General features: G+C 33.1%; 8 protein-coding genes across 17 annotated transcripts; 5 read left to right on the forward strand and 3 right to left on the reverse strand.

Moving 5' to 3' along the window:
* Positions 1-544: 544 nt before the first annotated feature.
* LOC149907713 (uncharacterized) lies at positions 545-3,988 on the reverse strand. The gene is made up of 4 exons (XM_090102543.1): positions 3,921-3,988; positions 1,961-2,015; positions 1,087-1,501; positions 545-636 (listed from the first exon to the last, which is right to left on the reverse strand). The coding sequence occupies exons 1-4, from the start codon at positions 3,986-3,988 to the stop codon at positions 545-547; spliced, it is 630 nt and encodes a 209-aa protein (XP_089958669.1).
* A 6,792-nt stretch (positions 3,989-10,780) lies between these two features.
* On the forward strand, positions 10,781-40,846 carry LOC149907714 (myosin-IIIb-like). 2 transcript variants are annotated; one of them, XM_090102754.1, is made up of 22 exons: positions 10,781-11,065; positions 24,934-25,122; positions 26,354-26,509; positions 26,580-26,861; positions 26,952-27,254; positions 27,347-27,628; positions 28,040-28,228; positions 28,351-28,553; positions 28,656-28,836; positions 28,915-29,065; positions 29,352-29,562; positions 29,842-30,137; positions 30,294-30,586; positions 30,925-31,199; positions 31,298-31,463; positions 31,796-32,003; positions 33,305-33,436; positions 34,777-34,979; positions 35,917-36,095; positions 38,160-38,252; positions 38,552-38,644; positions 39,553-40,846. In XM_090102754.1, the coding sequence occupies exons 2-22, from the start codon at positions 24,958-24,960 to the stop codon at positions 39,899-39,901; spliced, it is 4,410 nt and encodes a 1,469-aa protein (XP_089958880.1). In that variant the 5' UTR covers positions 10,781-11,065; positions 24,934-24,957; the 3' UTR covers positions 39,902-40,846. The 2 variants fall into 2 exon arrangements, with proteins under 2 accessions (XP_089958880.1, XP_089958879.1); XM_090102753.1 differs by lacking the exon at positions 38,160-38,252 and having other exon boundaries at positions 10,783-11,065.
* A 325-nt stretch (positions 40,847-41,171) lies between these two features.
* On the forward strand, positions 41,172-92,281 carry alpha-Catr (alpha-catenin related). Of its 3 annotated transcripts, XM_090102757.1 has the most exons (15): positions 41,172-41,264; positions 44,383-44,563; positions 75,516-75,658; positions 77,092-77,301; positions 79,623-79,760; positions 79,989-80,015; positions 83,221-83,250; positions 84,050-84,307; positions 84,558-84,732; positions 85,063-85,145; positions 85,391-85,669; positions 85,742-85,905; positions 85,983-86,136; positions 86,229-86,435; positions 87,935-92,281. In XM_090102757.1, exons 1-15 carry the CDS (start codon positions 41,172-41,174, stop codon positions 88,064-88,066), a joined length of 2,274 nt encoding a protein of 757 aa, XP_089958883.1. In that variant the 3' UTR covers positions 88,067-92,281. The 3 variants fall into 3 exon arrangements, with proteins under 3 accessions (XP_089958883.1, XP_089958882.1, XP_089958881.1); XM_090102756.1 differs by lacking the exons at positions 79,989-80,015; positions 83,221-83,250 and adding an exon at positions 87,246-87,345 and having other exon boundaries at positions 87,935-87,983; XM_090102755.1 differs by lacking the exons at positions 79,989-80,015; positions 83,221-83,250.
* Positions 92,282-92,485: 204 nt separating this feature from the next.
* pnut (septin 7-like protein pnut) lies at positions 92,486-116,534 on the reverse strand. Of its 5 annotated transcripts, none has more exons than XM_090102762.1 (11): positions 116,411-116,534; positions 102,183-102,509; positions 101,900-102,059; positions 100,876-101,086; positions 99,820-100,075; positions 99,248-99,443; positions 98,419-98,587; positions 95,860-95,938; positions 95,248-95,468; positions 94,598-94,638; positions 92,486-93,806 (listed from the first exon to the last, which is right to left on the reverse strand). In XM_090102762.1, exons 1-11 carry the CDS (start codon positions 116,501-116,503, stop codon positions 93,766-93,768), a joined length of 1,794 nt encoding a protein of 597 aa, XP_089958888.1. In that variant the 5' UTR covers positions 116,504-116,534; the 3' UTR covers positions 92,486-93,765. The 5 variants fall into 5 exon arrangements, with proteins under 5 accessions (XP_089958888.1, XP_089958884.1, XP_089958887.1 ...); XM_090102758.1 differs by lacking the exon at positions 116,411-116,534 and adding an exon at positions 111,149-111,722; XM_090102761.1 differs by lacking the exon at positions 116,411-116,534 and adding an exon at positions 108,433-108,714.
* Positions 116,535-121,344: 4,810 nt separating this feature from the next.
* LOC149907717 (regulator of microtubule dynamics protein 1-like) lies at positions 121,345-125,903 on the forward strand. 3 transcript variants are annotated; one of them, XM_090102765.1, is made up of 5 exons: positions 121,345-121,565; positions 122,114-122,306; positions 122,475-122,663; positions 125,024-125,278; positions 125,523-125,903. In XM_090102765.1, exons 2-5 carry the CDS (start codon positions 122,205-122,207, stop codon positions 125,877-125,879), a joined length of 903 nt encoding a protein of 300 aa, XP_089958891.1. In that variant the 5' UTR covers positions 121,345-121,565; positions 122,114-122,204; the 3' UTR covers positions 125,880-125,903. The 3 variants fall into 3 exon arrangements, with proteins under 3 accessions (XP_089958891.1, XP_089958893.1, XP_089958892.1); XM_090102766.1 differs by lacking the exon at positions 121,345-121,565 and adding an exon at positions 121,669-121,926; XM_090102767.1 differs by lacking the exon at positions 122,114-122,306.
* A 123-nt stretch (positions 125,904-126,026) lies between these two features.
* On the forward strand, positions 126,027-129,397 carry LOC149907718 (uncharacterized). The gene is made up of 3 exons (XM_090102764.1): positions 126,027-126,883; positions 127,198-128,026; positions 129,115-129,397. Exons 1-3 carry the CDS (start codon positions 126,732-126,734, stop codon positions 129,328-129,330), a joined length of 1,197 nt encoding a protein of 398 aa, XP_089958890.1. The 5' UTR covers positions 126,027-126,731; the 3' UTR covers positions 129,331-129,397.
* Positions 129,398-129,430: 33 nt separating this feature from the next.
* scramb1 (phospholipid scramblase 1) lies at positions 129,431-140,097 on the reverse strand. Its single transcript, XM_090102768.1, has 6 exons — positions 139,823-140,097; positions 138,532-138,852; positions 136,671-136,936; positions 136,314-136,538; positions 134,298-134,459; positions 129,431-130,770 (listed from the first exon to the last, which is right to left on the reverse strand). Exons 2-6 carry the CDS (start codon positions 138,845-138,847, stop codon positions 130,711-130,713), a joined length of 1,029 nt encoding a protein of 342 aa, XP_089958894.1. The 5' UTR covers positions 138,848-138,852; positions 139,823-140,097; the 3' UTR covers positions 129,431-130,710.
* A 460-nt stretch (positions 140,098-140,557) lies between these two features.
* Positions 140,558-142,196, forward strand: Rap2l (Ras-associated protein 2-like). The gene has a single exon (XM_090102769.1). The coding sequence runs from the start codon at positions 140,906-140,908 to the stop codon at positions 141,449-141,451; it is 546 nt and encodes a 181-aa protein (XP_089958895.1). The 5' UTR covers positions 140,558-140,905; the 3' UTR covers positions 141,452-142,196.
* Positions 142,197-144,179: the final 1,983 nt, after the last annotated feature.

Raw genomic sequence — 144,179 nt, forward strand, 5'->3', positions numbered from 1 at the left:
CAAAACATTCAATTCGGTGAATTTTAGCGTTATTTTGCAAAAAAAAAAACCACACGTAGTCCCCCGTCCGAGTCGAACTGACACCGTCAAATTTCGTGGAAAATATTCAATAGAGGTGAGGTTTTATGTGGGTTTTAGTAAAAATTCGGTTTTTTTTTCTTGATTATAATTATTAAAAATTTTTTGGTATAAATTTCATGTATAAATATGTACACGTTTTCCTAACAAAATGCGTTTTATGTGCAAAACGGGGTTGATTTGTATGTATTTTTTTATGTTTAGGCTGTTCTAAAAATAATGAAAAGTAAACAATACACTGTTGATTATATCCTTGAATAGGTATCATATATTTTTCAAGCGCGCCTTTTCGCTCAAGGCAATCGTACCAACAGTTTCCTCAACAAAATTCAATATGTATGAGGTGTTTTTCGGTTTTGACCATAGGATCCCCTTAAATTTATTTTTCTATTCTTTATAAATTTATACACATAGTATAATATAAATAAAATAACTTTTGGCTATCATCATATTTTATTCTTAAATTTTAGCAAAGTTTCATAACTAAAACTGGCAGGCCCGCTGCAGCTTCCTTTTCATCATCTGCTATTGTCCCTCCAGCTTTCGAAGTAGAACAACCTGGTAATTATTATGAGATAAGTGTAAGAAGTTTTATTTTTTCACCAGTATTGTAAGCACCAGATGTATTAGAACCGCCACCGCCACCCGTTAGCCGATTGCGTCCAGGTTGTATACCCGGTGGTGCCTCAAAACAGTCAGCTTTGCAAGGAGCATCCCAAACACAGGGCGGTGGTGGTTTCCAATGTACACAACCTGGTCGATTACAAACTTCTTTTTCAGCTTTTATTTGTGGTTTTCGAGGACGACCACCGGGTCCTATTACGACATCATCCGAATCTACTTCTTTATCGTTAAATCTATTGAGTATACTTGCTAAAGTTGTTTCATCAAAAAGAAAAAGGGGCGATATGCTATCAGGCTGACTAGTAGCGTTGCAGCAGCATTTATCTTTGTCGTAGCTAGGGGTCCCTTTTGATTGAATAATATTCGATTTAAGTGAACACTTACAGCATTTATTTCCGTTTTCAGTTTGAGCTTCAGGCATTATTCCTTTTAACTCACACACTATGAACCTCTTCCCTCCACCAGATGGGCCACTGCTATCTGCAGATGCCCCAGAGCCACCAGCTTGTGCTCGATAATGTGCTGCTAACGGAGCAGGATCCGCAAGTCCCCGCGCACGCGCTAGTTGGCTTGGAGCACATAAGGGGTCAGGCAGAACTAGACACGCTGGTTCCCCTCCGCATCCGGTTCGCCTACAATCATGTTGCAAGCCATTGCGTTTGATGCAGTGGCAACTGTAATACATTATCCCACCACGAAGCTCACGACTTTTCGTTCTTTTGAGTTGATTCTCTTTCTCATTCTTTTTTTCCGTGCCGCTCTCCTCTGCTTGAGGATCTGCATTGTTAGATCTACCTTTCTGCAAATAAATTATTTTATTTTTACGTTTACGTTCAAAGAGTGCCCCCACAGTCCGCCGTGATAATGAAATAAAATTACCGATCCTCGCAGCAGTCAGTGAGCTACACTAAGCGTTAGCTACTACCATTGCGATATCAAGTCGAAGTCACTGAATCGAGTCACGTATGTCTTCCCAGGAGGCGGGCGGCGCACGCACGGCGGACAGGGCGGCGGGCAAGGCTTCGGACAGCAAGGGCCGTCCCGGCATAAATAGCGAATCGACCCTTGTTGGAAGAACTGGCAATCTTGCAGGCCATTGCGTTTGAATGCTGACCTCGGGAGGCACTGAAGCTGTACATAATGTTATGTTTAATTATAGATTATATTGAATAATTAAGAAATTTCTAGACAGAATTACCTTATGAAGAAAATAATAAAGTTTAAACGTCTACTTTGTGTAAGTGCAATATATACTAACTGGAGGCCCGCAGTCTTCATATTTGTAGCATACCATTGGTCCACATGGCGAACACCTGTAATATTAAATACATAGGTAATATCATTAAGTACTTCACCATATCTGAGGAGAATTTTGCATTTTCCTGTAGTTTACTTACATTTTGTAGTCTGTTATGATATTAATTAAGATAGGAGGATTCGCGGGTTTAGTATTTTACAGATTTTTATTTATTTTAATATTTTAAACTTTTATATTCACTTGTAAATTTAGATAAAAAAAAATTGTTTATAAAATTTTTAACAAATCATGTGCATTTGTCGAAAGACAATAATCTTCTGTCAGTTTCGTCGCTTCTTTTTCCAAATTTCAATCGAATTCTATTTTTGAAATGTATATGCCAACAGAACATTCAACAAAGCATAAAGGTATACGCCGATACCGCATGGTAACATAATAATTTTCTGATTCAATTGCTATATTTTCGCATTTTACAAATGCTATATAACGGTTCCGCGTGTGGATTAGCACGATGTTTATGACAAGCTACGCTCGCTGGTCCACAAAGCGGGGCAGGTAGAGCTTGGCAAAGAGGGGATGTTTGACAACCGCTCCTGCGGCAGTCATATTGCAAGCCATTACGGCGTAAGCAGTAGCAGTCTGTGTACAGGATTCCACCTCTTAGTTCGCGACTCTTGCATGACTTCAGGGGTGCACATGGTTTATTGCAGCCCATAATAAGATAATTTTATTTGGAATTCAAAATTATTAAAATGCAATTTTTATTTTACACACTGGAATTTTGAAACAAAATAATGTAGATTTCATTCACTTTCAGACATATGAAAGTGAATGAAACCCATTTATTTAAAACTAGTAATCTAGATAGCCATGGTTCTTATTTTACCATATTTTTTTATACAAGACATTTATTTATTTACCTATTACATAGGTTTAATAACAATATAGTTTTGTAAGGCTATTTTAAATTATTGTTGATTTATGTGAATAGTAGGTATTCTGTATTATATTGTATTCCTTGTTAACAATAATATTGAGTACCTAGAGGTCGAATAATCAATAAGAGGATATTATTATACTTTAGCTATGTCTGTTTTGTACTCTTTGACACATTGCACAGGCAAACAATGATGTTAAAAGTAGCAACACAACATTCGATCTTCAAAAACGGCGCTCAAACGAACTCACGAACATAAACTATCGTGAGAAAGAGAGGACTGTTGTAGAATGTGGCTAATTAGCCAAATTTCGGCGTGCAACATCATACCAGTTTAATCGGGATCAACGCTTGCGTTTGCAATTCATCAACTTAAAGAGTTAAGAAACTGAAAATCTAAGTTAGTAGTTAGTACCTACTAGTTAGAGCTGGCGCGCACGAGCAACTTTGTCTCCGCATCTATTTTGTCTCTCCCATCAATTGTATGGGGAGTTGAGTCGCTACGTGCGCGCACTTTCATACTAGCCCATGGGTGGAGAGACAAAATAGTTGCGGAGACAAAGTTGCTCGTGCGCGCTTGCTCTTAGTAGTTAGTTATAATCTTGAAACTGCATGATGTAACACAACCTTTAGTTTTTACTTAACGTACGTAACATAAAACCTTTTTTCTGAATAATTATTCAAAAATTTTCGTTGATGAAGAATCTTCTTCCATATTTAAAAATAATTCTACTATAAATAGTCCAAGAAGAGGCTTCAGTCGTCAGTTCAGAAAAATCTCCGGCGTTACATAAACCTAAAAAGTATTAAAAAAATATCAATAACTTGATAAGTACAAAAATACTCTTCAGCTATAAATCTAATCTGTTCTTCCATAATACAAAATGTAAGTATACTTACATTTTCTATTATTACATATCTTTATATCTTGCAATTTTATTTGTTCCCTCAATTGCTTTCTCTGAGACAAATCTTAAGAAATTGTGAACTATGAACAAAAAATTTCAGCAATTTTTTTTTTACAGGTGCGGACCTTGCGGTGGATGTTGCGGCGGCCCCTGCTGCGGCCCATGCTGCCCTTGCATAACCATCTACACGTGCTGTACAAAGATTTGTTAACCGTGGGCATTAAAGGGTGAATCGTCGCCGCCAGTCTCATGGAGGTGCTTCGACCCCCTTGTGTTCCGTCTAATCGATGCCGTTTTGTCTAAATAAATTACAAAATATGTAACACTGTTTATTATTTTTAGCACACCGTAATATTCAAACGAACACTGACAATATTCTAGCAGTTCTTGCAAATACGAAGGCTGTAAAACTTGCTATATATATATATATATATATATATATATATATATATATATATATATATATGATAAGCTATATTATAAGCTTTGGTTAACTCTGAATTCTGATCATCTCTGATTACTGATATTGAGTGAGTCACCATGTAGTGGCAGAGAGTGGGCAGTGGCTATAGTGGCCTATTGTGGCCTATATTATAGAGAACGGTGATCTACACCGTGATGTTTTAATTTGCGAAACGATGTGGGAAGGTCGAATGGTCTCGGCTATTTTGTGTAAAGATCAAGGTAAAATCGAATCGTCGATTGATAATAATTATTACGATGGACCAAAAAAGATTTATGACATAAAATTAAAATTCAGATAGAAGAATGTACTTAATACGCTCATCTGTTAAATAGATAAAACAATTTCATGTAGATGAGCTTCCAGCCTCTGCTACAATTGAGTGCAGAGAAATGTGCCGCTTTCCTCGGCAGAGCCGCGAGCTTTCGAGGAGCTGCTCTTTCTCTGTAGGCCCCCGTCTGTTGCTGACGTTTCTAGAGTTAGGGCGTTTGTCCACTACAAGGAATTTTACGGTCCGGCATTCCGATTTTTTACGGTCCGGTATGGCACGCCATTAATCTATATACTAGCTTGTGCACTATACGTAATTTTACTGTCCGACATTTTACTTTTCCCTATTCCGGATGGTTTTTTGTGTCTTCGAGTCGCTGTAGGTATAATTGTTTTCGAATGCCCACTTGCTTGGATTTTACTGTTTTTACTGCATATGCCAATTAAAAGCAAGCTCTTGTTTTACTTTCTTTTAGTTGGCAATGAGATTTGAGAAGTCGGTATTGTTATTTTATATACATTGACCAAGCATTGACCTATAATTATTATCTAAGTAAGTGTTGGTAAGTTAAAGTTCAAGGGGGAATAGCTTTAGCTCCTCGTCACCGATTAAAATAAATAAGTGAAACACGCATATTAAATCTCTTACGGAACTTTACTTTTTATTATAACGAAGTAATATAATATTTCACCTTCTATATTTTTTACTCGTTTCTTGTAAAATGCAAAAACAATCATTTATGATAGCATTATACCGCCAAACTTCCTTGAACTGTACCGCACTGATCCGAGTAAAGACGGACAGGTGCACAAGCAATTTATCGGTTTTTTCATGCCACACCGGACCGTAAAAAATCGGAATGCCGGACAGTAAAATTCCTTGTAGTGCACAAGCGCCCTTACCCGAAAAATATTTCATAAACCTACCTGGGTAATATATTTTAAAAGCGGAAAGTAAGGGCCGGCGCCCACTGCCGGCACGGCACGGCATGGCACGGCAGAGCATCCCGCGGCGTGCAATGGCATCCCGCGGCGTGCAGTGGCATCCCGCGGCATTCAGTGGCATGCCGTAGCATCCTGCTAAAAGCCCAGCCACTCTGGCATCCATCAGTTTTGCTCCGCGCTAATGCTGCATAAGTTTCAACCTTATTTCAACTAGCTAGTAATCTGGGGGCACGGTAGTGCCCCCGCCAAGACAAGCCAAGCGAGGCGCACGGGCACTACCTACCTTTTCTCGAAGCGCTTCGACGTTTTTTTGAACCCTCATAACTTGGGTTTGGATTATGCTAGATCAACAAAATTTTCGGGATATATTGTCAATATCGGACTTATTGAACATATTAAGTTTTAATTACATTAGCTTTTATACTTCAGATTTTATTTATATCTAAAAAACGCTAATTTCGTCACTGACTCACTGATGATCATCAAAATTCTTAAGGTATTTCCTAATGTCCTAGAAAGCTGAAATTTTGTATGTAAGCTAGTATTAGCACACAAACAACAAAAAAATTATAAAACTTGTAACTTTCATCCCCCAACCCCTTAAACTAGGGGATGGGAGTTTGTATGAGACCTGGGGCCTTAGACAAAGTAACAATTACAAAACGATAACGAAGTTAGAAATCGCAAAAATGTATGGGATTGACATTAGATAGACCACGTGATCTAACGCGGCGTATGTCAATCCCATACATTTTTGCGATTTCTAACTTCGTTATCGTTTTGTAATTGTTACTTTGTCTACTGGGCCTGTAATTTTAAATTAAATTTTGATGACGCTAGAGGTCTAATCTAATAATCTAAAACTTGGTTCCCCTAGATATATATATGTATAGGTACTCCTTGTTAAAAAAAATATTGTTACAAACAACCTACAAAAAGAAATGAAATCCCACCAAAAACATTTTCATGTAAAATGTTGCCAAGACGAGCCCATATGACTCGCACTGTCAAAAAGTTATCAGATCTCATGTAGAGCCAAGCTTCTAACACTACACGCCCTAACTCTACAAGGCCTAACTTCATAAACTCTACACCTTAGTCAGAATATGTGGCTTGGCCGTTCGTTACTACAAGAACTATTGTATAACACAAAAGTAATGAACAGTGAATTAATTTTTCACCTTACGCCGATGTGAATGTAGCGAAATGGCCAAGCCACATATTTTGACTAACGTGTAGAGTTTGTGAAGTTAGGCCTTGTAGAGTTAGGGCGTGTAGTGTTAGAAGCTTGGCTCTACATGAGATCTGATAACTTTTTGACAGTGCGAGTCATATGGGCTCGTCTTGGCAACATTTTACATGAAAATGTTTTTGGTGGGATCATAATTACTCGACCCCAAAGTGACGCATACGCCTCGCGGGATGCAATGGCGCGCCGCGGCATCGCTTGGAATGAAACAGCAAGACACGTCATGCCACCGCATCCCGCGGCGTGCCGCTTCATGCTGCAGCATCCTGCAACACGTCGCGGCATCGTGGCATCGAAATAAAGTAACTTGAATTCTAAACTGATTGAAATAAGATTCAAAATAACCTCATTAGTAATAAAAACCTCTGCCCTGCCATGCCATGCCGTGCCGGCAGTGGGCGCCGGCCCTAAGGCATCTGGGTAGTAAACATACTCGGGTAATCATAATAATTGCTAAAATAATCACATAGGGGTTATATTTTAATTAGATAGGAATTTTATTATATTACTAGATTTCCGCCCGCGGCTTCGCCCGCGTTTTCAAAGGAAAACCCGCATAGTTCCCGTTCCCGTGGGATTTCCGGGATAAAACCTATCCTATGTGTTAATCCAAGTTACCCTCTATATGTGTGCAAAATTCCATTGTAATCGTTCAGTGGAGTCATTTGACAAGGAAATAGTATATAGAAAAAATAAACTACCTAACGAATTTACAACAAATTCTTTTCTACACCACCTTTAGAGAGAATGAGCTATTAGTGTTTTTATAATGTGGATGTTTCCCAACTGAGAAACATCCACTATCCTTATCATGGCTCCACCTTGTCATGTACATATAATTCGGAAAATGAGTTCAGCCGGCGAATGTTTCGATCTTAATTATTAATTATGTTATCTAAAACCTGTAAAATAATAACTATCTGAGATACATTTTCGAAGGATTTGCACTGAGAATAGAAAATAAGACTGATGAAAATCAAATTAATAATAATAAATGATAAATCTTTTATTTTTTACTACGTGAAACGTTTTTTGAACTGTAAACCATATATAGGCGAATTATAACCTTAACCACCGTGACTCTATGGAGCATAACCACAAACTTTAATTAGGCGTACTAATGTTAGTAAACCGTTACAGAATTATTTTTATAATTATTTACATATAAAATACTATAAAATAATTTATCTTACTTTATAAGAAACTGCTTTGCAATGCTAAAAAATATTGTATAATTGCTTTGTTGCATAACGTTACTCAGGCAAAATACTATCTAATTTAATTTCAATGATGTATCTTATTTATATTTATTTCATTTTTAGGGTTCCGTACCCAAAGGGTAAAACGGAGTTAATTTTATCTAATTCTTATTTTAATTGTACTAGATGTCTACATACAATTATTTTGTCTTATGTGTCTTATATTTAGACTAAAAAATAAAAATACAAAAGACATTAAAGATAATTTAAATTTAATTCTTTTTCTGTGATAATTTATTTAAATAAATAAATAAATAAAATCTAAACCCTACACCTAAAATCAACGTTTCCTTAATTGTAGGTAAGTAGATATTTACTTGTAAAATCGGGAAGAAGAGTTCAAAAACGCTTGCGTTTGCCAAATTTGGAGCCAAACAAAAAATAAAATCAATAATACCTTCATACCAAAGGTTTGAATATCTGTAGACGAGTTAAAATATTTTTTCTTCATTTGTTCTTTCGGTACGCTACAATTACTCCTAGAAAAAAATCCTGAGTCAAATTTGCTTGTATCTAGAGCTATAAAAAATGTTTAATAAATAATAAAGTCATAATCGTCACAATATGGCGGCAATAAATAAAAATTTTGAATTAAAAACACTACGAAAATATATATATTATATTTGAAACGCATTTCAATTTTTTTAACACAAAAGGAAAAGTAAAAGAGGTAAAAGTATTTTATACCAAGAAATGCGGTGCACGTATCTGCATGTATCCTTTGTTGAAAGTTTTCTCCTTGTCGCAATAAATTTGCAAGATCGCCATGAGAAGAGTGCATAATTCAAGTCATGGGTAAGTAGCTTTTATATTTATTAATATACATACTAGGTGCCTACTACCTAGGTATTTCTTACCGATATAGGTATTTTTCATTTTGAGATCATGGACGTATAAAAAAAGACGGACGCCGTATTACGAACAAAAAACGTGAAGCCACCATAGTAAGCTAGCGATCGTGTAAAGACAATAAACACGCACACACTCTCACCATAGTAAGCTAGTCGGCCGCCATTACGTCGTGAACTACCGATTGATTAACTGCGTCACTGTTTCACAAAAAATATTTAAAATGCCGTCTTGCGTGGTTAAATGGTGTCGCAACAGTACAATTTTAAATAACAAAACACAAGGGATTACATTCCACAGGGAAGCAAGTTATTTCTTTTATGTTTTAATGACAAAATTATTACGGCAAAATTTATAGAAAAAAATATAGCCGCCATTGTCAACAGGACAGCTGTTGCCATGGCAACATGGCACACACACATGGATGTTTCGCCGCCATTACTAGGCTTCACTTAGGCGATATACCGTCCGTCTTTTTTTATACGTCCATGTTTGAGATATTATTAACTCAGGCCCCGGAGGCCGGAACCACAGACAATAGAAAATCTATTGTGTCTGGGACGGATCGGGCTGCTTGGGGCTCAATGGGTTATCAAATAATTTACCCAATTACCTATGTGGATTATATTTTAACTTGAAAATTTAAAACAAAAACATGTAAAAGTGTGTAAGTATATTATATACCTATGTAATTATAGTATAACTAGCGGTCCGCCCCGGCTTCGCCCGTGGTACATATTTACGTTTTCTCTACATAAAAACCATCCTCGTACTTCAAGGAATATAATAAAAAAAGAATTATCGAAATCGGTTCAGCCGTTCTCGAGTTATGCGCTTACCAACACATTTTGCGATTCATTTTTATATATAAAAGAAAGAAGATAAAAGCTGCTGTCAAGTTATGGAACTCTTTACCTTTAAAAATTAGACTTGCTCCTTCCCTTTCCTCTTTTAAATATCAAGTTCGTAACCATTATCTCTCAACTGCTTTTGATTCGGATTAGAATATTATATTTATGTACCTAGTATTAGTATTTATATATATTTTTTTTAGTTATATAGTTACTACTATTTTGTATGTATTTGTATGTAGAATATATAATATGTATGTATGTGTGTCTTTAGTTGTATTAATATAATTATTTTATTATAATGTATAGTATGTTGTGTGTATCTTGTATATGCATTTTATTGTATTATATAATTACTTCTACTCAATCTAATAATTTTTTCTTCTGTTTCTCAATTTATTATCTCGCTTCTTTGCCTTCTCCCCGTGGTTGCCTGGCAGAAATCACTGCATAGTGATAAGGCCGCCCTTTCTGCTTTTGTTTATTGTAAACTGTTATTTTATGTATCTGGTTTATTGCACAATAAAGTGTAAAATAAATAAATAAATAAATAAAATAAAAATGTATCTATCAGAATATATTGATTATGTATTTTTAAAAGAAATCAAATAAATTGCCGTACTTACCTAACTACAACTTATGCAAATTGCAATACACGGCACGGGCCGGGCGGCACCGTTATTTATAGGCTAATTTTTGCATAAATTCAGTATGTAGGTAGGTATATAGTATTTTCAAAGACTACGTCATAATATTTCATACTATCATTACATAGCCTAATTATTTACATAACTCTTCATGGAATGAGCCTAATTCCTATTTCCTATATCTTTTGTATTGTAGGTATATAAAACACAATATTAGTAGGTACTATCTATTTATCTTTGCATTACTCTGAAAAGTTAACATTTCAAACTTTTCGGTGATGACAATTAAATAACAACTAAAACAATAAAAAAATGACCTTCGGTCGTTTCAGTGAACAGAAATGTTCATGCTCTTGCGGGTAGATTACAATCTAGTTAATTTTACAGACCTGCACGTACTGGCTACAACCAATCTTGTATCTGGCTTAAATTCCCACGTTAGGTACGTGAAAAGTGTAATATAGATTTATCCGTAAATAAACAGAATAATTATCTTATCTGCTATGCGGCAGTGCGCGGGAGGGGCGAGGTCCCGTTAGCCAGAGCCACAGCTGATTTCACATGTCTGTGACCGTGCCGCCGCGCGCTCGCTTTGCACTACGCGAACTAAAATGCCGGTAACTTAGAACTATAATCCGATACGACAAACTATTGTGGATACTGTGACTTCCGTGTGGTTATTAAAGCAATTAGTGTATAATCCATCCATAACATACTACATCCGTGGGTGAGTTTTTGTTTACATTCATGAAATATGGATATTCCCGGCCGGCTACAAATGTATAATAGAAATAAGTTTAATGTTTATTTTAAACTAGTGTATTCTTTTCCTCGTATATAATTTATTATGAAAGTTTAATGACTTTATTACTATTCAATTTCTACTATTAACGTTAAATATAGTTGATATTGTCAGATCGTAAATAAATAATAATAAACGTACCATAAACGCTACTCACTCAGTAAGTAGGTACCTACCTCGGCGAACAATAAAAAAGTATGAAATAAAAAGTACGCGTGTAACTTGCTCCCTCAAGGTTTAGTATTCAAGTAAGATTATAAGATAAAAAGAAAACAACAATTATTCTTAGCTTACGTACCTAGGTATGCCAAAGCCCAAAACATACAACTTTAAACCTTATTGCAAAATATTTTTTTTTTTGGATCTTGACATTAATTACAGGCTCATGAATTTTTGTATAATTTTGTTTCATACATAAATTCCTAGATTAATATGTTTGGAAACACGTACGTACGTAATCTGTGATTATCAAACTTTTATCGTACAAAAATGTACAATATACCTAGGTATTATAAATTACTAAAATCTTAAATCTATCAAAATTGCAAACAACAAAATATCCTTGAAATACCTAGGTAGGTAGGTAAGAGTCGTGACTTTTGGCTCTCATGGCCATGAGTCATAATCAGGTAGAACAAAAATCATTAAATATTTGCATTATCTTTATTTGATTTTTTTCCTCCGTATCGTTAATTGGTTTACTAAACTCTTTTAAAGGTCATGATAAAGGTTGTGGGAAAAAACTAAGTAGGTATCTACTATCTACTTATCTTATTTTTGTTATTTATTCTATCGATCCGATCGAAAAAAAATTGGATAAAAAGTCCTATTTAAATTCGATTTTACTTAATGAGACATTTAATTTATTTTATTTATCACAAAAATTGATTTAATCGTTATAAACGACCTCCCATTTATACTAATTACTATCTCTATTTCACTTCTAAGCATTCTGAGGTGTCGAGTCGGATGCTGTTATAAATTTAATGTTTAAACTTTAAATTTAATAAATTTTAAAGTAAGGATTTACTTTTATACACTTTAATTGTATTGCGTATTTGCGTAATTATACTAGGTTAGGTTATTAGTAGGTATTCATTATATTCTTTCTATTCCTAAAACCAAAATTTAAAAAAGACATAATATTATAAAGTGATCAACTTTAATTGAATTTCTAAATCCGGTATGTGAATATTGAAAAACAATAATTTTATGTAATCGGTCAACACGGGTGTTAAGTGTTAACTGTTAGCAACAAGTTATCTCGCCAGAAAGATATTCCTAATGTTCATAAACAGAAAATACCGGAACAATAACAAACAATTATTTATATAAACATTTTTTAGAAATATAAATGCCGCGGTAATAAATAATGTGTTACTTAACAGAATCATTTTAATTGGCAATTAAGTCTTCACCTAATTATGCGTCTTCCCCGCTATTTGGTATCTTAAATTTAAATTGATAAATGGTTTTGTAATATGTGTACAATGTGTTAATGAGTTTTATCTATACCTGTTAAGTGTAAACAATGCAAATAAATAATTATGGTATTGATGCTATAATGAAGAGGATAAAGTAAACACTAGCCTAATAATTACTAGACATGGTTGCATACTTGTCTATCAACTAACAATTTTAGATTTTTTTTTGAATGTTTTATACATATACTTATAAACAAGTAACTGTTTACTCCTTCCTTCAGAAACACCGTGACAAATGCTTCTTCTTTTATTTTTTTTTAAAGAAAAGGTTTTAGTGGGACTGGTACCAGTATTATTTCACTAAATTTTCCCCTATAACCTGCCTCAACAAAAGCATAAGGTTATTTAAGTACCAAGCTCACTATCCATTTTGTATGACATGTCACATGACTGATGTCTGTATTTATGTCTCACGCTCACTATTAAAAGATCATTATCATCGAACTAATACAATCGCATGTACTTGTAGGTTTATTTTTTATACCTTCGTTATACCACATACAGACGAGGGAGTGTTCTTTGTATCGAAGTTATTGTTTTGCTATTTTCCCATCACGATTTTCTTAACTAGACTCCCAGTATTGTTCGACTGAATGACACACTGAACTACCATATAGGTAAATTGCATGCATAATAATCATTAAAAACTGATATAACTTTAATTTCATTTGATTGCAATATTAGTTTCTATAATTTATGCTTACCATTTAAAACATAAAATAACATTGGAATGGATTGTAAGCGACTATTAGGTAGAATGTTTAAAACGTACATAATGACGTATACATATTTACAGACATGTACGGTTTAACATAATCTATAGAATATAGATGATAGCTCATATAAAAAGCACAACGGAAGAAAACGGAGTGACGGTTAGCATGCTCGTTCGCTTGTCTCTTCCGTATCTAATTGTCCAAGTGCGACATCACTCATGTGCATTGAATTTTCACAAAACGACGAGTTTAACAGAAACATTCTAAAACGCTTCATATTTAATGCGGTAAAGATTGTTTTAATTTGTACATTGGTCGCGGTCGCGTGAAATGGCCCAGCATCGATACGTCACGGCAGTTGTCAATCAGAGCGAACGATGCGCCTATACAATTGCAAGATCGACCTCGTTCGTTGCTCTAAGCCAATCGAGGATTTCACTCAACTCAACTAGAAAATCTTTATTTGCATAATCCTTTCAAAGAAATTACGCGAATCTATTACTTTTAACACAAAGTTTAATTGTTATTGTACTATTATACCTTATATAAAATAGTTGAAGAATACTCTGACTCGTGATGAAATTTATGTTGTAATTTGCACACGAGTCTGCAAGCTGAACTTTCGTAACTAATAAAAGAATCTAGACCTTTCCCATTCAGTTCAGTGGTTGTGGCTCTTTTTAAATGTACATACTAACATTCTGCCTTGGTTTCGAGCAGTTATTCAAATGTCAAACTATCGATGATCGATATAAAACCATAAGTGTATAATATTATTGTATATGCGTTAAAATGCTACATTTTGTACCTATAATGATGTTAAAGTTGATATGATGATATTTCAATGATATTCCAGTATCTTAAATCAGATTTGAAAGCAACTGACTGCCATAATGTTAGTTACCCTATAAAAATAAATTGTAACATTAACGCTTCCGATTAAATCTTTAACAGAAGAATAAAACATGATAAGTAAAACGAAGAAATTGAAGAATATCATGACTCAATATTTAATGCTGTGTAAATAGAAGCGGTAGGGAGTGACAATGGGTCAACGTCGAAGCAAGTCTCCGTTTGTCACGGTTTCTAATTCACGGAAATGACCTATAACCTTATTGTTAGAAACTAGTTCGTTCTAATGTATATGCAAATTCTGTCACTATTTGCTTAAATAGTGACAGAACCTCGACAATCTGATTGCATGAGACTCATTAAGAGCTATTTTGTCAGATGTCCTTTATTATAGTCCGGGATACATCGCCCATTTTTGCAAGTGATTACTATCAAGCTAATTTTTCGTGAGTAGCTTTATTTTGATGAGATGCCCAATAATTTCATGAACGAAACTCTCGATTGTGGTAGCTTACAGAGGTAACAAGGATAAAAATTTTTGATTTGACGGTTCTCAAATATTTATTACGCAATTTGTAGGACAATATGTCTGTTGAATTATATAAGTATTAAATAAGTGAAAATAAAAAAAATCAGCTGGTTACTAATCATTTATGATGACTTCGTTATCGATACACATTGGAAAGGGGGACTCTTTGATCAAACCATACATTTTGTAGGACAAATATTTTTTCGAATAATTTAGATAATTATCTTGAGATTGAACAAAAAAAAAACATTCAGTTAGTAATGAATATTTGAGAACCATCAAATCAAAATATTTTATCCTTGTTTCCTCTGGTAGCTACCACAATCGAGAGTTTCATACATGAAATTATTGGGCATCTCATCAAAATAAAGCTACTCACGAAAAATTAGCTTGATAGTAATCACTTGCAAAAATGGGCGATGTATCCCGGACTATTACATTTACACAATTTTTTCAAAAATTTTAATAAATATTTTATCGGGATCGCCCAGTTTTATATAATATCAAATATAGATTCTTAATTTCAATGGGTAAACTTGAAACAACATAGAGAGTCATCTTAAATATGCAAATATTCTTGCCCCGGCTTCAATTAGGTACAAAGATGTACCTTGATATTGAAAAAATAAAAGTCGGTCTAATAGTTTCGGAGCCTTTTCGGGGCAAACAAATAATCAAACCTTTTCTCTATAAAATATTAATAGAGAGAACATCTGTACTATATTCATTATATTTATATTTCCCACAATATACACTATTATTATTTTTTAATTCGAATGTAATTAAGCTCTATTATGTATATTGTATAACACTTACAAACGTTTAATTATAACTTAAGGTATACCTAAGTACCTACAGTGGAAATAAGTTCATTCTCAAAGATCGTTAACGTACAATTAGTGTACCGGTGCGAAGTTAATTAAAAATCATTATTCATATAAATCTGCTTAAATCCAAAAGATACATATATCTAGTTATTGGAATTCTTATTAAATATTTTAACCAAAAAAGGCACTATAAAATCAAACGAATGAATAAAGCGCTTGTGTTTTTAACATCGAAATCATTCAAAGATGGGAAAGGGAAATTGACAAAAAGGGAAACCATTTCCTTTTTATTTAAATAATGATTTCTCTTATAAACTGCCTTTTAAGATGATAATGTTTATACAGGTTATACAACAAGAACATTAAGTTGATACTAGATAAGCACTGATCATTAACAGGTGGATATAAAAATAAAATATACAGATGGTTAATGTGTTAAACGCTAACGAAAAATGTTAAATATTTGTGTAAAAGTGTTGAAATTTCTACATTTTATGTATATTGAATTGGAAAGTTACATATTATTATGATAAGAAGAATATATTGAAACGTCAGGTCGATTTTGAAACACAGTTATGGTGTGTACGATAAGCATGCTCTACATAACACAGAACAATAAACAGGCTTACAATCGGACACTGTGTTGTCATTGATGTAGGTATTTTGTGTGTCAATCAATACACACTGATATATGAATACACTCAAGCTAATGTAACATTTACCAGTATATTCATTTCATTAATATCTACTAAGTACAAAACTATGATTACTTAGATTGTAAGTGCAATTGACCATTAGAAACAATCTCAGAGTACACGAACATAATTTTAAAATAATAAGCAAAAACAATATTGTCCAAATTACTAACACAAACACATCAAATTTTGTCATAACATATTTGGTAATCAAAACATATTTTCTAGTTGCGTACGTGTAATCTATTAAAAGGTCATAATAAAATAATTTCTTTAACTTAATCGCTGAGAATTTAAATTAAAAAATAATTAACCAAACGGAATGTGTCGTAATCACAACATTATGACTATCAAAGCCAGTCCAATCTCCTAATCAAATATGTACATATTTCTTTCTAAGCATTTACGAAAATTAATGCTGCACTAGCTAGCTTAATTAATTATCTGAGTTTTTATATAATTTTAATTGCTAGTTTAATGCGAATTGATTGGGGATCGTAAACTTTAAAAATGAGCGGCGGGAAGATTAAAAAAAATATATATTTTAACAAGTATTGACATACATACATGGTAATAAAATTTGTTCAATTTGAATTGAGGTTAAATTATATAATACAGACAATTTAAATTTATAATCAATTACAATATACCATTGTAAATTGGATTGTGTTACCAAATTCTTCAACTTTTAATTAATATTTTATAGTTCAAGAGTCGTATATATAACGATCAATTATGCAAAGTAGTTCGTATTTCTTATGAAAACATTTCATTTTTATTTTTAGTATGCAATATTGCTGAATCTCCTTTCTCCGTTTCTTTAATAGCTCTACATTATATTAGCATTTAGATGATAATAAGGCCACCAAAATTAATTTGTAGGTGACACTTTCATAATTCGATTATAAATTCGTGTCTAGATATCTAAATTCTGTTTCGTGTAGTATAATGACGTGAAGGAAAAGTCACGGTCAGATTAGTTTTGATCGTGACATTGCGCCTGGATTCGATTCACGTTACAAGCTGTAATGTGGAAATAATATGAATCCATAGTCGTGCGTGAGGATGAAACCTTACAGATTATGGGATCACGTGTTCGATTATTATCACGAGATATGGGTTTCGACTATACAAATTTAAAGTAAATTAAGAGCGATTTATTGGACTATCGTTTATTATCATTATATAATATTAATGGCTTGTATTTATTACAAACTATACAAAATAATGTAAACATATATTACATGGTCTCATTAACATTTTGGTAGGCGGCAATGTCATGTAAAAAAAACCTAATGAGGTTTTCCATTAGTGGCAAATAACCAAATAAAACAAATTTAAAATTACTTGTTTAATACAACAATCAAGTACCTATCTACTTACTTTTATGTCTGAGCAGAACTAATTTTAGATCATAATTTTATACTGGTATGTTTAAATGCAATGCATGTTTTTATGACTTTGATAAAAAATATGTAAATTGTGTGTCTGAAGGTTTAGAACAAAATTAAAATACCATAAACTACGTAGACAAAAGTTTTATTTGCGTTTCCTAGATTGCTTTATGAGTGCTTATATTGTGTTCAAATTGTGAAATTAGTGTTAGTGTTTTATTACAATTTTCACGGCTGTAAATAGTTTTCCTTCTGTGACTAAATTTGTTCTATAGTTTACGGTTAAATTTCTACTAAATACGTAGTAGGTACAACAATAAAATCAATCAATATAAAATATGAAATTATTATACTAGTCCTCTTTTTGTTATAATCAAGAAAGTATTGTTCTCTGCTCACACAATCGGATTTGCGTGGAAACCATAATACATGTATCGAGTGCAACATGCGTTCTATATGCTAACTCTGTGAACAATATGAAAAACGTTTTATTGCAAAAACCGTGACACTCCTCGCCGTTACTATTAATCGATTCACAACGGGATACCGCGGGCTGATAAGATAAATCGATTCTATGAGGAATATTTCACGCATTGATGCTTTAATGAACATTTCTAGTTTTAAAATAACAGAGGTTAAAAGTATTGTGATTCTATTTTCTATTTAGATAAAGATTTCTACATTTTTATAATTCTCTAATCGTTTGTCAAATTAAATTTAATAGTCGACAGGTTTGTAGCTGGTAAAGGCATGTTAGTAATGCCTGCCATCTATCGCTGTGTTTCTAGTGTTACCTTATAAAAATTCACGACTTTCAAACATTCCCCATATATGGAATAACCACTTTCGCTATAATATAATAATAATATGTTTGGTAATTTTTATTTATACAATATTGTCCACTTTTCAACAGGGCGTTTAGTCATATTGTATTACATATTGCACGCCTCATAAGCGAAGCGTTGAGGTGGGTACTACTGTCACTTCGCGCAAAACATCTGATTTTTCAAACTTAAAATGTCTTTATGTATCATACATTGCACTTGTAAGATAATACATACACACACATATTAAGAAAAAACACTATTTTTAACGTTCATGATATTTTTGATGTCATTTTTGTTATTTAAACTAGTTAAAAAACAGTTTAAAAAAGTTCCGTCTTGGACGTCCGTGTGTCTGTATGTGCGGATCCTTTTTCTTGTTAACACGATAGCGACCGAAATACTTTACTAATCGAGTCTTTTTTTTTCTCTTACGCTTGAGTATGCTCAGGAATAGAACCCTTTCATTTTTCAGGGTCTGATTCGATGTGGTTTAATTGTTATTAAATAAACAAAAATAATAATTAATAAATATTTATTAAAAAAAATTATGAGGCGTGCACTTTTGGATTTTCCAAATTATTTTTTAATTTAGCTCTTTGTATAAAGTATAAACTTTCTTAATTATTATTTTTTATATTTTACATTTTTAGTTTTTACCATATATTATCACCCGTGTTTTAAACTTGTGTATCTGCTGTAACTCACATTAAGATAAAGTCCGATTTTGATATTTTTAAATACTTATTCCATAATCAATATTCTATTTGAACCATACTTTTTTATTGTTTAACGGGGCGTATTGATGAATCTTATTATCAGATAGAATGCAAAAAATATGTTTAATAAATACATGCAAGTTAAAAGTAACATACTTACGTACCAAGTATGTTACTTTTAACTTGCATGTAATTATTAAACATATATTTTACGTTTTAAAGTTATTTTAAGTAGATACAATTGACTTGCGATAAAACGTATCAATTCATTTGATACATCACAGTCGTTGTTATCGATAATTGAAAGCTATTATTTACCTTAATTGTGACTAGAAAGTGTTACTTTCTCGCTATTACGATAGAGTAATTTTTAACTTCACGTTTATTTTGAAGACGATTTTAACAATTGTAGTTATCGTCACGCTAAAACTATTTGAAAGAGATTGGCCCTTCCAAAATTAGTAGCGGGCTCACTGAAATAATCGCAGTCATGCAGCACGGTAAAGTACCGAGATAATGTCCGTACTTACTTTATACTCATTAAGTTAATTAGATAAAGGTATATTTTTATAATAAACGCTGAGTATTAAAAATAATAATAAAATTACATTTACACTCTATTTACGCATGCTATGGCCCTGGATGAGAATTAAACTATTAGTGAGCTTTAGTAAGCAGATTACCAGCTGTCGAGAGGCTTCTTGTCTAAAGTGTAGAGCTATGTACGTGACTACGTATATAAGTAGATAATATGCTTTTGAAATGTTCAGAATATAATGATACAAAGGTGCGACTTCATCCAATTATCAAAACACAATAATACATTAATTACTTTGGTTAGGTACTACATATTTATTTCTGTAAGCAGCATTTTCGATTTAACAATTTTATATGCTTTTACTTTTAAATAGAACTACTCAAAATTTAAAACATAATATGGTTTTTAAAGACTGTACCTATTTGATACATACATCAAATAATTTAAGGTTCCAAACAAGGTACCTATGTTAATTCAGAAATTCTTACTTATTATTCCTTTATTTTACACTGTGTAAGTGAAAAATAAAGCAATAATAAGTAAGTAATAGTGAGGTAAAATAAAATTTAAACAATTTTAAAACCCTTCATTAACTTCCATCTTACGTACTTACATTAATTATTTAAAAATTGCATTTATATTTGTGTGAGTCTTTAATGCATGTCGTGGGATTATGATACTTATAGTACCTGTACGTGCAGAATTGAAGAGAAATGAGATTAAAGAATTCAAGTCATTTGTGGTAAACAGCTCAAACATTTTCTTCGATTAGAGGCTTCCATTATGGCTAACACTATAAGCTGATTCTGCATAAATTGGAACGTGATAATATACTACATCATTCATGGATAATTTAAACAGCATATTATTTGTAAGCATAAAATATAAACAAATTTTTATCCTCGTATAAAATATTATTGTTTATTAATTATTATCCTTTTCCGCATACGCTATAAAGAATAGGAACCTATATAACTGACCTATGACGCAGTTATTTTTAATAAACATAATTTTAACCAAAGTTCTTCAAAAGAACATTTGTTCCCGAAAAAAAACAATTTTAATTGCATACAACGAGAATACTTGCAGTATGCAATCTTCATTTATGATCTTAATAAACTGTGAATTGTGTTTGAGAATATTTTGTTATTGTTAGATGAGTACTAAGAAAACAATACCTTTAGATGGGAAGTGGTAAAACGTGGTTATAGCACGTATTGTTGGTCTGGACAAAGAACTACTACTATGTAGTCTCAACCTTAGGTCTTACATAGCATGACATGCTATGTGCCTAATTACAACATTGTTGTGATTTCATGCAATTTTAAAATGTTATTTAATCTCTCACTGCTCACTTCTATCGAGTTACAGTTCCATATAACGCGAATCATGTAAAAAGAACGCTGGATGAAAGTGATGGGGTGTGTTTTGGCATGTATCGAGTTTAGCACGAAAGTTATTTGCTGCTTATTTTATTGTTGAAGTAGGCTCTCGAGTCGTGGCTTCGCAACTACATATTTGTTATTCTTATACCACCTCATAACACCAAATAGACCAATAAATCGCCAATGCGCAGCTTAACCGTCAGCGTTCTTTTTACATGACCCGACCTATACTCAGCGTTGTAATCTACCAATTTGCAATGCGCATAGGTATGATCTAGTAGAGCAAATTTAACACGAAACAAAACATTAAACAACAGCCAATTTGTCGGTACCACACATTCGTGACAAAGAACTAGTGAAAGTGTCGCATCTATCCGTTCGTCCGTCCATCGGCATCGAGCGAGTGAGACGCCTAAGTGCATGAAAATATTTTAATGCATGCATTACGTTATTGTGTGTTCTTGTTAATTAATATTCGATGACGTCCATGTTGTGACGGAGTTGTCGAGAATAGTTCACACTTCACTCTTTATAAGTAGGATGAGTAATTAAAGTACCTATTCACCGTATGTACGCACCGGATGGACTTATTGGTTTGGAGGATAATCAATAAATAAATGAAATGAAATGAAGAAGATGTATGTAATTACTTATATATACAATTATAATACTTAACGTTTGTGTATAGTAAGTAATATTAAAGAAAATTATTTGAAATTTATATTGTTACCTAATAAAGCCATTCTTCAGATATAAATTGTATAATTGAATTCTTAAAGCACTTATATGAGCTATTATAACTTTCAAATTAATAGTTAAGTAATTAAACATAAGAAAAACAAATTTAATTTCAACGTTACGTAATTTATTTCATTAAACTTGTCGAAATTTAATATTTATTGCACACATTTTAAAATTTGTGTCATTACGGAAGTGAAGTTTGTTTGATCAATACAAAATATTTTTCTATTTACACAATATGTAATAATCTGTACAGATGCCATATTTGCTATTCATATTACGGTTACGAAATTCCAGCACTCCATCAAACAAAAGTGACACCAATTTATAGCGAACTCTGTACAGCGTACTTGTAAATAAAAGTCAGATCTTACAGAATATTACATCAGTGTCGTTTGCTCCACGACATTCTCACACAGGTGATACCTTTGCATGTTCTCATTTTACTCGTTACATTCGTACAAACATATTTTGTAAACATGAAATGTAAGAACTAGGAAGTTCACAACGATACATTTCAATTACTCGAACATTTATGCAATAACGCTTCCTGACTACAAAAAGATAGCACATGAACTTAATATTGATAATTAATATGTTAACTTCGCGCTTGGACAGCTGAAGGAAATCTGGCTATCGTATTCTATCTACACAGTAACAATATCGGTATCAGCATTTTAATATTATAACTATGTATCTACATATAGGTAACTATTTCCTGTCTATTCTAACATATAAAATTGTGTGCAACGAACAAAAAAGCTATGAATAAATAATTTATACAAACTCTAAAATTAAAACATTCACTAGGTATATTAAATTAAATGTTGAGATTATTTTCACACATTACAAAATATATGAAATCATTCATAATAATTTAATTGTGCTGTTTGAGTTTCATATACACAAAGTGCATCCACCTCAATAAATATGTTCCAATTATTTTTGGTCAATAATGAGAAAAAACTAGTACCGCACGTAATACATGACGAAATTTGCATACCCCATCGAAGCGTGGATATCCGGTGTCATTTGATGGACGAATCATTAGGTACTCATCGATTGAATAAACAGGTGTGGCGTATAAACGGCATGCAAGCGATTAAAAAGTTCATTGTATAGCTGATAGATCCATGTTACGAACCATTTCACAAGTGAACACTGCTAATGTAAACCAAACACATATTTTCCTACCTATCAGTTTTCTTTACATAGTAAATCGCGATGTATGACAATAATTATAAGGTATCGTGTATATTACTAACTTAAATGTCTTTGCGCACGCACAGGTATATACGACGGCATGCTATGATTTAAAATTTTAATTCATATTTCATTACGCGTCTTTTTCGATGCCATCACTCTCGTCAAATTGAGATTTCGAAGATTAGTATCGAATTAATAGGGGCAAGACCAGACGATGTGAAAAGAGTGACGGTCGTTAAACATAACTGTAATTTAAGATTTTGACTTATTTGGTTTGCGGTTGTACGTGATATACAATACAAGAATAAACTCCGTTAAATCTTTAATGGATATTTTATGTTATGTACCACTATCTATAACATTTTTTAATGTAATATAATAGTACCAAAATTTGTATGCTAATCAAATGCCTATTATGCGAAACAATATGTATTAAAATCTGCGTAATACCTTAATTTGCATGAAAATAGTTTAAATAAAAGATAAAGAAATAGTTTAAAAAATGCCATAATTTTACATAGGTATGCACATGAAGGTAATTTAAATAAGAAGGAATATTAATAAAAATCTATGTAAGCATTGTTAGTTTGAGGATTAAGTACATAGGTAAAGTACCTACTCCTATTTTGAAATTACTCTTTTTTTCTTGATAATTAAGTACTTAAAGCGCATTCTGCCGTTTTTAATATTTCATATTTGGGTGCGGTTTCTTGACATTGCGGTTTACATTATATCTACGCAGTGGGGTTTGCAGCAAAATAACATAACTATAGTAGAGCCATTTTAATAGGCAACATTTGACAGTTCAACAAAATTCAACAACGTAACCTAGTAACGACAACATAGAATAACATGATATTTCGTTTTGTTAGAACTGCACATTTGCTTAACTTTTTTCAATTACAACCACATATTTATAATAATAATGACTGATACAAGTAATTTTAAGATTTCATTTTACTGATAAACCATTCTAAACATAATAAACAATTTCTGAATTGAAGAACTGACGTCGCTACAATTTTGTGTCAATAAACCTTTTTTCTTTTTAAATGCCAGAGACGTTACTCTAAAAATCGAAATCTGACATCTAGAATCGAATGCATCGATTACTTGTGAATAAAAATCACCATAAATTAATAAATTCGATTGACAAATGTTTCAAATCCGTATCGATTAATTCACTTTAATCGATGTTTTTAAGCAGGTTACCTCTCTTCGAAGATAAAATTGATAGACGTCAAATGTTGCCTATTAAATTGGCTCGACTATAGGTACATATATCAATACCAATAATTAATATCTATATAAATAATAGATGTAGTTAAAACTAGAAACATATAGGTAGAGACTTGTGGGCACTTCATCGGAATAAATGTTGCAAAATACAGATAACTCGATAAGATATATATTTTTAAAGTGTAACGTGAATAAGATTATATTTATCAGAAAATTATTATCTGCTCTCACACGTATCAATGTTCATGAGAAAATATTATGCACATATTCAACGAATAATTTATAACAGTTTATCTATATATTTGAATATATTAACAGTTTATATATTCAAAACAAAAAAAAATATATAAACCGTTATTATTACGATTTTTTTGCTCGGCATCATTTTTTGGATTTCTAAGGGAATTCTTTGAGGAAAACGTAAAAAAGTATCTTATGCTTTCTTTGCAGTCCGTTCAGTCTCGATTACATCAACCATAGTTGTATGATATTATATGTAGTCCATTCATCCATCTTATGTGTGATTTTTAATAGTCCGCGCCATCCTGACTCTGTAGACTGTAAACACTGCTCTCCAGCCTCTTTCAAGACCATAATAATCCGCTCATTGAGTAAAATAAATAAAAATAATATTTGTATTACAGTTTTCACCAATGTGAGCCGCGAATATGAGAAGCGACATGGCGTACCGAGGGCTGTCGCAGCACGTGGAGCTAGATAGGGCTGCAGACCCTACCGATCGATACACGTTACAAGACCTTATAGGTGAAGGGACTTATGGGGAAGTCTACTGCGCTAGGGATAAGAAGTCTGGAAAACGGGTGGCAGTAAAGGTAAAACGCATTTGTGTTACTATAGTAAGTAATGTTGTTCTCCTGATATTAATAATTTGACCCAAAGGTGACAATTATGTTCAACTTGGTGACCTATGCTGAAACTAAACTATACAATAAATTACGTAAAAAGTATTTAAATAAATAATTACGTTTTAATTATACCAGACGTGTTAATACTGAATTCAATATAACAATATTTTTTCTTATTTTAGTTGTGTTTTGAACACGAATCATTTTTTTGTTTGCTGCCGAACAAGCCAATCACTGGGCCGAAGCGGCTGTTAAGTTTTTTTCTTTTAATATAATAATTGAAAGAATGCTCGTAGATTTACCATTCTTTCACGAAGGTATGAAATAGCATATTGTCTTGAGTTCTTTGCATAAATATTTATTTGAGAGTTATGAAAGTTGGTCCTTACCTCTAAAAATCTCGAATATCTTGTGAATGTTATGTAAAATTATTCAATCAATTTGACATTAAAATAACATATTTGCTAAACCGTTTGTTTCTTAATATGTGATCTTGTTGCAGTAGCTAATGTTGCGTAAAATGTTGATGTAAGTCAAATAATTTGGCAATCTCATCATCATTATGATTTTGAGGATCTTCGAAACCAATTTATGTTTTATTTAGGATCCGAAATTAATGTAATTTATTTAGTTAATTCATTCAATTCAACATAATATGGTTTATGATATATAAAAATCCTAGGTATATTCATATAAAAAATGAAATAAAATTATAACGCTCTCTGCCATCTGTTCTCTCTGCCACCTCCATTTTCTGTTAATAAAAATATATCCTACTACCAAAATACATACAATACATATAACATATTCTTTACACCTTTTGTGAATTTGAATAAAGCTTATAAATGAAAGGTATTGTTATATGTAACTCGCTAGTTATGGTTTGCGTAGATCTTATCTCACCAACATTGGTGTCAAGGTCATAAAACAATTCGTAATTCTAACTACCGACATGAATGCAGCTTTTTGTGTCAATGGTCAAGTTGTTTTATTATCCTGCTGCCTTCTGTATAATACATAATATGATAACAATATTATGAGATGGCCTTAGCGTTAAAAAAAAATAAACGTCTATTCAATTACCATCTACAACAAATATTTTCGAATAGCATCGATAGTCGATACATAGGTAGATGATGATTTATCTCACTATGCATTTTATATAAAAAAAATAATAAACATAAATACTTCATTTCAGATTTTGGAAAACATAGCTGAAAATATCGAAGAAATAGAAGAAGAATTCCTAGTCTTTCGGGATCTATCTAGTCATGCCAACATTCCTGAATTCTTTGGGCTATTTTTGAAACGTGGAATAACTTCCGAAGATGATCAAATATGGTTTGTTATGGAGGTGAGTCTTATAACGTTATTAGTCATTTAATTGTATACAAAGAAATGGAGTAATGATATTTAATTTGCAGCTTTGCACAGGAGGATCTGTCACAGATCTGTGTGCAGGAATGCGCGCACGAGGCACCAGTCTTACGGAACCGCAGCTAGCATATGTGCTCCGGGGAACAGTCAGAGCTTTAACTCATCTACATTCACATCGATGTATGCATCGCGATGTTAAAGGACACAACATTCTTTTAACTGAAAATGCCGAAGTCAAACTCGTCGATTTTGGTGTGTCGTCACATCTAGCTGCTACTATTGCCAGAAGAAATACATCTGTAGGAACTCCTTATTGGATGGCACCTGAAGTAAGCATTATTCCTAATAACTTAAGTTTTCCTGATTCAATAAATTAAAAGAAAAATTTTCACGCTCACATTATCGTTAAATTATTCTAGGTCATAGCATGCGAACAACAATTAGATCAATCGTACGACTGTAGGTGCGATGTATGGTCTGTAGGTATAACAGCTATAGAGCTAGCTGAAGGAGAGCCACCACTATCTGGACTGCATCCAATGAGGGCTTTATTCCAAATTCCACGAAACCCACCTCCGACTTTGACCCACCCAGAACAATTTTCGACGCAACTTGCAGATTTCATTTCGGAATGTTTGGTAAAGGATATGAATCAGAGGCCATTTGCACGTGAACTATTGGAGCACCCATTACTACTTGCAGTTAGTAGTTTTGAGGATAAAGTGAGTTTTTTTACTATTTTCGAATATTAAATCAAAATACTATGTTTAAAATGTTGATAGTTTTGTACCAACCTGTAATTCCTTTTTTTTAGATTCGAAAAGAACTTCAAGCTGAAATAAAACGACAACGGGCTGAAGGTAGAAATTGTCGTGCTCCAGAAGCAACAACTAAACGAGGAAAGCTTAAATCACATCGCAAAGCGAAGCCAGAAAAAATGTACACTGATGATTTAGCCACGCTTGAAGTACTTACTGAAGAAGCAATCGTGGAACAATTACAGAAGAGATATTCGCAGAATCAGATCTATACGTACATTGGAGATATATTAGTAGCAGTCAATCCATTTACTGATATAGGAATTTACACATTAAAGGTAACAACATTAAACGTTTAATATTATCAAATGTATGAGGCTTTCTGTATCAAATGTGGTCGCTCAGTAGCAGTGGTGGCTCAGTGGTGAGACCTCGGACTTCGAATCAATAAGTCCGGGGTTCGAGACCAGGCGAGCGCCAGGAAATAAATTGATTTTTCAATTTATCAGCGCATGTTGTAACATCACCACTGCTCGAACGGTGAAGGAAAACATCGTGAGGAAACCGACATGTCGAAGAATTAAAAAGTTCGACGACATGTGTCATCCGCCAACCCGCACTTGGCCAGCGTGGTGGATTATGGCCTGTACCCTCATAGGAGGCCCGTGTCCCAGCAGTGGGAACGTATATGATGATGTATGAGGCTTTCTCCCTTTTCGTGAAATTAAATTTTTAAATATAATTTTCAGAGTCAAGAAACTTACCAAGGTCGATGTCGATCTGATAACCCACCACATATTTTTGCTGTAGCTGATGCGGCACATCAAGCACTTATGCATCAAAAGCAGCATCAAGCAATAGTCATTTCTGGCGAAAGTGGGGCTGGAAAGACTGAATCTGCTAATTTATTATTAAAGCAAATTGTTTATTTATCAAAGGTACCTTGTAAAGACATTTGACTTCTATTAAAATTTCAAAATATATTAAACTGTGATATATAAGTATATGTAATATGTACTTTGTATTGCCTTCTTAAGATCTTTTGTATGTTCTTTCACAGACGCAAAGTGGAAATCTTCAAGACAAAATTCTTCAAGTGAATCCAATAATGGAAGCATTTGGTAATGCGCGAACTGGAATCAATGCAAATAGTTCACGATTCGGGAAATATTTAGATCTATCTATGATGAGGGTGGGAAAGATATCGGGAGCTAGAATATCTGTATATCTTTTAGAACAATCTAGAGTTGTACACCAAGCATTGTAAGTTGAAATTACCTGAAAAAGTTGCTAGTTATTCTGTTTAAAAATATAAAAAACTAGCCTAAAACTGTCGTCTAATATAACTTTTTTTTATAATTTCAGTGGTGAAAGTAATTTTCACGTTTTTTATTACTTGTATGATGGTCTTGAAAGTGAAGGGCGATGGAGGAAGTTCTATCTTGACGATCAATTCAAATCGAGACATCGATACTTACAACCTTTGTCGGTAACTTATAGGGAGCATAATGTATACCGATGGCGTCAACTGAACCAAGCTTTTAAGGTAAAATATATTGTCAATTGTTATTCTATCGCGTCGCTTTATAAAATATATTATTTGTAAAAAGCATTTCATATTCAGGTTGTCGGCTTTCACGAAGACGAGGTACAAGTTTTGTATAAAATGTTAGCTGCCATATTACATTTGGGAGATATTGAATTCGCAGAGACAGCTGGGGAAGATAATACAGATAACAGGGCGACGATAATTGATACAGCGCCATTACACAGGGGTTTGTAACTTTTCAGATGTCTCAATAATTTTAATTTTAATTTAAAAGTTAAGGTTTAGTTCTTTCAAGCACGCAATATTACATTTTACATTTAATTTTATTATTTATGACTCAATTTGTGATCGATGTGTTGATCGAATTTATGTAATATGTTGTTCATATAAGGAAAGTTAGTTTGGCTTATCATAAAAAGACTCTCAGAAGGCGAGCCCTACGGAAAAATTTGAATTGAGAAAATAACATAACTCATTAATATAGTTTTACTTGAAATAACCGTTAATTTCAGCGTCCTGTCTATTGGGAGTGGAAACTGTAGACCTCCGAGAATGCCTTACAAGTAGCAGCGTAGTAACTAAAGGGGAGACTATCGCCCGCTACTGTTCGCCTTTCGAAGCTGCGGTCGCGAGAGACGCCACGGCACGAGGCTTGTATGCGAGAGCGTTCGATAGAATTGTTGAGAGAATTAACGCTCTGCTTTGCCATAATCGCCCACAAAGGTAACACGATACAAATTCTTCTTAAATGTATGTATTATCAAACTTATAGTGATAAGAAGAGACGAGTGATAAAATGAATGCAAGATATTCAGGCATAGTTTAATCTTTTGCAAAGATTTTTACTCAGCAATATGTTCATAAATGATTACTTTGACATGTTATTAGATTTTTACTACAAAAGGTCAAAATTTACTTGACGTTGATTCTGTTATATTTTAATCGATATTAATTTTATGTTGATGTTCAGCATATTATAAAATAAAATCTATCTGTTTCCAGTAATGACCAATTGTCTATCGGCATCCTAGATATTTTTGGTTTCGAAAACTTCACAAGAAATTCCTTTGAGCAGCTCTGTATAAACATTGCAAATGAGCAGATCCAATATTACTTCAACCAACATATATTCACTTGGGAGCAACAAGAGTATATGGCGGAAGGGGTTCCTGTAGACCTTGTAGAGTTTTCTGACAATAGACCAGTTTTGGACATGCTTCTGTCTCGACCTATGGGCTTATTAGCACTGCTTGACGAAGAGAGTCGATTTCCACGATCAACAGACAGGAGTCTTATTGGTAAATTATGATGAATATTCTATAATTTATTATCTCATATTCACCAAAAAATTGTGAATAACTATAATATATTTTATACAATATTTAAAGGTATTGGAATCTCAATAATACAATGAACTTTACCTCACTCTAATTTTATTATTTGCTATGTTGCAGAAAAATTCCATCGTAATATAAAGAGTAAATTTTACGTGCGACCAAAATCTGATGCAATTTGTTTCGCAATCCATCACTTCGCCGGTCGTGTTGTGTACCAAGCTGACGGGTTCTTGGAAAAGAATCGAAATTTCCTCCCACCTGAGGTTGTGCAATTGATGAGGCAAAGTCAATACGATGTCATCAGATTCCTATTCCAATGTCCGATAACGAAGACTGGCAATTTGTACTCGCCGCTCCAGGGTGACTTGGATTCCAGGACATTGGACAGTCCTTTATCGGGTGATTTTCGGGTAAGATTCGAATGAATACATAAATATTAAATTTAATGTTGGCGCATTCCATTATTGAATTAACTATTCTTGTTTTTATAACAATTATAAAATACAAAATTTTATTTATATTCAGTGTCACTGTATGTAATCATTTTCAAATGTAATTTTATCAGAGTATTGGAACTGACGAGCACATTTGAAATGTGATAATAATTTAATATGTGTTTTTTTCGAAACAAATACATCGGATCTAAAAGTTTATCCACATAAGTTTATACACTACTATTTAAACTTTAAAGGTTAATAATTATGCTATGTTTTAATGATATAAACATTTTGTACTTGTTTCATTGCAGGATCGCTTCAACAGCCGTGGCCTAGCTTCTCAGTCCCGCGCTCAGCAGACAGTAGCAACGTACTTCCGATACTCTTTAATGGAACTTCTACAGAAGATGGTCAGTGGTACTCCTCAGTTCGTGAGATGTTTGAAACCAAACGATTCGAGATCGCCCAAACATTTCGATTCCACGAAAATTCTGAAGCAATTGCGTTATACTGGCGTACTGGAAACTATAAGGATAAGGCAGAATGGATTCTCGCATAGATTAACTTTTGATGATTTTTTGAAAAGGTAATTTATATTTTCGACCATACTATTATTCAACTGCTGCATATATTTTCAAGTAAAATATCAAGCTAAGCTAATCTTCTGAAAATGTTCTCTTTCAGATACGGGTTCCTAGCATTTAGTTATAATGAAGAAGTCAAACCAAATCGAGATACTTGCCGTTTATTATTAATAAGACTGAGGATGGATGGATGGGCGCTAGGCAAATCAAAAGTGTTCCTCAAATATTATCATGTCGAAACTCTTGCCAGAATTTATGAACAAGAGGTATGGTCAAAACACAGTACCTACATCATAAGCTATTATATCCTTAAGCAAATGTTCAGAATAAGTGATACTATTTCGGTTAAATTAACAATTGTATCAATAAATTCATAATTGGTAGTTAGTTAGTGTTACCTTCCAAAGAGCATATAAAATGTAAATCAAATTTCTGTTTAAATATGAGGATGACTGTCAATTATTGCTTGAAAGAGATTAAGAGCTTTAGCTCTGATGTTCGATTATTTTCATGCATTTTGTATATTTAAGTGTACAATAAATCAATTGTATCTCACATCAATTTTGAACTTTTTTTAATAAAACAATTTACTTTCCAGATAAGAAAAGTCGTGCTAGTCCAAGCCCGTGTGCGTGGCTGGCTCGCCCGGCAGCGCTACTTGCGCATGCGGGCACGCCTAGCGGTGTCAGCGCTTACACTGCAGCGCCATGTACGCGGCTGGCTGACACGAAAGCGGTTGCAGCGGGAACGCCAACAGCTGCTGGCCAGAGAGTTTACTCGGGAGCAGGACGATAGAAAGCAACAAGGTATGTAAAAGAGAGTTCGCTAAGGAGCAGAATAGTTCGCTAGGATACAAGGCAGTGCGCTAGAAGACTGGATAGTTCGGCAGCGCTTTCAGCATATTTCCCGCACCACTAGCGGTGTTAGCGCTTACACTGCATGGACACGTACGCAGATTGTTCACACGTAAGCGGCTGCAGCGGGAACGGCAAAAGCTGTTAGCGAGGGAGTTTACCCGAGAGCAGGACGATAGGAAAAAGCAAGGTATGTACAGAAGAAATCGTTAGGGAGAAGAATATTTTAATATGAAATAGAATAGCAAGCAGCTCTTCCAGCGGATGCCCGCATGACTCGCGGTGTCAGCATATTAAGTTTTTAGGCAGCAGGATAGTTTGCTAGAAAACATAATAGTTAGACAGCACTACCGGCGTATTCGCGCCCGGCTCGCTAAACTTCTTTACATGATAACACAGAATATGAGATGTAAAGAAAGAATTAAAAAAAATATACACATAGTTTTATACAGGTATGTTGATCTAAGGGAAGAAAAAGAATTCAGATAAGCATGTGTCTCACATTATTACGACAATGACAATAATATTAAATGGCTCTTTATAACTGCGCCAATTAACCTAGTTTTAAAGAAAAGTATAAGAACGCGCGAACGCGTTTAACCTATAATTATAAACTTCTACAGCAATTCTATGATTATAAACAGTCTTACCTTACTTCCTTTTTTACCCGCACCTTAGTACATTAAACAATTTTTGTTCTCAACTTTAATATCCTGACACCTACCTCATTTACCATAATACCTACATAATATCACGTTTATAGTAATTTTGAGTCCAACCATTGCTTTTGTTGTATCATATCACATTATTTGTTTTTTTTTATAATTTTAATAGGTATATAGGTATTATTTAAATATGAGTAGGTACTTTCCTTCTAACCAATTTGTAGACTCCGTAATATAGCCAAACACAAAATTACACCGCGCTCTTTGTACCATCGTCATGACTTTATTACATTTACTCAACTTCGTATACCTAAGGCTTAATTTAAGCGATCAAAGCTATGCTAATTTTGTTCAAAACATATACGAGTACATTCAAATTACATCGTTTAAAGTTGAGTGACTGATTATATTGTTTACATAATGATTTGTACGTGTTTTCTCATTTCTGGCTAAGTGTCTAATGGTAAACAACTAAAACTGTAATAAGCAAATATTTTCACTTTAAAAACACGGAAATAAAACAGCATAATTCTTGAGTGAATAATAAGAAATAAAAGTTTCATTTGTCTATTTGACGATTTGTTTCAGGTTTGTTGAACAAAAACAAAGCAATGATGAAAGCGAAGGTGTTGAGGCAAATGACTTCAGATGAGAACAACGACAGGAGCAGCAATAACAAGGAAAATCTATCCGATAAGGCGGCTGTAATCATTCAAAGCCGTAAGTACATATTAGTTTAGTTATTCATGAATATAAAACGGTACATTGATGAATAAGACTAATACTGCTTATTTATTTATTTATAAATACATAATTAGTCTCATATAAGCAGTAAAATTCTGCTATGCATTACAAGTAATAAATAGAGGTGATAAAATAATTTTGATAATACATACTAGACACCAATTTTCATACATCATTTTAAAAATACATCCGACCTTTCATATTTTAACATTTTAAATATATTTTGGTAAGAGTTAACATTAAGGAACATTTAAATTCAATCCTAATGCATCATAAAAATATGTAATGGGATAAGGATGTTCTAATGACTCTTGATAAATGAAATATGGATGAACGAGGCCATTAAGCTTGAGGTGATGTAATTTGATATATGACGCAGGATTGCGGGAAATTAATCGGAAATAAGTTGGAAGAAGCTATATAAATTCCATACCCATGTTTTTTTATTAAATGAAAATACATTTTTGAAAGATTAACTCAGAGTCAACTGGAGTCATCTTAATTTAACAGTCAATATTATGTTTTTAATTACATAGAGCGAATGATTAACTTTCGTTTTTTTATCTGTTTTTTTTTTATAATCTACAATGAAATGTAATACTTAATTTTTTTTTAATAATGAAACAAATGGGAAAACATATTAGGTTAATGGCATATTATAAAATAAGTCAATTATTTAATAGCTCAGTAAAAAAAACAATTAGGTGTGTCTTGTGGTAATTTATTACGCATTAAAATAAGAACATGGCAAAAAGTTTGAAGACAAATAATATAATGTTTAGTTCTGCTGGTCCAGAGTTTGGCTTAAAAAATAAATAAAATCTTCATGTGAAATATACAATTAGGAATTCTTACACTATGAGATTCTAAAGAAGGTAAACCTTCACCCATTTACTTATAGGATGATAATTTTATTTTATGAATTTAAACTTGCTTCCGTACGATAATTCAAGGCTTGCAATAAAAATATGATAAAGGAGGTAAGAAGGATGAAGGATGGAACAAAAAATATTGTATAAAATTTCACGAACATTCTTGAACGTCTATTGATACGTTCTTCCGATAAAGCAATACCTATAGCAAAATTATCCCGGTTCCCGATCTTTTTCGTCTCCCGGTTCTTATGTAAATACAGGTAAGTAGATTATATTCAAACTGGATATTTATAGCAAGCTTATTCAATTAAAATCAGAAACACATTTTACATGAAGTAAAATGTAAAAAATAAAATTTTCATCCAATAAACAGATGGTCCATGTTGTCCCTTTTCGGTACCTTAGGGCTTAGACCATATATTTTTCCTCCTAATCAACTAGATTACCGCGGCTACAACACGCGGCGCAAGCTCAAGAAGGGCCAGGCGCCGCCACCGCCGCGGCACCCCGCGCCCGCGCCCCCCGGCCCCGCGCACCGCTCCCTCGCGCACCGCCCCCCCGCGGCCCCCGCGCCCCGCTCCCCCGCGCCGCCTGCGCACTCGGTGCACGAGAGAGCCGCGCAACTGCAGATATTCGCTGAACGGGTATGTTGCTTCTTTAATACCCACTAACCACCGTAATACTGCCTTAACTGTCTACCAACGTCCACCATAATAATGAAACTCCCATCTCCTTCTGTATAACAATCACCATCCTTCTATTTCCTTCTCCTGTATGTATCTATCTGCCTTCTCTCCATATATCGTCTAATACCTTTACCAAACTTGTACTACACCCACAGTTGTTAATTTAGTCACCTGAATGTTCACCAAACTTATATCAGCATAAGCATTCATCAGACGTTCATTAGGAACATTTGTGTAACTGTCACTAAACTGGCATCATTAGATATTTTCATGAAGACTGCACTTAATTAATAGGTAATCGTTTATTGGCACATACAAATAATTTTAAATTTCCTTACAGATAGATACATCATGACATTATGTTTAGTTACAAAGAACATAATAATTTGAATAATATTTCCACTGCAGTTATGCAATACTGTTTTGTAATAATTTAAAGGTTCTGATAACACTACAAAAATGTGTGATATCACTTTTCAAACTTTATTGGCAAATTACTAGAATATAATAATACTTTATAGCAGATCTATTCGGGACAATATCCCAGCAGAGCAGCATATAATTGATGCTACAATAGACTCTCATTTGAATGCCTGCTTCAGCTTTGGCGCTTTGCTCATCTCGCTCGGAGAACGCAGTCTAATAGATACTGAATTAGCTGAGTCATTCTTTGGCTTGTGATGTGACGGTTCCTCTCAGAATATATTGTTCTAAATAACAAAGGAGCGTCTTAATCTTTCCTTTTCATTGTGTAACGCAAATCACTCTGCATTACCCTTCATAAATTATTTATCTTAGACAGAAACTCTGAAGCTTTTGATATAAGATTGATTGATTAAACTTTTTTTTAATTCTGTTTTTTCGATATTAACCTTGTCAATTTTTTCACTTTCAGGTTCACAATACAAACCAGGAGATTCACAAAAATCTCCGTCGTAACAAATCCGGGATTCATTTGAATGAAGTCAGCAAGCCTCCCGAAGAGTACCGACCTCCGCCCGGCTTCACGCTGGTGCCAGCCATTATAAGAGGACAGCCTTCCAAAATAGAAGCGGAAGCTAGTAGATTATCCAGGTGAGAAAATGACTAATAAATATCTCTGAAAGATTTTTCTTGTGAATATCGTACATATTACCATCCATTTTAAGTGGGGAAATCTTGCGTAGATACCCAAGGCCATATCGTACTATCCTACAAATAGGTATTATATTTCGTTTGTAAGTAAGTTTGAAAGAATGTATGGATAATGATCTCGAAAAGTGCATCGATCCAGCAAGTTCATTACAATTCTTGTGTATAAAGTACATTTATAAAGTATTTAAATTTTGAAATCATCAATAGATTTCAAAATAATTTGGAAAATCCAAAAGTGCACGCCTCATAATTTTTTTTTAATAAATATTTATTAATTATTATTTTTGTTTATTTAATAACAATTAAACCACATCGAATCAGACCCTGAAAAATGAAAGGGTTCTATTCCTGAGCATACTCAAGCGTAAGAGAAAAAAAAAGACTCGATTAGTAAAGTATTTCGGTCGCTATCGTGTTAACAAGAAAAAGGATCCGCACATACAGACACACGGACGTCCAAGACGGAACTTTTTTAAACTGTTTTTTAACTAGTTTAAATAACAAAAATGACATCAAAAATATCATGAACGTTAAAAATAGTGTTTTTTCTTAATATGTGTGTGTATGTATTATCTTACAAGTGCAATGTATGATACATAAAGACATTTTAAGTTTGAAAAATCAGATGTTTTGCGCGAAGTGACAGTAGTACCCACCTCAACGCTTCGCTTATGAGGCGTGCAATTTAAATACCGTTCCAACCTATATTCACTATGGAACAATTTTGTCTCTATAATTAATTTCGGGAACTATATTTTCTATCACCAAAATTTATATTTGTCATCAAGTTGTAGGTATCACCTAATAAATAGATCTATCACCACGAAATATTTTCGTTCTCAGATAATCAAAAATTGTTCCCAGGTATAAATTATCAAATTAATGTTAATATATGTGTAAAATAAGAGATCGATAACCAATAAAATTATATTGCATTACATGAATATAAACTTCGTTCTTATAATTCTGCATGCAGTGCTCATTTTTTATTGGTTGTCCATCATGTTCTATGTTTTTTGTGTATTTTTTATGTAATTTCATCGATGTACAGCTGCTAATGAGCCTTAATAAATAAATAAATAAATAATAACAGTTTTGTTACAGTTATAATAGCTCTGTGCTCAGAATGGTAGATCTGTCACCAAATAAATCGATTATCGATCCCTGACTGCGACTACGTTTTATTTGATATTTTGTCACCAATACAGTAGTAACATTTTATTTCGTTCAGATATTAAATTTATATATTCGTTACCAATTTAATACATCAATTTATAATTTTAATGAAAAAATGATCAAAGGGGCGGAGACACATTGGCGCGCTTTAAAAATTGATTATTTTAACTTTAATTAAGTTAATTAATTTATCTACAATTATGTTAGCCATAATCCAGCTATTAAACCAGAGCTGATTATTCAGTGGTTATTATTTTTAAGAATAAATATTGATTATTTTAACTTTAATTAAGTGTTTTATCTACTATTCTGCTAGCCATAAGCCAGTTATTTTAAACCAGCGCTGATTGTTCAGTGGTAATTATTTTAAACAATAAATATTGATTATTTTGACTTTAATTGTTTTATTTACTACTCTGCTAAAAATTTTATTTAAATATAATTTATACTACCAGTGGAAATTTAGAACCTTGGGAGTCTAGTTAAGTAGCAGAATCTTTTGGTTGAAACGATGATTTTCTATTAACATAATATGATTTATTGGTGATCTCTTTAAATTTGTTTGCTTAAATACTTATTAGGACACACCTATTAAAATACATACAAAAACATTTATTTGGTACTAGACCTTATATCTCAGGATTTTAGGTGATTTATTGTGGAACTGATTTTGCATTGTTTGGTGACTACATTTTGGTGACAGATCTACTATTTTGAGGACAAACCCTATTATTTAAGAAACACAAAACTAATTAAATTGGTGATAGCTTAAATGATACCCATTAATTTCTATATCATTTTGTTCACGCTGTCTTTACATCGGAGCAGTCCGTCGCCAGAATTTTTAGTAAGTCCCGGTATTCCATGGAATAACGATTTATATGATGATAATAACAATCAGGAACTTTTTAGGAATCAAAGGTTTGTATTAATCGTGACACGATATCCCAATAGTAAAAAATAGTGATGGTATATTAGTTAGGTATTTATCCTACCCATAACTTGTTTAATAAAGCTTTGCTTCCAATTCCATCTTGTTAGTAATAGATCCAAGACCTTCTCCTTTCAATACCCCGTGAGACCATATAAGAAAAATAGTTGCTGAATGTAGCGGGTGGTGTTCACCTGTAATATATTATTTCTTCCTTTCCCACTTATACCATTAAAATATAGATAGTAGATTGCTATGTGTCTTATAGATGTTTGTTTTAACAAAACAGATCTTCAAACCAAAGTTACGGTGAAAAGCCGCTTCAAACCAACCAGAATTGGCAAAATCTGCCTTGCAACAGGCAGTGTGGAGGTCTAGTCAGGTATGACGCTGAAAGCGAAATAAAATTCTATTGGCCCTAATATTAATTTGTGTTTGTTCTTTCGCACGCATACAGTGAGGAAATATTGCAAGGGTATGCTTTTTTTTAATATAAATTGGGTCATTTTTCTTAAATTTTTCCTCATTTGAGTATATAAGCTCAGCCATATTAGCTAGTAAAATCGCTTAGTACGAATAATTCACAAATTCAATTGGTATTTTAACAAAAACATGAAAGCTTTCAAACCATTTTTCAAACTGAGAAAGTCAAAGGTAGAATCTTTTTTTTAACATAATGCATAAATACGTTTAATGTTTCCTTATTCCTTCTCTCAACTCATATTCCAGATGTATTTTTAATTACAAATTTTTTGGACGAATTTCTGTTTTTCACTTGGAATTCATAGTGGAATTGGAGTTCGTAGCTTTTAAATTCTAATCTTAAGATATTTCAGAGTGCTATAAAATTGAGTTATATTTTTTAAAATGAGAAAGTTACTCTTATAAAATGTAATTACGTCAACCTTTCGACACTTTTCTCTGGAGCTCTAAAGCTCATGCATAAATTACAAGAAAGTAGGGCAGGTGGCGTTTCTGTAATGTTTTAACATCTCATAGTATTTTCCAACAAAGGCATTTACTGAAATATTATCTGAAGACATTGTTAATTATTAATTTCTCTAAGTCTTGTTTCAAATTGATTACTTCTTGTAAAAGTACTAGATATACCTTTGCTCGATGTTTTTGTAAAAATAAGATTTTCTGTAAATATTGTATTTCCTGTATTCTAAATCATTTAAAGACTTTTCGTTTAATTATCATATATTTAAACGAAAAGAACGAAACGAAATTTATTTCGCCCCATAATTGCATTATTTTTTTACTAATCCTATATTTTTATATTTCCAGCAACAAAATAATAGAACTAGTGAAAAAGTCCCAAAAGTCCGACCCGCCGCCTCGCCCCGTGTACAGCCCGGCTTACGACCCTGAATCCGATTTGAGGAAAATCCTAAGGAACTCGCCAGAAATGCTCGCAAAACCCATGTTTAGTTCGGACGATGACTATGGACCTTTTCGTTTTAAACAATTATTGAGACCCACCGTAGGTCCTACAGAAAGTCTGAGAAAGAGGAAAGTCAAAACTTCCCCAGGACAGAGTCCTTGGCTCTCCGATAGTTCCCAGGATAGCAATAGCTCTAAGGAACTTTATAACAAGCGACGACCTCAAATTAGTATGGGAGTCTATTATAACTAAGCAATGCATTCCATATTAAACATAAGTATAGAGAAATAAATATTGTCAGAAATAAATTAATAGTTTTGTAGTATAGAGGTAGGATTGATATGCAAAAGCCGTCCTATTGTAGATATGTTCTAGGATCCTAAAAATGCTAGATAACACATATTATGTTTTAGATGTTTTTGTGTATTTTATAAAATTGGTTTTAATTAAAGAGTAGATGTAATAGTAAACTAAAATTGAACTAACCGTCGATTGAAATAGTAACTAAAAAAGAAATCAATTTGTAACAAGGACTAAAATATAATACCTATTCGAATCAAAAAATGTTGTTATATAAAAATTATAAGTAACTAAATAATATATTAATAAAATATTTATATAAATTTAATTTATAATTGATTACCAAAGTATACTTTTAATTGTAAGAATAGCTATAGCATTTAAATAAATCACTATGAGTTGATTAGCACTAAGATATTGAGAGTGTGTTGAAAATAATAGTTGAAGATAATAATTATTTGTATCTATCTTTTGATGTAATGTACCTTCATCAATTTATTTTTGAGGAATATAATATATAATATGTATTTATGTCGAAATTTGAAATTTTAAGAAGTGTTTTTTTTCTGTGATTACTCCGTTCGTATAACCATATAAATAAATAGAGGATATTATTTTAAATGTTAAATTTTCATGTTTACTTTATGTGATGAGTAAAATAAAATTATTGCCTAAATTTGGTAATTGATATTTAATTTAACAAGAGTGATTAAAAATACTGTTTCCTTCTATTTAATTTCACTCTTACTATCTCATAATATCTGTACTTAATATTTTTAGCTGATCATTGACAAGTTTTGTGATAATGTGCCAATGATTATTGTAAGGAATTATTGATGAATAATTGCATAAGTGTTAAATATATAACTATGTGATTAATAAATTTTATTCAGAAAATAGAGTTTCATTTCCCTCACATTCTCACCTTATCAAAATCAGTCTACATACTATATTTCCCGGTAACGCCGGCATCGACTTATGGCCCATGAAAATGAAGCGTTATAATGTAACAAAAATACCTACGTTTGCGTTTATAATTGGCATTCTCAATCAAAACATAACACGCAAAGCTGGAAAACTTTTATATCCCCGCAAGAGTATGCGTGAACACGCAATCCCGTAGCCGCGCGTCGTGTTTGCGGCGCGCGGCGCGCGGTGAGCGGCGGGCGCGTGTCGCGACCAATGGCCGCCGCGCGCCCGCGCAGTCGCGCCCGCGCCAGCCATGGCGGCCGCCGGCTTGCCCGACTTCGATGTCTATCTCACGCAAATAAAAACGCACTCCGTCGAGCGAACGCTACTCCCACTCGTCAAGCAGGTACGCCAAACACGCATGCTTTGCGAACTTCCACAGACTCGATTCGTCGAAGCCTGGCACTACGCTCGTAAACTGCGAAGCTACGATGCGCGACCTACGTCAGATCCTCGCCGCGCTGACGATAATCGCCGCTCTTACGCACTGTCTGCAGTCGTAACTTTATTTTTAGATCCGTTAGCGTCGATCCGCCGAGCTGTCACGTCAAAGTCAGATTTCCCGCCCGCGGAACATCTGTTGCATACGTTCGCGCCGTCGCAGTCGATGCGATTTTCTTTGGCGGAAAATTTGAAAACCTGCTCTACATTTGTCATATTAGAAGTATTCGTAGACTGTTTTGTTGCGTATCATCGATCGGAGCGAATATTATTTATTACGAAACCAAATTTAGCAATATCGGTCGAGGGGGATTGATAAGGCACTATTGGACGGTAACAAAGAGAGGCGGGCGACCACGTGGGCTCCGTCGAGGGCGGGCGTAAGCGGGGTGGCGACGGAGGCAGCGGATCGATGCTCGGGGTCCGGCAGTGCCGTGGCGGACGCAGGCAGAGCGGCGCGGTGCGGTGCGACACGCCACCGCCGCGGAACACGTGCGCGCGTCCGCGACAGCGCGCCGCCCAGCGCGCGGCCTCCGCCACCACGCCTGCGAGATGGACGCGCTCTCCGATGACGATGAATACACCTGCAGGGAGCCCCAGGTGAGTTGCGCTCGCGAAACGAGTCAGCTGTTCCTGTGCCGATTCATATCGTGCACCACCAAGTCCTGGGGCTTCGAAGGTGCTCATTCAACAAGTAGTTAGTGCAGAGGCTCGCGTGCAAGAACGACCTTGAACGAAAATCGCGGCCTCCTCCGTTCCCGGGCCGACGGCTACGTAAGCGTAGGTCTGCGACGCCAAACCGTCTCGCTCTCTTGGTTATTAGAATTTCCATTATTTAGGTATTAAGCAATCCAAAAATCAATACGACTCTCATTTGAATTTAAAATATCAGATTTGATTGAGAATTTATGTTAGTAAGTATTTCTGATCCTGCAATTAGCAAATAGTGGCAAATACACTTTTTAGAAATATCCAAGTAATAATAATAAAGCTTAATATTAAACTTACCTTTTAACTTAGAAATTAGGCATTATTATTTTGAACTATTTCGCGGTGGTTTTGATCAATCTACGTTTGTTTACGTTTTAATAATAAAATGCTATATGACGATACCGTGTATTCGTAGTTCAGCGCCTTATCACTACAAAATACAAATACAAACTCCTATATGATATACGTGTTATATATAATTTAAATTTATGGTATGGTATGCATATTGTTTATTATACATTTGAATCGTATTTTTTGTCGCATCAGGTTCAAAAAAGGCTTTCCTACGTTTAGTTACAATTCTCTTTGTTAGAAATACGAGTTCGTAGAAAACGAAAACAAAGCGAATATGTTGAATGTCTTGAAAAATAATCTATTTATTCGATTATATTGATAATCGATTATGTCTTCAGGTCAATAAGCACCAATAAGTATAACAAGCAACAATTATGTTATAAATTCATCAAATCGAGAATAATTAATAAACCTAAAGATAAATAAGCAAGAAAATAATATTGTTGTTTGTAGAGTGTTGCTCTACGAAAAACTCTACTCTAAGAAATACTCTACAGTCAATCAATATTCTCTGTTCAAAAGTAAGTACTTTTTAAAATACATACTATGTACTTTAATCTTTATTACATTTTAAATTACATATTTTAGAATTACTGTTTTGTTAAAGGCTCTTATATGTATAACTCAAATTAATTGAAAATCTATTTTTCACAATTAACAGTCGACCAATATATTTGGGTACTTAGTAGGAAAATTATATAATCTTCATAGTATGAAGAGATCTGAAAAAAGGAATTATTTATTTAACCACAGATCTAGCACTATTTAACTTTAAAGGTAGAGACAAACTTGCTTATATGTTATTCATAGAGTAGGTACGTAAAATAATTATATTTTAACTTTTTTGTATTTCTTTCGAGCGTGTCAAAAACCAAAGTTACTTCGATTTTGCAAATATTTACGCTATGGTAGGTATTAATTTACACCTTAGATATTATTTTTCAAGACATCAAAATATTCGCTTTGTTTTCGTTTTCTACGAACTCGTATTTCTAACAAAGAGCATTTTGGTGTAAATATTGTATTTATATTAAAATGTTTCATATTATGTTACATACATTTCATTTATCATAAAACATTAAATTGTCTAAAATACATTTATTATAAAACTGCTATAAGCTCTACTTAACGTCCTTTGTTTTGAATTTAATCAATTGTATATTTCAGCATAGCTCAGGTAGGTACATAATAAAGAAAGGAGAAAAGTGATACCTTTGCGCATTGTTTCATTGTTCCTCAATTCATTTTTAAGATTATTCGTGGTTTGATCTAAATATCTATAATTTCATATACATTAGCATTTCAACAGTCGAGTACCAAATTAATTTTTTGTTAATTTCCGTTGTAGCAAAGAAAACTTCATGAAGGTAAAACGTTGATAATAGTACTTTACATATCAATTATAATACAAATTAACGTGAGATTACAATCGATTGAACGCCTTAAAATGTCAGGGGTCGACTTAACATTATTACAATTTTCATATTTCGACAAACCAATTTTTACTCAATGATCTCTTAACGGTGAAGATCCTAATTGGTAGAGTATTATTTTAGCGCTATTGGTAGAGTACTATTTTAGCGCTATTGGTAGAGTACTATTTTAGCCGCGATTTTACCTGAATTTATGTGACAATTGGTCCTAAGTTCTTACCCCTAAATTTATTCAGATAGTGGTCAGGGTTTCAGAACAGTTAGTGGAAACGACGGTGGAAACACTGAATTCGGTAGAGTTCGATGTGGCTGTCCTTGATAAGCGTATTCATGTGAAATATTATAAATACAATAGGTATAATTATCAGGGGCGTCTGAAAAACAGCGCTGTTTTGGACAGCTATAGCTGAGACGCAGACTTTTGCTTTCTTGTAAGACCTATAACCAACTAATGAACAATGGTAATGAGAAGATGAGAAGCAGAAAACGATTTTTTTTATTTATTTATTTATGTATATGTAACAGATCAGCAGCCTTGTGGCAACGAGGGGCGAGGCGGCGGCCGGCGGCGCTGCGGTGCAACGAGTAGGCGCCGCAGTCGCTTGCGCCGTAGAACGGTTCGTAGCCGTCGGAGAGACCATCGCTGACGACAACCCTGACGTCCGACACAGCATGGTTCTCGCTTGTAAAGAGGCACGCGCTGCAGGTACGCACATTTTAATAGGATGTTCTTTATGAAATAGATAGATGTGAGAGTAGATAGAAAGGAGAAATGTACTACTACTGTGTCTAGATTTATCCCAGTTCACTTCTCGGGGTCCACCCTCTTCATTCTATAAGAAGAAACGGAAAGAAGCCGCTAATTCTACATCGATTTTTCCATAATACATGATATATGGATGATTTAATTAATAAAGAAAGGCTTAGACTAAACAAATTAAATAAATTTATATGCAAAACACTTAAGAAGACAAAACAAGAGGGGCCCTACGACAAAGGCGATCTCTCCTCGACAACTCAGTTTAAAGATAAAATAACCACCCAATTTAAGATTATGTCTTCAGTGCTTACTTAAATACATTTAGAATATCGTATGACGAATCGTGATTAATTGACAATATATCTAAGTAAATTTTGCAAAAGAAACTACAATCCATTTGAATAATATTTGTTAAAAAATGAAGTAAAATAAAAATTGATTTCTTTGTTGTGTAATCGCATACAACTAATATTATATTTAAAAGCGTAACTTCATAACTGAAGAACAATTCATTCTCAAGAGAAAATTGTGTGGAATAATAAATGAGTTATGTTTAAAAACTTATTTCAACGCACGTCTTTTGTTCAACATTAAATTACGATAACCGTTGCCGAGAGTATATATAAATTTGCATAGAAATTGGCTAACTTTTACAATAGTTTACCAAAATTGCCAACGGCACAATGGCCGGATAAAATACGATTACCATTCCAATAATTTATTCCTGAAATTGTTACTGCCGCATGTTTTGTGAACGTGTTTACTGTTTATTATTGTACCCTTACCGTACTTTTTCCTGTATATTGTGATAAAATCATGTAAAGCATATTATTATACGAAACAACAAATATAATCAACAGATTAATGGATAATTTGGTCCTGAACCCGTATTTTACAAAACATATTAAACAATAGACAATCAAAACAATCTAATATTATATTTATGGAAAGGACACGTATAACACGATAAAAACATGGATGATAGATGGATATAACTGTTAAAGCTGACAGGCTTAAACTTTGTTAGGATTCGGAATTATGTATCCTCGAAAGTATCGAGTTATTTATTTGTTATTTCCTCTATTGTGTTTTAACTAATGTGTTCGACCACACATATGCGCTATGACTTTACTTTTACGTTACTTACTACGAATTTTTAAAATAAATGTTAATTGAAACACGTATTAATGAATGAATCCTTATAAAAAGCAATCCTTAAAATATGATAAATCTTAAAAAAAATCGAATTTACGAATCAGATTCATTAAAATGATGCATTCCTTTCACGGATTTGCCGAATCCTTTGGTATTACGCTCAGTTATTAAGCATTAATGTATTGGAAAATCAAGGCTATTATTTTGTAAAGCCTTCATAAATTTGTGTCAACCACCTGACCCGAATTTTAATGCTCGAACGTTATTGCGAGCTCCAGCATGGCTTCACACAAAAGAGACAAACAATGGCAACCCTGTCTACACGGAACGGGCTGATATTATATGAATTATCATCAATATACGCTAGTGCAGTCTCCTTACACGTATGTATTGTGAATATTGATTCTACGGTACGATAGTTTTAGAATATTCATGGATTTGTGCCCGTTTCCTCTAAAAGTATACTTCTTTTTGCTTTGTTTACTACTAGGTACTGTCGAAATAAAAACAACATAGTACTTAATATAAATAAATAATAAAACATTACATTTAAATTTCATAAAAAATAGATTATTCTGAATAGAAATACATAAAGGTACAGTTTTTAGTCATACAAACAGTAAGAAATACAAAATGATTTACGGCGACTAATATTTTTCTGACAGAGTACGCAATACAAAAGAAAGAAGCATAGCTCCAACGAACAAATTATGTAAACACCGTGAACAGTATCTGAAATAATTCGTTGAAGTGTGCTTTCGAAGAAATTGCTTTCGAATTCAATCTGGGCAATGAATGATGATCAATCAACGGAATGTCAACAAAATTCGCGCCGAAACAAATTGCCCCAGTTCTGACAGTGATGACAATCGAAACGCACGGAAATTAAATGCAGTAACAGCTTTGCCTTAAATTGACACTTTCTGCACATAAATATACTGAGTGTCAGTAGAGTAACAAAGGATGTCATTTAGCTCATAACAATCGTTTATCTACTCGTGTGATGTTGTATAACAATTAGCCTATTGTTATTAAATATTTATCTAGAGAGTTTTTGAATTTGTACCTACTCCCTACCAACTGTAAATCATGACTATCACTTGATAAAATAAAGTGTCTCATATTCTATCCCCATGTCAAATTTCAGAGCCAAACATCGATTCCAACTTTCACATTTACAATAGAAGTAAATTCTAAAGCAAACGTTTCATACCGTTTACCCTATCTAACAATTAAAGTAATCAAGTCGATCTACCCTCCGACATCCGTTATTTGCTCCAAGTGAGCAGTAACTTCCGACGCGAGTGATGTAACATTTGCGTTTTCAATATTCAGTATGTGTTGCCATAAACACGACTCGAGTGTAAATTCTGTTACCCCCTCGAACACCTCGGAGGCTGTTACCTTCCGAAACTCGGAGTTTACCGTTACTCCTAACCACGTATGTCTCGTAAAAGCGTCTCATATAAATTTCACCGCTCCATTTATTCACAAGCATTACAGCTATTGAACATTTAATATTTACGACCGAGCGCTGCTAATGAAATCGCAAACTTTTATCATTAGGCCGAGTTTAATGAAGAAGTGGCGCTATGTCCGCAATTCCTGCTTTTGTGTCATTGTGAGTTACGTCTTTGTTAATACCGTGTGAATTGTCTTTGATTCCTCCATTTAATACTCGTCAAATAACTTTTAAAGTAATGCAGACTGCAGTAAAGTAAAATTAAAGCATAACATATATTTACTTAACAAAATGCCTGCACTCTATTATTAATTACTACGATAGTAGTGGGATTACACATCGTGCTAGTCAATGAGGCTTCTAATGTGGTCGTTGATCAATAACTATTAGTTAATCATTCAAATCCCATTAAGCTTGTGCATTTCGTGATGTATGTTGTTTGAATACATTTAGATACACCGTATTACAGCAGTACATTATACACTATCTCTATCGAATACAGGGCTAATGGAGCGTTACGAACTAATTAAATATCGATTTTACGGACGATATTATATAGCGACAATGTGTAATGCATTATTACCGACAAAATACTTAAAAATGTACATATTTCAACTTTAAGATAAATCTCGTACTGGATTTACTAGATCTTTTCTTAATTTGCAATCAGTAAGTTTGAAATTTACCGAGTCATTCTGGCTGAAACTAGAGATAAGCAGAGTTGAGTTGACTAAGGTCAGTTGTAGATGAATTGCATTGGTTGTAGAGGAGCAGATAGCAATATTTTATGAAGCTTCATGTATAAAAGCTTATAGCACGGATTCCATTAAAATAATTTATGTTATGTGGCTTTCGCTTATAATAAATGTATTCTGTATTATTTTTCACAGAGAGGTGATAATCGCATGAATAAATAACAAAACACTTTGTGTAGCAATCAAGGCAAGTAGGTATATGCTGTGTAGAGATCGTAAAAACAAAGTTTTGAAAGCTTTATTGGATAACGCCCCTGTTAACAACACTTTTAACTTCCACTGGCTAACTCATACGGCCACTTTCCCACATGTTTGGGATTTTCGTTTTTTTTTCACCTAAATTTAGTTTTCAAGTGTCATTGGTGGTAATATTTTAAAAGTTAGGTATTTAAATTATAGGATAGGATAAATAACAATTTAATATTTTATTATTTTTTAAGATTCCATACCCATAGGGCAAAAATGGGACCCTATTACTAAGAATTCCTGATTCCTAGGTCTGTCTGATCTTCTTATATATAAAAATGAATCGCAAAATGTGTTGGTAAGCGCATAACTCGAGAACGGCCGAACCGATTTCGATAATTCTTTTTTTATTATATTCCTTGAAGTACGAGGATGGTTTTTATGTAGAGAAAACGTAAATATGTACCACGGGCGAAGCCGGGGCGGACCGCTAGTTTTTAATAAATTTTAATTCGTCCGTCTAAAGATTTTCTTTGAATTTTCTTGGAGAAGCTAAATGCAAAGACGTTACGTTTTGTAGACATACCCGTTTGAATTGTAAGTAGTATTTAAAAACAAATCATATGTTAAGAAGACATTTGTTGAAAAAAATCGCCACTCATGAAACAATGGAAAAATCTTTCGTAAGTTAAATAATTAAACTCATTAATGGATTTAAACCGTAAAAACCTCTTAAAAATTATAGATTTATCACGACTTCACATACACATTACAGCGAACAAATCATTAAAATTCAATTAAAGTTTTCAATCCATTGAAAAGTCTAACTTCTAAAACAAACACAAGAAAACTTTTGGTATATTATTTATGTATTGTAGAACAAATTGAGACACGCGTCGAACTCAAAACCAACGACGCGTGACGCCTGATAGTAGCTATCGGTTCAATGAATAATAATATACATGTGAACAAAATTGTTCATCTGTATGTTATAAAACGGCTTCTTATGAACAGCGATTACATAATTATACTAGAAAAAATGCCATGGTCATTGGTCATAGCTACATAGGTAAAGTAAACAGGTAAAGCAACAACACTGTATATGTATAAACCATTACCAGCACAATCGGATATGTTTAGGACCATGCATTCATGCCTTTGAGTAGGCTAGGCTTTTGCTTAAATATAGTCATGTCTAAAAAGAGGTTTAAATAAATGTTACAGTAATTCAAAAAGCACATAGAAGCTTTCTTGATCGATTAAATTAACAGTGATTTGAAATCTCTTTAGCAAGTTCTCTCACTCACTCTTCTTTTTGCAGTTTTTGATACAGGAACTAATGATGTGAATTTTCTGTTAATAATATTGTTTTTAATCATACACACATCGTATAATTAGCCATGTCTTTTCAACTTCTAAACGTAATAAAATCTGTTTACGCCTACAAATATGACATTCTAACAATAACCTAGAGTATGCGCTTACTATAACCACGGTCATGTAAACACATTATTGTACAATTATGTAGTTGACCTATTGCGAAAGAAGTTAGGTGGCATCCCGCCGCAGTAACTTAAGGCTGTTAGTACCATGCCCATTGCCCAGGGCTAACGTGGAAATGTGACGCCGCCTTTACACGACACTGTTTACATTTTCCTATATGCCATCTATTGAAAGTTTAGCTAGGTCACCGCGACACTTGGTTTATCTGGTTCACGGAAAAGCAAAGAAACTAAATAACAAAATAACATACATTCCGTTACAGTGATAGTATGTTAAGTTATATTACAAAAAATGTGTTATACAGAACAGCTTTATAATATTTTACAAGGCTGCACGGAATTTCATTAAAGAATATTGTTTGAGTGAAATTAAAAATGAAATTGCGAAGCTGTTGTTCTTTCAAATATGTATCACACTATATTGAAATATGTATATATATATAATATAAGGTTTGTTTTAATACATTCGTGGCATGGCAACTAACATGGCACAACTACACTTAATTTCATTGCCCTCGTTCTAAGTTACGTTCAAATCGATTTATTTTATTTTAACTCCACCACTGTTTTTTCCTTAAAATATTGAACATTTTTAATTTCAGTTCAGAAGTTAAGGGACTAATATTAATTAATGTGACATTAATATTAAGTAATATTTTATAATTAACTTGAATGCGAGGGAGTTATTTAAGTTGCTCTACAGTTACAATTGACCCGTTAGTAATTGTTATAAGGTCACAATATGTCCGCTTCAATAGAGCTCTCTTTACACTACAATTATTAAAAAATATATTCTAATATATGAGAATATAAATTAATTATAAAAATTATTTCATGCCGTTATTAACCATTTTCATGAATTTATTTGTAGCCTACTTTTTTAATAAACGCGATGGATATGGCTAGAATATAATATATCGACTACACATTGTTCTTAAAATGGAAAAACATATATGCACAGTGCCTTCACTTGAGCGTTTACTTTGCTTCAGGTATAAGTGGGTGCTCGTCGGTCCATTGTGTGCCGAGTATGCAGTGCAAGCTCGAAGCACACATTGCAGTGCTATGACGCTAAATAAATATGAAACGAAGTATTCGATACGGGCATAAAGCTTCGAGCATTTTTTAATGGATATAAAAACGTTATCTTTTATCCAGCAGCAATTAAATCGACATTTAAAACATCATTACTTTTGAAAAGAACACCGTCATTATTTAACGTGCTGTTACATAAAATTTATCTAGGGAGTGAGTAGTGAAGTCCCATGTCCCCTAGTGGGGCAGGGGTAGTTCGTAAGGGGCAGATGCATTATACATCTGTTTCACTGATCGATTTTCTTTAGGGACAAGTAGGTGATCAGCCTTCTGTGTAAAAAAAAAATCTAGGGATTACTTTCGCAATATGGTTCCATATTTGTCCTATCTTCTATATATTATGTTCACAAATCGTAGTTATAAGTTTATAAACTCCGCACAAACGGCATAAACTTTAAATTTTCCGGAACGTTTTATTGCACTTGCGGCCATTATGTTTTATGGGGAAATTTCGGGGAAGTTTATCCGACAGCAGTCAGTATTCGTAAGTGAGGTAGATTAAATGGAGCAGACAATCTAGAGCATTCTCTTTGTGTTGATGAAATAAAGCGATTTCGGCGCTAAACATAATTTACATTTCGTCGTATTAAATATGCTACGTTATTTCCATTTGCGGCTGTTATCGTTTTGCAATATTTTACACTGTGTGATCATAATATATATTTTTATTGATAGATAATAGTTACGTAGATTTATTGCGATAATTTGTATCTAATAAAGCAATTTACAAAATCTTCAAAATAAGCCAATATTTATTAAGACATTTCTCATTGCAATTCTATTCTAGTCAGATAAAATAATCGTAAGATATATATGTAGTAACAAAATAATTAAAACAAACACTTTTATTTTAATACAAACATCAATACAATTTACAAACAAACTGTATCATTGGAATAATAACGTCTTCGCATAATTACATAGAGATCTAGTCTTTAGTTTCTGTGATCTGTGCATAATTAGGTAATCTTTCTGTGATCTGTGCATAGTTAGGTAATCTTGACCTGTTATTAATCGAATGCAATAAAACTCCACTCGTAGCAATTAATCACTGCCAGTATATTAAGAAGTCAGCTGAAAATAGATCCGAATCACGCATCAGCATAATACCGTGATAACGTGCTCCTCGAGTGCCAACCCGAGCCTACCCTGTGGATTATAGCCAAAGGCTTTACGCGCAAATAAGCTCTTTATACGAGACCTCCGTGTCCATAATATGTGAATTGTGATCCCTTTGTCCCCTCGTATTACTTACCTTTAATCAAAATATGACTTATCTAACTCATCCGTCTATTATTATATTCTCGCATTCGAATGTTTGTAGTTGTAACTGCAATTATGTCGTTTAAAACACTTTGTACATTTTATTTATTGCCCTATTTGGCAATGTAGTCAATGTCAATACTATAATTAACCTATATTTACTTGGGAGAAAAACAACAATAATGTCTTGAACTAGAACTACAAAAATGTATAGGTTATGTCACATATTTTTATTAACTTTTATGAACACAATATTAATTGTGTTAATCGAAATATTTTCCTTTTAGCAAACCTGCAAAGTGAAACATAAATTGTCATTAATCAAGTTTAGCCTATTTAGTAAGAGCCGCTAAATTGTCGGCAGCACGCAATTTGTTGTGTGAACAAACTTAGCTTTACTTGTATGTTATATCGAAAAATAAATTTAACAAACAATCCCATTGGAACGCATTATCGATATAAAAGATACGTTTATCGACCAATGTGATAGAATATATATCATGTTAAATTATTTCATTCATAAACATCGCTGAACTCACACTCAACTTTTAACTAACAAACTTCTGAATAAGAAAATTGGAATAGTTTAGCAGAAGCACACTTGAAAATGTTCATAATATGAAACTTATGCCGAGAACGTTAGTCGGTTTCTAGGAGTATCAAAAGCAGGACGCAACACGCCTAAGCCATGGATTATGCCCTCAGGGGCTTCACACTGCAAATTGAATGAACGCTACATTCCCCACTGATATAGGTCGAAATAAAAATATGAATAGAATAACTTGTTAGGCACGTTCCTTCACACGTGCCTATTATTGCACTTTACACACTTGTACACAACTTGAAATGAATTTTTACACTATAAATGTATATGTATATAAATGTATAAACATATCAATTTACCGTTTAAGCCTACTTACACAAACGACCCTTTTCTCGTGTGTCAAAGCGGAAAGCCACCAAAATTGTGACAAGTATAATATCTCCCGTTTAAGTGTCAGTACCTAATTCCTAAAACTAACACATATTTCACTCTAGAGCAGGAAAATGTTATTATTATCAGGTTATGCCATATAATCGCTTTATCAAAATTATCATCTCTACTTGTAATGAAACTGTCATAAAAGCTTATACGAGCGGTTTGATACAAAGTGGCATAATGACACGTACTGTATGGCGTGACTTGTCGGTCCTCGGTAGGCGTCTACGTGTATATTATTGGAATAATAATAGTTTAAAAAAAACTAAAAAAACACGCTTTTTATAGAAAACCGAACTAAAAAATAGAAAATTTTATCAAATTAGTGTATTGTCATCGGTCCTCAATAAATCTACAAAGTTTGAACGAAATCTGGCCGTTTAAAGTGGGTCAAAATCGCGCCCAAAGAAGTCGGTTACAAACAAACAAACATACAGGTGAAGCTAATATAAAGCGTGTAAAAAGAGTTTTGCAGCATTAACTGAACTACGATTTCTTTATAAATAGAACTTTCCAGAATTTTCTTTTTCAGTGTTTAAAGAGTCAATTAGCACAATAATTGTTTTTATTCTCAGTACAAAGCAAGAATGTAAATAAAATGGAAACCACACATCGGATTTAGGTATGTTTAAACCGCGCCGCCATGGCCCTTCGTTATCACAATAGAACATCAACTCTTTAACGTTTAGTGATTATGTCAAAGCCAAGCCCAAAATAAACCCTGATACTAACTAAAGTTTATGCCACTTATGCGACTTGCTTTTACAAAGTACGAAGGGTCTGTCAATCTACGGAAATTTGGAGCGACCTTCCGGAAATTCAACACTTTGCACAAGCAATTTGTAGTCTGTCATGTTTGAAAATGTTTATGAAACCTTCTCATATTGTTATGAAAATTGTCATCTAAATATTTAGCACATTTATTGTAGATAGTGAACGCGTTTAAAAAAAATTATGAGAAATGTCAATATGTATCTACCTAAATACTTGTAAGAGTTTAAACGAATAATAAATGAGAATTTCAGTTTTATTTCATTAAAATTATCTGCATGGACGTAAAAGAAAGATATAGGTTATAGAAGTATCTACATATATGCATCAATAAGTTGCCATAATATTAATATAGTAGTTATATAAAAACAACACGTGTGCGTAAAGCATTGTTGTATTAAGCAAAGGCCAATTTTATAAGACCATTAAAACGTTACATGTCTCTCAAAACAGCTTTGATGTTCGATGTAGCGCTTGGTTTTGTCGGCTCATTCAGCCTTTCATGCGACGTCATCATTTTTGCTGACTTGCTCATTTACGTGAACTACTTTTTTATACCTCAATTTATAAATGCATAAACATTTTTGTTGTAATGACGATATTTCCAAAACATACTAATTGAACGGTAAGTAACTTCGCACGAGAGAAAACCAATACATTTAAAAGCTTTACAATCTTCATCATTCTTGAATAAATCTTAATAATACCTACCTAAAGTTGGATGATACGATTTCAAATTCCTGCAAGCCTTAACACTTTACATTTGAAAATATATTTCGCTTTATTTAAAATTAACACTGTTAAAACGATACAAGTGTTCATCAAAGCACGGTTTAACGTAACAAAGTAAAAGTTTAAAAGAATAAAATCCATTTATAAAGCAAAAAAGCGCCCAAAGCTTTTTGTAACAACTTTTTTTATACATTCTTTTCATTGTCTCTAATTTGACAGGGAGCGGTGTTCCATGAAAATAGATTTCAGTTTTCATTCTAGTATTTTTTATTCCTAAAATATCTTACAGCAAGTTAATTAAGTAGTTACATTTTACTAATTTAAACTTGAACAATGACAACAAGGACAAACTTCCATTGTTTTCGTGATGATGAGATATTTCGTGAAAGCGCGATAGTTGATAGTATTTGTTTTTATTATAAACACCTTTTCATTACATACCTTCTGAAATTAAAATAGATAAGGAAAATTCCTTTGAGCTTCGGATGAGATGTTTGGCTTTAACATAAAAATTACAACAATATCAAAATCGTCTAGAAATGTTCAATGTACATTATTCAAATATTTAGTAGAAAGGGAGGTTCTTCATAGATTACTGCTTGTGATGTCAAGGGAAAAATGAATGTAAAATCTCTAGTGAATTTAATAAAAAAAAGCCGTCAACCTTTTTCTTATTATCTACATTAGGAGTTATGATGTCAAATTAAGACAACATACAACGTTTACACATGTAATGTAAACGTATATAAAAACAGGCCAAAAATAGATTAAAAACGTATGATTTATTCGCACAATTTTTTCTGTTATTATTTGGGGATATAAAAATGTTACGTTCAGTGTAACAGATACTAACAATGCATTAATCATTGCGGGCGACAAAGCAAACATCGCACAAAAGATTCGAGTTAGCGGTGTCCCGCACAAATTGATGTGGTTTCGTGACTTAGTGTCGCCAGATGGAATTTAAACATTAATTTGCTTAGTTATTTTGCTAGCATTGCGTTGGAAATGCATTTCAACTTTGTTTAGGTACTTGGTTTTAAATGAGAGACGTGCTATCGCTTATGAAGCGATTATCCACCTAAAGTTCTCTCCGATAAATCTATTCAACATAATTTTCTATAATGTTTGCAGTATCTATTATAGCCGTTGTTCCATTGTTTGCTTCGTAGATTACAGATCTCCTCATTATAATAATCTATACTAATATTAAAAAGAGGAAAGGTTTGTTTGTATGTATGTATGTATGTATGTATGGTTTTCACGCATAAACTACTGGAGCGATTTTGATGAAATTTGGCACAGATAACCTTTAGACCCTGAGAAAGAACATAGGCTACATTTTATTGCGAAATATGTACCACGGGCGAAGCCGGGGCGGACTGCTACTGAATTATAAAAAGAGAGAAAATTATGTATTACAAAAATACATTTCCAAGAATATTTAGCCAAACGAAATTTAAGCCTACTTGACGTTTTAAAACATTTGACCTTCGTCAATTTAGTAAATTGTAGGTTCTACAAAATGTGACCTTATTAGTATAAAATGCAGGGAATTTTGATGTTTAAATAAACTGTGCCACGGCTTGAAGCATTGATGAACTTTAAGGCGTTCGTCGGCCTGCTAAGAGTTTTGTGGTCATCTCTCGGCTATCGATCGTCTCTAAGCCGCTTCGTTTATGCAGGGTCACATGCCGGATTAACCTCGCTAATGTAAATTTAGCTTGTGCTAAATAAAATTACTGCGCTTACTATTTTTTCAATATTTAAAGTACTAACTTTATTTAACATTAGGAACATTTCTATATTAGACTAGTATATACCAAAGCCGTTACAATTAACTATCTGAATTGTGTAAGTAATTTATTTTTATCTTAAAAATACCTCAGCATCTAATTAAAAATCAATAATAACAATATTAATAGATTCCTGGATTAACTTTACCGCGTATAATGGAAGACTTTCAATCTGTTCGCTGTAAAACAACAAAAACTTCGTTACACAAAAGAATCTGTTCAATTTTACTTTGCAAAGCTTAAAGAAGACAGATGTTTATAGTTCTCCAGAACTACACCGGACTTGGAGATGGCACAGTATTGCAATTTGTTGGAAAAGAAATGTCAATAATTTCCCGAGAGACGCCGGGCCCGACGCCGCACTCACGATTTATTGCCCGGATTCGACTTCAATTACAGCTATCAGTTGCACTCGCACGTGCCTTTAAAAGCTTCGCTTTTTAACGCTTTTTCGCTTTTTATTATAGAAGCATTAACGTATGCTAAACGAGCAATGCTCACATAATATGCACTCGCTATTCACAATTTGATCGCGCCATTTCATTTCGTATTCGTCTAGTTTAGATATTTAACCAAACATAACTATAAATGTTCACGTTTAACTTTCAAGTAAACAAACGTCTATGTGTACTTCATTTATTTTCACTTAAACTGAAACATATCAAATAGGTACCTACATAATATAATAACAGCCAATAACATCTCGACAACAATATAATCTATGGATAAAGGAGTTATTAAATTGTAAATACGCTATAAAAGTTTAATTAAATATCAAGCGCGGCAACACTGAGCTATTAAGTTAATCCGCACTTGCTATCCTGATATTTACGTTTTAATAACGCAGTGGAGTTATTGGAACGTACATTGGCTACAAACTTCAACCCGTCAACTGGGCAATTAATCCTCAGTCATCTTGATTCGACGTAGCTTGGCTTGATTAATTGCCAATCAGAATGCTCAAATCTGTTTATTCGTAAACTACATTTACTGTTTCGAGATATTATCTTAAAGGGGATTAATATCAGATATCGGTCATTTTTTTTTTAATTTAGGTAATCGTTACATAATGCAAAAGGCCCGCTTGATGTCCATCTTCACTCTTCTATTTATTTATAAGGAGATTACGATGGTATAGGTCTACCAGAATCTGATGGCATATTTATATTTAAGAAATAAAAGATTTTCATGTGGCAACTTATTTGACAACTATCAAATTGGTTGTCAAATTATTTGTCTTTTTTGCAGTTGATGAATAATTTTTAGGATTTTGTCTAAAAAATCTTCGAAAATGTCGAAAAAGCCGCTGCGATCACAAGCAAGAGGTATTGTTTATAATGTGTATAGAAAAACATTCGATGAAGAAGGGTCAAACACATCACAATTTTCAATTTTGAAGATTTTATTGGTAAATTGGACTTACCCGTTTTGATACTTTAAATTAAAAAATATTATAATATGTAGGTAACTATAATAGTGATTGTTGATTAGAATATAATTTTATGAAAACTTATTACAGGAGTTTCCAATACGGCTATTCGTGAAGTCCAAGCTGTCCAAGTCAATTTTATAATGTGTGTATCTGTTAATACGTACGAAAATAAACATAGTCTTATTTTATTGCACGCCTCATAAGCGAAGCGTTGAGGTGGGTACTACTGTCACTTCGCGCAAAACATCAGATTTTTCAAACTTAAAATGTCTTTATGTATCATACATTGCACTTGTAAGATAATACATACACACACATATTAAGAAAAAACACTAGTTTTAACGTTCATGATATTTTTGATGTCATTTTTGTTATTTAAACTAGTTAAAAAACAGTTTAAAAAAGTTCTGTCTTGGACGTCCGTGTGTCTGTATGTGCGGATCCTTTTTCTTGTTAACACGATAGCGACCGAAATACTTTACTAATCGAGTCTTTTTTTTTCTCTTACGCTTGAGTATGCTCAGGAATAGAACCCTTTCATTTTTCAGGGTCTGATTCGATGTGGTTTAATTGTTATTAAATAAACAAAAATAATTATTAATAAATAATTATTAAAAAAAAATTATGAGGCGTGCACTTTTGGATTTTCCAAATTTTTTTTTTATTTTATTTTATAAAAAATTATAAGCAGTCTAGTTTTGATTTACATTATCATTATATCGATATTTTCACATGGCATACTGATAATGAATATACAAATATAGGTATGTGTAAATAATAATATGTATTACCTGTATAAAAGTACTTAATATGTATATTATACATGTAAGTATGTACCTACATAATATTAAGTGGATATCCCATTATTAAGTATAGTATTGTCCACTTATGTAATGTGACTAATGATATTGAGGACAATATAAAAAATAAGCAGTATCAAGATCGTTCAGTCCATTTTCCCTAGGGTTGCACACTCAAAATTTTGATTTCCCTAATTGCCATCAGATTCTGGTTTACCTATAACATAACATACATTCATTTTGTACTCAGGCAGTCACAGGGGTTCACCAACATAACGGTAGTCAAAACCTTATACAATAGTCTTGTCAGAAGCTATTTGGAACACAGTGCGGTCATATGGGCACCGCACGAAGCAAAGTACACGGTTATGTTGGAAAGAGTACAAAATAAATTCATGCGCCACCTGTACATGAAGCTTTATGGCGTATATCCCTTCTATCCCCTAATGTATCCCACACTGTTTGTACTGGGCATGGTGGGGTACAATGAGTTAAGGGTAAGGCGCGAATTTAAGCTGGTGGCATACTTGGTGGGGGTTTTAAGGGGCAAAGAATACAATCCCGGAATATTAAAGGAAATGTATTTAAAGGTTCCAGACCACTATTTAGAAAAAAGAATCTTACCCAATATACTGTATGTACCAGTAGCGAGAACTAATCTTTTAGCCAAATCGCCTCTTATTTGTGCATTTCGTACAATTAACGAATTGCACAATATAATAGATGTGTTTTCTTGTAGTTTGAGCGAATTTTCAAAGGTACTACTAAATATATTATGCTATCAGCAGAAATGTTAAGTTTATGAATTATTGAGGCTTAATAGGCTATTCTTGTGTTACAACGTGTTTATTTTTATATTTTTATGAGATATGTTTGTTTTTCTTAATTTATAAAAGAACTCTGTCGAATTAGGTTAACCTGTAATGATAGTTAGTTCTATGTGTGTGTGTGTAAATAAATAAATAAATAAATAAATAAAATATTGTAACTTCATCTAATCATCCTAATTTTCATCCCTTTAGATTGTGCCTTTGTAATAAACTCAACTCAGATTATTAATTATCTAAATCACGAACAAAAACTTTAACAAATAGCTAACATTCAGAGTAGAAAATGGTTATAGCCTGGTCTACTAAAAGACTATTACGTTGCTAGATGTTAGAACATTACATGATATTAAGCGAAGTATTTGGGACACGAACAAGAACTGCCCGATAAGGAACATTAACGACATTGTGTGAAGACTAAGTTTTAGTCGTTAACTGTTTGTGTATAGTATTTACACAACGAAAATCCAGCCAGCGTCTTACAAATTAAATTGATTAAAGAAGCGACTAATCTTTGGTATTAAAAGATGTAAATAAAAAACTTACTAGCGCTAACAACTATAAATCAAGGGTAAATTTTCGATATGGGTTTGATATCGGCGCTGATCCTCACGTTTCTTCCTGTATTAGAACAAAATTACGTATAGATACGCGTGTGGAATTGAGCAGGAAGGAAATTGGGAAGAAAGTAGTTTTGGGAATAGAGTTAGTTTTCTACACTTTTTATTGTAATTTATTTACTAACTCTATTATTACTTAGTACATAGTACCTATAGGCTCTATGATTATTCATAGTACAATAAGTTGTTTAAAAGTTATTGTTAGCAATTATTTTATACAAAAGTTCAAGAGCTACTAGGCTTAGAATAAAACATGAAACATAAATTATTATACATATGCAGGAAGAGAGAGCATCACAGAAATAACAAATGAAGGTAATGGAGGCGGGCACTGTACCTCTTGCTACGTCTTTTAGAAAAAAAGTAGGTCAAGACGCTTTTTGTTTGAGTAACGTGCTCAAAGTTTAGTTAATTTCTGTTATTATCTTTCACTCTCTCCGGATAAAATTTTTCGGAAAAGTGTTTCTTAAAAAAATGATTTATTGCTTGCAAATTCAGTAGACTTGAGCAATCTCCCATTGTATTAATGTCGTATATTTACAGAAATGTATAATATACTATGTACTTTGTTACCTGTTATTATATCTAACAATAAAAGAAATAAGAAAGGAAAGAGAAAATATTTTATATCCAAAGCTTTCCATAATTCATACTAAGCACTTAGTAATTTGATAACCGTCGCAAAACAATAAGATTGTACTTATGCGATTCACACACTTACGTAACATTTATCGCAAGTTCATGACCGCTTCGCTTCGTGGAGTTAGTAATCTTTATTCCCCCAAATGTAGGTAAGAAGACTAGCTGGCAAACTGCCACGACATGACGGCGGCACTCTTACAAACATACTTTAAAATAACATAGCTTATAGCATAAAATTTTAATGTCTCCCCAACTGGATTAAAATGGAATGTCTTTTTAAGTAGCTTTCTTATCTATAATGCTAAGCTTTTATTTTCAAGGACTGATCATTAAAAACTTAGGGTACGATTTAAAATACATTTTATGCGGTTCAAAAAATATTATTATTTTTTATTATTTAACCATTTATTGTACCACACCATTTAACATTACAGTATATAATATATAGTTGTATAGATTCGAGGTAAAGTACAAAAGGTGACCTTATCGCTTAAAGCGATTTCTTCCAGGCCAGGCAAATATTTTATTAAAAGTTTATTTTTCAGTGGAATGATTGAAAATCACATAGTTATAATCTGTGAGAATGCCAATCACTATAAACTTTATAAAAGTGCAATAGGTGAAATTTTGTACGACTAATTCCTGAAAACTCAAAAAACTCCTTGGCAAAAATAAACGCAAGGAAATAAATTTCTAAATGGGCTTATTTTCCATTTTTATTACGCAGGATACAATTTAAAACAAAGGACTGAGCAAGCCCTCTGTGTTTCAGACGAAGTGTCTGCATATTAGGAAGTACGTTAATTTCAATATTATTTTTATCAATAATAATTGCGCCTTTTTCAATTTTTTGTTTTAATTCACGTAATTCGTTATTAAAATAATGAGTATTATAAATTACCATCGTATTTTAATACAATTTTAAGTCCATTAATGCTTTCAGAACTCGCGGCTTGGGATTTGTTGGATTGGGATTTAAGGATTATGTTCGTATTTGAGCTCAGATTAACACAACTAGAACTTTAACATGTTTTCCCACATTGGAATCACAAAATCACTGCATAGTATAAAACAAAGTCGCTTTGTATGGGTGTCTGTATGCTTAGATCTTTAAAATTACGCAACTGATTTTGATGGGATTTTTCTAAATAGATAGAACGGTTCTCGAGGAAGGTTTAGTACATAATATATATTTTTCAGTCTTTACATTATTATAAAATACAACTTATTTCTAGAAAGAAGTACGTAACCACCGAAGCTTAGGAATTTATAAGAAACTGTTCATCTCAAGAGATAACGAGTCGCGAGAAGGTGGCAGAGAGAATCCTATAAGAAATGCGAAATGCTTGCAAAATTTCAGATAAAATCTAACATTGTAAGCATTCTTAGACGGGAATGATACTTCACAACAAGTGTTAACCCATTATATCGAGCTCTCTTATCTATAATTACGTGAATTTAACGCACATGTGGAATATTATTTATTTATAAGCATCATAGAACTAACCTTCTCAATACTCTATACTTTCAGATTAAGAACCTATTCAATAGTTTCAAATCATATTCACAATCAAGTAAGTAGTGTTTGTCTCTATTTTTTGCAAGGAAAGCAAATTGTTTGTAAAATAATACAAGTGTGGGTACTTAGTTAGGTGGGACGGCATCCCCTCCGGGCGTCATTACGGTTGCTCGTTAGCATAAACGCAACGCTATCTGATGAAACTATTTAAAACCTTCCCTAACGATATCCACGTGCATCTACATAGATCTCGTTAATTTAATAGCGTGCGTTACATCATTAGGGTTCAAACTTTTATTTTAAATTAGACGACAAAATATAGCATGTCTCTATTCGAAACATATTATCGTCTGTACTCTACATTCTGTATATGTATTATACGTTCACATTTTTATTAGTAGCTAATAATTCTCTACTATGTAATATATAACTTAATTTCTTATACCTAATGATGAGAGAAATTAAGCTACAAATAATCTCCCTTTGTATCTTTTGCTCTTAAAATATTGTAAGCCTTATTTTCTTAATAACTAATTTATATATCCAAATGAGCTGAAATATTAATATACAAAAAACCATTATATAAAAATAGACTTTTAAGAAAATCTTTGAAGTATATTTCTTCGTAAAGAAATGTATTAAGTCCTCGTCAAGTCATATTTTTACGTCTTACAAGACTCAAATTTAATTTTCCTTAGACCCTTACAAACCCTTCTAACTAAATTGTAACCAAATGCCTCGTGAAAATGATCTTGCGTACAGATTAAACAAGCTTTATTAAAGAAATCTTTTGAAGCTTATGAAAATGAACATATGATACTGATTTATATTCATAACTTTTGAATTATATTTTATCATTTGAACTAAAAGAACGCATTAATCTTCCATCACATTATTACCATGAACCACAGAAATTATAGCTCATTATGGCTGTATTTATAAATGCGAGAGTTCCCCTCGGTGAGAATAATTGATACCACAACGTTAATTACACCTTACACCAACACTTACGACATATTGCTTTGAAAATTCCTGAAGCTCAAGTCCTAAAGAAACAACAAGCTGGCACAATTTCGTTTGTAGCGTAGACCAACATAACCATGCACATTCAGCTTTTTTGGAATGAAATAAAAATATAATAAAGGAACAGCTGTCGACTGCTTACTGAACAATACACTAGCCATTTTATTAAAAGGAATATTTAAATATTGCTATATCGACAGCAATTTTCAATTTCATATTGTTGATAATTTACACATAAAAATGTAGTCTTATTTTACGTATTACATAATGCTTCGAACTAATCCATAGCAACAAAGCGCTGACATATAAAAATCCAACGCACAGGTTTTTCACCTTTTAATTACCATAAATGCAAATGGAGAAATTAGACATTATAAATTCCAAGCTGTATGCCTGTATAATGAAAAAGGGGTTGCGGGGTATTAATCTCGAGGCCTAGTAAACAAAGTGGAAGCCTCATTAAGTGAAGCTAGCCGCTGAGCGAGTCAGGCCATCCATCACTCTTAATAATCACCGCGATGGTTGCTAGCGTGAGCATTGCAGCCGACTTCACAACATTATCTTATCGAAATTAATATACCATTTAAATGGCCACTGAAATGGCTCGCCACCGTAGCAAATCGATCGCGAACTATGGCCTATGCCTGACCCGGTATTGGATGTTACATTGATGATTAGCCTAAAAACAATGCTTATTTTCTTTGTAATAGTAGCTACTATAATATAAAACTGGGCTTTATTAACATTCACAGTAAAATGTACTCAATAAATTAAAAACTAAAGAAATACTAACATTAAACAAATAAATCCAATTTATAAACATTAATTAAATGAGGACATCTCATTAGAAAACGTACTGGAACATTAGGGAAACCCTTTTCAAAATGACGGAGGTTCTCATTTTGTGGCGTATCTTTTTTTATAGATATCTTACAGTGAAAATTGTTTGTAGCATTCATTTTCATATCAATACCAAACCAATATATAGCATTTGAAGACAGCACAGCCAATTTTTTCTCTAGACTGCTACAACCTATTGCTTTTTATGTGCCTATTTAGATTTACGTTCGTTTTTCAGGTTTAACGTTTTATTTACAGGACAATTCCAGACGGTGGTTCAACTATTTAATGGTTATATTAATACTTTTACGATTGACTATTTTGAACTCACGCCACCAATCTGAAAATAGTTCAGTACACTCACCTGGATTAGAAGGACTTATTCGAATAACATACGATACTAATATCATGATTGGTTCCATCAGTATCAACTTAACTTTCTATCTTCTATCTTCTCTATGAGTCATCAAGTAGACCTCAAATTGTATTAAAATTAATTTAATAAAACCGGACTTCAAATCGTCAGAATTGCACAAAATTAAAATTAGCCCACTCAGCAGTCACCAGCTTCAAATAAAAAAAAAATAAAAAAAAATAAAATCGGTTTAGCTTTAAATTGTCTGCACTAAACCAATTTAAAAGACCACACGGTAGGCACCACATTTCGAATAAAAAAGAATCATTAAAATCACTCTGTTGAAAGTTCTGAGGTAACAAAGGTCCTTTTGTTGTTGTTGAAAATAGAGGGAGATGAATTTCCTTTCTTCGTCTCCTTCACTATGACACATCAACTACACCACGAATAAATTGCATTGCTCTAAACAGTGCTTTGATAAAATAGCGTGTGATAAATCTCGTCTCCCTATCTTGTAATTCTATCGAGTTCTTCAAATCCTCAAGACCGGGAACATCTGAGACAAATTGTTGCAGCTGCTTGGGTTTGCTGCATACTGCTAAATATACTACATTTTGCGTTGGAGAACAAAGAGCTACAAAACATTACATCAATGTATCCATCGTATTTGGTTGAAAAATGAATTGTGTATCTACAAAATGATATAGAACACAATAGAAATAAATCTTAAACGTTTCGTAAAAGTATGTTATCGCAAAACTCTAAACTATAATTTTAAGTAAAACATTATCTTTAAACTGAATTTAAATTCATTATAGTTAAAGGTTTGAGTAAGTATGTAAATATAAAAGAATAATTTATGATCTGAATTCTCTTTCCATTTAACAAATTACCACTTTGCTGTACATTTATTAAATTACTTTAATAAAAAGAAACATTAAATATCTGTCGAATCGGCAATGAGAATAGAATATCAAATTAAAGTGGAAATATACGGGTAGAGATAAAAGGCGGTGGAGCGCGGCTCACGGGGCTAAACTTTGAAACCTCAGCCAGAGCGTGGTAATTATTCCGTCTCTGCTACTTCCATTCACCGACAATGGTCGCATTGTTACATTTATTTCACCAAGATGGAGTTTATTTGCCAAAAACTATTATTTCCCTTTGTGCAGTAAGTTACATTTACATATTTTATGAAATAATGTGCTGTAGTCATAGAATAACAAATCTCTCTCTAAATTCTAATTCTCTTTTTGTTATTGTATTTCTATACTGATATACTTTTCATATTTTTTTTTTAATTAATTTAGAGCAATTAAGATCATTTTTAATATTTCATATGATTGAGAATAATTTTATAAGAAATATTAATTCGAAACAGGCTGGATATTATAAGTATAATACCTTAAATGTGTAATTAATTTAATTTGTGTGTGTAAATTTATTTAATACTACCTATACAGTATTTGTAAACAGCAATTTGTATGTTGGTAAAGAAGAAGTAAAGTAAATTAATTAAGTATGCAGATTAGGTAACAAGGGCCACCGGGATTAGCTACGTAAATATAATTAAACTAATCCGTCCCGCCGCTCCAAAAGCACGATAATTCGCCCACTACTATGGAAATCAGTTCAGAATATTCAGAATTGAAACAGTTACAATTCAATGAAAATTCAAAAGCCGAAAAGCCCAAATTTTATAAATTCCTTATCAGTACCACGAATTAACATAAAACCTTTTAAACGATCCAAATCTCACGTAAAATAGAGATATTTTCTAAATCTGTGAAAATTTAAAAATCTTCGACGTTAAATGAACAACCGTTTGATTTATTCGCTCGTCCATTTATAGCCAGTTTTCCAACTTACGGATATGACTTGTTTAGCGTAGTATCACGTAGTATCTCTTAGTTAAAATGACAAATAATGCTAGTTAAATGCACTATCAGTGACTTCTCTTGTAAGCAAGTCGTGAAACTGGCTTTAATGTTTCTACCCATATGATTAAAGTTATCAGCAAAATATATGAGTATAGGTACTTGTTTTACCTTTTTACGCGAATGATGTTTCAATCTTTTCTTTTTTTCATATAAGTACGTAATAACGTTACGTACCCATACCGTGTTCGCCATCTTTTAATTAATATCGGATAAACCCTGTGGATAAACCCATATTAGTATTTCCATCACATAATACATAAATTTTAAAATGTAAATTAACTCGAATTATGTACTTTATCTTAAATCTACAGCTTACTTGCATCAAAGATAATATAATATATATATCTTGCATGTAAAAAGTAAACGTTACGTAGAATCATTCGCTACATTCTATTTATAACGAAAAGGATTTATTCAAATTTGTTTGTTGTTCGCTCCAGAGAAAGATACGATACGTACCAATGCTTAAGAGCTTTAAACAGATGTATACAGTACGACGTCTTCAATAGCACAATGTATCTGCTTACTGTACTTATTTGTTAAATCTGGCTTGTTCAATCTCAATGGTGTCCACGATTTATTTCGATCGCATCCGAAATGAGAAACTGGGACAACGCTTCAAAGGGATTCAATTTCCAAAGGAATTTATTAAGGCTGGAAAAATCGTATGTGACCTGTTTAGTGCTCTTAGGATAACACGCTTCTAGACTTCTTAACCTTTTGACCGCCAGAGCAAAAACGCATCGCCGTGCAAGTAACTATTCTCTAATCTGTGGCCGTGCCCTCCACGCCAAGCCACAAATTCAATGAGATAACCTTGAAAATAGTAGGGAGTCCAAAATGTTATCGATAAACATAATAATTCACAACTGAATATTTGAATAAACAGCTTATAACACAAAAATAATATTTATTTAACCTCATCTCCTACTGTAAAAACTTAAGACCACATTTATAGCAACTATCAACAAAAAAAATCAACCTTTTGAGATACAAAAATACATATAAAATTGCAGCAAGTTACAGCACTATTCTCTATCAGTTACGCCCCATTGGCATGTATACATGCCAATGGCGCGGGCAACCATCCTTTTTTTTATAATCTCTCGCTTCTGATTAGGGATGTGTAGCTAGCTGTATATTATTATAACTTATCGAGTTTATTTATTAAGTTTATATGAACTATAGGTATTATTGTGGAGTGTTTATTTGTAAATATCAAAACAACTATTACCTTTAAATAAAGGGAATTGCATTAAAACTACATATTTATTTTCCAATCATTTAGTTTAATACTTGAGTTATTACAAATACTAATTATATGTAGGTACCTATTTAGGTCAATTACCATATTTTGATATGACATAGCGACAATTTGTATCATAAGAATATTCTAATAAAGGCACTGATTAGACTTATTAGGTAATAAATTTTGAAAACTTCTAAAATGCGCAATAGTTCTTCTGTACTATAAAACTCTTCACTTGCCATTTTTGCGATTATAATATTGGTAGAAACCTACTCGATAAAATATTTTTACAACTTTCCGCACTTAACAACACGGCACGCGCTTACGACGTCACCAGTCCGACATCTATTCATGTCAATGGCGCAGAAGGGATTGCATATCGATACTGTGCTAGGGATGCGCATGATTGGCGAAAAGGAAAATATTCAAATCAACAATATCCACAATATAGACAATATGGTATTATACCAAAGAATGTAGTATTTACCTTTTTTCTCAGTGACTAAGCTTATATATTTTTTTTGTAGTTATTACAAAAATTAAGCGAATTAGAGTAATTTCGCTGAAATTTTAATGAAGTTACTTGAATATTACCCTACATCACTAGTAGGCACGTATACATGTCATTGGCGCGAGAGAACATGCTTTTTTAGCCATTAATTAAGTTATTTTTTGTCATCAAATATTTGAATAACTACTTGGCAATTTTGTTTACTGTGTACAATTATGTAATAACTGGGGATTCAGTTCATAAACTGTATAAATAAAACACGTAAAAGTAAAGGTTTAATATGTTTATTTTGTATTTATCTATGATCTGTTTCTTGGCATGTATAGGTGTCGTTGGCGCACAGGGCACGATTGCGCATGACATCTATAGATGTCATTGGCGTTCAAAAGGTTAATGTTCCTGTAGAATTTTCTGAATTGAATAATTAAATAATATTTAAATTATTTCGCGATAATATCATTGACATCTTCAGTCGTGGTATTGCGTGAAATATTGATATTATTTATTATGACCCAAATATAGTGCCAAGTTTTATATTCACAAAGTTTTTTGGGCGAAAGTTTAGTTACAGTAACTTCGCCACTTGATTATATGACCTATTTTTAGAAAAAATTGTATAGCTATATAAGATTTAATGACTAATATTATTCAGATAATGTTTTGCTCTATTTCGGTTTGCCACAGATACTAACAAAACACATACACTTACATCTAAATAGTAAATAGACTGATTTTCTTTTCTCTCAGATATTAAATGGGAAACTGGGGTTCGATGTTATACTTACATGATATTGGAACTCTTACCAATGTTTAAAACAACGAAACAAATGTACCTTCCTCTTTAAAACCTTCATTGGAAAGATCATACAAATAAAAAAACGTGATATAATAGTAATCAAAATATCTACCCTAGATTGCTCAAACATTGTGATTTAGACGTGACCCACTTTAAGCTTGCCTTGAGTGTACTTTCAGTGTCAACCAGAAGTTGTAAGTGTACCTCCAAGTAGTCATCTTCCTTTTACTTTTTCTTTGTTTACACATAAGAAATTGCCTACTTCTATTTTTGGGAAAGTTGCTCTTTAACAAAGAGAATCTTATTGTAGTATGTAAAGATATTTTTAAAAGAAATACATAGTATACATACTCTACAGTCTACATGTATAGAATATTTTGTATTTTCCTTTATATGGAAAATATTCTATACATGGACATACTCGTATGCCCCTGTAGCTTCGACTGATACTTTTCCGACTTAACGGAGCCTTTTCTATGGATGGATTGTTTTCATGTCTTTGATTTTCAATACTTTAAGAAAATACAAATACGTAGGAGTAAAATTTATATCCAATTAAATTAGGTCACTGCTCAGTTATTCAACAATGACCTTAAAAGGGTTCGAATAAATATTTCCATTTTGTTGCCCTTACTTTATAACGAAAGGATCGCCCTTTTATTTCGCTTGGGATAACTCGTCTCAAGTTTTTCTTTAATTTCTGTTTCTAATTTAAAATTCATGATGTATAATTTTCATCACAGTTGATACAATCTAAATGTAATATATAATTCAAAGTTAATACTATAAATTTTATTAGTGTTCTTTGTATTTTGTATCAGATAAAATAAACTGTCACGAAAATGCTAAACGCCTTTCGAATTCGCAGTTCTAGTAGCTTCCAATACATTTGCTTCGAATGTATTTATGGAGATTGATATTTGGTAAAACCGATATGGTTTTACCGCAGTCTGCGTCAATACTGCAGCGTTTTGCAGATAAGGTTCAGTGGGATGTGAACGCATATACCGTGCTAACTTTGTATGCAGGCAAATTTAACGTCGCTTGAGAGAATTCAAAAATATTCAGAGAATTCTAACGCAAGTATGTATGTAAAGGTAGAAGCCCACTTATTTTCATTAGTGACGAGTGCTGGTTGTGTGCTGGTACATTTTTATAGACGCGGCAACAGCTTTTATTTCGAGTGAAATAAAGGAGTGTGCGATGCATGCTATATTTTAGCCCATCTGCAATACGACCTGTTTTTTTATTAACATTAAAAATTATATCAGCTTAATATCAATATGTAGCGAAGTAATTATACTTATTTAAATTGCCAATTTGTTTTGTCTTCTCTGCAAAACCTCCCACAATTGACAACGTTATATTTCTAGCATTATTCGTGATCATAATATAAAAGAGTGTAACCGTATGAAATATTTTGACGCTTCATAAGTTATTCCAAGAAGATATATCGTTCGTAACCTACTTTTACACCTGATTCCTGTGTGAAATCAAAAATACTGCTCGGAAACGAAATATCAAATATTCCCCAACCCTAAAACTCGGGAGAATGTTATTAAAAATCTATAGGTAGCTAGAGAAACGTCACGAAATATCGGTATTTTAATGTCGCTCTACATTCTACATATTCAGATAGACTCGATGTCTTTTTATATTATTTTTAGTGTATCGTCATTCATATGACTAGTACAAGACTAGTACATACAAGTACCTAAGTAGTTTAAATTTAAAGCATATTTTTATTCAGAATATATTTTTAGTAGTTCCACTCTAAAGGTGAAAAACATAATCATAAATCTTTGAAATTAATATATTAAATCTATTCTATTACAATCGGGGCTGTGAGTTCAGTTTTGAGATGAGATTTGTGCAGACTTAATCCTATTTTACTCGATTGCGTCAGAAATATGCTTATATATTTCGAATGCTTAGTTTCTATTTAAAATAAACGTGTCATATTATGTATGGTTCCTTGGAACGTTCGTCTTCATTTTGAGAGTGAACACGAGCGTCAGTAAACATTATATACTTCAATTTCTTTCTGGATGAAATTCTGCGATGAATTCATTGTTTAAAGCACAGAAAATTGCTAAAAAGTGACTGTGATGAAGGAGTTTAATGTATAAGTTTATCATATCATACTATCAATATTAATATAAATAATTGATATGACAAATTTGTAGTTCCACATTTCGTTATCTTTATACTCCACAACACATCGGATTTTTCACGACGATTTAGTGGTGTGGAATATTTCGATTTTTGAAGTGAAACTTCTTTATCGGGGTTGGACAAAAATTTAGTGTAACATTTTTGCGTTACGCCGTACGCGTGACATTTTAGCGTTACGCCGTACGCGTGACATTTTTGCGTTACGCCGTACGCGTGACATTTTTGCGTTACGCCATACTCGTGACATTTTTAAGGTCATAAAGAAGTTTCACTTCTTACGTGTGTACTCTAGTACACGCATACATTTTTTTAAACTCTTATTGAGTATGTGATATTTAAATACAATATCCATAAATCATATAAATCGCATCATCAGTATTCAGCAGCGGGCTTTACTGAAACGTGGAAATTAAATAAAACGCCAATAAAACATTTCATGAGTATGGTTTTATTTGTGCATTAAAACTTACTAAGAGTTACTCGATGCGGAAATGTAAATTAAATTGTATAATATGCGAATAACATGAAACCGAATAACAATATAATACTCGACTGATAATAATTAACAGTTGACACAAACATAGTTTTAAAACAGGTTGATTCTAAAGGATTTATTTTAATGGTAATCTCGATAACAGCTGTGCACTGAAACTAAATTTGTGCGTTTATTTAAAGTGCCATAAAACGGCTTTACACCGCACCTGTGGCCTGCAGTGGGTGGCGAGGGGACCGACGGGACCAGCTCCCACCCGACCTGGCCAATACTAAAGTAAATACAGATTTCTTCCCTTTTTACATTAAATGTGGATCACGCCTTGCGACCTTTTTACGTTATATTAACATTAGTGAATGAAATGTATGAAGAGGTCCAAGAGCAAGAACTTCTCAAGTACCTTTGAATGAAAATATACGAGAATTAATTAAAAACGTCTCAACGTTTACTGACGTTCTTGACATACTCAAAAATGTTAGGTAAAGGTGTATTTGAAGGTAGAAGCTTTAGCAGAATATAGACCGTCCATAAAATAAAATTTCTCGTACGCATGGCTCATTGACTTTCTTACTGCTATTTTATCTTTGACAAAGGGTTCGTTTTATGCCTTTGTACGTCCCAACATGAAATTATTTAAAGTTATCGGTAATTGAATATCGAAATGATATAATATTCAACGATTTATAGCTATAATAAGAGTTTTCTACATAGCCGTCATATAAAATTTCAAGGAATACAAATAACATATTTTATGATTTTTCATACTCTGTTGAAAAATGTTGTAAATTTATTTCGAATATTGTGATGTTATCCAAACGTCAAAAATGATATATGAACTTACTCTCTCACAGCTCGTATAAAGTATTTTACGATTTGGTAGTCGAATGTGATTTTTCGATATTTTGTTTGACCAATCTACATTGAAAGCTTTCGTTGTATTAATAGAAACAACATAATATCTTCTGCTACTTAAACAATATTTATATTTACCCATAAAAACTGTTACAAGTCTGTAAAATAAACGATGAAAAATAAGACCAGTGCAGGAGACCGACTCTCCATTGGCCTATTTATTTCTTCAGACTATCTTAAGTGTACTTCAATATTTAATAAATTACAGCGATTTAGCTCGTACCAGGTGCTTCTGTTATAAGTTATATTTGTAAGGTGTTTTCAGTTAACGACCACTAGTAAATAAAGTAAAAGTGTTTGTGATTGTAAAATTATTCATTTTTAATTAATACTAGTAAGTATACTTTTATAGTGTTTCTATAATAGGTACATGACTATTACTAATTAGGTACTATTATAAAACACACTTCTACTAATTCGATCTTGACTAACGATAGTTACTAGAATTATTATTATGTGTCTTGACGAGACTTTCACCGATGGATAACTCATCTTATCTGAAAAAATTAGGGCACTTTTTTATAGAAAAAGAATAAGATTTGCCAACTGCCAAATAATATAACGGAAAGCGGGGTACCTATGTCGCGTGCGTTACCTAGTTACAAACATAAGTAAGATAGTAGCACTTTACTGAGAGAACACGATTATCTGCGAGCACAGAGAGCTTATAACTTCAGCTTTCGCAAAGTTATATAAATTACCGCTGCAAAATTTTAGGCTTAACTAGGTGTAGTTATTCGAGGCGGTATCATACAAAACACCACTGCGGGGAGTTGTTACTAAATTAGATATTTAAATAAATTTAAGCGTCCTTTTCATCTACCTTCTCGTAGGCTGTAAATATAAAATACTTCTGAAGATTCTTAATTTAGTAGCTAATCATTTGCTTCGAGATTTCGTTAATAGCTCATTTTAAGAAGTATTGCGTCTTTAAATAGATCTTGCTCAACGACCGTTTTAGATAAATTCATTTTGATACCGTTCGTTCACCTTTCGTTGTTTAGAGGATTTTACGATTTATTTGGTCAAGGTTGGCACGGGTGATAGAGATTACTTTCGTTTATATCAGACCTACTGCTATTTTTAAAAGTTGTAGGTAAAATAAGAAATATTCAAGTTTCATATTCTGATTCGGGTTATTAATCCTATTTAAGCGTTACTGCCGCTCCAACGAGCCGTAAGCGATATCAAAAGCTATGCAAATGATTTTCAACCCGTTAATTTTTATGTTTTTTTTTTTCGAATTAATTTCTTTTTCACAAAACGTAATGCAACTAGTCTTTGATGTGAAGTCCCATGTCCCCTTGTGGGGTATGGCACGTATGTATCTGCATTACGCACCTTTTTGATCGATTTTCTTTACGGACAAGTTATCAGCCTTCATTTTCTTTTTTTGCAAGTTCCCACTAAAAACCAAGAAGCCTCGGCTCTACGACTATACGCGTATAGTTATCCACCCTACGACGAGACTTTTTTTATAAACATAATTTTGCTTTTAACCGGAACTAAAAGTCATGGTTTATTCAAGTAGTGGTTGTTTGTTAAAGTTAGCTCCAACTTTGGAAGTAGACCTAAATTTAAACCTATTTTCTCAAGCAGACAATTTATACCAAGAAAGTACCTACTAATTTCACCCTAAGGACAGTCTTCTAGTGAACTGCACTTGCCTGCTTTGCTTATTCCTAAAAAACTTTATTGTCAACTCTGAGTTTTAATTACTTTGGTTCAACCCTACTGCCCTGTTATTTATAGACTACTAAAGCCCTTTTGTTACCCTCCTCGTTGTACTGGGACATATCTTATTTTAGAACCTATAAAATATCTGATCCCTGCAACTGACGGAACCCATTTCCCCAATTATTATATTCGGAAAAAGGATTGAATTAAAATAAAATTTATCTTTATTAGTAGTACCTCCCGTAAAAAGCTATTATAACAACATTTCTTTAAGTGATTTAGACCAAAAAAACCTTTTTTACAGTACAGATGTAGTAGTATATTTAATTACTCTAAGTTCCTTTAATTATTGATCACAAGAATGTAATAACGCGAGTGAATGGTACAGTCTTCTTTGTTGCCAAGATGTTGCAATAAATTACAGCTCTCTTATTACATTAATTAAAGTTGCGAGCTATTTTTGACGGTGTTTGCCTACTTTATGACATTTTCTACAGTGTAATTTATCGAAACTTGCACAAATTAAACTGTGGCTGTATCATTGAATTCATTGTTATCATAGCGTGGTCTATGGCAATTGTAAATCAATCACTTGATGGAAACAAATGTAATGCTATTGGTTATTGAAAGATTTTGTAAGGATATGAAATATTTCATATAGGTAGGTATAATAACGCACTCGATATACAAAATTCATGCTGCCAATTGCCATACCTGTATAACATAAAGTTTACTCAATTATTAATTACCTGCTATTCGAATTTGTTAAATGAATAAAAAAAGCGCCAGAAATATGTATAAATTTTCACTGATTGTTACTTATTGTTTACACCGATAAATCCTTGTCTCTAGGGTAGATAATATTATTAATAGCTCTGATATACTAATCGATCTGCTTTCCATGAATATAAACAACTAGGTCATACTCATAGCTTCTAAGCTACCAGACTGACTTTTGATATTTGTGATGAACTCACAATGACAAACACGTGGTTCATCCACTACACCAAAAGACGGTCGTATTGTCTTTATTTATAGCCGCCTTACGAAAACTTCGCGATTTTTTGCAATAGGTAACTATTTTTCTCTCTTCAACTTAAATTTTGGCGACAAAAGAGAGCTTTAAAATTCCTTTTAAATACAATCAAAATTAGCTGATAGAGTCACTATATATTTTTCTTTGCAGGCTCTGTGTGCAGTAGTTACTCTTTAAGCACCACACCGATTAATTATGAGTAAACATATTTTTCTATCCAACTTCCAAAAAGGATGTGGCTCTATGTTCCACTGTATGAATATCTATATTTTTGTTTCAATTAGATGGTGTGGTTAAAATATAAGCTTTCTTTCTTTTGTATTAAGTGATTATTAAATTTATATTTTATAACCAGGTCGTGCTATCGAACGCGTATGCACAGGGTCAGACGGCACGGGCATGGTGACGGCGGCGCGCGGCCTCCTCGCCGCGGTCACGAGGGTCCTGCTGCTGGCTGATATGGTGGTTGTGCGGCAATTGCTATTAGCTAAGGATAAGGTTAGGTTAGGTGTACTTACATCGCTACGAATATTTCATTGCCTAGCTCCTTTTGAAATAGGACGGCATATGAACGTTGATCAGATAACGTCAGAACATGTACAGCGATTACAATTTAGAAAATTATCAAATATTAATCTTCTCTGATCCGTTAGGATTATTTCCCTTTTCCATGCTCGACTTTATTTTCATCATTACTTTTACTTGATACACAATATTTTTTAAACATTTTATGTAAAAAAAACGAAAATACAGAGAAAAAAGGAATCTGTTCATAAAATATAAGTTAGCTAGCAGTATATTCTCAAGTACAATTCTACGCTTAGTCATTATACTCATTATAGAATTAGTAAAATAGAATTACGCGAGGAAAGTTGTATAAAGTCTTATCGTGTGTAATCTACAAGTTTTTCTCCAATAAAGCAGTAGAGCTCCGAATTGACGATTATTTGTCACGACTAAACGCTACATCGAGTCACGCGAACGTCGAATATGTTAACTGATTTATTTTCATGTTTCCTCACATGTATGAAATACATTTAAGCATATTCCACGTTTTATTACTCACTTGGATTTTGTTACGACTTAAACCTATTTAGTACAAGAAAGCAGTAAAGAATTAACCTTTAGCAAACGCTATGAAAGGTGAGAAAAAAGTTCCTCGCTTTTTTGTTATTTTGAAACAATGAATACCTTTCTTAAAGGTTTTATTTAATAAAAATTTCATTTTTTTCCCATTATAGGTGTCGTAACTTTGAAAATATTATTTTTAATAATCTCACTTAAACTATTTAACAAACTAACGGCGGGGGCACACGATGCGTTGCGGCGCCGCACCGCAAAGATTTCACCGTGTCAGTGGGCACACGAGCGGTGCGGCGCCGTAACGTTGTTTTGTCGCAGCGGCGCCGTAGCAGCGTTGGTCAGTCAGTCCTTCCTTGTGACGCAAAACAACTGAGCGGTGCCGCTCCGGCGTCGCACCGCATTCACCCCTCCCCGCCTCGTCTCGGTGGTTGCAAGTCCGGTGCGGCGCCGGAGCGCATCGTGTGACATGCCACAGATATTTCTATGTAAGACGACGCAGCGACACCGCTCCGGTGCCGGACCGCCGCCGCAACGCATCGTGTGCCCCCGCCGTAAGCAAAGTCATGGCAAATAGATCTATAATTTTTTCAATCAAAGCTTAATCTTATCATCTATTAGGCCCCTTTGCTTTAAAATGATATTTTTACAACTCCAAAATATACATATATATATTTTTTAAGTTATATACCTATCTCTGTTACCTAGGTATTACCAAGTAAAGTATGCTAAACTAACACGGATGAAAATTTCTGTCATAGTTACGCTAGCAGGAAACTGCTGCATGCATAAAGTGTCCAAACTCCAAAGTTAGTTTATAACTTGACTGTGAATTCTGTACATATGGGCAGGTGGCACGTTCATTGGATCGTCTGGAGTCGGTGTCCAACTTTGCAGAATTCGTGCGAGCTTTCACGGAGTTCGGCGGGAGTATGGTGGAGCTGGCGAGGCTCACGGCGGAGCGGAGGGCTGACCTCAGGGACGAGAGACGAAGAGCACAAGTGGCGGCAGCGAGGAATGTTCTAGAACGATCTACGCTAATGCTTCTTACGTCATCAAAGGTATGTGTTCAATATAATGTATATCTCTATGAATGTATACTTTGTTATTGACTTTCAAATTATCGTAAACATTCTAGGATAGGTATTTTTCTATTCCTTATAAAACAGTTAATGACACTCCATTCCTTTGAATTTTTTATTTGTAAAGAACCATTCCTAATATAAGACAAATCAAAATTGAATGGGAGCTTGAAATTTTATTTCTCTAATTAATCATATCTACATCATTTCCACGTGTTATACCAAACATAATTTTCCATTTCCATATTAACATGTTTAAATTTTCATCAACTCACTTAAATCTAACCTCAAATTGATTTATTTCAAATTACGCAACCGTTAACTTTTGAAGTCCTCACAACCATTTCAAATAAATCAACAGAGCGTCTTCAATGAGGGCCTGTGGAAATTTCATTTAATATTAATCGTAGGAAACAGTTATTAAAGGGTTCGGATTGCCATAAATTTCCCATTGGAATGTCGAATGCGCATCTCTCGCAAATTAGAACCGTTCAGAGGCCTTCGTCATCAATTATGTGGGATCAACCCAATTCGGACTCGGGCGCTTTGTTGGTGACAACAATGTTTCTACTGTCTATGATTATTTCCTGGACAATCAACTCGTATTAATCAAACTATAAGTTATTGTTATTTACCATTTTGATTGTCTGTTAGTGCTAGTACCTACCTTCTATTTTTGTACTGAAATTTTGAAATTTTATTTATTTCTGCGTATCATATGTTCTAATTATAATCAACAATAAAATTGTATGTCAACAAGCTAATATAAAAAAAACTCCTAACATGGTTTCAAATTTTACATTCAAACACAATACTTAATATTCCAGTGACAAAGAGCTTTTAACGCCTAGCTTTCAATTCAATTTCAAGGTTTATTCAAGAGTCTGTTTCACAAAGTGCCAAGTAACTAATTAAATTTTTGCTAAATAATACTCTTGGACAATTAAAATTGTGCTTCAGAGACGTCATTTAATTATTATGCTTTAAAATGGAAGAACAGGTTGCGACATTATTAAGATTTGAAATGGGCTAAAATTTAACGGAATGGAAATCGATACAATTTTTGTATGATATAGATAAATAACCTATGATAAATACCTATAAGATTTAAAAAGATTTAGAAATATATTTTAGAGAACAAAGGAAGGCTTAGGCTACTCGAGATTAGGAAGGGCGCGTTAACAGCTGCCCGCCCTTACAGGCCTTAATTTGTCAGAGCTTTTACCCAAGCGCTCATACAAATACCTTATTTCTTACAAATACTTACGTTTCTTTCAATGCAATGAAAATAAAGTCTTAGCTGAATTACTACAGACATTCATGCGCCTTTACACACGGTATACATTCGAATATATCCATTTATTATGTGTATGACTGTATATGGACTAGTATCTCATAGATTTATTTCCTATACTTGATTAATAAATAATAAAAATAAGAAATAATTCAATTTATATCCGATTAAGATTGAGTCTAAGCTAAAAATGTAGCATCATGATTAAAACACTTCTAGTAATAAAATTCATCCCAATTATATAGTTAGAACCTAAGGTTAGTACATTGTAATTTATACAAAAAACATACACAAACGCGGAAATGGGTGATTAGTCAGGTTGAATAATGTAACTTGTAAATTATACAGGGGAAAAACCCCAGTGGACATTGATCCAAGTTATGTAACCCAATTCTCTTTGTCCACCGCAATCCTGTGAAGGTATGTTACACACGTTAGCTACAATTGCATGTAATTAACAGCCAGATACGATAAAAAAAACAGTTTGAATTCCTTTCTTGGGGAAAAAAAGTTTGTCAGACATAATTGTATTGCTCATATAATTTTTCCTGTGAATTCAGTCTGGAAAATTCAAAACGTGAGATTATTTCTTCGTTTAAAACACCACGTTACGTTTACGTTTAAAGGTATTCTTAAAGGAACAAATAAGTATCATAACGATAAAAAAATGTGTGCGTGTACTAGTGTACACACGTAAGAAATGAAACTTCTTTATGACCTTATTTTTCAAAAAAATAATTTACTATATGCAACTTTACAGAAATACGTCGAATCACGCGTGGTAGGGATAAGAAAAAGATGGCGTGTAACGGAAAATGTCACGTGTAACGAAAAAATGTTACACTAAATTTTTTTCCAACCCCGATAAAGAAGTTTCACTTCAAAAATGTCTGTATCTGTCATCACTTTTTTTTCTATAACTGACTCTACCAACAATATTTCGTCTAATTATAGATAAAAATATAATACAGTATGTGTGAATAACACTTTATTTTATTTGTTGTAGACGTGTTTAAGGCATCCAGGGAGCGCCTCTGCGAGGGAAAACCGTGACACTGTATTTTGTCAAATGAGGCGGGCTATGGACCTGATACATTACGTAGTTCGAGACGGTCTGCCCGGTCACGAGGAGCAATCACAAGAGGTCTGATTAAAAATTTATACTGTTTCACTACTTTTATTAACAACAGATTTGGAAAAAAGTTACGCGTGAGTTAAATTATCTTGAGTATCTACTCTAATTTATGGATATGGAAATTTTTTTGCACAATAAATTCGTAGCATGATAAATATACCTAAATAAGAACATTTTACGTTTAACGACGAATTATAAAATTATACTTATTACTTATCTCACAATTTATTTATTAAGGTAACCTACTCTCGTGATAAAGAGCAGGTGAGCCTTCTTATACTAAATTTGAATGAGCTTTTTTAAAACTTTGTCAAATTGTTATAATGTCGCGTTATATCTTTATTTTTTATTACTGCACTTTATTCTTGCATCTTATACACATTTTTAAATTATTGAGCTTTTTAATGCAATGACTTCCTTACTAGGTATGTATATATATTTTAATTATGAATAATCGATAAATGAGTAAAATATATACATGGGTTAAAGTTTTGTTGCGAAAATAAATTTTGGTCTAAAACCAAATACTATCACGATAGCCGCCTAGAGAACGTAAAAGCGTAGGACCTTCATAAACACATCAACAGTCGTGAATATGGCGCTTACGTGCACACAAATTGATTTAAACACTGGCTTCGCTCCAATAACTATAAAAAATACTTTTGCGACGTATTTCCCGTATAACATTTTGTCGTAAACGTAACACCTTTATTGACTTCATGTAATTACGTTCTAATCACGGAGTACGACGTTTTGTATTAAATCTCCACTTGATGAATAGGACTGAGGCTTATAAAAGCTCCCACGATACAACAGGTTGAGTTTAATGTAATGCGCTACAATAACACGCTTTATTTTTCACGCCTGAACAATACTATAAGTGAACGTTTGTTTTGCATGAAAGATTTGACACAAAATTTAAATGACACCTATTAGTGTAGAATTAGACTTCTCGTAACCTAACAATTAGGTTACGGTTTTCGATTATTATCTTTGACCTCGAAGTAGTACATATAAGATAGGTAGGTATTATGAATCGTAATCTTGCAAATTGTAGAGTCAAAATCTTCCCTTTAAACCACGCTGCATGGCTTATTATTTACCGATAATTTAAATATCCGATTGTTTAGGTATAGGTAGGTAATTACTTAACGCCTATCAATATTGAAATTATATGCACACTAGATAATTTTTATCAGTGCACCTTTATTTCCGTTCAAATATTACGTTACATAATCATTTACTTAATTTAATTCCGTTCGTGTAGTGATTGTCATATTTTTATATGAACATTAATTATTTTCTATTTTCACTTCTTTTTAAAAGAGCTGATCATTACATTTTAACGTTTACATGGTAGATGTTTAATAGTTTTTACTTTGAGTTTTAATATTTTTCAGCTATAAATGCCTGTGCCTATATTTATTTAGAAAGGGTAGAACTGTTTAGTATCCCGAATAGGAAATAACTTGGGCGATGTCTATTTCGGTAAGGTTTAGACTATACCATTTGGATAGCCATCATGCGAGTGGTATTTATATTTTATACTTAGTACTTTTATCTTATGTGTGATATTAGTAAAACTTAGTGGCATAACAAAATCGGTATACGAAAAGGTATAATATCTGATTAAATAAATAGATAGTGACTTGTTTTCTGTTTGTAGATATATGATTAAATTTCTTCAAAGTAACAACATTGGTATTTAAATTTTTCAGACAGGTTTATTCCGTTGGCTTTGCCCTTATTTACGAGATAATGATCTTTAATACAGTTGACCCGATGGACAAAGATCTGGGTTACGTCTTGCGTGTTTAAACTTTATACATTACACTTAATATTATTTTTCAACTTTTAAATACTCACTCACCTTTAACCCTTAAATTGATTTCGTCCGTTTTAAAGGACATAGTATTTACACACATGCTGGCGCTGTTATAGCAGACCTAAGCTTCACTAATCGGTATATTGGGAAGGGACTAGCTATGTCCTTCACGTACATGCAGGTTTTTTTACCAAAGCGAAGTACAGTCGCGAATGGTGACCATTTGAAAATTGCAAAAAACGGATCTCTTGACTCTCCTGATAAAAATGATAATAACTGTAAGTATTTTGGCTATTTTGCTTATAATGTTATATTATTAGTTAGAATACGATTGTAAGTATATTATTTTGACATAATTTTTACATATTTTGCAATATTTGGAATACAAATCTTAGTTTATATACGATGTCCCATAAAACGGACGTTGACAACTTGGAGTATATACTAGGGTATTCTTCACATGTCCTATGTAACGGACGTTGCCAATAAGGCCCTCCATTTTCAACGTCATCATTTTGATATATTTTTCTCTATTTTTAATATGTTTTAGAGGAGCATGACTTGGCAATCAATAAAAAATTCCCTCACTACCTTTGGCGGAAGCTGAAGAGTCTGGCGTTGAGTTGAGATGACGATTTTGAAGGAAATGTAGACCTACGGGAGTGATTTCACTATGATAACAGTGTCAATCATTTACCCCCAGCACCATACCTTCGGAATTATACGACATATTGATTTGAGACACAATGAAGACCCAAAAAGTCAGAATTTTTACCATCAACAAAATATTATTGCTGCAGAATTACAGCCATTACATGCGGTGCGAGATGAATCTTCCCTACTTCTCAGTAGTTCTTCAGCCACAGCATCATGTTACTTACCAGAAATACCACCCAGTGTTTGAAAATTTAAATAATAATACCTTACAAATTAAAAAATGGCAGAAAATGGATATAATATATGCCAAAGAATCCAAAAAAAGCGATTTAAATTTCCTGTTTGTTTTGATACTTCAGGCATGGTATACGACTTCTTTGCATACGATGAAGCAAACACATTTCAATCTGTACAATTTAGTGAATGGGAAGAGGACTTTCTTGGTGTATTAGATAAGTTCTCAGGCTATTTCTATTCCAATTCTTAGCATATTCTTAGGCTGTGATTTTTGGTAGTGTCGTTTTTAAAATCCATTATTTTTAACGATATCGTTAAAGTTTTAACCAACATTTTAAGACAGATGTTTGAAAAGCTTATTCTAGATCGTCCATAATTATAATTTGATAATAATTTTGAATTACAAAGTTGAAAATGTGCATTGTGTTCATGTGCCACGGTTGCAGGAATAATGTGCAATGTCCGTTATATGTGACGGTTCAAACATGTACATATAATTGGCAGTGTCCGTTTTATGTGACATAGTGAAAACAATAGAAAAAATTAAAATTTTTAATTTTTTTTTTCAATTTCCTCTTTTCTAACCTAATTCCAACACATCCTCCAAATTTGAACATTATAAACACAAGCTATCTAGGGGTGACAATTTAAGGGTTAAGTGTGGCATGAGTTACAAGCTGTAAATCTTTTCATTATTTTACTTATCTTATTTTCCATCTTTTAAGATAAACACTTTTATTTTTATTGTAGTTGCAACCTTTCTCGGACAGTCAAGAACAGGTATAAAGAATTTGTTTAGGTAAAACAAAATATTATTCTATTTTTTCAAATCAACACACGTACTTTTAGTAGTAATGTACATAATGCTTGTACAAGCCACTTTAGATAATGCTCTCCCAAACTTCTGAAATGTGAATAGTAATGTAACTAATTAATGCAGTTTCAATATTTCATTTCTTAGAGAGTGGGGAAGCATAGTTATAATAATTATTAGGAAAGAATTAAAAAATCTTCCATCGCATTCTCCACATTTATGCTATGCTTCAGTTACAAGTTTTTAAAAAGGTACCTGCCTCATTTATTCAGGCGTATACGAAATAGCTATTCAACAGTGCAAAATCACGCTAAATTGGCAAACTCATAAGCTATAGTCAACGCTTCGTGCCTCAAAAATATATAAAATTATGTAAATCTTTAAATAGGCAGATTAGCTTACGCGTAACACTAAGCCTACACGTTCTCTCTTATATGCGTATATAATTTTATACGTTTCGTCCATTTTGTTCAATAATTAACATTTTAAAAGCTATCGCGTGTGATGAAATAATGTACTGTAAAAGGCAATCAATTTAGAAATGCTTATAATGGTCAGAAATAGTTTAATTCATTTATTCTGATTTTTAAATGCATGTTACTGCCTGTATAATTAAACCATTCCAGACAGCCAAGAGGTCATTTGAATGATTTTTAAATCACCCAGTACGCAACACCGTTTATGATTTATGTAGTTGTCGAGATGGTTTAATCATACCTAATCAGATATGAAGCACCAATAGATCGCGTATTGGATTTTTGGTAGGCAGCTCAATGGGAAGCTGGAACTGCATTAGGTGCCCTGCGAGGGTTGTCGACGCAGGTCCGCGCAGCAAGGGCGCGCGGTGGTGCTGATGGGCCCAGAAGAAGAGCCTTGGCGTCAACCCTGAGAGCGCTCGTCGAACGCACACACGACTTCACCGACTCCGCCTATACCTCGCACGAACACCGACAAAGAATACTTGCCCTGGCCGAAAGAATAGCGTATGAATTAGAGAGATTAGTGTCGGTCGCTGTATCCTTAGTAAGTAATATTTTGGATGTCTATCTAGTCAATTTGATTAGATAGACATCCAAAATATTAGAATAAAATCAAAATATCCAAAATATTATAAGGTTAAAAACCTATTTACTGATGCAATATTAAGTCTTATAACAATCGCATAAGTCGCATAACAATTTATTATTTACATTATTGTAATTATCTTGTGCAAGTTACTTAAAAAAATCTTGAAATTGCAGTGCATAAAAATGTAAATAGACCGCAATTTTAGGAGGAACAGGGTGTAAGTGGGACTTTAGCTGGACTGGAAAGCGCGTGTGCGGGCGCGACCAGTGCGGCCGCGGAGCTGGAACGCGCGCTGGTCGCCGCCGCGAGGGACCAAGCGCGCGACTTGGCTCCTCTCGCCGAACAAGCGAGAAAACTTGCCTCCGACCTCGCGCACATAGGTAACCTACGACGAAAATTAGGTATAGTCGTACTTGTATGAGCAGCGAACACTTGTGTGTACTGGTTATTCTAAAGTTAAAGCAAACAAAATGGAAAACTAACGGTTTAATAAAACGTATAACAACTAAAAGTTATTAGGTCAGAGTACCAGCAAAAGTAGGTACACCAAGTATCGTTGTTATATCCATGTATTTGTAACATACTTCATAACCAAATTTTACTAACCAAAATATATATATACCACATCACAGAGGTGTTCGCAGACGCTAGCGAAGTTAGAATATAAACTTTAATATCGATATAACACACGTTGTGTTTCCACTTTCCAGCTAGTTCCTGTGGTGAGAGAGAATCAGAGAGACTGCACAATATAGCCAGCCAGCTTCATGAGCAATTAGATCATATTATCGAGGCAGGTTTTGTTTTGTTTTAAGCTACTTTTGTATTATATTAAAGACTGCCTTATCTCGATTATAAACGAGTATTTCCATTCAATAAGAAATAAATACAAATATTGCTGTTGAAATGTGGTCTTCTTTTCACTTTTCAGTAATTTTACCAGACCCTATGTGAAGTCATAACAAATATGTCACGATCACCAATAATTAGGTCTATTAAAACTTTTATATGTTATGTTGCAAACTGGCACTTCAACAGGTATGCAAATTGCTTAGGCATATAGCGATGTCCGAAACCCTTCAAGTTAGTGCAAAATTTGCTGAAATCAATTTGAGGATATACGGTCCTCAAGTTGTGACGGCGGCGCGGACACTGGCGGCGCACCCGGGCTCCGCCGCAGCGCGGGAGAACCTCGACGTGTTCGTAGATATGTGGGCCTGGTTGCTTGCAGACGCTGCCCGCCTTGCCAGGGAACTCTTAGACTTAACTGACGAGAGGCCCGATAAGCAACAATACAGCAGTTTACCTAGACCTGGGGTAAGTTTTTATTTAACTTTTTCGAATTACTTCCAGTTTTCCATCCCTTTTTGAGCCTCCCGATTCTTTCAGAAACATGGTACAACTAGCAAACCCTTAAAGGCGGTTCGCTTGGATTCCGATGAACAAGCCAAGATTGCTAAATCGGGACTAGAAATGAAGATGATGTCTTCCGAGATGGATGCGGAAACCGAGAAATGGCAAGGCGCTGATGAAAATAATGACATTGTAAAGAGGTATATTTTACACCGACCTATTCAGTACAACAATCTTACCATTAATTTCTTTCATACAATAACTTAAATCTTTTCAGAGCAAAAAATATGTCTTCCATGGCCTTTGCTATGTACCAATTTACGAAAGGTGAAGGTCGACTTAATACAACCCAAGATCTTTTTACGCAAGCAGAATATTTTGCAGAAGAAGCGAATAGACTGTATAAAATTGTGCGGCAGTTTTCATATCAGGTACAATTATTATTTTCTTAAACCGCAATTAGTTCCAAACTATTATAAATATTTACAGAAAAATTAAAATTAACAGTGATATTTTTGAAAAGGTGCCGGCAGGTACAGCCAAGAAGGAGCTATTAGAACACTTGGACAAAGTCCCGACGTATGTGCAACAACTGCAATTTACGGTCAAGGAACCCACGGTGGGGCGAGCAGCAACCTTTAGCAAAGTTGATAATGTCATTCAAGAGACCAAACACCTCATGAATGTCATTAGCAAAGTTGTGACAACGTGTTTCGACTGCGCAAATAAGGTGAGCCATAACTTACACACTAAATAAATTGTTTGATTTTCGATTGTAAATGCAACACTTGGCACATTTTTAAAAACCTATAGAGATTTTTTAGACAAAATAAAGATTTAGTGCATTGGAACGTAATGTTCCTTAGGTACCTTTGCCGTGGGAGAAGAGTATGGGAGTGGTTAAAAGGCACCAGAGTGTTGCACCTGTTAAGTACTTTAAAGATTTTTTCGTTGATGTCTATTAGACTTGAGGGGGTGAACAGTGTGTTTTTACAGTATGAAGATTTATTTTCGAGAAAAAGTAAACTTTATTCAAATAATATGTTTTTAAAATTATGGCATAAAAATCAGCTTTCTAACACTTATTATAACGAGAATAAATCTTCCTTAGTATTTAGATATTAGATTGATATAGAGATACTTAGTATATTTGTTCTTGGTGTCAGAGTTTATCGTAATATTTATTTTTCGTTTGACCTATTTTAATTAACGGGTGCTTCTCACGAATCCGCATATTACTGAAATATAATATCGATTATAGGACTATCTGGGCCATACACTTTATTACCCACTACGGTAATTCTTTCAATAAAAAAGTTATGATTTTAAATTATTTATCTTTGTACGTGTGTACCTTGAGTTACTTTCCTTGTTGGTAGCATCGAAGCATGTTATTGTGGTATCTTACCCTATACCTAAATTTAGTATCTTTAATTCTCTGATTTTACCTTCTATATGACCAAGATAAGCAACTCCAAAGAGCCACTAAAGCTACTTTTTTACTCCCAAATTAAGTTTTATTCTGTTTCCACAATTTCAGTACTCCCTTTGTATGCCCGAGAGAGTTCCTATGTATTGGAAGCCAAATTTACGAAAAGCATCTACATTTAAGAGTGAAAATAGTGTATTGAATGGTTAATGTAGGTATACGTGTGGTTAAAGTTTTATTGTGTACTTCACTAACAACGTTGTTTTCACTGTAATACAGTACTTATACAATCAGAGGCCTTTACATCTACATCGTGGTTAACTGAAAATTAGTGTAGAATTGTTTGATGGTGTTTACCCATAGCTAATTAATGAATGTTGTTTATGTGATGTTGCAATGACAGTTTATAATAACTATTTAGATTAGTCTATGTGTGATCAAAGATAAATGTTCTTAAGGTTTATAAAGTCACTTATAAACTTTAAGTCCACCGCTATTTCTATTTAATGATTTATTGCTAGTTTTCGAGTCGACATTTTTGCTGTCGTTCAATATTTATATTGAAACTAATCCAAAGCTAAAAATCATACTAATTATTGTTGTAATAAGTGTTAAATAAAAATGGGTACGTATGCATGGCGTTTCTCTCGGTGGGTGCGTTAGCGGTGGTGTAGACGTGACGATGATTCTGGTTTCCTTTACTTCGCATCTTTGCTTCCTATTAACTGAGATAAAATGCGAAATAGAGGGAACTCTACTGTAACAATCGATGGGTTATTAATGGTACGATTTTCATGCAGTACAAATTGGACTTCACGGGTCTGTCTGCGGGCGGGGCGGGGGCCAGCAGGACGGCGCGGGACGACGAGGCCGGGGGCGGGGGCGGCTCGGACGCGAAGCCGGGGGGGAGTTCGTCCGACACGGCCATGTGACAGTACGGCATGGGCCGGCGCGGCAAAGGCGACGCGCGCCGGACCAGGGTCAGCTTCCTCTTGTTTTAAGCACTTAAACGTCTTAAAACTCGTCGCCGAATATCGGTTGGACAAGGCTATGGTTGACGTTTGCATCGATTAAATGTATATTACAGACGATCACAAAATATTCATCAACAAATGAATAAACTGCCTTTATCGCCTATGTAGGTAAACAAAAAAATTATAATCCACTTTAAATTTAATGCCAGGTTTTAATGCAAGTTTTAACCAAGCCTTGTTCAAGGTATTATATTCAACAACTTCAACCTACAAACATGTACAAACTAACGGGATTAAGCTAGTTTGTAATTGGATTATTTCGCGTTGGGTTATTGAATATTATACCGTTAACCGAATATTAATGTTGATAATGTGTTGAATAATGCGCAATATGCTCGTAACGTGTTTTGCCATTATTTTACGGATTACAGCAAATTTTTAGTATTAAGATGGACAGTACGATATAAAATAATATTTTTAAGAACACCACTTGCGACACACAAGAACTTTCAGGCATAGTAACTTTATTATAATAAGATTCTTATCGAGTAGATCGCAATACGCAATCGTGCAGACACGACGCATTTGGCTGTGGACCTAACGTAGGTACCTAATAAAAATAGTATTCATAGAACCTCTAGAATATAATTTATAATGTAATTAAGAATGTTATTTCTTCTGCCTGATTTCTTACTCTGTTATTCTTTTAGTAGCTTAGAAGACATGCTGAAAACTTATACCGTTATTACACTCACGAAGCGAAGATTTTCATGGTTATAGAATAAAATTGAACATATTGTGATCATTAAGTAAAAAGAGTGAAATCGTACAATAAACTTACAAATACTTGTTACACTAGAATATTGTTACACAATGTTACATATTTAAGCGCCTATAAGAAGAAGCCTATTTTTTTATGTTCCCCTCTCTTAGCCTAAAACCTCTATGTATGTATCTATATATTGTAATCTTATAGGTAGATAGTTCCTATCCTATTGTATTAGAATTATGGTTTATTCTTATCGATGTTCTATACTTATCTAATATGCACCTTCAGTGGTCCTCCTGCACTTTTATGTTCTTACCTATGCACGTACGCTTTCTTTGTTTATTTCGCATCTGTCGTTGTATAATATTCTTAACATGCAACGTCGGTCACATACTACATCACACAACATTTATCCTTGCATTTGATATTACATCGTAATTCTTACATTATATTTCGACTACTGTAAATATGTGGCTAGTTAAATGTTTTGAGTCAACAGGCATCGATCAGACATTGCATGACTGTGGAACAAATAATATAGATGTGTGTTGCATGTGTGTATACGTGACAATGGTAATGGGTGTCGTACTTCATCTTTCTGACGGGAAGACGTTTAGGATTAAGATGGTGGAACTTGACTCTGGTGGTTGAGGAAACCGCCTCGTCGCCAGTGAAACGGCGAGTGTTATATAGACCGGACGATGGGAGACGCGTGACGGGCGACGGCTCACACACACACGAGGTTCAATATATGTGTTGCATGCTAAGTGGCTGATTGTTGCTACGAAATGCTATTTGTCATATCGCTCGGCATGTCGCCCATCTATCATAGATGCAACGTATGGTAATAATAAACATATCAACATAGTTATTAGTTTATACATTGCTATATCAGTAAATACCGTTATTTAGTATTTAAGCAATATTAGGTTATGTTCGAATGTGCCTATGAACGTTACAAAAATAGAGAAGTAATTTTTTTATTATTTTGTACCCACTTGTTTGAATAAATGCTAATAGAAGTAAGAAATACTTACTAAATACAATGAAAAAAAATGCGGATTAACGTACTTAATATAATATCGTCATTAAAATTAATTATTTAACATATCTCGTATGGCAACACTGCAATTTTAAACATTTACTTAGAAATACTAGTCATAAATTAGCATTTCAGCCATCAGGTTAAGCATGCCAATATTTTAAATTATAGATAAATATTGTCATCCTTGCCTCAGCTTCTGCAAAGCAATAAATCTCAAACTGCTTACTAATAGTTGCTCAAGTACTTCTAATCCAATGTGGTCTTCGATCTGACTTCGTCTTCTATGGTCTATATAACACTTTTCTCGTTTCACACTACGTTTAATCTCGATTTCAATTTTTCTATTTAGATCCTATTATAAGTATATTATAATCTAATATCTACATCGATTTCTGATTGCAATACGTTTTTATGCTCTCTAAGATAACTAATTAAGTAATATAGGGACATTACAATTGTAAATTCGTAAATTTTAACAACGCCTTATGTTAATTTATTCACGAACAATATTCGATTAATGTAAAGAGCTTTATTAAGCTTTATCATAAGAGTTGTGAATCGAAATCGTGGCCACGTAACGTTATAGACTCAATATTAGTGTTAGTACGCCTTCGGATCTTAATTACAAATTACCTAATTTTATAAGAGTTTTCATAGCGATAGTTATTTCGGCTAAGCAAGCTCTAAATGACCTTTAAGTGCTCAGCTTATAATAGTAGATATTTAAGTATCAAATAGTTATATCTATTCGTACAAAAATAAAAAATAAACTATTATTACTACTTTAATTTAAGATCCTGTATATTTTGTGACTCGTTAAGTGAAAAAAAGCAAACGTAACAAACGTAATATATTTGCTACATTTAACCGACTTTTTTAATTAATGCACATTCACATCAGATCATTAGGAACTTGCTTATAACGTTGTAACTATATTCATGACCAATGTATTTTAAATTAAGCTAGAGTCATTTTTTCACCATAGTATGTGCAGCTGTAGCCCTGTAGGCTAACTTTACTGAGAGCGCGAGATCAAGCTGGAGTTCAAATAAGATGTGTGATTTTGTTGTTGGTGAATAAAACATAACAATAGCCATTGTGCCTCATATCGTAGTAGATAGCAAGATGCAATAATGCCCCGGAATAACTAATAGTACAAATTATATTATAATTTGTGATCACATTCAGGTTTAGTCATCGATCGCCGAAAAGCTGATTCACTTTGACAATTTATTATTGCTTAATAAGATCTACGTCACTAGATAAATATTTTACTATCGGTGATTAAATCATACCTGAAACGTTTTGACTTCCATTGCATTTATAAAATTATAATCAGCTAGGATAGTACAACGTAGTTAGCGATACAGAGATTTGTGATATTAAAAGTTAATTGAGGTAAATTAGTACAACGTCCTTTATTATTTCAATATTAACTTAGACTAGTGGGACACTAAATGAACACCAATAATATATTTAATATTAATTATAATACTATTTTGATAGTGATTAATGAAGATCAGAAATGCAGGTGAAATATAATTGATGTGGATAGATACTTCTATAAAATATAAATTTACTTACTTAGTCTTGAATAATTTTCATTTTTTTAAATCAATAGGTAGAGTATCGTAAAATTAAACACGAAATACGTTACGTCAAATAAATTGTTTCTCGGACATAAATTGATTTTAAATGATATAACTGTAACTTTTAAATTTCCTATCGGGTATGTAGGTAATGCGGATTTTCGAAGGCGGAGTGATGTTAGAACTAAAATTAATATTTATGCTTTCAATGAGACGCGAGGTATCTCTCAATACACGCTTACAAATAATGAATTTGTTTCAAAATTACAAAAACGTGTAAATGTAAGAAACCCTGAAGGAGGAAAACCCCGTTAAATTGTAAATATTTTTATTTATAAAAAAATACTAAATTAAATCGTTTGTAGTTTACGCGTACGTATAGTGTCGTCAAATATACTTAATATTTTACTAAGAGTGGATTAATAGTATTGTATCGTCGGAACTGTTGTGATTGTTATCATATATTTAATGTTGCATTTTCATGGAATAAATAGAAGTATATTTTCCATAGGGCTGCCAAAGTTTAACTAAAATAGACGTAGTCACGTTATTTACGTCATCAAATTTGAGGTTGTATGTGGATTCATGACTTATATTTCGATGTGTTTGAAAAATATGGATGTTATTATGTAACTGCCAAAATCGTTTAAGAATTTAGACTATAAATTACATAAAGAAATTCTCTAAATGTTCATAAATTGGTCAAATTACTTATACTGCGTTGGCATGTGCATAAATGTATTTACTTATTGAATAAAAAATATTCATAATACTGATTTTTTTATTTATCCCTTTCCTAGCTGAGTCCACATTGTAATGTATCCATGTAATTGGTTGATTCACTTCAATATTCCATGTTTATTAAATATACCAGGAAATTTATATTTATAGATAATTTGACAATTATCCTATTATTATAATGGCCAACCAACCATAAATTCTTATCGTAAAAGGAAAACAAATAATACACATAGTTCCTATATATTACGTATTTATTTATATTTATTCAAAGGTACAATATATTACATCGTCTGAACGTCATCGCTTTCCAACTCACATCACATCCCTCGTTATGACTGTGCAAATGATCTATTCGGTAAATTGGGTCGCGACCCTACACAAAATATAAAAATTAAGCATTACACTTACATCTACGATACTAATTTCAACGCGGAAGTCAATACTGTGGTGTTTGAAATACAAACATTTAACCATGCTATAGATTAAATAAAGATTATGCAATTTCACAAAAGTAACGTGATTAAGAGCAACTTGAATATACCTTTGTCATGTAAAGTCTAAACGAAATATTTACAGGAAAAGTCAATAATATAGATTATAGTCTAAGAGGCTAAACTGGAATAACATAAATACGTATCATTCACAACAGTATAGAATATCTGTATTGTTACAATAGGAATAACTGAAGGCAGTTCGTTCGGATTCGGTCCGACAACCCAATCGGTGGCCAGCGGTTCTCACACATTCACCTTACGTATTACGTAATATAAAGTAATTCTATATCCTAGCTAAAGCTAGAGGCTATTTCACAACTGAACTATGAGCATACTTGAATATCACTAAGCACAATATACCGATGTGTAATCAAACGTCGTGCCACTCCACACACCACGAAAATTGCTGTCTTGATTAAGCTTAATGCATAATTTAGTAAAGATATAAAAAATATCTAAATTCACATCAAAATTTAGAATTGTGTTCCTATTATAAATTGTTCAAATCACTACTAAATCGTGAATCCCTATAGTTTACGTTAGAAATTAACTTTTAAAATTTAAGACACTAGCGTTCAATACTACGCGAAGGGAAATTAAAAACAGTAATTTTCAATGTTGAGCGATTTTTATAAAACCTCGGGTTGTAAAATGCTGTATAATTAACGTTTTCCTAATCATACACTACTTTGGCAACTTGGCGGACGTATTTGTCGAATTAAAAGCCAAAAATGTTGTGCTTAAAATATATATACCGATGACATAAGAGGTCTTTATAGTAACCTTCAGTAGCTATAAAACATTAGAAATAAAATTATACAAAATTAGGCCTTTATCGAAATAAATGCTTTGTCATGGAAAATGTATAACGAAAAAGTCAAACAATCCTGTATTATAACTAATTAACTGACGATGGATCATTAATTTGATAAATTCATTGTAGTCTTTAGTAATCGTTGTTCGATCATTATCATAGGAAACGTAATACTAATCGCCACACTCCGTTAAACATTCAGTCATTATAGGGCTATCCCGCTTGTGACATTCTTAAATGACCAATCTGAAAGTCATATAAACAAATAAATACATAACTATAAACGAATGGAATATAAATAAAAAGAAAATAATTTACGCGACTTGCAAAATGCAAATAATCGCTGAAAGTTCATTTTTACATGAGTACAACGATAATCCCGATTTTAATTTCACAAAGTAATATTACATCTATATCCCCAAACCTTGTATAAAAGTTATGCAACATATATATTTACATCACAAAAACGGAGATCAATTTTTTGTTAGTGAAAGGATTTTTACTTTGGAATACATCACTGTAACACCAATACATACAAAAAGTAGAAAAAAATAATACATACAGTATTAGTAAAAACCAAAAGAATCCTCCGTTATTTTCCTGAAATGGCACTTTTAAAGTTAATGACACGAAATGCCATACGACATAGCAATTTCGTGTTACAAGTTACAAGGTATATTTCTTCAACACATTACGATATGTCGAATATTTACCTTAAAATGAAAACAATAATATAGTTAAACTCTGTACAATAGTGTCTAGCAACAAGGCCGAAGCAATCTGGAGATGATTATGGAAAAATGAAGCGACATCTGTCGTCTGTTACAACACACATTGGTTCGAGGGGTTTAGTCAAAGTGTCTACAGTTCGATATCTGAATAGAAATGTGTTCTAGATAAAATACAGTAAACAAGTATAGGCCACGTTGGACCAACGTTGGTCGAGCATGGCGTATAGTTGGCGCCAACAGGGGTTAGTCACGTATGAGTACGGTGGGTGCGAAGCCGACGCGACTTATCGCGAGTTTAGAACAAACCTTTCTTTTTCTTATCCTTTTTATCCTTGCCGTCCACCGTCCTGAAATTGATAAACGAATAATTTGAATATAATGTGAACATCTTATTGTGCTGATAAGGAAAATAACAAAAAACAATATTAAATAAATCGTCGCCGTAGTTGTTTGTTGGTAAGTTTCAATAATATCAAGACTTAAGAGTTGAAAGACATCTGATTGTAAATCACGTAAAGCCTTGTTTCCACGCAAGCAGCTGCTCTACAGCGCGCTTTGGCGTTCCTCGAGTAAGCGCTCATTGTGTTATGTAATGTGCGTTTTGTCCTGTGTAGTGTACTGGGTTGTATTACAGTGTAATGTCAATTACAGTGTAAAGTGTTCATGAACTAGTGTAGTGTCACACTCACTCCCTGCTATTAGCCTAGAGGCTAGAGCGAGCAGCACCGAAAATCATCCAGTAAACGCCCAGTCTCACGTTCCCAACTTCCCACGCGGACTGTTCGCTTGCAGGGCCCGCTAGCGCTCCTCGGGTTCGCTCGTGTTATATTGTGTTAGACTATTTTGTGATGTATTTTGTTATGGTATGTGCAGTTTTGTTTTGTCCTCTGCAGTGTTCTGCTTTATATTATTGTGTTAAATGATATGATTTGAAACGAATGTAACATATCACTCACTCCTTGCTATTAGCCTCTAGCGAGCGACGCCGCAGATCGTCCAGCGAGAGCCCAGTCTCACGTTCCCACGCTGACTGCTCCGCTTGCAGCGCCCGCTGCCGCTCCTCAAGCTCACGCGCCTGTGCCTCGAGCGCGCGCCGCGTGGCCTCGTGCCGTCGCGCCAGTTCTGCTTCAGATTCCTTCAGTTTGGCTCGCTTCTCGCGCACTTTTAGATCGAACACCTGGAATTATGGGAATTTGTTGTATTCTATACATTATATTATCGCTATAAAATGCCCCTGTCACCGGAAACGACTTGAAGAAAAGTAAATAATTATTAATAAATTAAAATTAAATGTATGAATCAGCGTAAGATTATAAACTCCATTAGTTTATAATAAAACTCGCGTGATTATCTACTATAATTTTTTTTTTAAAAAATCGTATCATTGTATATGTAATTCAGAATTATTCTTTTGTAAAAAAATCCGGACTATAGGGGGTAATATATATCTATAGATAGTAATTCTATAATCCATCAAATTCGCTATTCCGACACTGCACTGCAAAACGTTCGTAGGATAAACGCGAGCCTAATTAAGTAAAATTTAATTAATAATAATTGATACGAACCTGTTCCATTTCACTCTCCATTTTCTTCATCTTGAGGTCGTGTTCTCTCTTTTCTTCTTCCATTTGAGCTAATGGATTCCTGTAAAGATTTATAAAAATTACTTAGAGCAAAACACTACAACACCGAGTGGTTCAAATTTCTAAATAAAAACACATAGTTATGTACAATAATAAATCTAGGAATACACATTGCCATGCAATTTACAGTTTTTACATAATACACAAAACGGTTATAGCTTTAATTGGCAAAAATTAACATATTTTAAGACTTTATTTGGGGTATCAATTAAATTTGCATAATTGATGCATATTATAAGAATAACGTATACATATATAAATAAGTGCTTGGACGTAAGGTCAGTAACGAAATACGTATTACGATTCATTTACGATTTGTGCTTAAAATGTTTATGACGTGATGATGAATAAAATCTCCTAATATATCCAAATATATGATATTATTATACACTAATTAAGCATTACAATAAATTTAAACATCCAATACATACATACATCGTAAATAATAAACATCATCTCAAAATCTAAAAAATGTTAAGGTACACCGTACACACACCATGCAAGTAAGAAGGAACATAACAAAGCTAATTATTTTGAAATATTATTTATGTGGATGTGATGAAACTTACCACACGGTCATGAAACTGTTCATCAATCCTTGCGGGCAGAAACTGAACACCAACACAACCAGAGTTAGCATACCAATGGCTGTGCACATTCATATATCACAATGGCATTGATAACCTATTTCTTTAATTATTTTTGATATATGTATTGATTTTACATTCTTGAATCAATGTATGGAATACCATACATTGATTGTTGAATACAACCAAATATTTGTTAAAGTAATTTATAAACATGTACCACGCCTGTGTATTTGTTTATGTTATTATTTCAATAATTGTACATATGTTATTTGCATTATTGTTATTTCGAACATAATAATTTAGCAAGTGGAAAATATGTATGTATATGCAAATATTTTAACAGTAAAATATAATTAATTAAATTACAATTTAAATGTAATTTTAAATTGATCAAAATACTAAAATATTTTTGCTTTCTAATTTAATCAAACGCGTATGTAATGTTTACGAAAGAAACGTTATTCAGTGCATCACATATTTGCGAATATTTATGCAAATAGGCAACAAAAATTCGATGAACGCAATATTCTCAGGCCGCGTTCTCATATTTCGTCGATTACTTAACAATTCAGTACATGTGCAAATGAATTTCAATAATTAGCATGAGTACATTCACATTCACCTCGCGAACAAGTTAGTACTACGTAACGCGTGCATTGTTTTATTTGGAGCGCAAACTCAGTAATGAAAACGATGTCTGTTTGAATCAATTGTGATGTAGGAACAATAACATCGATGCACTCGTGTGACACACGCAAATTAGCATCTTCATGACTTATAATGTAAACGATGGACAATAAATTGTTATTAATGCCATTGCGAACGCGTATGAACGGAATATTTATTATGATTAATGAAGTTTGTGTCATGGATATTTTAAAACCATTGTAATGAAAAAACAACTTTTTATTGTCTTTTAGGAATGCAAAACAATAATTGATGTACTTAAAATAATCCATGACGAATATAAATGATAATTATTAACGAGTTTCATTACTGCATGCCCAAGCACAAAACATTAGTAAACATATATGCAACTATCGCATTAAACAAGAGTGAAATAAAAAAATATATTACGGAGCGTACATTGGCAATTTAAATGAGACCCGTTTTGAAGGTGACCAGACATGCAGCAATGAATATCGAATAAAAATTGAATAATGAATTAAAGTTTTGGATTCAGCATGTTAATGTTAAATAATTAAGTCTGGTCACCTTATAACGGTGACGACACTTAAGTTAGTAAATACCAACCCTGTCTACTTAGGTTGTTAGTTGTTACCATGCCTTCCATTGAACATCTAATCCATAGCAGAGTTAAGACTATATGTTAATGTCAATATTAGTAGAGATAACATAGTTAATAGTTTGAAAGGAAATTTAGGGCACAATATAGCATGTGTGACACACCTGCCACAGTGAGAGAACGTACTTTAGAAGACCGAGTGAATGAATGTGTATATGCTTCAATTATACAGTGTTTAATTTTTAAATTGATAACAATAAAAAATCTACACTATAAAAGGTCTTCATAATTCTATAACAGTGTAAAGAAAAATAAAGGGTATGAAATTATCATGTGGACAGCACATTTCAAACTAGGAAGGATTGATTTAATTTGGTTGATTGATTGATCCCCTACGTTAATTATGTTTTAATACACTAATCTTTGCGATATTGTGCATTGTGATGAAAAACTATCCTACAACTATCACTCTGTGATATTAATGAAAAGTGTATCTAAATTTAATTTAATTTGTGTTTTAAGACAGTTATTTTATTTATTAATTCTAAACTGTCTCAAAAAAATAGTGCATAAACACATCCAATCCGCATTCTACAGTACGCCACCGCGTCCGCCAAGCTACATCCAACATTATCCAATACATACTTGTTCGAGTTGATCCTGTGCGGGATGCCGTCATGCGAGAGGCCAGCAAGCTTGCGACACCTGTAGTTCTCGTAATGCACTGAGCTGGTCACATCCTTCAGGTCCTGGAGGTGAGTCCGTATCACCATGTTCCTTAGCGCCAGGAAGTCGCAGTGCTCGAGGTTCTCAACTGGAATTCATTGATCTTGATCAGTTTTAAGTGGATTGTTGACCGGCTTAATTGATATGGTATTGATTTGTGCATAGCGTCGTTAGGTTGTTGTGCACGTAGCAACTGATTGTTTATAAATATGTTTATAGTCACAGTAATGATGTGATATTGTATGTAGTGTCTTTGATTATTAGATGATAAACGCATGATGTCATAGTCTCGCAAATATCCTTTGAGGAGAAAATAGAGAAGGATTAAATACCTCCTTACTTATCTCTATAACGTCCAACATTTATTATAATGGATAATAACACACTTCATACTTTCATAGTAAGCCTAAAATTACAGATGCTCGACTGCTCTGTGGAAAATATATTCCCTTTCCGCAGAGCCTTCATCATTTACGCCGTATCGCACATATTATACAGCATACCCTAGCACATATGACGACGCGGTTGGCGCAGTGGTAAAGTAACTGCCTACTGAGCCGACGGTCCCGGGTTCTATCCCCGGTCAGGGCAAATATTTGTGTGATGAACTCAATTATTTGTTCTTGGGTCTGGGTGTTATCTATATATGTATACCCACAACACAAGCCTTAATTGAGCTTACTGTGGGACTAGGTCGATTTGTGTAAGTAATAATGTCCTATAATATTTATTTATTTTTACAACGTACCCTCAGCGATACCCCACGGGTACTTGCGGCCCCTGATCCGGCGGCCATCTTGTTCAATAACAGTGTTGGCCCCAACCACCGCGTACGGCACGCGGGCTCTTAACGCCTTCGTCGCCTCTGCGGCTTCACCCTCCTCGCCCGTGCTCTCCGGGAAGTCGTAGATTTTGATCTTGTGCTGGGCTATTTCTTTCATTATCTGCAACAATTCAGATGTATCAATTATATTGCAAAATGTTATAACCAAAAAAAAATTGGTTGTTTGTAAAGTAGGTTGCTCAGGAATATTGTAGATCCGAATCTTATTTGGCACAATAAAAAAACAAATATTTTTATAATATTAGCACAAGGAAATTGTTTCTTATTTTATCTTACTTCGTTGCAATAATGTTACAAGCAAGGATATGTTGTTTAAATATAGATAGTGATGTAACTGACAACTGTATTTGCATGAAAATCAACTTGACCGATCTGTTTTGCTTGGAAACGAAATAACTTATTTACAAACGTCTTGAAGCATAATGTAGAGTCCAACGAAAATTACTCATCTATAGATTTCTACCACTAAATCATACCTGTTCTTTGAAATCCTTGCACTCCTCCGGCGTCATAGTATCCGCCTTCGCGATGACGGGTATGATGTTGACCTTATCGCCGAGGCGCTGCATGAACTCTACATCGAGCGGTTTGAGCCCGTGGCCGCTGGGCGCGATGAAGTACAGGCAGCAATGTACGCGCGTGTCCGGAGGTGCCGCCTGGCGGGTCACCCGCGACTCCGCGTTCAAGAACTCCTCGTATTTCGACTCCACGAAATCGATAATGGGTTGCCAGCTAGGAAATTTTATTGTCATCTTTAGTTGTGTGGAAGCAGTAGTTTTCATTGGAAATATGGTCTATTGAATATATTGATTATTAATAAGATTTAGTGAAGTCCCATGTCCCCAAGTGGGGTAAGAGACAGATGCATTATGTATACATCTGTTTCACTGATCGATTTTTATTTAGGGACAAGTAGGTAGGCCTTCTGTGTCCTGCCAGACCGAGACATTTTTTTTTTATTCGTCTCCACCGGGAATCGAACCCAGAACACCTCGGTTCTACGCTCACGCGTCAACCACTGTACGAAGGAAGCGGTCATTTTTATATTAATTAGTTTGATTATGTAGAAATTATTGTTTTCTAATGTTAATGTTGATAATGGTGCAGTAAAATGCAAGTTGTTGTATTCATTTTACATGCTCGTGAGTTCATATATAATATCGTTTAATGTCAAAAATCTCATCGTATCGAACAAGATATTGGATTAGAAATTGTGAAACATGAAGTTATTTATTATGCCGATAATGCGGGTTCAGCTCTATTTTATTTACTGGCAGTAATTCAAGCATTAATTTATTGGTTATCACTGTAATTAATAAGAGAATTTACAGCTTAAATGAAGAAATCTAAACTAATTTTAAAGTAAAATCAAATTATCTAATTAATTTACATGACTCGTTCGTAACTTTCGATTTCATTTGATATTTCGTTAAGAGTCGGTTTCACTAAACATGCAAAGATAAAAATCATGAGATTTAAAAAGTATTAGTATCATATGAACTTTAAATGTGCATATAAATTACAGTACATACCAATTGCTGTTATCAACAGCATCTCCAAATCCAGGTGTGTCCACGATAGTCAGTGTTAAGTTTACTCCATTCTCTTTAAGGAGCACAACACTGGTTTCGACGCCGACCGTCTTCTTGACCCGCAGCGAAGGCCCGGGGTGCTTGTCCTTATCGTACACATCGGTCAAAAACAACGAATTGATTAACGTCGACTTGCCCAAACCGGTCTCACCTGAAAGTGTAACAGTTAATCATCGATTAGTAACGCGATCGACGAATACGCGCTAAGTGAATCACTACAAAACCTGAGCCGTCCTTGAAATGGACGAGACAGTCTTGTGTAATGTATGTGTTTGCATGGTTCAAAGACTCACTGCTACTTTTAAAAAGCTCAATTAATTAATATTATGGGCGTCGGCGTCACGCACAGTCTGAGCGTGATCATGGACACGGTCTGCCCGTGACCACTTTCGATATTTTAAGTGTCCGAAACGTTATAATGAATAAGCCGAGTTAAATCCATTGTAAATATTAATTCCTTCACTGAAAGTGTAATACTCGAGTGAAATCAACCATAAATTATGTTGGTAAAACTTTGTATTTAATATTCATAATATGCATATAGAATATTTCACCACTTCACATGTAAATGCTAAAAACAATATGCAAAACATAATTTTTCAACACAATTCCGAAAGAAAACAGGCAAATTCCTCAACGTTTCGTGTGGTTCGATTGTTTTATGATTCATCTGTTTCCTGCTAGTACGCAAGTAACAAACATGTGTTTGTAACGCAACACGCTAACCACAAGATTTATAAGTACAGCAACAGTAACTTTATCCATATTGTTCACATTTACTATTTATACTACAAATAATTTTAACACTTAAACAGAATTGTACTAAACAAGTACTTTTTTCGCCCGTTACATTCTTGAAAGTAGTTTTGCTAAATCTGGTATTCATGTGATGTTGAACAGGTTTTAAACATATGAAATTTAAATGTACTTTAGTAAGATGAAACATGTAAATCTCATTACGTACCGACGACCATTAACGTGAATTCGAATCCCTTTTTAACAGCCTTTCTGTACACTTGATTGGGTAGATTTGCGAATCCGACGTATCCATCTAATTCTTTGGTCTTAGGCTTTTCTATCTTAGGTATGTCCGGTTTTGGTGCAACTGGTGGATGATCTGGTTTCTGAAAAAAGGAAGAAAAATCAAATTAATATATCCTTTGTTGTTCAGAAATAAGGTTAAAACAAAAACAAACAATATTTCTTCAATCAAATCTCTTAGTCGAAGTAGAGGTAAAAATACAAACTTTGATGATGTTTTCTGTACTTCTGAGTGGTGCAGGTGGTGGTGCAGAGGTGGGTATCGGCGGCGCTGGCATCTGTGGCGGTCCGCTCTTCCCGACGTCCACGGACGCACTTGAACTCAATTTATTGGAAGGCGCAGTCCCATTCGCCTCCAAGTGGTTGTTCTCTTGGGGCTCGGGTAGCGTCGCCGAACGCTTCGCGAGCGCGTCCTTTATAGAGGAAGGCGCAAGCGGCGGAGCTGGCGGCGCAACGTTCGGCAGACCCGTTGCACTCACTCCGCCGCTGCTCACCGATTCCGACTTGAAGAACAGCTCGCGTTTACTTTGCAACTGCAAATAAAAAACATACCACTGTTAAATCAAAATTTTACCACCTCTAATGAATCGTTGAGTTATAAATTAAATATTATCATCAAAACAGATAACTAGGTTACCCTGATCCATGAACTATGATCCATACAATTAAAATTTAACGCCATAACCATAATGATCGTATAAGTACTCCTCAAGTTAGAACTCCCACGTTAGTAGTAGTAAGTTATATAGGCATAAATTCGCTGTAGAATTGCGAAACATCGCAGCGCTTGATATGGATAGGTAGAAGTCTACAGCTGGCTGCAAGACCGGCGCGGCCGCGGCGGCGTCAGATGACTCATCGATATAAGGCAAGTGTGTAGTGATATTATTATACTTTTTATTACAACATGCCTTATATGCGAGTATCTACAAGTATAACAATAATGAAATTTGAGAAACTTTAATGGGTCACAATAGCTTTCTCTTGCAAAGGAATTCGATACACTGGTTGCATAGACACATGATAGTAGATATAACAATGATACCTATTTGATTTTTCATGGTTACTGCTTGAATGGATATTTCAAATTTATAGCAAGATATAGAAAAGATTTCTTTTAGCTTCAATGCATAAGCGGTGTAATGAGTCATAATCGGAACCTCTACTCATAACTGCGCACGTGAATCATATTATACTTCTTCACTAATGATTCCCGGTCCGAGCCGAACGTAAATATTACACTCATACGCAAAGAACGATTGCCTTTAACAAGAAACCGTAATAATAATATTATGTAGCCACTTCAAAAGGTACCGTTATAGAAGGTTTGCGCCCACTACACGTTCAGTGAAATTATTGGGAAGAAATCCTTATTAGACCGCACTCTCAGTAGAGTTTCGTTTGCAAAAATAGCGGACCTAAATCTGACTTCTGATATATATTGTATAGATCCCAGACATCCTATAGACAGATGTTGCCAACCAGTTTTGCGGTCCCCCTCTCCCCACCCCGGTAATTAAATATGGCATACAAAGATAAAAATAAAAATTTCCAAAACATGATGTGTGGGGTATCAAATGAAAGAGCTTATTGAGTAGATCACGAATATATAGCATACTATAACATTTCTTACACTTTCTCTAAGATTTTTTAGAAAATTTACGAAAATGCTCCATTTTTTAGTTAACTTTAAACCACTATAGATTGAAAACTCATGAATATATTTTTTAAATTATTATTTTAAATAATTAACAATAGTCCATTGTTTACGATAGGTATATGGAGGAAAATGGAATTTAAAGGTAACGCGAATACATAAAACATTTGATATGAGAGGTAGTATTTTATTCGTATTGTTTATTATTATAAATTTTAAACCAAATTGGTCAGACCTGATTAACTTTATCAAACAATAGGTTTGAAAGAAGACACGTACTCGTGTTATTGTTTTGCAAAATATCTAATTGCAAGTGTTAATATATGAATTCACCTATTTTTTAGCTACTTGGTTGCACTAACGCTGTTAAGTTTAATAAACTATTCTGCTCTTAAAGTTGTAGCACTTACAGAAAAAAAATCCTTGATGGTCCCAAATTTGGTCATACTGTGTCCATAAATAATATAATTTATTTGTATAAGAGTTACAATTTTAACTGCTATGCAATCAAGTGATGTAATTAACTAATTATTTCTTTAATCGTAGTCGGCACGTTGCCTTATCCGGAGGAATGTTTACTAAAGAACGTGCAAACGATGTAAATAATACGAGTTCAATAAACATAACAGCATTTTGTTTATTTTTAAAAGTAACCAACTTCTTTTAAAGCATTTGAGATTTGAGCAAAAACGTAAACCAATTTATTTTCAATCGAAAGCCATGTTGGTAAAATATTTGTTCTATACCTATGTTGTACTTACATTATTTGATTCAATCTCTGTGTTGATTTCCTTAGAGACTTTAGTGTGATTCTTACTTTTACGCATAAAGCGTGTACAACTTTTGAACATTATATTATATAGATGTACACATGGGAAGTGATTACGAGTGTCCAGCGTGAGTTGAATACGTCTGAACAATTTTATTATGAGCAAATAAATGAGGAAACAATCATCCAACTGCCACAACCACAAATACCTATCTAACCTTGGCAGGAAATTACGTAAAATGAAAATATTAACCTTCATAAACATAGCTAAATACAACTGAACAAAACAATAATTAATCTGAATAAAACTATAATGTTCCTTGAAACTTCATAGATCATAATGTCCCAAAATAGAGCTGAATTAAGGTCAAAAAGATAAATAATAAGCCTAAAAATAGGCAAGCATTTAAATTTTTCTTTCAGAAAAGTTCAAATAAATAGCTTCAAAGCTTTAAATGGATCACTCCATTATAAATTCCATGCTTCACTGAAATTGGAGTAATCAAATAAAATAACTAAAATGTAATAAATGAGGTTCATTAAGATAAGCATTCATTTCGATCAACTGCATTGTTAGCTGCAAAGGTGTGTATTCATTAGGTGACAAAATGAGATGGAGCATGAAGTGCACAATGCGCAACATTAACGTCATGCAACATTGAACAATATGGCATCAGGGGACACATTTTATTTTCTATTGTAACGGAACCGGTTAAATGCACAATGTGTGAGTGAGAGCACACGGAGTGTTCTTAAAATAAAAAGAGTAATTTAGACTCTTCGGGAACCGATTAAAAATTTCCTTCCAACAGGACTCATTGACAAAGAGTCCTTCAACGTCGGTAGAGAGATCTTGCTGAGTATAATATACCGACTTGCTGATTTGCACTTCATCGCTACTCAACTTCCGAGAGAGGCATTCACAATATTTACATCCAAAATGTACCTAAGTACGTCTTTTTGTATCTTAATATTTTCAGAAATGATATTTTTCAAAATAAAATATCATGACTAGTAGCGTATACCTTATATATAATAATTAAGTAAACGGTAACATAATTATTAATTATAGTGTGGTCGTAATACTGTGTTTATAGGATAACGTATTACGTACGGCAGTTGTTTCCTCAGTTGTTCCTTCAAGTCGCGGCCAGTTCCGTTGCATGTAAATTCTATAGCAAAGCAACTCATAGACTTCCGGCGGTTAAAGACCCTCCATAGATTATAATACCAGTCAGCCCACGTAGGAGAGTAGATGGTAATCACATATTATATGCAAATAATTACTTTTAATGGTACAAGAAACAGTTTTAGACTGAAATTATTATTGTTAGGGAAGAATAGAAAAGCAAAGCTGGTTGTACAATTTAAGCTGGAGTCATAAATAGGATATTTTGCAAAAAAATCAATCTGTACTAACGAATTAAATCTACTACAACTCAACAAATGTCGATGTGCTGAAACCTGATTAACTAACAAGCACAACCGGCTACCTTCATAGGTACTAACTTCTAACTAGGTCTGACTCATTGCGGTCAACATTACAATTGCAATACTTTTTACCAATTGGTATACGTACTTTTTCTATTCTTTACAGCCCTCATGATTGAAATTCATGATTTTGTAGAAGAAGTTGGAATGATCTCATCCTTCCAACAAAAAAATATTCTTTGAGCATCTAGATTAATGTGTCCGCCTTAGCTCGATACTCATGGCGCGGGCGTTACCAAAACAAACTTCGTCGTTCCACGGGAAGTAAACATTAATGGGCAAGTGCACGTGCGTTAACATCTATATGGCCAACTATAATACAGTTAGCGTCTTACATACATAAGCTAGTAAGCGATCGACTGTGTGTAAACGAATTTTCATTGTGGTATCACAACTGCGAATTCACCCTTTGATGTAATATTTCTACCTAGAAGTTTATTCATGCATAATGTACAGGTTTTAAACATATTCATACCGTTCAGTAGGAATGTAAATTGTTAGAAATGTGTAAACTGTAAAGGTAACCGGTGGTATATTATATCGTTTATGATGATGAATTCATAATATACATTAATTATTTATTTATCGGCATATTACTTATGTACTGGTTCTGCTTCACATTATTTCTTCGAAAGTTATTAATTACTTAGTTCTTTATATTCTATGCCGCACGTTTGTAATGAAATTAACCTAATTTACTTATATGTACAATCAAATGGATTCAATTTTTTAAATTTAAAAATAACCGACGAAGGACCATAATATAAGCAATGTCCACAGTCCACCCTCCACACCTAGCAAGATAACATAACAAGATATAATTTTGTAACAAAAGATAATTTTTAGATAAAGTTGTTTTATGTTTATCAAAAGTTTACATTTTTTGAATAAACAAGTTTTGTTTATCATTAATGTAAACAAATGAAATAAAAGTCAACGAAGATTAAATCAAGCGGACTACGAGAAAGTAGTTATGTATTTAGACAAATTGAAAAATAGTTTTCTTTAGTGTAATTTATTATTTAAGATTTACTCAAACGTAATTTCGCTATAATATGTCCAAAGACGATTAACTGTTATTTGGGTCGATGCTGTTCATTTGCCATTATACTTTCTCTGCACGTTTCTGTGAAGTTCTTTCCATCCGCATACATTGTGAGCTCGTTACTATTGCAAGCATCAATCATTATAAACATATATATTATTATAATTCATAGGAATACATATTTTAGTCTAAATAAACCAGATTTCCTAGACCGCAATTCTGGTATTTTAGGATCCATACTTATAATTCTAGACTTTAAAGTGAATTTGTACGTCACTGTATAGCTTAATATTTTTAATTCACAAGACTTAACGGTCCCTACAAGAAATAGTTATATAAGTATATTTATTTAAAATTTTACTCAAAATTATGCTTCTCTCGCATACAGTGCGATTTCCATTACATCTTGCATTATTCATGATACGAAGTCACTGCAAATAAAACTTTATTCATACAAAAACCAACCACCACTGAGAATCGAAACGAATATTTTAAAAAGCATATGAATTCGTCAGCATTTCTGATACCTAATAATAATTATGTAGTACATAGATTAATCTAATTTATGGTAAAGCAGGTAGAATTAAGAGTCCAGGAAAAACTATGACCTTTTTAATTAAGGTTAAATTAATTGACACGTTTAAACTTCTACACGGTGAAGCAAATTGCTGTTGGGGTACGGTGGAGGAAATGAGAAATCAGCCAAAGGACCATAGGATTTATAATGTTAACTGCCTCAAAGTTATAATTTAATAGTAACATTTAAAAACATTGTTGGTATATCTCCGAAACATTTCACTGTAAACAAACTCCGTAAACAACAATCGTATCGTAATAATTGTAAACGACGATAAGGCATTATAATTAAGAAAATATTTCAATTTATCAAAAGATGTAATAATAGACACAACTAAATAAACTTGCGTCCCGAGACACATTCACTGCTTGTGAACTGAGATGTCTAATGCGGCTGTGATTTATTATATATCCAAGAACAAGTCAACGACCTAGTCGCAGACTATTAGAAATGGACATGGGTCACAGTTGTCTCCAAGTTATAGCGAATCAATCGCACATAACTCCTTGCTAATTATTTAACTCTCCTTTTTATTCGTACAAGTCCATTAAGATTTTCCGTAAAATTGGAAAAAAAAAGCATTGTAAGTACTATATATTTTAATGAGAAGAGTGATAAAATATATTTTTAAATAGAGAAAACCGCGCTACTAGTATACACTTAATTTATTTATTAAGGGATATTTAAATCAAGCTGCCTTGCAATGTTATCTTGAAATTATCTAGGCGCCGACGGTCGCAGCGGCCCTATGACGCTCACGTGTCGCGACGCTCTCGTCCAGTCCAGTACATATCTATGACGGTAAATCAATACTAACCAACAACTACTTCATGACATCAGACTTTAACCCCATTAGACACTGAGCAAATTTACTTCGACATTTCAAATATTTTTTATTCGACAAGTAAGATTTTTACCTCTACTTTCCTGCGGAGTGATAAGTTCCTCCATATCTCTCTAGGACTGGTCCAGCCAACTTTGGTTTTATCGATTCCGCTATCACCGACACTGCTTGAACACCTAGCAAGTTTGGTTTGGTGAGCAGTGCCGTTAGCCGTTGCTCGATTAGCCATTCCACTCACAAAAACACAGACATAAAAGCGTCACTAAAAGTTCAGCTAATCTTCCTTACACATCACTAAGGCGCTTAAACATTTTACAAAACGTCGTTTCATGTTTGCAAATGGTACACAAACTCCATAGGGCGACCGTTTTATCAATTTTAGTAGCGATTTTTACGTATTTTTTAAAACGAATTAGTTGATAATGAGACTATTGAGGTCTGTTTTAACTTGAAGCACGCTCACGTCTGTATCAGTTTGAGGTTAAGTTACCGGCACTACCGGCTGTCGGTTGGCAGGGAACACAAGCCCCCGTGCGGGCCCTGTCACACGGAACGAAGACACGAACAGATGTTTTTAAAATTTCTATTTTATTGTAAACACAACCTTATCAACAACAGCTAAAAGGCGATAGACGATGGGTTTGAAACGGTATTAGTAAATCGTTATCAAAACTTGTATCCTGTGACGTTTTGTCTATTTATACTGCGCGAATTTAGCACTTGTTAAATAAAATAATATCACGTTCACTGATAATTACATTTAAAAAACTACAAGAAGGAAAATAAATAGTATTAATTTGAGTATATAAATTTCAAGACAGCAATTCATCACAAAACTTGACACACGTATGAAACAGCTTTAGTTAACTCAGGTATAAGTTAATTATAGCTGTACATTTATACGTATAGACGTAAAAGGATCCCGAGACCGTCACACCTATACCCACCAGACTCACAAAAGCAAGGACAATGTACACTTTAAAGATATAAAACAAGAAGAAGATTACAACTATTATCAATCTTATTATTTCTCACTTAGGGTCTAAAATGTACAAGCAATCAGGTGCTCTTGTGTCGCTATAGTTTGCAAATTACAAATGCAAGAAGAGAACGTGCCCTAACCGCTTTTGCTTGTTGATGAAAAAGTTTTAACTTAAACCAATATGGCTTCGAAAAGCAACGTCTTTGTAACATTCAGGTTTTTATTTCATCGAGTATATTACCCGGACGGTACTTAATATGTAAATATTTGAAGAAAAATATTAATGCATTGTCAATTCCTTATCTGCAAAAGTTTCTTAGTCACTGATAAGGCTATTGATAAGAGAAATTCTGAGAAGACGGATAACAAACAAAAGGACTCAGATATGAGTACTTGTGTCGCAAATAGCTCTGTATGCATGTGCACTTATTAATGAACCATTCATCTTAAATAAAACGATCATTGGAAATATTATGTTCAAGTTGGAACAACGACGGAATAATAATACACTCGTTATCATATTTTGTAATGTTGCGTTGTGAAGAGTAGGTATTGTGCGAGAACGAATAAGGAATGCTTTAAAGCTTTGAAGATCGACGTTTTTATTGGACTTCTGAGAATTTTCAGGTCAGGGTGCGACCGTGAAACAGTTAATGTCTGTTTAGTGAATTCGACACATGCGAGCAGAATGGCCGCCGATGCACGGGTTATTTTTAACCCCGTAGGCATCAGGGTCACTAACCCGATCTGTACTCCCGCGACAAAGACCAGTCTTATCATAAGGAACTTGCGTGGGAATAAAGAAAACATATCCTTAAACAGAACACCTTTTAAAAAAAGCATGTGGTACGAAGCAACAAAAATGAAAAAAAAAACGATTCCTCCAAATCTTCTACATAAGTTAAACGTTGATTTATTGATAAATTTAGAAATCGTGCGAGTTTTAGTGTCCATAATTAATAACGTTAAAAAGATAAATATTTATTCGGATGAAGTAGATACAAGTATTCATTAAATCAAAAAATATAAATGAATTCAATTCAATATTTTAATTTATGGCAGAAATATAATAGAATGAAGTATTGTTTTTGTCAAAACTCGACCTCCAACAATACGGTTTATTATTATGAACTGTGATTATGAAAATAAAAGACGGTAGATAAAATATTGATACACCTTCATCCAAACAAAAAAAAACTAATTGATTTAAGAATGTTTTGATTCGATCGCAAAAAAATTATTGCAAAACGTTAAATAAAACAGCTCGTTTTAAAAAAAATAAACAAAGTGCACGCCCAACACACTCTTGTCCGGCTTAAGTAGACCTTATAACTCATACGCGTTATCGTTATCAACATAATATTTTGTATAACTTTAAACTCAGATACTATGCATTTTATTTACCATGATTATTTTAAATGGCTGTATTTAAATACATTCTTATTGAAAAAAAAACATGTATAATTCATGTATATTTTAATTTCCTCGAGAACTTCTACGTAGGTATAGACTGTATATTATTATGCGTTTATGTTTTAATACCAATAGAAAGCTCTTATATTAAAAAATCAAACTATTAATTCGTGATTATTGTTTAAACTGCATTCATCTTGATTATTGATAAAACTACATTTAAATAAAGAAGGTCAAACACTAAAAAAACAACCAATTAGGACGTTAGAACCCATTATATGCATAAGAGGGTAAGAGCGACTAAAATAACTAAAACTCCCTTTTTTGGGGTGCGTTAACTTCGATTAGGGGAGCGAACTGAGGGTGAATAAGATGTATGGTAAAGGGGACTCACTGTGGCTGTATCGGTAAGGGTGACGGTGGCTGAGGTAGGTCCACCATTCGTCGCTGCAGTATTCAGTGCCAAAGCGCTCGCCACCTGATTATTTGCATTTTGTTCTATAATGCGCTGACGAAGCGCTAGTCTTTCTAAACTTGCTAGTCGATGTGATCCACCAGTACCCTCTCTATCCCTTTCCCTCAAGCCGGTCGAGCTGAGCGTGCTACCGGCGCTGAACGATCCACTATATTTTGGCAATGTCGGCGGTGGCACAGGCCTGGCTGAACCTCCTCTACCGAGGAGCGAGCCGCTGGACGTATACGCATAGCTACTTGGAGTCCCAAGAGTCGCCGTACGAGGAGCAGCTCCGATTCCATTGAGAGATCCATTGGTGCCATTGACGGCGCCACCATTCACCGTCGTTGCACTGCCGTTCATCTCCTTAATTTATTATTCGTCATGCGAGTATTACGAATCACACACTGTGAACAAGAAACCGATCGCGAGTTCGGCCAATATAGGTGCGTTCGAGCGGGGTGCCCGTCGGAGGCGGTTTGACAGCTCGCGCGGTGCAGACAAGGCGCGCGGGCGGAATCATACGGCGCCCCGCACTCGGCTGTCGCCACTCGCTATTGCCGCCGACCCCAATGGTATGGTGGATCTTAGGGCTATTGCGATACGACTTTCTTTAGGAGGGTTTAAAACGCATTGTTTCTTCTCTGTCAAGGTCAAATCCTGAAATTCTTGGCAAACTTAGTCAGGGATGCGAATGCGTAATGCCTTATTGGACTTTGATACCAAATGTACAATGTACTGTATCTTATTAACTACAATTTTTTAGTCTAAATAAATAGAAATATTTTAAATCACATTTTTTTTTCAGTAAACGTAGATACAATTCAGTTTTAACTAATAATATTTACGCAAGAAAGACCAATATTTAGACAGTTATTTACTCCCAATGAATACTTAAATAGAAATGGACAAGGAAAGTAGCGTATACTCAACGGAAAGGAGGAACATTAGATTGATCCGTATTATCTTACAATGAATGGATTACAATAGGTGAAAGAAGGAAACGACAATGTACAGTTCAATAACCTATTCAAGCTTGAAAGACATAAGATTAACTTTATATTAATTTATTTTACTACTTTCCTTAAGTAAATTTTAAGTCTGACCGACTTAAAAAAATTAAGTCATCTAATTATTAAGTACCTATATTTATATTTACGTAAGTATGCAATTATTAAAAAAAATAAAAGGAATTACATAATTATGTTTAATCAGGGTTAAAATTTTCGTTAAGTTTAGTTATTTTATTGAACATTTTTGCAAAGAATTCAGCAACTTTTTCTGCTTCATTGCAAAAATCTTCACATATAATGTAAATTATATAAGCGATTCGAAATAGAAAGTGTTCCGTTCGAATGATCTCAGTTGGTAAGGGAATTTAGTTTGTTATACTACATTAGATTAATTAATTACCTTTCATTTATAATTGGATTACACTATAAGCCGAACATTGATTGCTTTAGAGGACACGTAATGCACAAATCAATTGGTATGCATAGTAACACTCGTCGGAATACGGTCTTATAAATAGGTTTATAAAAGAAGTCTAGACCATACATATGCAACCTACATAAACCACGTGAAATACGCGTGTTGTGGTCATGGTCACAGTAATCGACCGAAGGCACGACCACGCATGCGCACATTTACCCCTTGCAAAATGGAAACGTGCACAGGCGGGATCAGACTCATCCTGTTATCAGGCGACGGGACCGTACAGGGTCACAAGTTCAGGATGGAAACTAATGGACTACCAACACATGTACCTATGCACTCGGATAACTTCAATCTTCAAGTGAGATGTTTAGCGATAACGGAAGATAATTTTTAATAAAAACTTAAATGCTGCGATTTGGGTCATGCATATGAACTACAAATACAAAATCATAAGCAACAATTTAAACTAGAAACGACGCATTATATGTACGGATTCTCTATTTTTAAATAAATGATAGACATATCCAATTATGGAGATTAGATAATCATTTCCCAATGATACACATCCTATCAAAACTATGTTGCAAAGACAATTAATAACTGCTACAGAGGACTCACCAACATAAGATTGATAAAAAAGTGTAGGTGTGTTTTTACTCAAAACTGCTGTTCGTCTTTGGAAAAGATGTCAAATGGAAGTGTTATTGATATCGGGACAACCCCATGGAGCTCTTGCTATACTGATTCACAAAGGTTTTCATTAGCGCCACCTATGTTGATATCATGTAAACACAAACTCGATTGTTTGTTCCACTAATATACCCGTAGTGCTTAAACTAAAACGGCACCAAACCAATAGATGGCAGCACTAGTATCCTACTATCCTACTGTAATATTATTATAAATGCGAAAGTTTGTGAGGACGTGTGTGTGTTTGTTACTCTTTCACGCAAATACTACTAAACCGATTACAATAAAATTTAGCACATGTATAAAGGGTAACTTGGATTAACACATAGGGTAGGTTTTATCCCGGAAATCCCACGGGAACGGGAGCTATGCGGGTTTTTCTTTAAAACGCGGGCGAAGCCGCGGGCGGAAAGCTAGTAGGTAGTCGATAAGTATGCCTTCTCATATTGACATAAATATTGTTTAAATATGAAATTTATATAAAACAATAGTTTTATAATCTCTTTTATTAAAACCAATATAATTCATATAAATACATATATATGTATTTTATGTAGGTTTTAGTTTAGCATTCCTACACACCGGATAAATATTAGATTCACGATCTTAATGACAAGTTTCTAGAACAATAGGACGCTGGAAATTATGGGAACCATTTTCAATAGCGTAAGCCGTAAGCTATTGTAAAATCACTTAAAGAAAATAACAAGTGGGTCATTACAACTTACTTGTTATTGTGAAAAACATTATCACGTTAAAGAATAGTTAGGAATATAATATCTGATGACCATAATAATTTAAAAGTGAATTGTTAAGACTCCATTGAAGCTATGTTTGTTTATTTTTAGTAAAAAGTAACAAGTAGTAGTAGTGTAAGTAACAAGTAACAACATAGAAAATCGTTTTGTACGTATGTAGGTAATAATGTTTTAGTGTAACTCTGTAAACTAAGCAGCAGAAATTAAGTAGATATTCGTAAAACAAAACACAGTGGGCACTTAAATACTCTTTCTGGAACCCTCTCCATGCTTGTTACGCTAAGTCAAGTGGGTACCTGTACCGTGGGAAGTGGCGCAATAAACACAATGACACACTAGAGTCCCTACGCTACCCGTAACACTGTTTTCAGTTGGCTCGACATTGAAAAAAAGTCTTTCAATTGCGTGTGTGCGGTCATTAACTTTCTTCATACATTAGGGACGTTCTTTATACTGTATACTAGTAAAAAGCTTAGAGTAACAAATTTAAGTTTTATTTTATTAATAATAATTAGAACTTGCATAAGTATTACGTGGTCATCCCGTCTTGTTAAGGGTGCATTATAATTTAATAATGAGAATATGTACATATACATATACGTATATTCCTTTTATTTTCATTACTGAATGAAAATAATATTACGCCGATATAGATAGTATACTTTTATCTCCATTCGTAAATTTACAAAACATATAACATTATACAATTCTTTATTGTATTTAATATGGAACATGTTATCATGACACCTCATTCACCTCAGAAAGTTTGTTGAACCATAAACATATTGAAAGATACTGTAAAGATGAACGTTTGTGCGTGAAACACACATGGCTGAGAATTACGAAAATAGGCACGTAATAGCAATTTCGAAAAAAATAAACAAAATACATAAAAATATCTCTGGTTTCAAGACGGATAATTATTATTTTGTACGCATGTTATGAAAAATGGGCAATATGGCAGATCAGAAGAAATTTTATGGTATTGCACTGTATGGCAATTTAGATAAAATACATGAAACTTTGAAAATAATGTCGTTCGTTACTTAAAGAATCCTTTTTTTCTGTAGAAAAACCATTAGTTATATGTAACTAGCACTGAGATAATGCCATCTCTTACAGGTAAATGTAGGTACAATTACTAGTACTAGTGCATTGTACGACTTCTTTTTATTGGATGTTAACTACATCCACAGAATACTATAAGATATTTTGGTATTTACATGATTACAAACAAATCAATACATATTACATACAAAGTAACGTTGAACTGTTATAATTACTATGTGAAGTTACCAGGAAAGCCCTACCTATAACGAGATAAAATATTCAAACAAACGATAAGTAAAGTACATACTTAAATCTAGGTTAGTAAATACTACTAATCGCTAAAGTAATCAACCAATAAATGCACTTGTCTGTTTGTGACTTGCGTCAATACAATAAGGAAAATATTCCATGTATGCCGATAATACACATAGTTACTTGTGTTTAGGTATATTCACAATACTTAATGTATCATTTATACTCGTATGAGGTTGACTTAAAACAGCACATGAGAGTTCTATTGTACAATTTTCACAATACATTTTTCAATTTTAAAAAGGGATATCTGCCGTTCTATGTTGTATTGTTCGAAATATAAGTTTGCATCTTTTTATAAAGCCTGTAGCCTCGTGTTCTATCGCTGGCTACAGACCGAGGTTTGCTATGTACTAAACGGGTTGTTTAGCTAAAAAGGCACGTGCCATCTCATAACAACATCAATGTTTCTTAAACATACTTCATACCTACAAATACAAATACTCCAACAGATGTTAATATCAACACTTAATATTGAATTTGAAAATTGAATAGCAACAACTATGTGTACCTAGTAACATTAACTATAAATCTCGGAAATACTACTTATTTATGAACATAAAAAAATATATTTCTTTGCTTTATTATTTATAAATATTTTTAGTCTTATTTATAAATAGCGTGTTAATTAATAATTTGTAACGCCAAGTTATTTCCTTACTGTCAAACACGGCCGTCATACTCATACTTCAATTATTATTCCAAGAATTTTAATGGGTTTCGTGATGATTAAAACAAAAATTAACCACAGTTCCCTATTAAGCGGTAGAGATTTTTATTCTTCATTTTATTTAATGGTAAAATAGAATACAGATTTTTGGTTTTAATTGAAAAAAGTACGCAGTAAACATATAAAATTACCTTAGAATGATATAATTTTATATTTAAAATGACATAAATAGGTATATAAGTTATTTGTTGTATCGAAAAAAGCTAATTAAGCAAAATGTCTCACCTCTTCTGAAGAATTTGCAGGCACTGGCCTATATCGCGAAAGAACAGGTCGATTACGAGACCTAGTTAGGGGTGACTCCGATAATGACGACATTTTAATACAGTACACAAATAACACACAGTTCTGCAATATGTCATTAAAAATGTCTGCATAAATTTAAGTAGCCCGACCACCAATGGTATGTGGAGGAAACATACTGTCACGATTACAGCAATATGTTGCTACCAAATGCGATACCACATTTTCCGTCGACAAATCACATCCGGAGAAGAATCGAATGAAACCGGGTGAATCAACGCGAACTAACACTCAGCTTTAAGCTAGCACTGATAACAATTTAATCGTGTTTTATGCACAAACAAGTAACAACTTCACTGAATCATTAATTGAATAGACCTCTAACACAGTTTTATCTACACATTGAAGTTCTATTTATGCCAGGGTATTCACGCCAATAATACATTCCACATGCTTTACAGTTTACTGCTCCTTTCACATCGGATGCAAAAATAGTGGTGATTGTTCAACGGTCAAGAATTTTCATGTAACAAAAACCCGTGGAAAAGCGATTATAAGTGCAACCAAAGGACGACCGTTTCGCGATTAGGCTTTCGCATATTGAAACAATAGCAAGAGCGAGTCGTGGTGGATGACAAAGCCATTCGTCACCGCAATCCATATCGTATTTGTGTAGTGTCGCTAAACCATTGGCTGACCATGGGGACTACGATATCGGTGTCATGAGGGACTCCGCGCACTCAACGCTCGGGGGCCAAATAGCGGTCACGAATTCCTGCTCGTAATTCAAACAACGCAACGTTTTCGTACGTGCTCAATGAACAAACGGTCCTAGCGACCTAATTATATATTTTCGATACTATATTTATATTGCATGCATAAGTGATATCCATTTATATTATAATGGTAACCTACTGACTTTAATTTACAGCATATACGTCGAAGTTTAATTCAGTATAAAAAGTACCTATAAAAATATAAAAGTTGCTAGTCTAGAAATCAACCGTAATCATAAAATAACTCCATAATAATAGTATAATTTCACTTACCGCTAATATTCAATAATGCAGGAAAATCAGCACATGAAACAAAAAAAAGAAAATTAGCAATACTCGTTGCTCAACACTTGTATCAAAGGAACTATTTTTTAACACATACCAAAACAAGGAAGACAACATGTACCTACGCCTTCAAGACTATCGGTACTCATGAATTATATTTCCAAAACTTATTCATTAATTTATAGTTAAGTATTTAAAGTTCATGCTCAATAATATCTTAATTTAAAAATCATGAATTAGAACAAGAACGTGCACCACAATCTTCGTCAAAAAGTCAAACAATGAGTCTGTGTCAATAAAGGAGAAAACATGCTAGCATTGTTTTTAATTTCAATGTTTACATCGGTGAGAAATTTATTACAAACAAATTGCGTGTCTATAAGATGACAAATGTAATTACAATTTCTCATAACAATATATTGGAAAGAAAAATAAGAAGGTATAATTCAATCTTACGTGATATGTCTGACGTGTCTGTTATGTCCATTGCGACTAATAAAGCTTCGTTAACAAAAGACGAATTTTTGTATAAACAAAAAACCAATCATTACACTTAAACGCACACTGACGCAAAACCGTGTCGCCTTTCAACCATCGGCCTTTTGACGAACAATAATTTGTCGACCCAGATGGTAATAAATATTGACAATACATCAGTTTAATAATAACTCATTCGTTAAAGTGAAGATAAAAGCGACAAATGAAAAGTCGTGTGCGATATTTACGTGTCTCATACGCCAATGTCGGAGTTGCCGGTATGCACGCGGGAACGAGACGTAGATGAGCGGCGCACTGGACCGCATGCAACTGAACTCCAAGCTATTTCAATACGTGTAGGGAATTTGCAACTCGACAGATTGTACAACGCTAAGGGAGGCCCGAGGCCGGCCAGAGCATCGTTACTCCCATATTGAGGTCAACCCTTTAGTATCAATGTACGATACTAGCAAAAACTAGGTCATCTTCTTAACCAACATTTTTTAAGCTTGTATTTTTTTTAGTTTGGACTATTATATCAAGTAATTCCAGTTTAAATAGATGCAATTGTCGTGCAATTATAATTAATCATATGACAATATATACGCGAGCAATGAATGTTTTAATTGGTCTCCGTTTCAAATTAAACTCATCATGAGAATCACAAAGTAAAGTGAATGCCGCATGACTTTGCATCAAACTTTAATTTATAACTTTAGAGTTTGGAAACAAATATATAATTATTAATTACAGAAGCACAAGTAGGTGAAGTATGGCCATGGTGTCCATTACATTTACAGGACGTCGCGCCAACGTCACTGTAGTTGGTTACGGTACAGAGCACAGAATCAAGTATGATGTTACATGCTTAATTTATAATTTAAACATTTACGATGTTCAAAACAAATTACCAAAAGATCCAAATCGAAATTGATTTTGTAGAATACTTATCAAATTATACAATACGCTACGATAGCGAGAAAAAAAGGGCCATTAATGTTTTAACTATTAGCAGTGGGGAAATGTTTTGTGGTTTTAAAAAGAAAAAAGTGGCATAGAAATACTCGAGCACGTTAGATATAAATATTTTGCATGCTCCAGGACTAAAATTCAATATATGTTATTCTGACGATTTAAGTTGTGATTTCTTGGCTATGAAGAAAGGATTTCATTTCAAATTTTTCAGCGGGTCCTCTGGGCGCACCCACCATATTAACTGCTAACACTGGCTAGAGATGCTTATCAATAGCTAAGATACTGTCCCTTATATTAATCTGACATGCTTGAGTAAATTCCAAAATTCCCTCTTGGGCTCCCATATTAGAATAGCTATGCACTATTTTTAAGAAGTGGAAATGGAAATTAGTATTTATTTTATTTATTTATTTACTTGGAGCACCAACAGCTTATACATAAAAGATATATGTAGCAGTTCGGATAGATACATAAAGCCAATTATATATAATATGTTATACTAATACATTATTTTTAAACCAACAATTTTACAAATTTCAAAACCACAAATAAGCACACCAAAGTTAAAAATAAATTAATATTTAATATTATAAACATACAAATTATAAACACTATCCACTTATATATATTTGATCTTGTTCAGAGTTCTAGTAGTTTTATATTAAAAATTTTATAAATCTATACTCTAGAGTTCTAGACTAATATTATAAAGCTGAAGAGTTTGTTTGTTTGAACGCGCTAATCTCAGAAACGACTGGTCTGATTTGAAAAATTATTTCTGTGTTAGATAGCCCATTCATCGAGGAAGGCTATAGGCTATATTAGTTTTTTTTTTCAAATCGACTCAAACAACCTCAAACCAAAGAAACTAAAATGAATTCATTTCCATGTACATCCATAGGTCCAACCCTTCATAAGTGCCAAATTGTGCACCAGCATGGATGAAGCCAAAAATTATGTTTCAGTATCCATAAGAATAGATATATGATATATGAATCCTGTGATTATAATAGATAAATTTAGTTATATATGAAATTAGTTATATGTACTTCAGTTATGAGATAGATTTTGATATCTTACGTTATATTATTAAGACCATTCTTAAACATTTTAATATTCAAGGATTCCTTCCACAAATAGTCAAAGAGATAAATACATTGATATTTTAGTTTAAATGTTTTAATTTATCTCTGCTTCAAATTGAACTCATCCTGAGAATCACAAAGTAAGGGACAGTAAGAAGTATCGCTGTTTTTTTTTGTCTTTGGAAGAAATTAATATTAAAAGTTAAAACTGTTAAAAGTATCGTCTTTCTTTCTTATCAATTAATATTCATAGATACGAGTCCTTAATAAATATTACAGTGATTCTATTATTAAGTATAAAGTAACAGATTTTCAAGAAAAAAATAAAATATACAGGTAGGTTTATCAAATAGGTATCATATAATATAAAATCAGAAATTATTCATTGAAGAAAATTTTGAACTACCTAACCTAACATTTAAACAACAGGGCTATCAACTGATGAAAATATATTAAAAATAAAAACATGTATTGCTATACATATAAGTACTCAAAAAATATAGGCACCAAAAAAATAATTTTCTTAGTTTATTGCAATTTTAATTTGTAAATGAAGAATTAAATGAATTTTTTATAATGATTTATATTTAGAAGGTAATTTATACTTTTATTAAACAATATTATAGGTGAATGTTAATCTTCTTTAATTTAATAATTAAAGAAGATTAAGTTAATAATTAACTTTCAATGATAAATTCATTCAATTAAATACTATACTTATAATTCATACAATGACGTAACAAGTTTTTTCAAAATATTACAAATTACATAGTAAACATTAACGATGTTTTTTTTTATTGATCATCAATACTATTGGCGCGCATAATTACTTAACATAATGAAATGTACGTGTCTTCAGATTATTATTACCTGATCTCTGCATAATGATAAAGATAAACGCACTTTTTAATCAATCGAAAAACATATCTATCACAATTCACAGCAAAAATTATAACAACACTTCACAAACTGAACTGTCAATAGCGACACCCGCCCTTGCAAGTTGCAACCACCGGCCCGGGTAGAATTGATTTTTTGAAATCTGTGTTGCTATAAAAAAAATTGCTGTCTTTGCCCTTTGGTCGTGACCACAGATGAATTAGATGATACCACAGAGCAAGTAATATAGTACATAGCTCAGAGGAAGAATAAACCTATTCCTCTGAGGTACATAGAGATCATAGAATACAATTACTCCTAGATAGAGATATAGTACACAGAGTACATTATTTTTACGGGCACATACATTATTTTTGATATAGTACTTGACGTTGACAGAACATTCAACATATTTATTATTAATTAATTATTATCATTTTAATAGTAGGGGCTCAGATTTCAGAAATCTATTTCTGAATGTTTTATAAATTGCACTTTACTCAGATTTTTAGTTACCTACACCAAAAGCTTATGGACATTTTATTACAATGTGTAAAGTAAATTGCAAATTCTTGTATTTTTAAGTTAAGTGTGGATAAGTTACATTATTTAAAACCGACTTCAAACAAAACAAACAGATTCTATGTTGGATAATGGATTGTATGTATTTTTTTTGTTCATACTCTATTTATTAATGTAAACAGAGTATAATAAAAAAGTAGTACTTATTTTGTAAGTAATTATGTATGTTATGTAATTAACATGAGAAAAAACATCAACTGTAGTTTATGTTTTTTCTTCATAAAAAGACGTGTGGCACTCGGGGACTGCCGCCGTAAAGCTATTGCATAACATGCCTTCAAGCCACACCTCCGAGCCCGTCGGAGTGGGGAGCGTGAGGTTTTTTCGTTACGGAATTTCTCGATTCGGTCCCCGCGCTCAAGCCCGCGATAGAAGCTATGCAATAGTTTAAAAACCATCCCCATACTTCAAGGAATATTATAAAAAAAGAATGAAAAAGGTACAGCCGTTCTCGAGTTGTGCGCTTTCCAACATACCTATTTTGCTATTCATTTTTATATAATATAGACTAAATTTTATTGTTTGCACATATAGCACAAATTTCAATAGTTATTTAACTCTTTAATTACATGCTATTGTTAACCTTGTGTAAATAATGTTTAAATTATTTTTATTAAGGTATCTAGTTTTCAGTAAGGACTGAAAAAGGTTATGTGATGTGTGTCTTCTTATAAAGAAAAATTATATAAAAATAGTACATATACAGATTTAAATAAAATGAGGCTACAATTTGTTAATAAATACATTTGGGAAAGTTTTTTCTATAGATCAATTCTACAAAATAGCAGAACATATAAATTTAAGCAGTTAATGGAAACGGCAAGTAGTACAAATATTAACAAATAATTATTATAAAAAAATTTGGAATACAGATATATTTAAAAAACTTTAAAAAATAGCTAATTTTATATTTGGTGAAACTGTAAAGTAAATATGATAGGTGCCTATTAGTTTTCTTATATTTAGTAATATTAAATATTGTTACAGGTTAAACATGCTAATTATTCAATTAAAACATTCTATAAGCCTTTGGTTGTTATGTTTATTTGGCCTACAAAATTAAAACTATCTCCTGAAACCAAAGTCGATTTGACACCATCTGTAATTGAGGTTGCAGATCGTTTATTTGAGTCGGGAAAATATGAAGAATGTCATAAAATTTTGTGTGGCTATGAGGTAAAGCATAATTAATATGATATGTAAGCTTTATAGTGATCAACAATTAATGGTGTTGGGTTATTGCTTCATTTATGACTAGATGTGCCCCGCGGTTTCACCCGCCTGGCTCCGCTCCTGTTGGTGTAAGCGTGATGATATATAGCCTATATAGCTTTCCTCGATAAATGGGCTTTCTAACACCGAAAGAATTTTTCAAATCGGACCAATAGTTCCCGAGATTAGCGCGTTCAAACAAACAAACGAACTTCAGCTTTATAATACATATTAGTATAACTAGATAGATATAAATTGTGGTACTGGTATCAGTTATTTAATTGTGTAAGGGCTGATTTTTCAATCCTTGGTTAAAACTTATTCATCGAATAACGTATTAAACTACCATTTCAAAAATGTATTCTAATTGTCCATATTTGACAGTTTACAGGTGACATTTTAATATTATGTTCGTGTAATACTTTTTCTGGACGGATAAATTTTAACCAAGGATTGAAAAATCGGCTCTTAAAGAAATATAGTTGATAGCAAATCTATAGGTATCTGTGCAATTAAATTATAAATACTGGTTAAAATATTATACCTAAATACTTTTACGGGTGAGTTTTACCACAGTTCCGTATTATTATAGTACTCTTTGCCACAGTTTAAATATGGAGAAGTGCAGAAACTACCCACAACTGTGAGAAAATTTTAGCATTTGAATGCTAAAATGCTAAATATCAAATACCTTCAAAAATTTGAAATAGCTTAGTCCATAAAAATGCCCATCAACGCGACTGCTAAAGATCTCTAAAAACTAGGTAATTTCTTGTATTTACGCAATTTGGTACGGGAGCCAGGTGCAAATTTGGTTAATTATTTCCTCTCAAGAGATAATTCGTCAGACGCCTCAGAGTATAGTATTATAAAGCCTCGTGTACGTCAGTTGGCGCTCGGTTGGGGGGGGTGAGCGGTTGTAGCCTCCCACGCACGTAGGAAAAAAAATTCATTCATTCATTTCCTCTCAGCTAAAAATTTGTCAAATTGTAGCTAACCCAATATCTCAACGAAAAAAAATAATCAGCTGGTTACAACATATTATACGTCAGCTGGTGTCTCGAACATGAAAGTTAAACTTAAAGATAAATTTATTTTCCGTGATTTCCTCTCAAACAAAAATTTACCTGATGATAGCTTATATGTAACTGTGGATAAATATATAGGTCAGCTGGCTGTATCTTGGTGGAAAAACCGTCAGCTGATACGGGAGGCTACAACCGCTCTTCCCCCCAACCGAGCTCCAGCTGACGTTCACGAGGCTTCATAATACTATACTTTGATGCATTTTACTAATTACCGCTTGAGAGGAACTTGGTCATAAAATCTGTTCCTGGCTCCCGTACCAATTGATATTGATTATTGCAATTAAAATGCTGTTTCTTTTTCTTAAGTAAAAAGGTAGTAGTTACCAACATAACGTTCGATCTTCAAAAACAGCAGAAGGCACCTATATAATATGTACTGTGGCACCTACTATCGTACGTCTTGACTCTTGATCGTACCTAAGGGCGTATTCAGAAAGAAAGCTTGAAACTTATAAGCGCTTATCGGCGCTTGTCATGTTCATATATTTTCCTGTCAGTGCTGGTAACCCGCGCAGGAAAATATATGAACATGACAAGCGCCGATAAGCGCTTATAAGTTTCAAGCTTTCTTTCTGAATACGCCCCTAGGTACTATTTGTATACGTAGTATATTATTATTAGTCTGTGGTACTATAAATACAGAGCAACTTAGCAAGTGCTATGAACGTCAATGGATGGCATTCTTACAGTAGGTTATTTATTATACTTGCAGGTGATTTCGACGTACTCCTCTCGAAATGTTGAATGTTATTAACATATCTACACTTTTTATTAAGTACCTACTTATAACATAATAGCTTAAGGGCAATCTTAGAATACAAAATATATATAAAGTATAATCTCAGGAATTATTTACATACCAATAATTATAGTACGTAGGTACAGTTTACGATTCAAACTTAATGGCGGTTCGGAAGAAGGTGCAGGTGCGAGTGCGGGTGCGCAGTGCGCAGTCCCTTTAAAGTTTAACCTGTGGTTTAACCAGTACCTATCTAAAATTGTTTTCTGCGCATCGGATCGTACGATGTTCCGAGCCGCCATTAAGTTTGAATCGTACCTACAGATCGAGAAATCAGAAATTGAGTATCAACGGGCGGAGTGCGGGGCGGGGAAAAGTATTGTGTGCGTTGCGCAGTAATCCCCTCCACCTGAAGGTCAAAGCCAAACACTCGCCGCGCGATCTGTACTATAGTCTATACTGTCTATGTCTTAAAAAAAAAACATAATTTATTACAGAAACAGGATGATATAGAAATAAAATGGCGCTTATGCCGTGTTTTATACAATATGGCAAAACTTCCAAAATATAATCAAGAGTACAAATGTGAACTTATAACAAAGGCTTATAATATAATTGCTAAAGAATTAGATACGCATTGGGATAATTTTGCCGTGCAAAAGTGGTATGCTTTAATACTAGATATAAAAAGTTCCAATGATGGTTTAAAAAGGAGAATAGAAGAACTGGGAAATGTTAGAAAACATATGGAAGTAAGTTTTAAAAAATTTTTAAAAGTAACAAACATTCATATAGTTACTGTTTTTTGAATGAGATTTGATTAAGAAAATACTTAGCTCTATACTCAGTAAAATAGCAAGTTATAGTGTACATTCACGGACCATCTCATGAATATTTTTATAATTCAAAACCCACTCACAAATAATTTCCAAATACTACATAATATTATAATTTATAAATTGAATTAATATTCACCTTTTTTTAATTTAATTATAGTTGGCTATAAAATTAAATCCAAATGATGCAACGCTACTGCATATGTTAGGCGAATGGTGTTATCAAGTAACAGAGGTGCCGTGGCATCAGCGCAAAACCGCCGAAACATTATTTGCGGCATTACCTCATTCGACTTACGAAGATGCACTTGAATATTTCTTAAAAGCCGAGGAAGCACAGCCAAGATTCTATAGTATTAATTTACTTAGATTGGGAAGTTGTTATCTAAAGTTAAAGAAAGAAGATCAAGCCAAGTATTACTTAAAATTAGCAGCAAGTTATCCAGCAAAATCAAATGATGACCATCATGCTAACAAAGAAGCGACAGAATTATTAAAGAAAATTAAACGGAAATAAAATTTAATCTACCTTTTAAATAAAGCGTTTTTTTACTGTACTAAAAATTCCAAACAGAAACTACGTCGTTAGAACCGACTTTCATTTTTTTGATCTTGATTTATTTTTTACTAGAGTTCTTTTAAATAAGTTCAATTTATGTAGAGAAACGTTCCTTAAGTAAGTTTAATTGTTACAAGCTAAGGGCGTATTCAGAAAGAAAGCTTGAAACTTATAAGCGGTTATCGGTGCTTGTCAGCGCTGGTAACCCCCGCAGGAAAATATATGAACATGACAAGCGCCGATAAGCGCTTATAAGTTTCAAGCTTTCTTTCTGAATACGCCCTATGGTTATAAGTACGATTCAAACTTAATGGCATGGCGGCTCGGAACATCGTACGATCCGATGCGCAGAAAACAATTTTAGGTATTAGCATTTAGCAGGACGTTAAGGGACCAGTGCGCACCCGCACTCGCTCCTGCACCTAACCTGAACCGCAATTAAGTTTGAATCGTACCTACTACACAAATATTACTCATTTGATTTACGTTGCAGACTCGTGCTAAGTTTGTAGTTGTGTAGTCTATGACAAAGTCGAACATTGAATAGGCCGCTTTGTATTTCCTGTCCATAGACAAAAAATAGTATCAGTCAAGTTGACATTTAACATTAACAGCTGTTTTTCTATTTGAAATTTGAATTTGAATCTAAGAACTGATGCATTCAATTTTAAAAGTATTATGTTTATGTACCTTACTTTAATGAGCTTTTTTAGTCATTAAATTCTATTGACGGCGAATATTAGATATATTATTAAAGAACTAAAAGACTAACTCGTTGTATTATTAATTTTATAACTTAATTTAATAAAAATGGATAATTTGAGATTGGAGGCTGGTGATCAGATGAAGAACGAAATGTATACAAATGAAAATGATTCTGAAGATGAGGTATTTATTGGAAAAATGTGCTTGGAAGAAGTGAAAAAACGTATTTTTATGCGCCCTTTTCGTAAAACAATTTCGTGAGTATTACTGTACTTCATAAGATATTTGAATATTTTCTATTTCTATAATACATACAAAATGTTAAGAAGTTGTATGAAAACTATCCGTTTAAAGAACCATTTAAAGAACCACAAAACCGGTCAGGAGTGTATTGTTTCTTTTGAAAAATAAATAAACGAAGGAATAGTGAAGTACTTAATTGAAATTATCTAATTTTTATTCTTTTTTCTTTAAATTATAATGCTAGATTCAAAAAATTATAGCTCTGTTATTGTGGCTACTAACGATATGTATATTTGTCTTTATTTTATGCATCAAACATTTATTCTAGGTTTGATGAAACCACTATGGACACTGATAAAACTACTAGCAGTATCAAAATTATTGAAGTGCACTCTGAACCTGATATAATTTCCGAAAGAGAAAATGAGTTTATATTAAACAATGATACAAATACCAGACGCATCTCTAATCCTGATATTTCTCAAATAGAAACATGTTCAATTCGGGATGATAACTCCCCTGAGGATAGTTTTATAAAGCTAGAGAAAATGGTGGCAAACTTATTTACGTCACCTAAAAAAGAAGAATTAGATAATACATTGGATATTGTGAAGAAAATACCAGTCAATCATTGCTATGTTAATACTTCTCCTACTGATTTGTTACCAGAGATAAATATTGAAACAGATCCGGATTCAGATCTCATAGTAAAGCAGGAAACAAATACTGTCACAGAATGTCTGAAGGAAGAACTTATTGCATCTTCTGACAAACTGTGTAAAATGGAAATGAAACCAGAGCCAAGCTCACAACAGCAGAACAGCAGTAGTAAAAAGACTGGTCAATTAAGAACACCATTATATAAGACACCATCTACTACAATAAAAGGAAGAAAACAATTGGACCTACACAATAAAAATACTAATAAAAAGACAATTCACAAATTCAATGCATATGATCACATAATTAGTCCAGTGGCTTCCTACATAAAGAAATCTCAAGTGCCTCTTGTCAAAGATGTGTGTCCAAAGAAACCATTGATTGGTTCATCACATATACCCAAACCAATTAAGGCAAATTTAGAACCTAAAAGTAATAACAAAGAGAATGTTATTTTAACACCAGTTGCATATAAAAGTGCTAAGAAAACTAAAGTGGTATGTATGTCAACTTAAAAATCATCATATTTTGTTATTGGGGCATTTCACGCGAAGCGGTTACAGATTTCAGGGTCAGGTTTCAGATTTCGGTTATATATTAATATGTTACACCTGTATATAGCCTCTGTATGTATACGAAAAATTTTTGCATTTAGAAGCTTAGTTTTCAAAATACAGGTCTTTGAAGATGTCAGTAAGCGCGAGGTATGGGGGACTTTGAATGTAATTATCAGTTCAAGAAAAGTAATTTTTAAATAAATTGATGACTGAATAATATACCCCATTAAATAAACTTTTTATCCTCATATTTCGAATTTCGAATTAATATTTAAATTCCTTAGAAAAATAAAAAAATATTTTTCTTTGTCATTTTTTACAAACTTTGCGTATTTTTAATTTTTTTAAGATCATTAAATAAATGGCTTTATATATGTTTAAACTTCATGCAAAGTTCTAGAGTGGTCAACGCAGGAGTTTAGAAGCTACATGTATTATAATGGCGAAGCGCGGCAATATTCCCATACTAGCGCCTACATACCGAGTATCGACCTCGGTATGTATACCGATTGCGTATACATACCGAGCATATATACAGGTGTAACATACTAAAATATAACCGAAATCTGAAACCTGGCCCTGAAATCTGTGTCCACTTCGCGTGAAATGCCCCTATTATGAATTTATTAAATACTAGCTTACCGCCCGCGGCTTCGCCCGCGTTTTCAAAGAAAAACCCGTTCCCGTAGGATTTCCGGGATAAAACCTATCCTATGTCCTTTCTCGGGTATCAAAATATCTCTATACCAAATTTCATGCAAATTGGTTCAGTAGTTAAGGCGTGATTGAGTAACAGACAGACAGACAGAGTTACTTTCGCATTTATAATATTAGTATGGATTAATAATTATATTCTATCAATAGAAATTATGTGAAAATGTCCAAAATTAAACTATCAAAATTAAACGTCATGTACTGACTCGCCTTTATCATAGAGATTATTGGAATCATCACTAGTGTAGTAATTTTTATATACCACTACTATCTTACAATAGCACTCACAATTATGTATGTATGTACAACTTCAGATTAACCTGCCCAGCAAGGAGAAGATGCCAAAGAGTCCATGGGCTGAAAAAGTTGCTACTGCATTACCTAAATCATTTGTAATCAAGCATGACCATAGAGAAATGAACCGTATATCGAAACCTGTGCCAACATTTCAAGATAGTTTTGCTGATCTATCTCTGCACCAGGCCGAAGTCTCTGTTTGCACACAAGAACCTGCATTTAAAAATCTTTAAAATATTTTACAAGACTTGATATTTATGAATTTTGAATGATTTGAGAATAAAATAAAATAAAAATAAAGTAATTAAATAAAACAAGGAATATGTATTATTTTATTTATTTACGAAAAATGTGTAATTCACACAGTATAACATAGAAAATTCTAAAATAAAATGCATACATAAATATATTTGCCGACTTATATTTTACATAATTATAACATCATAAGAGATTATTCATTAGCACCAATAAAATAAAATCATATATCAATAAACATGAGATTGTATTTTTATAGAAATATAAACAGTAAAAGACTAGAAATTTTTTATAGTTGGCTACATTCAATACTTTCAAGCTCAATTAAATATGAAATGGTTTTGTTACTTTAACTAATAAATAAAAAATATGTAGGTAGTATGAAGGAATGATGAGTACAACACTCCAATTCTAAAAATCGAATATCACTGAAATAACTCAAATCAATCTTGAAAACATTGCATTATAAGTTTGGAGATTATTGCAAATATAAATAATAGTAGCAGAATATATTATATTGGCCAAATTTATATTACCTGACGGACTATTATGGCAAGTTATAATGAGTAAACATTTCTACTTTAAAAATATATAGAGCCGGTTTCATGGCTTCCTGATAATATGATCTTTTTTTTTTAACTTATAGCTTCATATATTATAATGTCATTAAAAATAATTAGTTTGAAATTAGACTATCAGCAAGTGCCTAAACAGGTCCCTATTATGTACTGAAATACATTAACATTAAGAAAACAATGTGATAATTTTCATTTTGTTGTTGATTACGCTATTGTTAATACTGTTTAACAATAACCACCGTTTCATATTATTAGTTCTGAATTTTTAATTGTTTTTATTCACAGAATATTTTCTGAAGGTGACTCGATCGTTAAGCGTGTTTACAATTATTACACATATCAACAAAATGTGAGATTCCTATACAGAATACAATAATAAAGCAGTTTCATAATTTTACTTATTGGATACAGGAGTATATATTACAAATGCGTACAAAATCTATATAATATTAATAACTACATATTAAAGTTTTGTGCTTATTAAATTATATCTAAATTCATAAAAAAAAATTGTAAAAATAGGATTCAAATGTAGCAAAGACACTTTGCAAAAGTATTAAAAAAAATCAAATAAAAATATAAATGCTCTTACACTTATGGTACTTTAACTTATACAAGCAGAACTCATTATAAACCTCCATTTTCCTTAAAATATGTGGTTACAATTTGATTATTATATCATTGCGTAATACATCAAAAGCGAATTTATTACAAAATAATTATAATATACTTCTAGAATATCATAACATTTTGAGTTAAAGTCGAATACATATTTAAATTTTAAAGCATGCCAGGTCTGTCGGATTCATGGTTTCCTGTCTTTTCGAAGAACATGAAGTCCTGGAAATAAAGAAAAATTTTTAAAAAGCTATAGTAGGTTTTCCGTAACTTGAGTTGATGTAGAATTTTCATAACATAAACTATCGACAACCCTAGATGTTTTAATGCAGCCCTATTGCAAAACCTAAGCGCTAACCTGCTAACAATTACAGACTAAATTTCATCTTAATACGTTCAGCACTTTTTCAGATTCTGTGATGAGTAACTTTCGGTTTTAAATATTATATCTATAGATAATGTGTTACAGGTGGCAGCCATCCAAGTAACAATTTAAAAAGAACTCTCCTACATTTTGGCCATTTACGTCATATATACAGCTGAATAAATAAGATGATTCTGGTCTCGATAGTATTTTATTTGATGTACATAATATATTGAATAGCCTTGAAAAATAAAATGACGGCACGCGTGATTTCTTAGGTGAGTCACGTTCCCACCACCGACCAAGAAAAATTTGAGTTTCAAAGTACCGTCAAATGTGGCTACTTGACCTTTACTTGGCAACTTGACCACACCTTCCGTTTAACAACAAAATATCAAATTTTGTAGAATTGAAAGCAAATTGACCTAACGTATCGATGTTGGTAGGTTTTTAAAATATTAATTGGCAACATATTTTAATTTTAAAGCGGTAACGCTGTTGGTTCTCGCAATATAACGTATCGAAGTGTGACTGTGACTAAGGATCTTTTGCCGGTGTCAGTATTATTATGTTTGTAGAGCTTAAACTGCACATCTCAGGTGAGTACAGTTTTGATATGTTGTGTAATAAACCCTAGAGATTGATTTTACAGTGGGAACTATCCAACTTTAGGCTCATCTGTCGAAGTATTTGCTTGGGCATTGATGCCTCAGGTTAGGTCAAGTTGCCATTGACCGCTGCGTGGCAACTTGACCTACGCCTAGGGTTGACACAAAAAATAACGTGACTGCATTTTTTCCTTTTTTTATCTGTTTCGAGTTTTGCATAGTAAAATCAATAAATTTGCTGCAAATTTCGGACAATCCAGATACTTATACTCTCTTTGATGACAACGATTTAGCATATTTCTAATGAAAAATAAATGTTTCCTTACCTATTAATAAATACCTATAAGCATTAAGTAATATACATATACATATGTATTAAATTTAGTTTAATAAATAAATAGTTCATTAAAATTTGTGTCTTGTTTGTGACAACCCTATCCGACATGTATGAAATCATTACAAATCCCGTGGCAACTTGACCAGGTAGCCAGAGCCTAACAGTTTATTGTAAAGCTTCGGGCTGCAATATTTAAAAAGTCGAAGACTTAAAAAGTAATAGCAACTTAGCCTAAAACAAGAATGTTAAGCATCTACCTATGAAAACTGATGTGCAAGGTCAAGATACCACATCAGTGTCAACTTGACCTGTATTACGTTTATTTGTAAATAATGTCAGATTCAATATATCTTAAAGAAATACCTAGTAAAAGTGAATGATGAAATCATTCATGACATGAACAAATCATAAAATGTTAATAAAAGTTTAATATAAATAAGTTAGCTAAGAAAAAGTAAAAAAATGTGGTCAAGTAGCCACATTTGACCGGTACCTAAATGTTGTCTCAAATAGGTATACTTAGTTAAAATTCGAAATAAAACATAAGCACACTTATTAATTTTTTTTGTATGTCTCTCTGTTTATCAGATTTTGTATTATTAGCCCAGAATTTCCATGAGATTGAGGTTTACGCAGGAAAAGTTCTAGAAATCTACTGGGGAGGCCTATATCCAACTGTAGACAAACATCTACTTTTTTCACGGGCAGGTAAGTAGGTACCACGCGAGGGACAACACGGGCAGTTGTAGCCAGAGGCGGCTCGCCCTAAGGAGCGCTGGTGCAGTGAACTCCCATAAATAATTATAATAAAATCATACTCCTTAATTTCATTATTAATATTAATTATTACTATTTAAAATCAATCGTAATCGTAAAAAACTACTGTCAATACCAATGAATATATCCATCATTCCATCATTCCATACACCTGAATTATACAGTAACGCGCGAAGCGGAGCGCTCACGATTGCGCTCCAATGAAAAAATATTTAGTACATTTCCTAATACGAAATCCAATAGGAGTGAAAGAGAGGGTTTGCCAGTGCCCTGCGCGCGTGAAACAGAAGATTTTCTATGGAAAAATAGCAAAATTCGGAGCGCCGCTCCCGCAAACGTTGCTGGTTCGTTTTTACCGCCGCGCCCGCGCGCCTGGGCGCCCGTACACAGGACAGCTCTCTATATTATAAACAAAAAAACTCGACTCTCGAGTCAACTTCAATGCACGCGCGCGAATGCAAATTCGGGAATTTTCTAATTAAAATCATAAGATACGTGTTGAAATAGTCTGTAGTTATCAGTATTACTAGTGAGTGTGAAAATGAACAATTATATATTTATTTATTTTATTTATAAATACTTTATTGCACTTAAAAATAACAAAACAAGAAATACAAACACTTAAATATAACTTACACTAAGTACAATTGGCGAATTATGACCACGGGCGAAGCCGGGGCGGACCACTAGTCTCACATACATAATGTGGCGTTCATTAAAAAGTGTGTTAAAACGTTACAAATTCGGCTTGAATTGAAAGCTAAGGGACTGCCACGGCCTGAACTTGACCTAACGCAAAAATGTACGACAAAAACGAAAACGCGTGTGTTTAAATCCGAACAATATTATGTGAAAACACCGTGGTTGTGTGGTTGTGATGAAAGCAACAACAGACATTTACGAATGTCTTGTCGCTTTAGTTATACCTAGATATTTTTGCACACCAAAAAGAAAGACGTATGTATGTATTTCCTTTATAAGTAATTTTTTTGATAAATGTACTGCTTTACACCATGTATTTTCAGTGTTTTATTTCAAGTGAACACCCATAAAATTTTGTCACGAGCCGCCTCTGGTTGTAGCTAGTACTAACTACTGGCTCTCATAGATCGCATTAACAGTATAAGCCCGTTAAATTGCACTAGAATAGTTTCACCTTTAATACTAGTAGATTATTTAATCAACTAATGTTCATATTAACAAGATAAAACCTATTAAGGAGCTTTTTTAGATACTTAAAATCATCATTCTAATGTTACATTCATTAGCAATGTTATCAGAAAGTGTGTGAGATATTTTTATACTAATGGGTACCTAATTAAATATGTAATAGCAATTGAATTTTACTCGCTCCAATTTGTACTTCATTAAATTACCGCCAACCATTAATCAGAAGTTTTCGCTTAGTCTCGAAAAAATATACGTACTTTTTTGAGCTAACTATTTATATTTTATTTATTAATTTATTCTTTATTGTACTAAACCCAATGTACTATCTTACTTTATAAATATCTTAATTGATTTAAATGTACAAATGGCGGCCTTATGGTTCTAAGCCAGCTCTCCCAGGCAACCTTCGAAAATAATAAATAGTTAAAGAATTCGTGTAAATTTAAATAAAAATTGTTTTTGTTACGAAATACAAATAAGAAATATAACTTACAATTAAAAAGCATGCTCCCAACAAAACGGCTTTTATCCTGACATCCAAATCCATGGGGAAAGTGATTCCAAAGTAGTCGGAATCTGTGAATGCTTCCCGAGCCAAACCGGACCATTGCTTGGTGATTTTTCCAACTTTGGTCTCACCGTCTTTCGAGTATATCTAAAATAATTAAAAAATATGAAAATATTAACGTAGTACAATTAATGTCAAAGTGCAGGACACAATATGTTACTCTCGGTCATATGGGCTTTTTGGGGTAGGAATAAAAAATAATTTTCGTTTTTACGAATATAATATACAGGGTGTAATCGTTAAGTGTGCACAGGCGATTATTTGATTTTTGATATCTGCAATAGTTACGGAATAATCTCTTGTGCACACTTAACGATTACACCCTGTGTAATAAATTAATAATGTATTAACCCATCCAAATGGTTTTTGAACAAATTCGAAATGTTATTATCATAATATTTCATTCAAACGCTACATCGCTTTCTTTCATTCAATTTTACTTTAAATAAAGAGAACATAAATAATCTAATCTAATATATATTATAAAGGCGAAAGTTTGTAAGGATGTATGGATGTATGGATGTTTGTTACTCTTTCACGTAAAAACTACTGAACCGATTACAATGAAATTTAGCACACATATGGAGGGTAACTTGGATTAACACATAGGATAGTTTTTATCCCGGAAATCCCACGGGAATGGGAACTATGCGGGTTTTCCTTTGCAAACGCGGGCGAAGCCGCGGGCGGAAATCTAGTATAAAATATTGCGTGAAATAAAATCTTAGTTGATAAAATTTATCGTTATTTTACCGGGCTTTTTGTTTATTTCAGAAAATATTCAAACAATTCTAGTAACTTCGGTATAATATTAATTACAATAACCCCTATGCAACTCTGTAATATTATCACGATAAATAAATACATAAACTTAGTTTTAAATAAACACTGCACTTTATCTTGTTGTTAATTATTAGGTCAGCATTTATCTATTGCAAAAAATAAATAACAATTCCAATAACTATAATGAAATAACAAATGTAATTAATTCAAGGAGAGAAGGTGTAGACTATAGTTATTCTAACGCCCACTATGTAATTACATACTTAAGAGGGTATAATGATGAAGGTTTTCTTTTTAAATATATTGTATTTTATTTTGTTATTTAAAATACACAGACACAAATATGGGCTTGGTACTCTATAGTACCTACTATTGATTAATTAGTAACTACATTAATTTATTGTTTGTAATTACAACAGGATATATTTTTCTCTCATCATGCCAGCTATATTTTAGTGTTATAATATTATAATCCCCACCATTTCGAAGATTACGGTTGTATAAAATGGCAATTTAATTTATCTAGACGAAAATATTTCAAACACAACTGTAACAGTGTAATTAATACATAATTGGTGTAAACATGGTTTAAGTTTCAATTTATGCGTCAGGATTCAATGGAATACATCTACGTATTCATTTTAAACTAGGTTCCAATAATATGATGCAATAATTCATATAAATATAAATTAAATTATGACTGTACAATGATATCTCTAAGTTGCCAGTTACTTGCTAGATTATATTACATTGACGTAAATTTATTTCATATCAAACCTATAAATAATTATAAATTACTGTAAGTAGTACTGCTATCAGAGCATTAAAAAAAGTTAAAACTTTATTCTTCATTCATGCTCATTAAAACTTGAAAGTAAACATTTATAGTAATTAAAAATTCACTGCTGATTTAGTGGCCCTATAGATAAATGATGAATGATGAAATGCTTTCAAAAGCCGGGGTCTTCAGGTGGGCATAAATTGACTACTCAACAATTGATTTAAAAACTGAATATTATATGAATTACAGCGCAAAATAAGTACAATAACGAGTCGCCTATTTAAAATTCTCCAAGAATTCCTACCATTTTTGTCACCATTAAAACACCAGTAGTGTAGACCAATTAAATTCAATCAAAAATTAACAAGCATACTCACATTAAACTCGACATCGCCACAGATCGAGAACGTACAAACGGGTCCCTTAATTCTCAGTACCACTTCGCCCATGGTATTCTTAACCACATAGCACGGTTTACAAATAGACCACTCCTGTTCTATGGTGCCCACCACGGTGCCGGGGGGAGAGGATACCTCCATGCTTTGCAACCAACATGGGCACCAGCATGAGTCACAGGCGAGCGGACGGTTTAGGTGTATCACCTGGAAATTTATTTTGTTACAAAATTAATATACAAAAAAAAGACGGGTTGATCGATTTGAAAAGTTTCAGTAATTAATTTAAAAATAAGGAAAATTATAGCGACAGTGGTCATTAAAATTTCATGCAGTTACCTCATTACGGAAGTTATCCATGATCTTCATATCGAAAGGACGCATCGGTCCGCAGCAGTTCCTGGTGCAGCAATCATTGTCTTCAATAGCGTAATACACCTTCTGCCCAATCGCGTTCTTTATCGTGTACTTATTATTTGTTTCGAAACCAACAAAAGCTTCCAATAGCTCCACCTTTTGATGGATAAGCAGCTGATCAATCATAGAAAGGTATTCCAAGCCCGGCGGACAGTTGCTTAGCCCTTGCGGAATACTCATCCAACCACCTGAAAATCATTTGCGCATATTGACCGTTAGAAGCAACTCATGATCATGTCGAAAGTATGTACATATAGGTTCATGCTGTTCCAAAGTTCAATACACATACATATGTATCTATGAGCAAATATGGAATCGAAGATGATGATATTTTATCACTAAATAAACATTTATCGTTCATATCGTTATAAATACTTACATTTATATGAATTACAACACAACAGTCAACAGAACCCATAACACAAACAAAACCTTCATAATATCATTATTTCAATATATTTTATACAAAATATATAAATAGGTATTAATGCCAATAAATTATATGCCCTCCACCACTGTTTTAGTATCAATTAAAGGATACTGGAACCTTATTTCATCCTCAGACAAAAACTTTTCATATTTATTTTCACTAGATTTAAACACTACTTTATACAAACGATGAAATGTCCGTTTCACATTGGGAATATTGAATGTTTCCACAAGTACATGTTTATCTTTTAAATTCGTTAACCTTTTATGTTTTAAGGTAAACAATCGTTTAAACTTTGAGTTAATCACTGGCTTCTTAACTTTCTCTTGTGTTTCTTCAAAAAGTATATCAAAATTATTTTTCTCACTATTTTTGAAGATTTGCATTATTAAAAATTAATACACATTTTTCAAATAATTGAGAAATTAATTTTATTTGTTTGCAACAAAAAGCAGTACTGCTATCTATACTTTAATGAACTATAATGCTATTATGTTACCTATCAAGTGCATGCCTTGAAATTGTACTTGGTAAACATCATTATCTTTAAAGAGTAATTACCTTAAATACAACTTATGATATAAGTAAGATTGAACAATTGCCAATAATGTTACTGAAATATGCTTATTTATTTAATTAATCATCATTATTAACTATTTTTAGCAGCCAGAAATAATCTATAATTACAGTAGTTTTATCACTCAATGACATACAAATTACTGAATAGTAATGTGTGTGAAATAATGTTTAAGAGAAAGTGTTCATTATGGATTTCTCATGATATGGAAATTTACATGCAATTTAGAACTATTTTAGAGAAATACCTAGTTAATACATATCGTTTATTTCTTAATTTTGTTAGAATGACAATTTAGTTATTAGTTTACTCAACAATTGATTTAAGGATCTGGAATTAATTTGCTTCTATAGAAAATACTTCTTATAAGCCAGCTATGTGTTTTTACATCTTTTCTTGGGAACAGTAATAAACTAATACATACCCAACTAATTGAAGAGAAGGCTGACATTATCCCTCTATGCCACACTTGCATTCTTTTACAACTAAAGTATCATGTAATTATTAACTTAACTAGATTTCCGCCCGTGGCTTCGCCCGCGTTTGCAAAGGAAAACCCGCATAGTTCCCGTTCCCGTGGGATTTCCGGGATAAAAACTATACTATGTGTTAATCCAAGTTACCCTCTATATGTGTGCTAAATTTCATTGTAATCGGTTCAGTAGTTTTTACGTGAAAGAGTAACAAACATCCATACATCCTTACAAACTTTCGCCTTTATAATATATGTAATATATTAGATTAGATATTAGATTTGTTTAAATCAATATTTTTACCTGGAGCTTGTGCAGGCCCTGGTTGCTGAACAATAGGAGCTGGATATCCTTGCTGTGGATGTGGGTAGCCAGGAGCATATGCATGTTGAAATCCAGGCTGATAACCTTGTTGGAAGCCAGGTTGGAATCCTGGCTGAAACCCATGCTGCATGCCAGGTAATGGCTGAGCGCCAGGTGGCAGGGAAGGTGGTGGTCCAGGGTATCCCACTTGAGGATTCATGGGGTAGCTCTCATTTGGTTTCTGTCCTCCTGCTGGCGGGGCATAACCCTGACTAGCAGGAAAATTTGGACTGTATGGTGTTGGTTTGTGCGACATATTGTCTGAAAATTAATCTATATTTTAGTCTCACATTATTTTTTATGTATTGTGCAATATGTACAGTAAGTATTATATTCTAACTATAATTTAATGGTATTGTTACTCAATAAATTTACAATCCTTTCCTTATGAGTTGTCATTTAAAGGGTTTAGCGCAAACACAAGTCAAATCATAGTTTTATATATTTTCCTCAATAGAATATTATGCTATAGCTGTTATTGAAGTGAAAACTTCTCTAGCGGCGTTGAGCTCTTTTCCTGTAATGGGTATAAAATCTTAAACTCGCGTCAGAACACGTGACCTGATTCGAAAAAGCGTAAGACAGATACCATTCCAAAATATCAAACATGCTCAACGTTAATAATCAAGTTTTCACTTCTGCCGGCACTCTCGGAGTGCAATCCATCTTTTTTTTTTTAGTTATTTGAATTTTAAAATATTAATTAGTTATTTACTTAAATTCTTATTAGTAAATAACTCTAATTAATATTTTAATTTTTACTAATATTATGAAGATTTTTTTTTGTCTTCAAATTAAATTAAACTGTGATTGTGGCACTTTATTAACAATAAGACATAAGTTACTTGATGTAATTTTAACTTCTATACAACTAGAGTGGAGACCAATTTTAGCATACTGTTATGAAATAATCACCATTGATAGAGTAGGTACAAACAGTAGGTACATCGAGTATTTAATTAATTACGAAATAATGGGTACTAGGTATCTTAAAAAACTACAATTTTATTTGAGGAAATAAAATATGTATCGCAAAACTTTGCCTATTTTTTATTACTTTCAAAAAATTTTCCGTACAAAGTTTCTTGTATAAACAACAAATTACAACTTTACCGGAATATTTTTAATTGAATAATTTATGCATAAAATTACTACATATTTAGAAATATAATGTGAGGATATAAAGCGTAGGTATATATTTGTATAAAACATAAATAGAATGAGAACATACCTGAGTGCCTGACTACCAATATTTATAGAAATCTCGCAAAAACTCGCTCTGGATACGAGTTAGAGAATCGCAAATTATAGTCGGTCTTTGCCTCTTTAGGATTTCTAAACTGAATACCGAGCAATAGAAATCATGTCATTCAAATACCTATTCCGTTTTTTTCATCTAAGTATACCAACATCTAAAGTCTGAAAATAACGATGTTCATAATTTATTTTTACTCACGCTGAAAAATCTTATTATAACAATAATAATTTTATATAAAAAAACAAATTTATGACAGCTATCAGCAGCCATGGAAAATGTCAATTTGACAGTTATATGAGAACACAGATAAATAATATAGTGTCTGAATTCATTTGTAAATATTAAGAAGCTTTATTAAGGTTTTAAAATCACAGTTTAAAATAATAAAGAAGTCACGACAATAAAATAATTTTCTTTTCATACTTATTATATCATTTCTCTTTATCTTCTTCAAAAATATTCCTATTTTCCTTAGGTTTTTTAAACCAAAGTCATTATTTTATTTGTTTGCAAATGACTATTCGGCCACTTTAGCCAAATTATAAAATCCATATGAGATACTGTTGAATTCAGGTTACTATAGAAATAATTTATTTTAATAATATCAAATCAAAATATAGCTTAGATTCTGAAGAATAATAATGTACCAATATTTTTTTATATATTGCAACATTGCCATCCGGTTTGGACTAAACTCCATTCACCAATCAAACCATTGCAATTGAGTGCATTGACCAACCTGCTGCTGCTGCCAATTCCAGCACTCAGCGATTCAGTTGAATAGATGTTGCTTCCGCGTTTATAGCTTCGGGTGTAGTAAAGTGAATAACTGAAAATCGAGTGTCGCGATGCAAACACAGATGTTTTGTTACTCATCAAACTAAAATGGCGTCGCTGTTTATCATTTAGTTATCATTCTCTACGTGAACGTTCCTCAGTGATCACATCCGAGTGAGTCATAAACCAACATAGCAATGACATTTTTATAGCACAAAGTGGGAATACGTTTTTAAACGTCGTAAGAAGACTGGAAAGTGTTATTTTTGCAATATAATAATGCGCGAATTCAAAGTAGTTGTGTTGGGTTCGGGTGGGGTCGGGAAGAGTGCTTTAACCGTGCAGTTTGTGAGCGGATGTTTCATGGAAAAGTATGACCCCACAATAGAAGATTTCTATAGGAAAGAAATTGAAGTAGACAATTCTCCATGTGTTTTAGAAATTTTGGATACTGCTGGCACTGAACAATTCGCGTCTATGCGAGATCTGTATATAAAGAATGGCCAAGGATTTGTAGTAGTGTATTCGTTAACAAATCACCAGACGTTCCAAGATATTAAACCAATGAAGGAATTGATTACGCGAGTGAAGGGTTCTGAGCGCGTGCCTATATTGTTAGTCGGTAACAAAGCGGATTTGGAACACCAGCGCGAAGTGTCACAAGCCGAGGGGTCTGCTCTAGCTCAGATGTGGGGCTGCCCGTTTGTTGAGGCTTCTGCTAAAAGCCGCACCAATGTCAACGAAATGTTCGCGGAAATCGTGCGTGAAATGAACGTTAGTCCTGAAAAAGAAAAGAAAACTTATTGTTGTTGTACAGTGCTTTAATAATTAGAGTGTAATGTGGCATTTATTTCTCGTAAGACTGCAAGGGCGAGGTGGAAGTGTATTCTCCTTGGCCCGACGGCTGTTCGCCTCCAGGGCAGCCTGGGCGGCGGCGCGCCGGCCCCCATCGCTGGACCCTTAGCGATCGCGATGTGCGTCATATCAAGTTGTTAATATCTTTGATACATACCATTGTCCAATCGAGGTGCTTTATCTTATATTTTCATACTTTAGTACTGGTAGATACTCCCGCAATAACCATTATCATGTGGAATCAAAACAAAACATCATTTAAAGGGAATTTTTTTACATGTATTATTAAAGGTTCAGAATCAAAATAGCTTAATTTTCCTTTCTGAAAACAAAGAAACATGTTGCAACAGTTGTCATTGTAAGCAACAATAATAATGTATTGTAAATTAATGTAAGTCAACTTTGTACATATATATAATTTCATGAGATTATAATGTGAAAGGACAAGGATGGTTTTAGGGAATAAAAAGCCATCCAAATATGCAATAATCTTATATGATTGTGTAGAGTGAAGTGCAATGAGTAAGCGTTTTACACCTAAGTCATATGCAAATTGTGTTTTATTGTGTAAATTATGTTTATATGAGAAATCAATAATCAAGGAAATACAGACTTATGATTTGTCGAGGCGTGATTGTGTTTTAAAAATCTACCAGGATTTGTGATAATACATATAACAAAATATCTATAATAAAAGTTTTAAGTGGGAGATTAATATGTGAAGTTTTATTCATGGAATTACAAGGTAACCTTTTTTACGTTACTAAGGAGCATATTTCTAGCACAAAGGTGAGGTTTTGTCCTGTTTGTATGTCTTGTATATATGCATAGGTATGCATTTATTACAATTGCTATGCTCTGCTATTTCTAGTGTGCCTTTGATCTTGTTTGTTTATTTTGATTATATATATTTTTTAAATTTAACTATGCATCATCATGAGATATGCAATAATTAACAAAGAGTTAACGCCAGAACTGTAATTGGCTTTTTGATTTTCTTGTCTGTATAATATCTATTTTAAACAAAAATTTTAGCTTCATGTTATAGTTTGCAATGTTTTAGTTAATATTAGAAACAAAATATTTTTGATATAATATGATTTAATCCGTCAGTCCTCGGATCACAGACACAATAGAAAATCTATTGTGTCTCGGCCCGATCGGGCCGCTCGGTGGTCAATGGGTTAAGTGGTAGGTACGTCAGATGTAATCCAAAATCACCAATTTGATTTGACATCATTCCAAATGGTATTTAAGTTAAAACTTAAAACCATTAACAGTACTCTTTAAATACAATCCAAGCAAAAACAAAGGAATATTTGTGTATAATTAATGTAGAGTATTTACATTGCTTCTAATTGACTATTATATTTAACTGACCTCAAAAATAGCGGAAGGTTCTCAGTTTGTTGTTATGTTTTACTATTTTAAATTTCTTTTGTTATGATGATGCTTCAGAGGAATTTTTCATTGGTCTTCTTCTTAAAATGAAATTATTTCAAATCTTGAATTATTAGAAAATTAAATCTTATTGATAGTTATAGAGATAGATGTAGAGGTTAAATCTCAATAAAATAAAATTTATTTTCTAGTGACAAAGATCCGGAAGTATTCAATATACTTACTTGAAAGTGAAAAATCCTTGCAATAGGAGTATGTTATTATTTTTGTTTTTGCTAGTTATTGAAACTTGGATTAAAGAGATGCTGGTCTCTTCGCCTACATAATTTTAAGTCACCTCATCTGATATAGGTCTTGTGACTGATTGCAGATCACAATAGGAAAAAAAAAATAACTTGGATTATATAATTTATACCTAGATATTTATTATATACCATACTATTTTGTGGTATTTGATTAACAACATAATATGTGATACTAGAATTACATATTATATTTTGGGCTTTACTTGAACATGATTAAATTAACAATAAACTTGATTCTTATTTGTTTCAGTTATCTACATTTTACCAAGAATTAAAGCTTGTAATATTAGGTTCATTTGAGAACGAAGTTGCTTTTAATTGCAGTAGCAACCGTTGGACCGTAACCATGTGTGCAATCATCTTCATTTAACAGCAGTGATTTTACTCTGCTTCTGTCAGTAAACAATATGTTTATTTATAATATTTTCAATATTTTCCTTGTGTAGAGGCATTGCGCACGCGATTTATCGAAAATAAATAATTGATGAAAAAAAGAACATTTCTTTAAACGCATAAAAATAAAACTCAGTTCAGTTTATTTTTAGCGGTTTAGTGAATTTCATTTGTACAATTACATCAAGTTTTTTAATTGCTTTAATTGGGTGCGTGTTACGTTACATGTACGATGACAAGAATTACTGGAAAGAATCCATGGATAATTCGTGTTATTGTTGCATCTTTTATTGTTCAGTATAATATATTACTGTGGCAAAAAGACTTGGTAAAGTGGGGCACATTGAGTTTAAGGTCATGGTTTGGTTGCTTCGTCGGCTCGAGCGCCACTACAGTTTAGGTGCCGTTACCGGCCCAGATAGAGTCAATTTACCCGGATACTGATTGATCTATTACTAGGTTTTACTTTTGCTCGCCTTCATTACTTATCCATATTTGTATTAAATATTAAATTAATTATTGGTGTGAGTAAAATAAGAACATTAATATAATAAGTAGCTACCATTAAATGTTAATTATGTTAATTAATTAACACGCAA

Source organism: Colias eurytheme, chromosome 6 (genome assembly GCF_061535395.1).
Source record: "Colias eurytheme isolate Ceu_HAF_F1 chromosome 6, ilColEury1 Martin Lab GWU primary, whole genome shotgun sequence".
NCBI lineage: Eukaryota > Metazoa > Arthropoda > Insecta > Lepidoptera > Pieridae > Colias > Colias eurytheme.

Excerpts from the sequence above, each read along its gene's own strand:
- LOC149907714 (XM_090102754.1), top strand. The coding sequence starts at position 24,958 with ATGAGAAGCGACATGGCGTACCGAGGGCTGTCGCAGCACGTGGAGCTA. Across the intron at positions 31,464-31,795 it reads CCAGAATTTATGAACAAGAG|ATAAGAAAAGTCGTGCTAGT; the intron begins GTATGGTCAAAA and ends TTTACTTTCCAG. Across the intron at positions 38,645-39,552 it reads CAGTGTGGAGGTCTAGTCAG|CAACAAAATAATAGAACTAG; the intron begins GTATGACGCTGA and ends TTATATTTCCAG.
- LOC149907717 (XM_090102765.1), top strand. The coding sequence starts at position 122,205 with ATGAGGCTACAATTTGTTAATAAATACATTTGGGAAAGTTTTTTCTAT. Across the intron at positions 122,307-122,474 it reads TTAAGCAGTTAATGGAAACG|GTTAAACATGCTAATTATTC; the intron begins GCAAGTAGTACA and ends ATATTGTTACAG. Across the intron at positions 122,664-125,023 it reads AAATTTTGTGTGGCTATGAG|AAACAGGATGATATAGAAAT; the intron begins GTAAAGCATAAT and ends AATTTATTACAG.
- alpha-Catr (XM_090102757.1), top strand. The coding sequence starts at position 41,172 with ATGGCGGCCGCCGGCTTGCCCGACTTCGATGTCTATCTCACGCAAATA. Across the intron at positions 80,016-83,220 it reads ACTCTCGTGATAAAGAGCAG|TTGCAACCTTTCTCGGACAG; the intron begins GTGAGCCTTCTT and ends TTTTTATTGTAG. Across the intron at positions 85,146-85,390 it reads AATTAGATCATATTATCGAG|GTATGCAAATTGCTTAGGCA; the intron begins GCAGGTTTTGTT and ends GCACTTCAACAG.
- LOC149907718 (XM_090102764.1), top strand. The coding sequence starts at position 126,732 with ATGGATAATTTGAGATTGGAGGCTGGTGATCAGATGAAGAACGAAATG. Across the intron at positions 126,884-127,197 it reads CCTTTTCGTAAAACAATTTC|GTTTGATGAAACCACTATGG; the intron begins GTGAGTATTACT and ends CATTTATTCTAG. Across the intron at positions 128,027-129,114 it reads GTGCTAAGAAAACTAAAGTG|ATTAACCTGCCCAGCAAGGA; the intron begins GTATGTATGTCA and ends GTACAACTTCAG.
- LOC149907713 (XM_090102543.1), bottom strand. The coding sequence starts at position 3,988 with ATGGTTATGCAAGGGCAGCATGGGCCGCAGCAGGGGCCGCCGCAACAT. Across the intron at positions 1,502-1,960 it reads ATGAAGACTGCGGGCCTCCA|AAAGGTAGATCTAACAATGC; the intron begins GTTAGTATATAT and ends ATTTATTTGCAG. Across the intron at positions 637-1,086 it reads TGAAAACGGAAATAAATGCT|GTTGTTCTACTTCGAAAGCT; the intron begins GTAAGTGTTCAC and ends AATAATTACCAG.
- pnut (XM_090102758.1), bottom strand. The coding sequence starts at position 111,571 with ATGAACGGCAGTGCAACGACGGTGAATGGTGGCGCCGTCAATGGCACC. Across the intron at positions 101,087-101,899 it reads ATTCACGTTAATGGTCGTCG|GTGAGACCGGTTTGGGCAAG; the intron begins GTACGTAATGAG and ends TTACACTTTCAG. Across the intron at positions 98,588-99,247 it reads CCCGTGGGGTATCGCTGAGG|TTGAGAACCTCGAGCACTGC; the intron begins GTACGTTGTAAA and ends AATGAATTCCAG.
- Rap2l (XM_090102769.1), top strand. The coding sequence starts at position 140,906 with ATGCGCGAATTCAAAGTAGTTGTGTTGGGTTCGGGTGGGGTCGGGAAG.
- scramb1 (XM_090102768.1), bottom strand. The coding sequence starts at position 138,847 with ATGTCGCACAAACCAACACCATACAGTCCAAATTTTCCTGCTAGTCAG. Across the intron at positions 136,937-138,531 it reads AGGGCCTGCACAAGCTCCAG|GTGGTTGGATGAGTATTCCG; the intron begins GTAAAAATATTG and ends AATGATTTTCAG. Across the intron at positions 130,771-134,297 it reads TGGGAGCATGCTTTTTAATT|GACTTCATGTTCTTCGAAAA; the intron begins GTAAGTTATATT and ends CTTTATTTCCAG.